This window comes from Charadrius vociferus, unplaced genomic scaffold (genome assembly GCF_000708025.1).
Source record: "Charadrius vociferus isolate BGI_N301 unplaced genomic scaffold, ASM70802v2 scaffold539, whole genome shotgun sequence".
Lineage (NCBI taxonomy): Eukaryota > Metazoa > Chordata > Aves > Charadriiformes > Charadriidae > Charadrius > Charadrius vociferus.
The window spans coordinates 1-130869 of NW_009650192.1; the positions used below are offsets into that span (position 1 = coordinate 1).

Sequence of the window (130869 nt, forward strand, 5' to 3'; positions counted from 1 at the left end):
ATGTCGACACTCCCGTCCAACTTGGTGTTGTCTGTAAGCTTACTGAGGGTGCACTTGATTCCCTAGTCCAGATCATTGATAAAGATATTAAACAGAACTGGCCCCAGTAGTGAGCCCTGGGGAACACCACTTGTGACTGGCTGCCAAGTGGATTTACCTCCATTCACCACAACTTTTTGGGCCTGGCCATCCAGCCATTTTATTACCCAGCAAAGAGTAAACCCATCCCCAGGTAGAGAACATCCACAGCCTTTCCTTTGACCACTAAACGGGTCACCTTGTCATAGAAGGAGATCAGGCTAGTCAGGCAGGACCTGCCTTTCATAAACCTATGCTGACTGGTCCTGATCAACTGGTTGTCATGTATGTGCCACGTGATGGCACTCAAGATGATCTGCTCCCCCGTCACCGAGGTCAGACTGATTGGCCTGTAGTTCCCCAGATCCTCCTTCTGGCCCTTCTTGTAGATGGACATCACATTCGCTACCTTCCAGTCAACTGGGACTTCCCCAGTTAGCCAGGACTGCTGACAAATGATGGAAAGTGGCTTGGTGAGCACATCTGCCAGCTTCCTCAGTACCCTTGAGTGGATCCCATCCAGCCCCATAGACTTGTGTGTGTCTAAGTGGTGTAGCACGTCACTAACCATTTCCCTTGGATTATAGGGCTTCATTCTGCTTCCTGTCCTTGTCTTCCAGCTCAGGGGGCTGGGTACCCAGAGAACAACTGGTCTTACTATTAAAGACTGAAGCAAAGAAGGCATTAAGTACTCTAGCCTTTTCCTCATCCTTTGTCACTATGTCTCACCCCGCATCCAATGAAGGATGGAGATTCTCCTTAGTTCTCATTTTGTTGGTAATGTATTTATAGAAACATTTTTTATTGTCTTTTACATCAGTAGCCAGATTAAGTTTTGTTGGGTTTTGGCCCTTCTAATTTTCTCCCTGCATAACCTCACACAATCTTTGTAGCCTTCCTGAGTTGCCTGCCTCTTTTTCCAAATATCATAAACTCTCCTTTTCTTCCTGAGCTCCAGCCAAAGCTCTCTGTTCGGCCAGGCCGGTCGTCTTCCCTGCCGGCTTGTCTTTCGGCACATGGGGACGGCCTGCTCCTGCGCCTTTAAGGTTTCCTTCTTGAAGAATGTTCAGCCTTCCTGGACTCCTTTGCCCTTCAATACTACCTCCCGAGGGACTCTGTCAACCAGGCTCTTAAACAGGTCAAAGGCTGCCGTCCAGAAGTCCAAGGTGACAGTTCTGCTGACCCCCCTCCTTACTTCTCCAAGAATTGAAAACTCTTATCATCTTGTGATCATTATGCCCAAGATGGCCTCCAACCATCACATCACCCGCCAGTCCTTCTCTGTTCACAAACAACAGGTCCAGCAGGGCGCCTTCCCTTGTGGGCTCACTCGCCAACTAGATCGCTTACATTAGCCTGAGCTTTGTATATACCTCCTGAGATGCTTATCTCTGTCTGTAAATGAGGAACCAAGAGAAAGGAGTTTCTTAGCCTGTTTTCCAGAATTACCCATGTAAAGTCATTTTTCCCACCATAGTTTGGCAGCACGATGGATAAGCTATGAGTCAAATGTTGTGAAACATTACATGCTGTTTCTGCCATGTCTCTTTTTTTATGCAGTGTCACTTGTCTTTTTATCCTCTTGAAATGTCTGTAAATAGCTTTTGAGACTCTGATGTATGCAAAAGCTGCTTTACAGAGAGGGATGTAATTTAAAGTTTTTGGAATCCTTGTGCGTAAATGACTACAGTAATTCATAATTATCAGAAACACTACTTAAAGTTAATCTGAAAACTGTGTAGTACTTTTTTGTTTTGAAATGAGCCTTCTAGGTGTAGTATGGTGAATACTTCAAAATGAGCTGAAATTTACATCTTTGGTCAGGATTTTTATGGTAACTGAGAGGCACCACATAAATCTTGGTGAAAATGTTGGATGACATTGTTTTGCTTACATACAGAAATCTGCACCTGGATTATTACTGAAGACATGAAGACCAAAATACACTTTAACGGTTCATTGTGCTTGTTGCCCTTAACAGTAATCAAATAGAGATTCAGTACTTAAAATACCAATACTAAACTCGAAAGTATTTTACAGCTTTAAGGAAAAAGAAGAATGAATGGTGTCTAAATACATGACTGTCAACACAGACTTGTCAGTCATTTTTGAGCTGTTTATTTTTTGATTTTGTAGCATTTTTGGGTGGGGGAGAGGGGAGGCTTGCTGTGAAGAATCATTCCTGGCAAAAGAAAACAAACAAATCTTTTGATCAGTGAATTCCTAATGACTAGTATTTCACCTATAGTTTCTATATTCTTGTCTTTGCTTAAATTTTTTGTTCCCATAGTTGGTATGCCCAGGAAAAGCGGAGTCAGCTCTAAAATCTCTGTATTTTTGAGAATCTATGGTGAGCGTGCCTTTTATGAGAATAAAATATTATAAACAGTTGTTTCCCCTTTCCTTTAGCGGACTTGAATATGATGCACAAGCAAAACGAAGATGCATATCATAATCCAGAGGCAAGACTATATGAAGATAAAAGGGCTATTGTATCTGTTGACCTAAGTTTGGCCTCCCCAAGACCTGAGAACACAGAAGCATCTACAAATAAAATAGCAGGTTTTTAAGAATACTGTATTACAGCTCTAATTATTTATAGGTCTTAGTAATCAAAATTCTCTAGTTTCTTTACTCCTTTCTTGTAGTCCTGTGATAGTGTTAGTGCTCTCTATCTGTGAAGTCAGTATTATGCTTCTTTCCCAAACTTCTTCATTGCTGTCACTGTGTGCACTGCTAATGTATTTTCTTATTTGTCGTGTCAGTTATGATGGATAATAACTGTTTTAGCACTGAACAGTCAGGATCAGTACATGAGTTTTCCAAGTTCAGTGTCAAATCAAATCTTCATACGCATTTGTTTTACTCTTAAATGATACAGTAAAATACAAGAGTATAGTAGGAGAGATGATAGAATAAAAGCAGGAGGAAGGTCTGCAGATATATGACATTATAGATTGAGATTAAATTGGTACAGTAACTAGGTTAACGAGTTCTAAAAAGTTACAGGTAAACTGGGTACTTATGCAGCCCTGTGCACTGCCTCCACGTTTTAGGGATTTTATTTTATTTTCCTATTTAAAAACTAGCGCATCTTTCTCTCTCTTCTTATGTTTTGTGAGATATCTAAATGAGAGAACTCTGGTACTCCAGACCTGTCCCCAGTTTGGGATGGGCAAGGGTCAGGATTGGTGATAATCAGCAAATCCATGCCCCAAATCACCAATCCTGACCCTTGCCCGTCCCAAACTGGGGACAGGTCTGGAGTGCCACAGTTCTCTCATTTAGATGAGACTCCTCAAGTCAGCTTAGGTGCTGCTTTTCTTTCACCTGTCTGAACTGTTGCACTTCTGTGTAAAAGAATTACATGGTATTTGGGGCATGGATCTACGTCATAAGATTCCAATTCAGTGTCCTGACCACTGGTTGTAGAATAATTTTTTTTCTTCCCTCTGTCCTCCCTCTTGCTCTTTCTCCCTAATATGCTGTATATCTAACCATTTAGCAGGGAGTGAAACAGGCAAGGTCGATAAAGCAATAATGCGGAATAGCAAAGAGCCTGCTCATCAGATCACTTATTTTGGGATCAGAAGGTGGTGCAGATCAGCAATGGGAACTTCATAGTCTTGCACCTTCTGTTTGATTAGTCAGGCAGTAAAGTGGCTTTGTGTAGGTTTTGGTTGCTTGGTTTTGTGTGTGTTGTTTGGGTTTTTTTCCTGTTTGGTTGGTTTTTTACACCATTCCCTTAAAGAGGAACTTGCAGGATAGTAGCTGGTACACAGTAAGTTCATTCCTCAATATGTTCCATAGCCACTTGTCTGTCCTGTGTCCGTGCCTTTTAAATGGTATGTAAACTTTATTCTGACTTTCTGTGTAGAATATATCCTGAGTGAAGTAAATCCATCCTGAAAGAGCCACATATAAATTTAGTTATACTTTGGAAGGATTCAATCAGTGATTCCATGTAAGGAAAAATAACACTAACCTCAAAGTGTAGTCCTTGGTATGCAAGCACATGCTTCTAAGGCGAGGTTGTAGCAGCAAGCGTATGCATTCCTATGAGAATAAGTGTACGTGTTATTTCTGCTTTCATCTGACTTGGGTGGTACATCACTATATAGGGAAGAGTAAAGGGGAAGCATGAAAACAGCTACAGCTGTGTTCAGCTCAGTGGAGCTATGGCTCTTGTGCATCCTTGCACTGTCCTTTGAAGCAGACATGATATGAATGAAGAACATGCTGTGTCAGGTGAAAAATTAATGCAGCATTCTTCCTTCTCTTACTTCCGTTCTCCTCTACTTCCTTTCACGATCCTGTTCTACAAAAGCTGTTCTGTGTAGCATCTGAGCAAATCCTCCTTTCTAGAGCTTTGGGGACTGTATGGTTGTAACTCGGGGCTGAGAATAACTTAGTAACCTCTCCTCAGTGTTGCTCCTTCCAATACAGGGGCGGAGGTTGAGCTGAGAGAAACCTGACACTTCAAAAGTCATAGTGTGGAAGGCACCTTACACCGGCAAAATTCGATGTTCTGAGTGCTTAGAATTTTATTTGCCGTTTTTGGCCTTCGGTTTTTGTGGGATCCATTGCTATTTTACCTAAACATTTGTTCTGTTAGGATGTTTTGGTTTTGACAAGTTTATAAACCTAAGGAACAGAACTGCATGTGCTAAGTCAGAGTAATTGCAAACAGAGAAGTTATGAGATGTAAAATCTTTGCTATTTGAATTAACTTAGAGGTAACATTTTTAGATATTAACCGGCAGATTGGTCAGTGGAATATGTGACTTTTATAGGTGTTGTTTTGTAAAATGACAGCTGGCTTGGACATTGTCAATTAAGCAATTAAAACCTGACAGTATTCTAGGCAGACAATGTAACTTTTAATCATTGCTATTGTTTTCAGCTATACCCTTGAATTATTGCTGCCATAAACTACCTTTTGAAATAAGTGTCTCAGATTCCTGCTTCTTCACTTGGGCTTGCTGCCTTAGTTTGCTTTGACTTTTATCTGTAACTCTTTTTTTTTTTTTTTTTTTTTTTTCCCCCTCCTTCTTCTCCCCTCTCTTTCTCCTTAGGTTTTACATTTGCACAGACCTCTCCTTTTGCTCGAGGTAACGTGTTTGGTGAACCACCATCTCCACAGCATCTTAAGCGACAAGAGTCGTACAAGAACTTTCTTCGTCTACAGGTGAATGCACACACCAGTTATTATCTTGTTAAATGCATATTAAAAAAGAGAGATTACAGTCAGAGAAAATCATCATTGCTGACCAAAGACCTTATCCAGTCATAGCCAATTCTGTACAAAAGATGTGTACTGAGCTATATGCTACTGAGTTTCAGATTTTTGCCTTATATAAGAAATGCCTATAAAAGTGATGCTATTAATAGTTGGCTTCATTAATCTAGATTCTGTCCTTTTTTTGTTCCCGAGTATAACTCTCTAAATACAGTATTCGAACTCTCAAACTGTGTATACAGTACAAGTTTGCATACATAAATATGTAAAGAAACCAAGATGTTTGCCCTTGGTAAGGCTACGTGGTACAAATGCATGTTCATCGCAGTGGAATGGTGATCAGTGAGACAATAATAATGTAGTTATTTCTTGATGGGTATATAAAACATGATTGTTATTCTACCAGTTTGTGTCTTCTGTCCATAATACTTTGCATATAATCTTATGTCACTGGAATTAAATACCAGTTTAATTAAATATCTATATCAAGGAAGTCCTAGGTAATTTAAAAGAGTACAAATGTCATACGGTAGTTTGATGTGGATCTCTTAAAAAGAAAAGATCAAGGCTTTTTCCATGTATAGCGCTGCCAAAAAGAATAAAGAATGGGCAGACCTCTGGCTTCAGTAAGTCTCTGCTGTGTCTGAAAACATTATAATCGTGGAAAGGAAAAGATAATTGCTATGTCTTTTTTGTTTTGGTTTCCCATCTTCCATTATTTAATCAGTGAAGAAAAGGGTTATTCCAGCATATCTGGAATAGAGTAAGCTTTAGGAAATATTCAGGTTTTATGAGTAGCATTTATAATTAGAGTTGTTACTGGAGGGTGGTTCAGTAAAAAGTGGTCAAAAAGAAATAGCAAAATACCAGCTCATTTTAAAGGAATTCTGAGGCTGAAATGTAACTCTAGCCCTAGAATTATTTCAGTTGCTCCATGTAATCTTTGATTGCACAAGTAGGTACTGCAAATGTCCGTAGAAGATCGCAATGGTAAGTGTTGTTCATCAGATTATTGGGGGCTATTGACAATGGGATACTTCTTTGCGTTTTTTCTAGATCGAGGAAAAGAGACGTAGGGAAGAAGCAGAGCGAGAAAAACTTAAAATGGAAGAAGAAAAAGAAGAAAAAAGACTAGCTGAACAAAGGATGAGAATTCAAAAAGCATATGAAGATGAACAAGAAGAGAAAAGAAAGAAAGAAGAGGAGGTGCAGTATTTTGATAACTTGACTTTTTTTATCTTAAACTAACCCTTTGTAATATTTGTCCTCCAGATGAAGAAGGTAAATTGAGAATTGTCCTGTGAATTGGTCTTTGTTTTTAAATGGGTCTACATTTGCCAGAGGAGAGGTAGAAATTTGTCCATACTAACTAGCATGTTCTTCTCACTCTTTATGGTATACTACCAACTTGAAGTACTGTTAATTCTTCTAAGACAAATTATATAGTTTTATAATTGCCCATGGTGCTGTCCTTTCTAAAGGAAATTGTTTGTGAGGCCAAAAAAAAGCTTTGTCAAATTGGTGAATTAAACTTTTTTTTTTTGTTTGTTAGCCTCTTAAATCTAGCTCCATGGAATTATTTGTATTCTGAATGTAGCTGTAAAGGCATATTTCTTAAAGCCTTTTTTTGAATTGGCCAGGATATGTCTTTGAGATGAGAATACTGCTTGTTTTGGAAGAATGCCAAGCAAATCTAATTAATACTTTTCATGGAGGTAGACTTGCAATTCAATTCAAACCCAAAAGCTTGCTTTATCATCAATTGAATGAATTTGCATAATTCTGAATCTCATAAATAATTGTAGGAAAAGGACGCAAGGCCATCAGAGATGGAAAAGTCTTTCAGTACCCTGCGGGACTATGAAAGATCAGTTCAGGATGTAGGACTTTGTTTTCTAATACAGAACACTTGGCTTATATTCTAGATTCTCTTCCCTAGTAAGAGCAAGTTAGTTGGGTGAGTCTTGTCTACTGGATAATAGAGCTGGTCTAGTATAGAGTAGGAAGCTAACTGGTATCATCGCTTTTCACAGACACAAAACTAAAATTGAGACTGGATGATCATTTTCTCTGTGGGCTTGTGATAGGATGGTACATGTTTGCAGTATGTTTTGTTTGAGTCTGAAATTTTGGAAATGACTCCTACAGTTTAGCCTTAACTGGCAGCAGATCTGGGGACACAAACTGATGTTTACTGAAGTTATTACAAATTCTGTTAAATGATGTTAGCAGAGCCAGGACTGCAGATGTTTGATATTTGCATGGCATAGTTTTTAATTTGAATGTTTGAAGTCAGCCTAATGAAATATGCTTTTCATTTCAGACTAATCACTTTGATGTGTAATTTTAACTTCTCAAAGAAAAACAAAGCAAAACTTTAATAATGTTGAGTCTTTTTTATGTACTAATAATGTTTATGTTACAGCGGAGATTGAAAAATAAAGAAATAATTCGATTAGATGAAGAGAGGCAAAAAGAGGCAGAAAAAAGAAGAAAGGAAAAAGAAGAAAAGGATGACCAACTTAGACAATATTTTGAGAAAGAAAAGATGGAAGAGGAAAAGAAGATGGTATGTATCAGTGACTTTCTAAAATAGAAATACTGCTTCCTAACATTAAAAAATAACTGAATTTTAAAGAAAGTGCATGATTTCTTAGACCTCTACCTTCAGTGTTGTTCCCCTCTTAGTTTATCAAGCTATGGTACACTTAATGCACTCACAGAGAACAGCTAATTGAAAAATCAGACATGCTACAGTGGAAACTTATCTTGCTGATGAAATTTGCATTAAAAAATAGTGAAAACAAGATAAATAAGAAAAAGCTGCATTCTATAGTTGATTTTTATATCTACTGTCACGTACTGTGGCCTGCTTTTGATGAGGTCCAAATACAAATAAAAATAAAGTGTTGTAATTTAGAGGACTGGAGGACTTTCATCTTTAACAATGATATTCTTTAATTTAATTATTTTTGTTTGCCCTGAATGATGTAAGAAGTCCTTGACATAGAATTCTGATGGACAAAATATAAGTATATTATAGAACTGTTTTTTTCTCTTCTAGAAATTTCTACATGCCGTAATAAATTACAAAAAAAATACATAATAGAAAAAAAATTAAAATTAACATAGGTATAGGAAAAAATCACGTGAAATAATTTTTGCAATTGAAAGCAAATTAAGTAAAAAAATAATTCAGTTAAGATAAGCAAAAGGATTTTTCTGTCAAATGAAAAATATTAAGAATAGTCTTGATTTCCGAAATAATACTTCATTCAGAATCCATAGGAAGGTAGTTTCAGTCTTGTGTTCCTCCTTGCAGTTTTCAAAACAACCATCATTCCCGCTCTTCAGAACAAATCAATAAGAAAAGAAGAAAGGATTCCCTCTGCTGAGAGCCATATATCTTACTATGCACAAGTATGATTTTTATAGTCAACTTTTACTGATTTAAGACTCTACAGTGTATGAAATCCTACTAGGTTTTGAATGATTGCCAGTTATTACTGGAATACCACAAATAACTGGTGACAGTCTTTATATTAGCAGTGTTGTAGCTCTGAAATTTAATGTTAAATTTTTATTCAAAGTATTGAAGAAATTTTTTGGGGTATGTTGTTTTATTTTTTTTTCTGCATGCGCATTTTCTGTAGAGATGAGTACCCCATATATGACGGTACATACTCTATCCAGACCCCATTTGTCTGTGTTCTCAAGTTTTAGGATTGTCATGGTTTAGGCCAAATCGGCTACTGGGAACCTGGGGGACCCCACATGGGACCGACAGATGCTCCCCTCTACCCCTCTTCAAAGAGAGGGGCAGAGGAGGAAAAAGAGACTTATGAGTTTAGAAGGAACTAAACTACTTTAATGAAATATTAATAATAAAATTAAAAAAAAAAAAAAGAAATATATACAAAACCTTATCAAACTCCCGAGATGACAGTCAAGACACCAACTGGCACTGGGGCAGTCCCAGGCTGGACTCAGTGACAGATGGGAACTGGATTCCGGATCTGCGTTCAGGGTCGGGATCAAAGGCAGATGAACAGAGTCGTCCTCAGATGTCAGCCATTGGAGGAAGAGAGAGATGACCCTTTGATCCCTCAGCCTTTATACTGAGCATGAGGCAGATGGGATGGAATACCCTCGTTGGTCAGTTTTGGGTCACCTGTCCTGTCCGCTCCTCCCTGCAGGTGGGACCCCACTATGCTTTTCCGCTTCCGACCCTCCAACAGGGCCAATAACAAAGTTGGTTGGCCTTGGGTGTTATAGCAATAGGTATAAGCAAGAGCCTCTCTGCACACCATGCCTGGGCATCAGCTATAAACATTGGTCTTATTACCCTGAGGGAGTGAACATTGTCTGCACAATATGCTGTTAATTTCAGTAGTTAGAGAGGCCCAGCTAAGAAGCAAAGTTACTGAATAAAATTGGTTCCGTTTTACCTCAAACCAGGACAAGGTTAATGAAGTTTATGTCTAATCTAGCAGCTCATTGTGGTCACTCAGAGAAGAACTTAGGTCAGGCATGAAGTTTCATGTTGATTCCTAGCTACAGACATTATTATTTTATCTTTGTTTTTGAAGGTACAAAAAGATTATAACTCCCAATACACTTCACTTTCTGCTTTGCATCACAAATGAGTTACAGCAGTGGTCCTGAGACCACTCATTTCTTTCACTTGATTTCATCCTCCCTGGGATAATTTATTTTTTTTAATACATTTCTCCTGTGAAGAGTAGATTAAATAATCATCTATGATATTTGAATCTCAGGCTACACTTCTGACTTTTTATCGGAGTTTTTTTTTACACCAACTGTGTATGAACTGGGCTAAAAATTTTAAAAATTAGTTTGCCGTGAAAATGGTAATCTGGCAAAATACTTTATAATGCAGTTTCAGAAAACATTTTTAAGTAAGACTTTCAACCTTATTTAAAACTGTTGCTTTCCCTAAATGTTAAGAATGCTGTGGAGAAAGGTCAGTTTATTTCTGTCTTTGCAGTACTTGGTATAGTCTGGATCTCTGAATAGTGCATTATAGGTATTATCATAGTAATTTAGATATGCATTTCAAGATCAGATTTGAAAAGAACTTGGGCATTAACAACCTGTAAGGTTACTATTCTGTCTTCCAGTAGTAGTGGTAGTTAATGTAAATTGGATATAAAATAAGGAAATAAAATGTACTTATGTCTGCTATATTTTGTTCCTTTGACATATTAACATTTCATATTCATTATGTTTACTAGGATCCTCCACAACCAAGGGTTCCTTCTCCACCTGTCCCTGCTAGAAGAAATCAGTTGCGCGCACTTGGTAGGTATTGCAAGCTTTCTTTTTTGCAAGCTCACTTTCTATTATAATAAAATTGGTCCCAGTTACAGTTCTCTTGGCTGCAAAGGAATAGTCTTATAAAGTTTGCATTTCTATGTGGGTGTTCTCTCTGTCTCAGTATTATCAGTGTATTAGTTTGGTATGTCTGAAGTATTAATAAAAAATAAAAATGCATTTATTATGTATCTTTGTCAGGAAATATTTTTTGTAAAAACTCTGGTGGTGGAATAGTCTGCACGGGAAGTGCTGGATCTTTCAGCCAGGACAGTGGTGACCACTGTGACCAGAACATTGCACAATGGGAGAGTTTTGGATTGGCTGAGTAATAGATTAGACCAACTATGTGTAGAGCATTACAGTCCTAACTCTTAAATTCTGCTTTTGTTTGTTAATCTGCCTCATCTTCTGCTCATTTCTCTTGGCTTTCACTGGTTGTTTTAAAATTCAGACATGCTGGGAGGATCTTCTTTGCTCTTTATATGTTGGTTATCTTGGCATTAAGTGGGTGGAAAGCAGTAATTTTTCTTCTGATTCTTTTTTACAAGTATAAAAGACGCAACACATGGAATACAGCAGTAAATGATGTCCTACAAATGCTAGCCCCCAGCAGTCAGTACCTGGATCCATTCTGGGGAGTTATGGCTCTTCCGCTAAATGGAAGGCAGTGGTTCTCAATGCAGCTCTCGGAAATCGATTGACTCAGACCATCTATCTTGAGAGAAATACAGGCATATGAATTAAATCTTGTGTTTGACGATTTAAGCTAGTAAAACTTGCTTGCCTGCTAAGTTCTGGACTCAGACTAAAAGTTAGTAAAATATCAAATTATTAAGAATGTTATTTGGAAAATAAGGTATTTATGAAACTGTTTTAACTTGTGGAGGAATGCCCTCCTAACCACAAAAAAAACCCAGCTTAGGCCGAAAGTAGGTCTAAAAAGTCAACATAAGCACATACTAAAAATAAGTTTTGAAGGTAGAACTCTTGAACACTTAATAAGAGAGTCTGCACTGAGCAGACAGATATCCCACTTTTGAGCCAGGAAAAAGAAATGACGTTGTGTGCTTGCTGATACCACCTGAATTCCTGTCGTCTGCCTCTGGGACTCTGAGGACAGTGTAGATTTGCTAATTTCAAAATAAGGCTGTTTACTGGCAGTGTCCACTTGTTGGTATTTCGTAGCTTTTCCTCTTTTAAATGCAGCAAAATGTTTCTGTTGAAATTCATATGCTTTCTACCATTCAGGGGATCTGGTCCTTGTGCTGTCTCAAAATACAAGCTCTGACCTAATTTCTACTGTATGAAATGTTTGGATTCTTGTGTTTATATAATCCTTTCTTTAATTAACAGTTCATCATCTTTTTTTTTTCTTTTCACCTTACATTTATGAGGTAGGCAGAAAAGTGTCTCTGACATTCTTTATTTTTAAATTATTTGTGTTAAATTCCAGAGGAAAGAAAGAATGTGATAAATGAGTTATCAGAGATGAGGAAACAGCTTCGTAGTGAAGAGAGGCGACTGCAGGAACAGTTGCTAAATGTGGCCAGTGATGATGATATACCAATTACACGGTAAGAATTTCATCTTCAATTTTAAGAGTTAGATTTTGCCCGGGAGCTCAAAGATACTGTGTATTAGTAGCTAGTATTAGTTGACTAATATATGTGAGTAAAATGAAAGTATAAGGATAGAATTTGTATATAAAATTTTCTTTCATGCAAAGCATATGGAGTTTTTCCAAGAATCTTGGAAACAGTGTAAGAATGGCTGTACTGGTAAGATTGGAAGTTGCAATACTCTGTCTTGGAGAGTGGTCCAAAGCAGATGTCTAAGGCAGAATTTTATCTCGTTATCTTTTTTCCTTGGGCATAATTTGTGTCTGTAAACTGCAGTAGTACTGCTGATGAATATGCTTATGAATATGCTTATGAATATTACCCACCTGTGGAAGTACTTTCTTATTGAAAATCATACCCTTTTTATTTAAAAAAATTGGTTTACTTCCAAAATGAGTTAGTTAATCATACCAATTAGTTGGAAAAGACTCATTAGATCATCAGTCTTAGTTCCACTCCATAAAGTATGAGGGGTTTTTTTTGCTTTTTAAGTAGGTTATCCCTTTTTATAACACAGTATGCAGTGTCATTACTTTCAAATTTATTTTCCTGTTTTGATCACTTTATTTAAGGATAAAAGGTGCGACCTCTGTCAGTATTATATTTCCATGAACTCATTCGTATTACAGTGGTAAATTATGTTCTTTTATAAACTTTTCAAGCGGGAGGAGAGAGAAGAATCCAAAGGACGTATTTGATATGGCCAGGCTTCGTCTGCAGGCTCCAGTACGGCGACCTTCATCAAAGGATGCACAAGATCCCGTGAATATACAGAATATCTGGGAATTTAATGAACTTAAATACACAGGCAGGTAGATCTTGTTATTGATGAAGATAAGTAGTGAAACATCTGTTGTTTTCTTCCCATCTTCCACGCAACCCAGGATTTAAAGACAAAAAATAAAAATCCGCCTCTTCAAAGCTACCATCCATACACAACATACCCTGTGGACAGCATTTTGTATATGTGTATATCTCTCTCTGTGGCCATTTCTACAAGTGCACACAATTTACAGCATTGTAATGCTGAGTTATCAGTCAGAGCACTCACCTAGCCTCAAGACCTTGCTGCTTAAACTTCTTAAACTCCCTATGCATTTGATATTATGGTTTTATTGAAAGTAGAGTGAATTTGATTATTTTTTTTTTTACCCACCCAGTATGATTTTGTGTAACCTTTTGTTTCTTTACCAGAAAATGTATTTTTTAGTATAGTAAAATTGTAAAATCATTGCTGAAGTGGCTTGTCCTCTTGGCCATTATCACTGTTATTTTCAGTGTGTTTTATGACTTTGTAGCTAGTTGTTTAAAGAAGTTTTTCAGAAACGCTGGTTTAGGGAAAAATTTACATTTCATACCTTTTCCCTAGATTCTGAAACGCGTATGGGCTTGAGGCACATGTATCCTGATCCTCCAAAAGATGACCACACTCTGGAGATTCAACAGCAGGCACTGTTGAGGGAGCAGCAGAAGAAACTTGACAGAATGAGAATGAGGAGAGAAACAGAAGGTAAGGAATGAACGGTCCAAGATAATTTTGGGTTTTGTTTATTTGTTTTGCATTTGATAAGAATTAAAAAACACCAGCTGTAGTTTTACTTCTTTCAAGTTCAATGTCAGCACTGCAGTAGAAAACTGTAAAACACTGGAATGCTGAAATTCTGTCATAATGTAAAGCATAAAAAGAGCAGTAAAACTCTTCAGCTGATAGAAGTAAAACTCTTTTGTGATAAAAGTGTTAGCAGGTAAGTTCCTTCTGGCTTTTCTTCAGTTCTCACGGAGGAAGTAGATGGCTTTGAAACTGAATTGGTTAACGTGCAGTGTGTCTTCACCTTCATCTCCTTGTAATGGATTAAATTTATTTTATTTTGATAGTCTTGGGTCAACTATTTCAAAGTTTCAGAAATCTGTATCTGTAAACAGGCTTTGCTTTAGAAACCACATGTAAGATATGATAACTAGTTTAAGGTTCTAGAATGAAGTATTGCTTGTATCGCTTGATAGAGATCATCCTAATACAGTAAAATATTAAGAACCTAAAATAGTAAAATATTTTGGCTGCATATTGCAGAAGCAGTGAAAAATTAATGTAATGCCCCTTTTTTTGTATTCTGCACTTAACTCCAGATGTAATGTTCATTCGGATATCTTATATGAACAGTCACGAAACAGAGCAGTGTCTCAAGTTATTTTAGATGTTACTTAAAAATGTGAGAGTCGCTTCAGCGTTTCCAAAAGTTACAGTTGCAACTATACAAGTGAACTCAGTTTTGAGCACAAGATACAGACTTCTCAGGAAAGTATTCGTGTAAGTCAGACTGGCCTAACTTAATTTTTGAAGAGAAAGTAATGTTATTTCTGTGGTGGGTTAGCCTTGGCTAGCAGGCAAACTCCCATCCAGATGCTCGCCCGCTGATGTCCCCTCACTCATCCCCAGTGGCAAGACAGGGGAAATGGGAAGAAGAAAGCTTGTTGCCGAGGTACGGACAGGGAGGTTGCTTACCAGTTGCTGTTGCAGGCAAAACAGACTCAGCTCAGGGAAAATGAACCTTATTTATTATCAATTTAAGTAGATATTTCATTGGTGATTTTGAGTAGTGGGAAACAAAAAGGCAGACCTTAGAACCACACCTTTCCTGCCCCCTTCCCCAGGCCCAACTTCACTCCTGATGCCCCTGGTCCTCCTCCTTGGTATCACCCCAGGATCAGCTCAGTCCCTTTGACGCAATGAGTGGCGTAGGAGGGGAATTGCCGTCAGTACCTATGGGTTTCCCTCTGCTGCTCCTGTCTTCTCGAACCTTTCCATCTGCTCCACCATGGGGAATCTCTGCTCTGGCACCTGGAGTACCTCCTCCCCCTCCTTCTCAGACCTGGGTGTCTGCAAGGCTTTTTCTCACGCTTTTGTCCTGACTCCTCACTGCTGTGTTTCGTTTTGCCCTTTCTTATATATGTTTGCACAGAGGCACCACAAGTTTGGCTGATGGGCTCAGCTGTGTCCCACAGCAGGTCTGTTGTGGTACTGGCTGGGCATGGGGCAGCCCCTGGTCTCTTCTCACGGAGGCCACCCCTGCAGCCTCCCCCTCGCCAGACACCCAGTACCTTTTCAGATTGCTCCTTAGACTTTATTTAGCCTTTCACATGAGGTGAAAGTTTATCATAGAGAAACCCAAACACATATTAAAGGAAAAGAATTACACCTTTCCATACTGCTTTAGAAAATCTGAATGCCGCTTCTTACCACTAGTTGTGCTTTGAGGCTTGTTTGTGTCACCTGTTAATAGACCCATATGTGAGTAAGATTAACAAAATTGATACCAAGATGTGAAGGGTGACAGTTCCTTGCAGGGTGTTTTGTTTGGTACCCTGGTGAGTCTTAAGGATGATTCCTGTTCCACCTTGGATGGATGTGCTGGTGTTCAAGCAATGTGTGCAACATTGCTTATGTATAATACAACATCGTGGTTGCAAATAAGCATATCTATACCACCTTCTGTATTAATTACAGGCTTTTGAATATCATTTAATGTCTTAAATGGAATATATAGGGTTGTCTTCAGTCTTCCCTTTCGTGAGATTGACTGAAATGATAGAAATAATTCACTACTTTCAACTGAGATCTGTGTGGGGTTTGGTTTTGTTTTTTCTGCCCTTAGACTATTTTTCAATAGGCCAGTCTGAGAAGGCTTTCATTTAATGTTGTCTGGAGAGGAACTTGTACCAGCTAGAAAGCAAAATTGCCTTTTTTCATTAATTTTAAGGACAAGCAGTCATTTTAGACATATGCTAATGCTAAATAGGTAATTCAGGGTTACATGGTGACAATCTAAAGAGGCATTTCCTCGGACTATTTAGGTTAGTTGGTAGACAAGCAGCTGATTTTTAAAACAATTTTCCACTGATGCTTATAGAGGATCCTGAAGCAGCCTTTCTTCTCCCTTTCTCTCTCCTACTGCTTTACAACATCATTTAACTTTATAGTCTGTCACTGTGTACTGAGCAAGAGAATTAATTAGTTGCCATGTATCTCTCTATTTCCAGTCTATTTTCCTTGGAGACAAGTTTATCATCTTCTTCTCACTGAAAGTAGATGAGTGGTTTTACTGTCTGATTTAAGGCAGAAAGAAAGATGAATTAAAGCAATATGGATTTTTGTACTGTGGGCAAATGTCGTATTATAGGCTGTAGTGGCAAAGGCTTACTTGTTTTCCCACACTATATGTAAGTGTTCTTTACATGCTTTATATACTGTTTTTTCTCTGATATGCTTTTTCTTTCTTTTTTTTTCTCTTCCTGTAAAAGAGAGATATGTGGACTATTAGTGGAACTATTATCCTGAGAAATTAATCATCTTTTTTAAATGTCCCTGTAAATAAGGCAGTTTTTTGCAGACTTCTGGACAATTACTATTTCGGGGGATAGGAAGGAAAGGCACAGGAGCAGGTTTGATGTTGTTGCGCTGCAGTGCTGAGCTCTGCTTGACTGGAGTAGCATATCAGGAATGGGCTGGTTGTCAGTCCAGGAGGAGTGACAGCATGTTGAGGGTACATTCAGTCCTGGGGCTTTCTGCAGTCTCCTGCTCTGATTAGTACACCCTGACAGAAGCCGAGAGAACTGATTTCATCTCTTGGAGTTTATATCAAGCGAACGGCATCGTTCTTGCTAGTTAAATTGGTTGTTGAGATGTCCCACCTAGGGGAGAACATCATTAGTCTTGAGATCTGTTGATATAAATGGCACCAGTATAGGTTAGGGGTGGACCTGCTGGGAAGTAGTTCTGAGGAGAAGGATCTGGGGGTCCGGGTAGATAGTAAATTGTCAATGAGCCAGCAATGTGCCCTTGTCGCCAAAAAGGCCAATGGAATCCTGGGCTGCATAGGGAAGAGTGTGACCAGTAGGTCGAGGGAGGTCATTCTCCCCCTCTACTCGGCACTGGTAAGGCCACAACCGGAATACTGTGTTCAGGTTTGGGCTCCCCAGTTCAAGAGGGACAGGGAACTGCTGGAGAGAGTCCAGCGAAGGGCAACCGAGATGGTTAAGGGATTGGAGCGTCTCCCTTATGAGGAAAGGCTGAGAGAGCTGGGACTCTTTAGCCTGGAGAAGAGAAGGCTGAGGGGAGGCCTTATTATTACTTACAAATATCTAAAGGGTGGGTTGAAGGAGGATGGAGCCAGACTCTTCTCAGTGGTTCCCAGTGACAGGACGAGGGGCAACGGGCACAAGTTGGAACATAGGAAGTTCCGTTCCAACATACGGAAAAACTTCTTTACAGTGAGGGTGACAGAGCACTGGCACAGGCTGCCCAGGGAGGGTGTGGAGTCCCCTTCTCTGGAGATTTTCAAGACCCGCCTGGACGCAGTCCTGAGTAACGTGCTCTGGGCAATCCTGCTTTAGCAGGGGAGTTGGACTAGATGATCTCTAGAGGTCCCTTCCAACTCTGAAGATTCTGTGATTCTGTGAAATACAACTGTTTAGCTACACAAACATGCCTATTACTGGCAAACAGATGTCTGGAACACAGAATAAATTTTTTTTTGAGCACCCATGAGTTTTAACTACAGAACTGTTGCAATGTTAGGCTTCGCTACATATAAATGAGACTCCTGACTCCCTCTGCCTAGCTCTTGATAGACCACTAAAAAAAATGGCAAAACACAAGTGGGATCAGGAAGTACGTGGCTCAGGTGATCCCTAATTATAGAAGAAATAATTCATTTTTGGCTGTCTTAATTTTTGAAATTTGATGCTGTATTTGTTTGTTTTTCTACTTGGTTCATAGCAAGTTTAAACAAAAAATGATAATTAGAGAGATTTCTCTCCATTATTGGGGTTTTTTGTCTCCTAGCTGTGGAGCTGAGATGGAGTTTAAAGTGTCGCAGTTTAACACTAGCAACTACTGGGATGCTGCATACCATTAACTTCCACTCTTTTTTTTTTAAAATTCACAAAAGTTTTTAATATAAGAAAAATATGTGATGTATCAAATTTAATATGTGAAGATGATGGCAAGAAAACCAAAATACTTATTTTAGGGAAGGGAGGATAATCTTTACTCTAGTAAGAAGGCCATCGACTCTGACTTCTTACATACGCTTTGGAAAATAGGTTTCTGTTTAAATGCTGTTTCATCTGAAGTTACTTAACCTGTTGTGTTTTCTGAGTATTGTGTTCCAGTTGCATTAGGATTCAGCAGTGTGCAGAATCCTATGATGAAAAAAAATATTTCTTGCTAGCTGTGTGACTAGATATTAAGATGCAGTAACTCAAATAATAAAGACCTTAAGTTATCAATAAATCAAACAAAAGGGTGAAAGAGAGGAACCAAGTACAGCAGCCTTTTGTGCCCTGATGTGTTGCTTTGATGGCTTAAACCATGCTGCCTTCCCACAAATTGATGTTTTTCACGTTCTTGAGTCGACACTTGGATGTGAGCTTTCTATAACAAGTGTTTACAGTATTGTTGTAAAATAGCACAAAAGTAGTTCTGACTGTTGCAATATAGAAAACTTTTTCAGAATTCAGCACGATTTAGTGCAATTTTAGCATTTAATGAAGTGTGGTTATATCTTCTTAAAAAATTGGTTTTCAGTCGCTACAAAAATAGTTATGCTTCCTTTTGTTGGATAACAAATCAGGTTTTGAACAAGATGGAAACTGTTGATTTTTATTAGTGATGAACAATATAGCTCTAGTAGGAAAAGTATGTTTGCTCTTTGGGAGAGACTGATTAATCCAGCCTTAAAAGGGCTTGCACGTGCTTAATGTTCTTAAAAATAATATACTACTGCACTCTGTTTGATTTCTCTGGTTCCACTTAAATTGACATAATGAAATGGGAATAAATATTGCATTCAAATGTTTTAAAAATATTCATTAAAATGTGTGTAATTTTAAAGAAGTAATGCATAGTTGTCTTCATTTTTGTGATAATATGCTGATAAAACTTTTAATATGTTTTGGTATTAACTGTTTTTATCTCAATACTACCATTTTGTCCCTTGTCTATGTGGCTTTCGTTCATCAAGATGAATCCGCTTCTGGCGGTAACCCACAAACTATGCGACTGGTAAGAATTAAACAGTTGCTTTATTATATTACTTTGCCTTTTTCAAGTGTGACAAATACTGTGTCTTTCACAGATTTGGAGAAAGGAATTACACTTAACTTACAAGACAGCAAGTTTATGTACTTCTCTTGCTTGTCAATACAATGAGTAACAGCTTCTTTAAACTTGACATACAAGTTGTTTATCTTTGTATGTAGAAGTAGTTTGATTCTTCAACTCCCTTCTTTTTATATTCACTGGTGGTACTTTTATGTTCATATGATGTTAGGTTGCTGCTGGGGGCGGGAATTAGTAGAAAAGGCCAAGCCAGAAGCAGTTGCTCTGAATTTAGGTGGCTTAAGTGATGCACGTGGCAGTCAGTAATTAGATCTGTTGTCTCAAAAGGGATGTTTATTTTCTGACGTGATGAAAGGAGCAAAATAAAATTGGAATTCTGCACTAACCCAAACTACAGAATAACAGAGTTCAATTCTGTCTCATGGGAATGTGAAACTGTACAAAACACAAGACTGTGCAAGAGCCTCAAAGATAATACTGTAACTATACACAGAAATGAAACTTTTTTTTTATTAAAAACCCCGCACCTTAATGCATTTTATATTTGTAATTTGTTGCCTGAAATTCTTCTTCAGAGCAATGCTTTGCAGTAAAAAAATTTCTTCTCTTGTTCTGTTTCCTCTGGTAGTTTCTACTGCTTTGATTTCAGAGTGGTTTTCAACATAAATTATTCTATAGTAGAATTTCTATAGCAAGTGGTTGCAACTATGCAGTGAAGGATAAGTGTTACTCTTAGTGCTTGTTATTACTATGAAGAAATTTGTTATTTTAATGCTTTAATATCAAAGATTGTATGTGGTGGGATAAGTGAAACATAAGGAATCATTCTTCATTTGATCAGTACTTTATAGAAACCTTAGGCACAAAGCTCAGTTCTAGTGCTGACTGTTCTGAAACTCAAGCGGAATGAGAATGTATTTCTTGATGGAAATGTTGGTGTTACACAAATCATGACAACAGTTGCCATGTGTAGGCAATTTCAGTAAACAGGATTACTACACAAAAGTAAAAAAAAACCTAATGCTTAAAGAGAACATGAATTATTACTTTTATTACATAAAAATGTATAGGTTTTTATAGCCATATAAGGAATAGTATAGAACACTGTAGAGCTGCTGTTTGCTTTGCAGAAGTTTGGCAATTAATGTAAATTAATTATAGTTTCGCCCCAGAAAGATATTGAGGTATCTGAATTTGCATGTCTTCTGTTTCATTTTTGTAGTTCAGGATTGAATCTAATGAGTTCTTGAAAAATTCACTGTTGGAATCGGATAGTGCTTTTATCGGTGAGTTTATACCTCCCCTTAACCATGTTACGAGTGTACAAACATGTCATTTAGTCTAATGATGTGTCCCTAAAATGATTATTACTGTTTTAAAAGTTGCAGTGGTAGCTGTGGTGATTGTTTTGAAGTATTAGAAAATTATGCCTCCAAATTAAAATGCAGATCCTTATGGAATTGTACTGCAATAAATTTGTGTAGGTCACACCTGAAGTTAATGATGCTGCTCACCTGCCTTGTTACACTTCACATCTTTTCATGAGAAAGCATCTTTCTGTGCTCATTGTGCTCTGACTGGGATGTTAGCCTTGTCAAGGAACTTTTTTTGACATCTTCCAAGTTTCAGTTAAGGAAAAGCTAGTATTAGTTTGGCAAATATGTTACAACAGTAGAATATGTAATGCTCTTCTATTGTTCTGCAGCAAATAAAACAATTTATTAGCAATCACAGCTTACAGTTACGAGCTGTCCATAGTGAAATATAAAAGTGTTGGGCAGCCAGTGATTTGTTTCATTTTCATTCTTTTGTTTTGCAAGCATGCTTGACTTCAAGTATGATTATATGGGTACAAAATAGTGATTCATTCTAAATTCCTCACTTTACTGCTATTCACACATTACTTCATTTCACATAACTTGCAACATCATACTTGTAAACATTGTCACTTCTTAATCATCTGAAGTAGATGACTTAGGTTTTTTAAAGATTTTTATATAGAGCATCGTGTCTCACGTTGTCTTATGTCTCTTTATTCGACCTCTGTATGTATGTATGTAAAAGTGCTGTTTCAGATGTGTTTTGTTTCCAGTCACTAGAAATAATAATAATCTTCTCTTTTTTAAAAAACCCAGCCAGCTCAGGCCTCTACGCGTTATTTTCCATTAGTAGGCATTACAGTACCTTGAAATTCTCTTCAATCATCTATGGGAAATAATCTTACAAGGTTTTATTCTTTGCTGTAGGGGAGTTACAGCAGATTCCTGCAAGTGCTTTTTGATGAAACTAGATATGTTTCTATAGACCAATGATTGTTATCTCTGGCTTTGGTTAAAAGCAGAATTTTTCATTCGAAATGTATTCAAACTTATTCTGTTAACGTGCAAGTCCTGGAGTCCAGGACAGAACCTGGCGCTGGGAAGGGTACGGGATGGGGCTTTTTCAGGCTTGTTCAGTGCATTTGGTGCTCTGTAGCCTGCAATACGGTCGTCTTTGGGTTAGGAAATATTATTTACTATTTACAGACCAAAGGAGGGAAGGATGCCTTAGGAGAGTCCATCAGTCCAGGATGGGGCCAAATACCCTGTCTGTAACAGTAGCCAGAACTGGTGCATGGGGAAGGATATGAGGAGGGGAGCAGGCGTGCAGCAGCACTGCGGACTCCTCTTTCAGCCTCCAGCGACTTGTAGTTCAGAGGCTTCCTGAGTCAAATGCCGTGTGTTTGCATTTAATAGATCTTGCTAAGCTGTCTTCAATACATTGTCTTTCATGAATCAGAATTAGCATTTTTGAATCCCTCTCATTGTTTCCCATCAGCAGTATTGTGTGGATATACTTCACACAAGGCACAGTGTGGAAATTTCTTCTTTCATCTGTTTTGAAGCTGCCACCCGTGTGATGGCGTGCTCCTTGGTTTTATTCACCACTTTCATAAGGTTCATGATGTTATAGTCCTCTCTTCTATTTCTTCCCTCTCCCCCTCCAGCTGATTCTCGCAGCTTAGTGAGGTGAGGGAGGGAACTTATGATAATATTCACCACCCCCCCCCCTTTTTCCTTTTTTTTTCCCAGGTCATTTATGACTCTGTTGACAGGGATGTGCCCCAATACTGAGCTGTAGGCACTAACTAAAACTTTGTTACCTTTTGCATTATTTGGGTTTTATAAATAGCTATTAAAATTCTGAATATGAATCTGGTGACTTCCCATCCCTGAAATGAAAAATAAAAACTCATTAACTTTGGGCTGCTTTTTCTGTGAATTGTGCTGCTCACATTGTCTGAGGGTCTTTTATGAAATACTCGTGGTGTATTTTAACAATATTTTTCATTTCCTAAGAAGAGCATAACACTCCCCTCTGGTTTTTTGTTCATTTTTTTTTCACGTGGGTTTAAAATCCAACTCAATTTTGTAATAGTTGTCAGCATTACAAATGAATTTGTCTTTATCTCCTAGGGTTCAGAAATTTGAGGCAGTCAGGAATAAAGAGGTTTATCATTTTCTTTTTCCCTTTTTTGCCTCACTTGAAGCCCTAGAATTCATTAGTGTTAGTGCAGTGATTTGAAAGCATGTCTACGTAGCAGCATCTGAATGATAAATGCTTAAAGCAACAGGTAGCATCTTACACTGATGAAACACTAAAGGTGCAAATAAATTCTTCTGCAGTTTGTACTTTGTTTCTGTTGTGATAAATTCACATGATTAAAAAAATTTTTGTATTCTGAGTAATAGCGCTATTTTGAATATAATGAAGTTCAACTGATCTTGTAACTAGAATTCTGATAAGTGAATTATTAGCCATATACCATTTCAAAAATATACTTTTATTTTTTTACTCGAAACATTTGTGATAAGAGCATGAGTACCTTTGGTGAAACTGGGGGAGGGAAAAGAGGAGAGGTGAATAAAATTTTTATTTCTAGGGAAAAAACAGCTGGCAATATGATTTTTTTTAAAAATATCTGTCTTGTTTCTCTGAACTTCCCTGATATAGCAATCAAATTTATTTTTCAAAGCTAAGTATTTCAATTTTCAACCAAAGTAATTGTTACTTCTAAAATTTCAGTTGATGATCTTTGAAACGCATGAATATGATATAAGATATTTCATTAAAATTTATTTTCAGATCGCTAGGAAATGAAAAATCCATTCTTTCTACAGCTGTGGTTTATTTTCAGTGTCACTGTATGTCCTTATCTTTCTTTAGAAAAGCAAATAATTTCAGATAAATGCTGCAGACTTGTTCAGTACTCTGTGTGTGTCTATATTTACTCATATATATGTATATATTTATATACACACATATATGTTTATATATATAATTACATATATTAAGTTTTGTTTTAATTTTGTTTTAACTTAATGTGTCATACTAGACTAAGAGCCTTTCCAAAAGGTGACTTCATTGTCACAAAGAGTAATTGTTGGTAATGGATTCTGATTGGTTTTGTTAAGCAGAGTCCTTTCTTTTTCTGGGAGGCTCTGTTCATTGGAGGTACTAGAGGCACTGCAGTAGAGTGCAGAGCCCACTGTCCACACCAAGCCATAAACCAGCCCCCAGGCAGTGGTTGCTGGTCCTGGAGAGAAAAACAGTATCTGTTTGAAACAGTTCGTGTTTGAAGTCCTTCCCAGAATCAGCAAAGGAAGAAAAATAGAAAAAACAAGTGTGAAGCAGTGACATCGCCTTAGGGTTCATTTATGTTACAGAAACAGATTAACCCCTCTGCTCCCCCTCCACTGTGATGTGATAGAATTATGATGACAAATTTATCTAGTTACTTATTTTTGTATGACTAAATTCTAACGCGTTCTTACACGAAAAAGTTAAGATATAACTGAGATGTGATTAAGGCATTGATTACATGACCATATATTCCACGTAACGTTATTGTCTATTTACATACGTAGTTTATTATGTGATTGTATCCTTTTATGCGTCCAATTTGCCTAGTGTTCTCTTTCTCAAGCAGAGATACTATACTCGTTTAAACGAGTACTCATTGTTTTCCTTAAAGGTCTAGGTACAAACAAGATATGGTGAAGTAAGGTAGGCGATGGATTTGCGGGATATGAAATGCCTTATCTAGATAAAAGATATTTCAATATATATCTCAAGATATCCCTTGCCTTTGCTTCAAGTTTACCCATTGCTGCTGTAGCTTGTTCTTTTGTCTGCATCTGGGTATTGCTCGCTAGCTTCATGCAAGATGTCCTCTTTGGATACATTCCTCTAATTCCTGTGATTAAGTCAAGCACAATATACTGGCTTGTTTTAAAACATAAACGGTCTCGAACACTGATATTTTGATATCTTTGAAAATTATTTCATCTCTGTTTTTCCAGGTGCTAATGGGGAAACATTTCCTGCCTTAGGAGAAGTGAATTTATCACCACAGCCTCCACCTTCTGCAAGGGAGAGGAGACGAATAAAGCAGAAAGCGTTGGAGTGTGGTGTATGTATGATAACCAGATTGGCTTAAATGCGAAGGTAGACCACAGATCTAACGCTGTCAGGCAGTTCCTGTGGTCCCTTAGTGGCTGGGTGGTATGGATACAGAGGGTGTACATTTCCCCTTTTAAAAAATGTGCTATTTAACTGAAGGATTTGTGCATATTTTTTTTTTCTTCAGGATTACGTTCCACCAGACCAGACACAGTTGCTGCAGCCTGACGGCTTTTCTTTGCACTCGAACTTCAGCCTCGATGTTGATCAGTTGAAAGGCAAGAATGAAGAACGATTGCGCAGACTGACGGAGCTCCAGCAGAAGTCTGCTTATTTAGGTATGCTCTGTGTAGCAGAGATGATGTAGGGAATGCTAATACTAAGTAATTACAATAATTAAAGGAACAAATATTAATAGACTTCCTGTAGTTGAACAGTGAGCAACTGCCTCAAACATGGGAATTATTTATAGAGTTCTGTAGCTGGTGCAAGAGGTTCCCCAGAAAACTTCAACACAGCTTTTTAGAGTAAGCTTAGAGGAGGGTAGTAGGAAAAGATGCTCTGATTGCCGTCAGATCAGCCACTTGTACTTCTCCTGTCTGCACTACTTCTAACACTGCGATGTGTCTGTGCTGGCAGTAGGATGTGGATATCCAGCTGCATGGCTGAAGTGTTAGTGGAAGGGAATGAAGCTCCTGACTGATGAATGTTGATGGGGTGTCTGTGCGAGTTGATTGGCATTCCTAGGAGTCAGATGTCTGGGGTCCAACCAGAACGAAGATATGCCCAAAAATTGTGTATAAAGAAGTACTTCAGTTTCTAGTTAATTTTGGTTTTATATTGGTTTGTTAAAATGAATTTGTTAACTGAGGTTTGTTAACAACCTCAGTATTTGAGGTTGATCCTGATACCTCTTTCACTATACAAACACTTGAATTTATTATGTATGTCTTGTGACCTTATAATACATCAAACTCTGGGAGTTATCTCGGAGCTGCTCCATGGGCTGACTGCCTGATGTAGATCTACTTTGTGTATGAGGTACTGATTATGGCAACCATTAATGGCCTTTAATTTCTCACATGGATTACGACCCAGCCGATACGCTCTGTGCTAATGACTCTTTCATATGAGTCTCCCTTTTTTAGGAGGCGGTTGCTACGCTGTCTAGGCAATTACAGTATCAGTATCCTTTTTATAAACTTAATGAGAGTACAGATGCTGACAGTTTTTCTGATTCTGTTGCTATGGGTACTCTTACAAGTACTTCATCCCTTTTTTGTTTGGTTTAACCATCTCACTGTGATTTTTAAGTCACTAAAAAAACCTAACCATTCATATTAATTTCCTCTATAATCTAAACAAATGCTTTACTAATTTTACTCCACCCAAACATTTTTGCTATGTGAAATTCTTTGCCTTCTCTGCCCTTGTTCTATCTCACCTCTTTTATAATGTCACCTTGAATCGTGTCGGCTTCTATTTTGTTTGCCTTCTGTTTGTCATGGTCTCCAGAGCTTCAACCTTTAGATATATATAACTTTTGTGTGTGTGTATATATATTTATTTATTTATAAGTCTATATGTAGCTTGTTCTTTGGTACACATGGGGACTATCGTTCATCCTTAGCATATGTGCCTTTTGGAAATGGAACGAGAGATCCTTTTGCTCAGCTGTGGTCGTCAGGGCCGCACTGCTGCCTGCACTCCTGTTCCCTTCTCAGACCCAGTGACATTACAAAAAAAAAAAAAGAGTGAAGCCAAGTGGTTTTATTCCTTTTTGCTAGCGGTTTGATAGAATGCTTATAGCATCCTCCCTTTCCTAAAAGCTAGGACTGTTATTTCTCCTCCACCCTGAGAGACACTGCTGGGAAAAAACAACTGTGTGAAATATATAACTAAGCGACTCTAACTGGTTATCTTCCCTTTAAATGACTGGGAGATGGCAATTTACCGGCTTTGATAAATCTTAAGAGCTGATCGTGTTGGCACAGTGGTTCACTTCCCTTTATGTGACTGATGTGGGAATCCTAAAGCCACCCAGAATTGTTTTCTTAATTGGAAAATTAGTGCATATTGGAGCCAAGCTGCCTCCTCTGTTTTCACCCATCCAAAAAAAAACCCCATTCCCATCAACTTGGTGGATACTTTGGGCGATGAAGTCTGTGCAAGCCAGCAGCTGCTTTCTCCAGTAGGCAAAGTATGCATGTTCCTAACTGCGTAAACAAGAGCAGACTCAGAGACAGAAGAGAGAATTCTCACAGCTTTGAGCACATTAGATATGTGGCTGAGACCCTGCTATATGTAAGAGAAGTTGCCTAAATTGCTTGAGCCTCTTTAGGCATTACTCTGTGCCTTTAAGTAAAGGAATGCTGGAGCCTGGGCTGATCTACAGCGGGCAGCAGCACTGATTGCTGGTAAGCGCAGGCTGACAGAAGGAGTTTGTTCTCATCTAGGGGCAGGACATGCTGCAGTCAGTGCGTAGTTTCTTAAATCAGTATTTCACATGAGTGAAAGAGGACTACTTATCCCCAGCCTCCAGATACAAACTGTGAATAATCAAGTGGCAATTCCAAAGAAAAGTCTGTATATGAGGCCCAATTAAGAATTTTATGGAGTATACCAAGTGTTAAAATGCATAATGGAGCAACTTTTGTACTGTAGCTGATCTGTTGTGCTTTCTAAAAGCAGCACCAAATGAGTCTGATATGGCGATGTGCTTATCTCTGAAAGTTGTTCTTCCCTCTAATGGCTTTGCCTTTGAAGGCAATAATATTTAAAGTTGAGGAAATCTGGCCCTCTTGTCTGAAAATCCATGCCTTGTTTGTCTTTAAACAAATACGTTCCCTTATTTTTATGGTTTCTAAATATCATTTCTTAAAAAAGGAGCAAAAAGAAAATTAATTCTCTAGGTATTGTTTTCCCTGCCGTGTGCTGTTGTTAACCCCTGTTAACCACTGTAACTTTTGTATGTAGAAACTGCGGGTTCCAACCTGCAGGAGAGTTCATCTGACTCAGGATTTAGGAGACCAAGAGGTCTCACTCTGCTGGCTTTAGACCCCGCATCAAGCAAAGGGCATGACTGACCCTAGAGAGAGGGCGGTCTGTTTACACTTCAAATATTATAGAGAAGTTTTATTTTACCCAGCCTGGAGGATGATCAGATCGCCACTGTCTGTGTGACGTGACAGAGCTAGTGATTCACTGCCAAGTTCTTACTAAACAAAAAGTAGCTGGCATTTTGGTTTGGAACATGCATCCTCCTGCCTTAGGCACCGAGAGGACAACTGAGCCTTCAGTAGGTGGGATTGTGCAGTTTCTGTCCGTGCCTTCATGTCTGTACACCTGGCTGCTGCGTCTGCAGGGCTTGGGTTCGCACACCCACGCTTAGACCATCGGCTTTCAAGCGTCAATAAATAGAGGGGGAGAAGAGCACAATGGAGGAATTGCTGTGAAAATAAAGAAAGGAAAATGAGACAGAACTTCGGTGAATCTCCTGCAGCTGTGTGGCAAATAGAGTGTAAGATTCAGGAAAGCAGACTGCGCTTCAACTTACGTTTTTGTACCATACATGTGCAGCTGTAACTTTCACTATGCATTTTTTTATGTATGTCCTTTATTAAGAGCGTTAAATAGAGAATTTTGATGGAAAAATCCTGGATGACATCTGAATAAGAGGGAGAGAAAAGACGATCTCAGAAATTTTATAACTAGGTGTCTTTCTTACTGAGGAAACGTTTTATCTGCATTAAGGTTAAATTCATAAGCTTATATATAATGAATAAACCCTTCTTATTACTGCCAACTCATTTTCTAAGGATAAAAAATACAGTAATTAATTCAAATTGCTTTACTGATTTTTATTACGAATAGAGTGAAAACGAGCCAGGACTCTGTGTCACTGACAAGAAACTTAGGAGTTTTGTTTTTCTTTTTGAATTATTTTAACTACAGGCCACAAACCCTAAAACTAACTGCAAACAACCTAAAGCTGGATAGAAAGTAGATTTTCCTGTTACAGAAGAAACAACATTTCACAGAGCAGCTTTGGTTTAAAATCAAACTTTAAAAAGGCCTTTCTTCCAGAATGAAAAACTGAAGTTTGGAAAAATCATCCAAATACTTAAATTACATGACATGAATTGCTTAAGTCAAATATTTTATCACTAAAGTATATAAAATTCTCATGTTTTACTGGAATGGGCATGTTTCTGCAAAAACTTCTGTGGTTTTGGATGGGTGGAGCACACACATCCAAATTGTTCAAACATTTTTTGGCCCAGCTTTAAAAAACCCCAACAAATCAGAACTTCCTCATTTACATGACTCAGCTCTAAAGAGGAAAACATCGCAGTTTTAAGTCCTGTTGTAGGTGCGAAGTTGAACCTTGCACAAATAACAACAGTGGAGTTCAGAATAATAACCACCGCAAGCTGGATTTTTTTGGCATTTTTTTGGTTGGTTTTTTTTGGTGTGGTGTTTTGTTTTGTAGCAGGATGATGATGATTTATGCAGTCTGCATTTTAGCATGAGATTGCGTTAGAGTTATTAGCAATGTTGGACTGTGCTGTGCAGACTTGCTTGCATTTGTAGAGTTTACCAGTGATAAAGTAATTCACCCCTTCCTGAGTTCTGGCCTGAGTAAGCGACTGTCTATACAGCAGCGTTTAGCCGTAACGCTGTAATTTAGTGGCCTTATTTGTACATCCATTTCTTATGCTTATATGCACTGACAGATTTGACATGTCCCTATAGTCGGAGGCTTTGGGAAAGCTGGAACCTTCTACCCAGCCCATCCCAGGGTGCCTGTCTGGCTGCTGTGTTGATCTGGCAGGGGAGGAGCTGTTGGCATCAGACCTCACAGGCTCAGCGTGGCTGCTCTTGGCTGGTGGGCTCGGTTCCCTCGGTTCTCCAGCACAGCAAACGCGTGTGTTTTGTAGAAACAAATGTAATTTAAAAGCATTGTTTATGCATTTATTACAGACAAATAAGCCTCTTCGGTATAACAAAATGTTGTGGTAAGATGTGATAAGCTTTTGTCCCCTTTACCATATGTATGTTGTGCTCTGTCTCAGGTGATAACATTTCCTTGGGTGAAGCAGATGACCTGTTGAAGCGTGCTCCAGCTGAGGACAGCAGACGGCCCAGTTCCGTTGACACGGTGGCAACAGAGCCCTGGCTGCGACCGGGCACCTCAGAGACACTCCGAAGGCTCATGGCTGACCAGTCCAGCCCAGCAAAGCTTCCACCTGACAACACGCTGCCGCTGAGTTGGGAAGGCCTCTCGACCGCCCATGGCTGAGGGGAGCCCTCGCAGCGGAACCGGGGCTGCTCCACACTGCTGCGCTTTCCAGGGTCTCCTCTGGGCATCGGTCGCTTCTGTGTGGAGCTGCGTGTGTCACTCAAAATAGCAATAATGAAGTAGCAGAAGCTGCAGCGCGATGGAGGCATAGAGCGGGGATGTTTTGTATTACATGACGTAGGAAGCAGAGGGGTAGCTTGGCATTTTTTGCACTTTTCATACAAGTTTCAGCCTCAGAGCTGGACTTAGCACAAAACCAGAGTGTATGTGTGTGTGTGTGAACTTGATATTAAATCAAAGTTAATTTTTAGCTTTGTTTATAGCCAGACTCCAAAACTGTCTGGAAAGAGAGTAACCCAACAGCAGAGGTGCACTTTAAGCTTTTAACAAAAGAGTAAATAACTTGGTGAAGGGCATTTGCATTTCATACATGTCCTGCATGAAAGCTCAGCAAATGGTTTCATGGGAAAATGACTGTTGGCAGTTTGTTATATCCCCTAACCTGTTATGTGCTGGAAATACAGATACCGCTGCATATATTTAATTTATGGTTCCGATTTAAGAGTTAATAAATTATTTTGTTACTAAAAATGTGAAAGCAGACTTCAGTTTTCTTAATTTATCATTTGCTTCAGCTTACGTTTACTCATGAACAAACTTGAATGTTAAGGTTGTCTTCAAGGAAGCAGGAGAAACACATGGAGAAGTTGTTGAATAAAAGACAGAGCTTTAGCAAGAAGGATGTTTAGATGGAAGCAAGATTTTAGGAGTTCAGTGAACTGAGCCATCAAGGTGAAGCAGCTTTCCTCTTGGTTAGGAATTCCTAGCCAGAGGCCAAAGCTTGACCAGCAGGGAAAAACAAATGATGAAACAGAAACAACTTGTAAAAATGTCTTTATTTTTTTACTCAAATGCTGCTTTGAAGCTTCTGTCTACCTGCTTGAAGGCCACAGCACCAGCTGACAGCAGGTAATGCTGAGGTACCTCTCTCAGCAACCATCTCCTCTCTTGAGCTTAGCTTTTTCATGGCTCCAGCCTGTTCCTTCCCAGAGAGGGAGTGCCAAATCAGGATTTTGAGCTTTTGGCTCATCAGCTCAAAGGCTTATCATGTTCATCAGTTTGGGGATGACAGCAGTGGCCAGTAAGAAATGCAGGGGGCTTAGTGCAAGCCGTGACCCAGGCTACAGCACGTAGCACAAGCCTGATGGCTGCTCAATTCTGCACTTCCCAGAGGCAGGAATCCCCAAATAATTTGAAGCAACTAAGGTGAATTTTTTTTTTTTACATCACAGTTATGACCCCACCACAGAGTCTCTCGTGCTACAAGTCGAACATGAGACCCAGAGTAGAGCTAGTGCAGTTCTGGCATTACAGGAACTAGAGAGAGGTACAGACAGAGTAATGATGATACAGGAGTCCAATGGGCCAAGACTAAACAGCTGTTGGGCCTCTTCCACCTCAGCAATAAATAAGGTATGGCATGAGAAGGTCATGCTGTAAAAAAAGTCATTGCTAAATTTGAGTATGCAACAGAATGAAGCAATAAGGTTTCATTCTCCCCTTTCCAACCTTGATAAATGCAACTTGGTTTTGCTCCACCCCAATTAACATTATGAGAAAGCTCTGAGTTACAGGTCATGCCTTTTAATTCCCTTCACTGGCTTTTCCATAGCTATTTCATTGAACTGCTTACCTTATTTTTGGAGCCTGCTGTAAATGGCTGCATTTTGCTCGCCTCCCAGTTCACTGGGGAGAGGCGCGTTCCTTCACCCCAGAGATGAGGCTCCCTCATCCACTTCCTCAGTCTTCATGCTTCTCTCCTTTGCTAGTCCTGAGTTTCAGGGGAACACACTGGAAGGAAAACAATTCCATTCCCACTTTTACTTACAAAACCAGAGACGCTGACAAGGCTGGTGCATTCCCAGTCAGCAGTCAGACGCACTGTAATCCCAGCCTTTCCCTTCCATCCACCCTCATTCCATAGTCTGTTGCATATTAATGTTTTAATTCCCTGAAAGCAAAATGCAGTATTTGAGTTTCTATCTGTGGAGCTATTTGACTACTCCACCTACAAGCAGGTTTTTTCTTCCTTTTTTTCTTTAAGCTTACGATTGTTTTTCACCCTCCTATTTGGCTATCAGTGAGAAGACACATCCTAGTCAATCCAAAGGCACTGAGCAGGCCGGGGTTTGTTCCTTTGAAATGAGAGCATGAGAGGCAAAAGCAACTGCAAAACAAGTAGCTGTGGATTAGACTGGTTTTGATTGCACTGGTGAAAGAGTTCAAAAACTTTATTGACCTATAACCTGATTAGAATATGCCAGATGAGAACCAAATATTGTACAGAAAGTTGTACAGAATTTTTTTACATAGAAAACTTTACATATCTGTACCATATACATTTTGTCCATCTGAAAAAAATTTCTACATCCATTGTAATACAGAATGCTTGACAATCTCATCTTTCAACCATCAGAGCACAATTCACAGTATGAATACATTTCCAATAAATTTAACCATCCCCAAACCATGCCAGATTTGTTACTTGAATATATTCAACATTAAATTCTGTACATAAGAGTGAAATCTACATCAAACAAAAAAAACATGTGACAGCAGACACAACCTAGACTTGTTTGCAGTGATTCAAGTTCCAGTCCTCGAAGGATCATCATTTCAATGGCTCGTTATATTTAAAAGCCCTAAAACAAGTATATTACAGGTAGTTAGGTCAGTCCTGATATTTCTACCTCTGTTCTCGCCAAGTCAGCAACACTAACTTCTGGGCTACAATGAAACGGGAAAAAAAAAAGGAAAGAAAAGAAAAGAAAAAAATCGCAACCCTCAAAAAAATAAACCCAAACTTCTAGTGCATTTGGTAAACAATGAAGTGTTATGGGTTTTCAGCAAATCAAGAATACAGAAATAAAACAATTCAGGAAGAACTGTATAGTGTTAAAGAGTTTATATTACAGACCTGCATCTCTGTACATTTTTCACAGAAGGATGATTACCAATGTCTCAGACAGTCTGAGTGTGCAAAAATCTTAGAATAAGAATATCAGACATAGTTGCTAAATATCTTTTACCATGAACAATAATCTCCATTTTCTTTTCACTATAAACATTTTATCCTTCAAAATACAGCTCTCCTGAGTTGTACTTCTCGCAGAAGCTCAAACCTTTACATATATAGTTCTTTGGGTACAGGTTACTTTCACGCCCGCCATAAACATCTGTTGCTATACTGCTGTCTAGGACAGGAAAGGGTATTGCAGCCCACGCTGACAAGAGGACTGTGCTAAAAACTGGCTCTGTGCTCAGCACGAGCCGGGTAAGAGAAACCGACAGAGATAATCCATCAGGAAATAAAGGGACTGGAGTGTTGCAAGCCTTAATTACAGTTGTAAGCATCTGTACCGTTAACCCTTGGATACACACTGCCATACAAAGAAACCATTTTTATGGATATCCAGACAGAATGGCTCAGCTACCTGGTCCTTTTATTTAGCTGAGGAATAGAAACTTTTAAACGGAGCAATACTCAGTCACTATCTGCTACTGCTTGCTTATTCCAGCCTCTTGTTCTGGCGGTTGGGATATTTGGAACACCACACCGATCCGCAGGAAAAACCTTCGCAGAACAGCTCGAAGTTCAGGAATAAGGTCAAACTGCATAATTTCACACAGCAGAGGATAGTAGAACGAGGCGTGAGCCTTGAACTGAGGAGAAAGCAAATGGAAGAAATTAGCCTATTATGCACCAATACACCTCAGAAAGCATGTTGCAAGTAAGTGAAGAATTTTAAATACTCTCCCAAGTCAAGGTGAGAAACCCACAAAATGACAAGCAGAGACATCTTCATAACCGAAGCTGGCGGTGTTAGAATAAGGCTAAGCCAGCTGTGAGGTACACCGACAGATGCTCACTAGCTACACACAGCTCCTTGCTAATGCTTATTCTTCAAGAGGAAGATTTTTTTTCTTTTTTTCTTTTTTTTTTTTTTTTTGTAGCTGGCCCCTTTCACTTAATATTTCAGCCAGAAATAGAGGGAGATCTAAATATGGATTTATTTACTGCAGAATTGCTTTGGAGAAGGTGAAGGTGATGTACATGTAGCACCGGAAGCAGAAACAGGAGTTATTTCTTTGAATAAAATATCAGCCACTAATCCTCTTCCTCAGCAGGAGAGGGGTAAAAGCAACTTAACACACACTTCTACAGGATTTTAGCACCTTAAATTTTCTCAGACACATTTTATTTTATCACTCACTGCACCCTCAGTCTGTATTACTCTTGTCAGTATCTGTCAAGTGCAGTTTCAATCTACATTCCCTCAACAAAGAGTGTCTACAGAGCAGCAGGAGCTTTTGAAGTCAGGCATACTGGTCTGGAACTAATTCTTACCTGTAAAGGCTGTCTTAAATACTATTCCAAACAGTTACTTACCCTTTCATCACTTATCTTCAGGACTTTAGTCAAAAATAAGAGTAAGAGATTAGTCCAGGCTTCCCGATGACTTTCTGATGTCAGAGTGAGGAAATAACTCAGAGCCTCACTGCAGACACTAGAGAGAAAAGACAAAAAACCCTAGTAACTAACATTTTCTTTTCAGCTCTGCTGCAGAGAGGGAGCTTTGGCTTTGCAACTATACCAGTGTAGAGCCCTGGTGCAGAACAGCATCGTTTTATGGAAGCTACGGTAAGCCTGATTAGTAACAGAAAGCAGTAATTTTTGTTCAACTCAAAACCAAAGTCCTAGGACTTCAGCATTAATCACGCTGCCAGAACATGATCGCGCTGTCTGTGCATATATTTACAATGTATCAAGTGCTCTTTGAGAGGTATTAAAATGCAGGTGACAAAATGATACAGAGACTTTAGAAATGGATCTCATGCTGACGTAACCAGGTAGTTTTCAGCTTTGCTCCTTGGTCTGTAAACCTTAAAATCCTTTCACTGTGTTACTGCCATGGCTTTAAGCCCTCTGTTGCTTGGAACAACTTTGTAAACTAAAAACATTCAGGTGAACCTCAGTATTCACAGTAATGAATAACCAAAAAGTGAAAAACTTCTGTATGCTCATAAGCTCCTCAAGCCCGGGGCTCGTTTCTGCAGATAAGAACAGACAGCATCGGTTCCCGAAAACATCAGAGGTTATTGAAAGAAAAAAGCAGGGTTTAGGTGATAGTTGCTTTACCTTTTAAAGAGGAGTGATAACAATCCCCCACCTACCCACATGCTACAAAAAACCCAAAGGTGACAAAACCTTTGTTCTCTCCCGCAAAACATGTAATGAGAACAAAAAGCAGAAGCAGCATTAGTAGCTGGAGGTACAGCACTCTCCAAACAGCGTAAAAACTCCCACTATTAGCTGTGACCACCACCATACTGTGTTAGCTCTAGGAAGTTTACTGCAAGCAGAGGAGGTCTATCCTTCAAAATAAAAATAAACATTCTTTAACACCAGAAACGACATCAGCAGGTTCAGCTACATGGACCTTACTTGAGTAGTCTTTGCTGGACTTCCTCCCATGCACTGGTACGGCTTTCATCCATGTACATACGGAACAGAATGCGCAACCCACAGGCAAGGCTACTCGTCTCCTGTTTCAGAAGATTGGGCTTTGATTTGCCTTTGAAACCTAGAGAAATGCCAAGCGTACATTTAGATTTCTGTTTCATCTGACATTTTTCCTTACAGACCCCCACTTCTCCTTCTAAGCATCTTCTGCACGTAGACAGTTAGAAGAATGACCTTATGCAATTAATTTCTCACAACATTTAGTACAATGGAGTACTGCTAAAAATTAACCTCTGTATATATATGCATGTCAGAATTGTGTTTGGCATCCATTTTTAGATAAACTTCCAAGTAGACGTGAAACCTGGGTGTGTGATAAAAGGGCATTCTAACCACTTCAACAACGGACCATTTTGCCACAATCCTGCACCTATAGCGTTTACCGGTTTATTGCTTGTTTTTCATAAAAATGTCTACAATACTGTTTCCAAAGTTGTTACTGCATAATTAAACTCAGTTTGCCACTGGAGGTCCACACTAGCAAAAAGCATACCCATAAATGTTAGTACCACCTCACTCAAGGTGAATTGGTTCTGTGTATGCATACATCAACACACAAAACAGACTGCAGCCTCTTCACAGTATGCATTCACCATTAAAAATATTAATACAGGAACAGATTAAACACAATGCTACAAAGAGTGTATTTTCCATCTGTTTCAGAAAATGACATACATTTCACTCATACGCTGGTAGGTAAAACCACTCCCCTAACAAGTGTTGGGGTTTTGTGCCTGCAACTTCCAATCACGGACTCAGACCTACAGCCAGGGACCAGCTCGGCCGCCCTAACACCGTGAAACCTTAAATTTTAGGAACTCGAAAAGATATTTGCACCTGCACAGATGAGGTCTCCTCCCCTTAGGGATTCTAGGGTTATAAAGTTACAGCCCGATACTCAATTTTACACTCACCATCAAAGTACTTCTGACCTATTTTTGGGTCAATTCAAAGCACAGTAATACATTCTCGCAAAATATTTCTCCAAGGTGACTAACTCACCAGCTTTCCAGAGAGCAGTTCTTTGTTCATTGTTTGAATTAAATGCTTTAGCAAATCTGTGAGATTCCAGCAGACAATCGAGAAGTTTGAAAAGCTGCTGTGATGTTAGAAAACGATACATCCCTTGATCTTGTGTATCCACATGGACATCGAAGTCTACTGCATCCCTCTATTAAAAAAAAAAAAAGAAAAAGAAAAAAAAGAGATTTCAAGTAAAGATTCACAATTTTCTTCTTTGAGTTCCTGCAATAACTCAATCCTACCCCGTTTCCATCTGTATTTAAACTTAAAACTGTATTAAAAGTTGTATCCACATCCCAGTTACATAGACCCCTTTGAACAATACATGTTTTAATCTCCACAGCGTGCTGCCCTGGCACAGCAAATGCAATTTAATGCAAGATGTAAAACATCTCAAGAGTGTGCTAGAAGTTCTCAAGCGCTTCTAAAAATTGTAGATTAGAAGATGTTACAGGACTTTATGAAATTTTACCCACTAGAGAAAAAGCTGTTAAGAAGACAGATACCTGGCAGGTCTACTTACTTGTGCTGCTGCTAGATTCTCTGCATCCTCTTTTTTGCTAGTTGCTGGGAAGAACACAATATTGTCGATAGTCTGAATGAGTTCCAGTTGTACAACACATTTGATCAAAAGGGCAGCAAACAACTTCTGTTCTGGAAATTCTTTAAAAGGAAAGAAAAAGAAAATTGCTCGTTAACTAAAGAACTGCACTGTTTTTTTTCTTTTTTGAGCTATTTCGAGGGTAAGCTGAATAACAGCTTAACTTCAAGCACATTCATAAACCAAACCTGGAATCCACTCATCTGAGTTACTCTTCTAAAACCAGGACTGATCGCCATGTTAACAACTGGCAGGTTTAAAAAACTACTTCCTAACTTTAAAGTTACCTGCCATATATTGGACTAATATTCAATGTTACCCAAAAATCATCAAAATTAGTGACCTCGTTGCTAGCATCAGTGCAACGGCAAGAACCCGAGGCTGAGACTGCCCACAGGCAGAGGAAGCTCAGGGGAGCACAGGTATCACTGATGCCTGTTTGTACTTGGGGCGAGTACTAAATACCACCAGACATGAGCATTTGAAGCACCAACACCTAACTCTGCACAAGGATCTTAAGGGTTTGATATACTCTTTTCAAATCAGTCTAAATACACTTTTTTTTTTTTCCCCCCAGCTATTGCTTCTGTTGCATTCTGCACAGAAAGGACTTTGCTCTTAAGAAAAAAATTTACTCATTTACACAGCATTATAAGGAGAGTACTACTATTAATATTTTGCTTTGCGTAAAAAGCCTGCAAGTTAGCAGCTGAACTCCAGATTTTTAAAGCACAGGTGAAAAATGGGGACCCACAAGAGTCCTACAGAATTCTGTCATACTACATGGAGACAAAAATGTAACCAATGCAACTTTCTTCACATCATGGTTCTGAAGTTATAGCTGGGGGTATGACTAAAGATATCGAATATCTGCTAAATACAACACTTAACAGATAGAAAACGCCAAATCACTACAAAACACGCACTTGCTGTTGGCCTGCTTTTACTCATTTCTTCACCTACTGTGGACCCTGTGCTGGGTTGATATGGACGTCCATCTGAAGGTCTAGGCTGAATAGAATCATGAATATCTACTGACTTCTGTGAGATTGTATCCTGAAAAGAAAGCAAAAAAAAAATAATAAAATTAACTTACAGAAAACTTCCGCAAGCTAATCGCCAATAGTGTTGTGCTCTTCATAGCGTAAGACATTTGCTGTCTCAACACTGCACTTTTTCACTCACTTTAGTTACATTTGCTATTAGCATTCAAGAAAGAAGTACTAAAAGGGTGACCTACTAAGAAAGAATTGAAAATTTAACAAGCAACACATACTTAATTACACAGCAAAGTCAACGAGTAGTATTTTGCACATAGGGTTTTTTTATGCCATCCAAGCATTTATCATGGCAGCCAACAGTTAGTCTGACTTTTACCAGATCACATGTATGAGGTTTGCTGCAAGGTTCCGATACCGGGAAAGGCAGTATCTACCTTCATCTACAATAAAACCCTCGAACGGCTTCTGTCAGAATTTGTATTCCTTTTATAATGGGTGGAAATGTGAACACACAGCTCTTAAATGACAAGTTCAAACAATATAAGGTATCATCAAACTTTACTTACCTTTACTCCCTTGAATGTTCTGAATTTTAAGCTCCTACTAACACCTTTGTAGGTGCTACAGGAATTTACCAACGTAAAATGATGGAGGAGGGGACAATATATGCGTATCAAGAAAATGCTCTAATTTAAAATCCTTTTGCCAGAGAGCTGCTTCAGCAGACTTCTGCAATATGCTCTCATTCTCCATGTTGTATCATGTTACCTGGTGAGCTAGAACTCAATGATTTTGGAAGATGAATTGTTGGGGTTTTGTTTTGTTTTATTTTTTAATAAGTATTTTCCTTCTTCACTAGTTGAATGTTAAGTATTAAAATCAATGAAAACCTATTGGTTTCACTTCAGGAAGCATTCACTGAAAGAGGGAAATGTAATTAATAACAAAATATGTTATCATTAACTGCAAAGCAGTTATATGTAGTGATTGCTGTCCCTTTCAATAACCCAGCATTTCTATTGGCATTTGTTCCATAAGTGCCACTGGAAACAACACATTAATTCCCTGCATTGTGCTGTTAGCAAGATTTAAATCTACACAGACAGGTTCTATAAAGAACATATCAACTTCTCATATCAGTAAACAACCAAGGTTATCATCTCTATTAAGTATAAAAATACTTTTAATAGCTATTACGGCTATAGATAGTAGAACGCTTCATTATATTTGAACTACCTGCAGAAAAACTGATGGAAATATCCAAAGCCTGCACAAATTCTATCCTACCAAAAGAGAGGATCCAAAATATATCTCCTTTAACACTATTTATTATGCAAGCTTTGTTAATTTTGAAGTTGTAAAGTGTCTTTTTTTTACACCGAAGACAAAAAAGATTTTTGAAAACATTCACGTTAAACTATTTCAAAAAGATCTTTCAATTGATTCATGACTAAGACATTTAATATATTTGCTGGTTTTGCATGCTATTATATTTGACACAAATGGATCAAAACCATAGCCAACGTTTAGATCAAACGTTTTATACATCAAACCACTACAAATGAGTCAGGATGTAAGCAAGCACATTCAGTCACGCAGATGTAAAATAACTGTATAATGAGAACTGGCCATCACAAACATTTACACTCTGCTGTAAGTAAATTATGTTAACACTCCATAAAGATAAACAGAGGGAGTCGGTCTCTCTTCGTAGAACTCATTTGGGACCATATCCTTGAACAATTTTTATTAAATGCTTCATTAATCTATAAAGAACTTCATGCAGCAATCTTGTGAGAATGTTCAAAAGCTAAACTAAAGTAGCTATAGGGCTGCCACTTGGAAGCAAATCTAAATTTTACATCAGTTTAGTCAATCAGAGCTAAGAAATCTGATGTTTATACAGATTTTTCTATTTTAAAACACCCATGTTTAAGTTCTTATTACCAGAGAAAATCTGAAGGAAAAAAGTCAATCTAATTGGCAATCTTTCCATCTCCAGCATTTTCTCATCATGCCAATATATCCAAGAGAATATTGAGCAAAATGAAACAAAAACCACACCCCAGACCAGAAAAAACCCAACCCCTAAATATAGTATTACAGAGACCTGACACAGGACATGACCTAAAATGTACGCAGATAATGACCTACAGATAACTTCTGGAAGCTAACTTTGCTGCAAACAAATACATACTTCTCTTTCTCAATTAATTCTTTGCCATTTTTAAGCATTAAATAGCACTTTCTCTGGAAAAAAAACTTTTTCAAGTATATCAAAATTGAAAAATGGGTTTAAACTAAGTATACTTTTCACTTATTCTACATCACAACGCATTCGTACCAAACTCTTGCAAGCCTTTAAAGCATTGCTTACCAGTTTTTCTTTTGCATCAGAGGGAGATCCAGAGCCAAACTCCCCACTGACTGGTCGCCAAGTCAGCAGCCTTGAAAACACAAAACCAGTATCAAATTTAGTAAGTTTGAAATACAAATCGGGACCAACAAGCTAAAGACTCCACTTCAGTATGGTGGGGTCTTTGTTTTAATTTAAATTAATGGAAGCCAAACATAGAAAGTCAGCTATAGATACTTCCATAAATTATTAAACCGATTTCAGTTTTAAGTATACATTTTATTACTTCACACATACTGAAAAATTTAAGTATTGTGTATTTTGAACTTTTGCCTTGGACGGACAACCGGATTATGTGGAGGTGGATTAATTTTTCTCAGAAATATTGGATTTGGCTTTAGGCAGTGCTCTAGTGCCATTAATGGGCCTTGTTCTCTCAACCTGCCTTAAGCTTTATCTGGAATAAGGAATGAATCTACCCCAGGACAAATCAGCATCAATGTCTGGAGATGTTTTGCATTCTATGTTTGGGATATGTTCCAGCATTGCGATTCTATTTCCACGTAGGATTCAACACTTCCACTTAGGAATTCACTGCCGTTATGAGGTACCAAGTCACTGACAATACTGATCTCTTCCCTGTGGTTTTCCTGTAGCATGCTGCTGTCTTGAGGATCTTCATCTTAGGCACTGAAAAATTTCTACATTAACTGTAACTTATTCAGGCTGTCTGTGCCTGCGACGAATTGAGGGAAACTGGATTAAATAACTTAAGTGGTCCCATTATCTCTTGTTCTACTACATCTATTGCTACGAAGTAAGATTAAAGTTTTTTGTTATCGTTAAGATCTCAAACTACTTAGCCTCAATCTGTGTGAGGCAATGCTTGATGGACATTTGTGTCTGCATATCCTAGATGAGATCCTTCCTTGTTAAGGATCCTAAATTAACATATTGCTGATCCTAAATTAACATATTGCTGATCTCCATACAGCTGAAGACCATATAACTAAAAAGACAAATCAGAGATAAGATCAAATCTCAAGGCACAAACAAGACAACAAATAAAGCAGAGCAGAGAACCAAATTGATTCTTGAAAGCTACCAGGACACAAATTGCAGATTATTCTGGATTAGAGGTTGTTAAATTCCGTGTAATTTATTTTGGGCTAGAAAGTCTTAAACTTCCATCTGCCAAAGGAGGTACTGGAATAATGAGCCATTAAGAGCCACCACAGGCCAGATCATCACAATTTGTGTAAGGAACCAGTTCTAATTCTTGAAATTCCCGAGGACAAGAGGGCATTCACCCTGGCTTTCTCAGCACCAGCGAGCGAAGACTTGCTCTCAGGAAACTTCAGATAATTTCAATTAGAAAAATTATAAACAGAATAGAAATTAAATAAAAAGAAGAATCAAAGAATCCTGGTCTAGTGGGAGGTCTATGGCAGGGGTGTTGGAACTCGATGACTTCAAGGTCCTTTCCAACCTAAACCATTCTATGATTCTATGAAAGAAACTAGTAGAATGGGCTAACGTAGTATGGGCTGGATTAGGAAACAGTGAGGTGGACTGAAAACTGGCCGAACAGCCAAGCCACGAGGGCAGAGATCAGAGGCATAAAGTCTAGCTGGAGGCCAGTAACTAGTGGTGTACCCCAGGGGTCAATACTAGGTCCAATTCTGTTCAACATCTTCATTAATGATCTGGATGATGGGCCAGAGTGGACTGTCAGCAATTTTGCTGATAACACAAAACTGGAAGGAGTGGCTGACACACCACAGGGTCATTCTGCGACCCGAAATGGGCTGACGGGAACCTCATGCAGTTCAACAAGGGGAAGCACAAAGTTCTTCACCTAGAGAAGAACGACCCCATGAACCAGTACATGCTGGGGACCACCCAGCTGGAAAGCAGCCTGGCAGAAAAGGCCCTGGGGGTCTTGGTGGACACCAGGTTAGACATGTTATGTGCCCTTGCTAAAAAGAAAGCAAATGGTAATCTGGGCTGCATCAGGAGAGTTGCCAGCAGGTGGATGGAGGTGATCCGGCCCCTCTACGCAGCACTGTGTCCAGTCCTGGGCTCCTCATTACGAGAGACATGGAGAGAGTCCAGCAAAAGGCCACAAAGATGGTGTACCCCAGGAGTCAATACTAGGTCCAATTCTGTTCAACATCTTCATTAATGATCTGGATGATGGGCCAGAGTGGACTGTCAGCAATTTTGCTGATAACACAAAACTGGAAGGAGTGGCTGACACACCACAGGGTCATTCTGCGACCCGAAATGGGCTGACGGGAACCTCATGCAGTTCAACAAGGGGAAGCACAAAGTTCTTCACCTAGAGAAGAACGACCCCATGAACCAGTACATGCTGGGGACCACCCAGCTGGAAAGCAGCCTGGCAGAAAAGGCCCTGGGGGTCTTGGTGGACACCAGGTTAGACATGTTATGTGCCCTTGCTAAAAAGAAAGCAAATGGTAATCTGGGCTGCATCAGGAGAGTTGCCAGCAGGTGGATGGAGGTGATCCGGCCCCTCTACGCAGCACTGTGTCCAGTCCTGGGCTCCTCATTACGAGAGACATGGAGAGAGTCCAGCAAAAGGCCACAAAGACAATAAGGGACTCAGCATCTCTCCTTTGAGGAAAGGCTGAGAGAGCCGGGACTGTTCAGCCTGGAGAAGAGAAAGCTCAGGGGGATCTCATCAATGTATATAAACACTTGAAGGGAGGATGCAAAGAGGACAGTCAGGCTCTTTTCAGTGGTGCCCAGTGACAGGACCAGAGGCAACAGGCACAAACTGAAATACAGGAGGTTCCCTCTCAACATCAAGAGACACTTTTTCACTGTGGGGGTGACTGAGCATTGGCACAGGTTGCCAAGGGGGGCTGTGGAGTATCCCTCCTTGGTGATATTCAAAAGCCAGGACATGGTCTTGGGGAAACTGCTCTGGGTGGTCATGCTTCAGCAGCGGGGTTGGACAGACAACCTCCAGAGTCCCTTCCAACCTCAGCCATTCTGTGTGATTCTGCGTTAGCATCTTCCGCTATCAACACCTCAATGATTTTGTGAAAGCTTGGCAGGAGTACAGTTTGGGCTTTTCTAGCAAGTAATCCTTGCTGAAATTGGTATCTCAGTAAATATTCTAGTACTAAGTTCTCCAAACAAAGAAATAATATGATCGCCTCTCTTGGCAAAAAGGTAACTTGCCAAGAACCAGCAGAGGCTAGTACTGCAACTAAGAACTCCTGCAGCCAATGCTGCAACTCTTATTGAAGAAGTACATTACACAATACCTGGAATATGTTTTATACGAATGCTAAAAAAGAACAGATGTAATCTTACCTGATCAGATTAATAAAAACCTCTGCCAGAAGATATTTTACACTCCAGAGATTCACAGCATCTGACTATTTCAAGACAATTAGCAATAAAGCACTTGCCCATAAAACTTTCATATATACCACTATGTGATTTATCTCTGCCTTCATTTCAACGTTGACTACTGTGTTACTTCCAGAGACAGGAAATGAAAAGTAAAAGGAGCATTTGCCTTTCTCTCTAAGTACTGGCACAGCCTTCACAACAAGCTGGGTATTAAAACTGTTTGACTGGATAGTAAAAAAAAAAATAATTAAGGCTGTGAGGGCAGGAAAAGCTCTACTGCAAATGTACAGCTCATAGAGGGACTAAGAAATACAAATATGAAATGCCAGTCAAATCAGGAGTCACAGAAAAAGAATCAGATCCCATAAAAAGCAAGGAAAAAAAGAAGGAGCTGTACAGAAGGACAAAGAAGTATCCTCCTAGGTCTCAGAAACAGAAGGAAAGAAAATGAGTAAAAAGTCTTTAAAAATATGAACGAGTACCTGTATATTGTTATCGTATTTTTTTCTTACCCATCTAAAAAGCTTCAGCTTTAATCAAATATGCTCAAAGCGAAGAGACTGTTTTGAGCAGTTTTATGTCACCCAACAATTTTTTTGGAAAAGAGCAGGCATACTTTCACCATAGGAAAGGCGACTGACTACATATGCTCAAGGGATTACTCATGTATAAAATCCAAGTAAGATTTGCTTTACCCTGCAAACCTCCCATAACTGCAACGAGGAATAATACAATGAAGTTCTCAAAGAAGACACAGAAAAATTAAAAAAGGAGATGGGAAGTAAAGAATGGAAATCTATGGAAGAAGTCCTAGGAAAAATAACCCATTTGAAAAGCAGAAGTGCCGTAAACATCAAAGGGAATAACGCACGTATTTCAAATCAGATATGGCTAAAGGCAACAAGAGTATTTTGAACGTGTCAAAATGCTGCTCTAGAAGGGTCTCTAGTATTCGGCTATAAGAATATCCAGAAACCTAAGTTTTGACCATATGTGGAAACCAAAGCAAATGTTCTGCTAGTAAGTATTCACTTCAAAATCTTTCCAAGTATAGAGCATAGTAAATTACAGCTAATTCAATTGGATTTTTACATCCAGAGAGTTGGTTGCAAATTTTATTTTTGGTAGTTATCAAAATGCAAAAAAATTATCTTGCTAGCTCATAGATATTTCAGCTTTATTCCAGTATTATTTTTGGATGCAATTAATTCACACCAACTCACAGAGAAAAGTGGGTGAGGTAGTGACAGAGGGATTAACTTTTAAGCATGAATGAAGCTCTGTTACAGCGCTATCTGACACATAACTCTAAAAGTAAGGAAAGACTGATGTGCAGAAAGTTCCCTTTTGCTTCATTTTTCTTCAGGTCTGAACTAGGTGGCACCCAGAAGCAAACGCTATGAACTAGTTGACAGACAGGATAATTAGTAATACAACAGTTCAACATTAAGACTGTCAGATTTGAAGACAAGTAGTGTTTCACCTCCGTGTTGGTAGGATAGGGGAAAAAAAATTTGGTATATTTGGTATAATGCTGGATGCGATTCCTTGTTATTCTGCTCTATGATGTATAGGTATAACATACTACTGAGAATAATACAGCCTTGCTCCAAGAAACTTCACGTAGACTTATAACATGATGGAAAAGACAGTTACCAAATATGCAAGGTAATTTTCATAAAAAGATTAGGATTCATAGAAACACATGATGGAAGTTAACCATCAACCACAGAGACTTAAATCTGTATGACAGTTGCAGTATTTCAGTATTTTGCAGAAAAAGCTTCACACGTAATTGCAAATTGTGAAGTCTGCCTATCAATAGCATTCCTCTATTACAAAAAGACAATTACCAAAAAAGCAGATAGAACTTCTCAAAAAATCCAAAATTTAAAAATTGAATCAAGTTGCAGTTTTGGGTTAGCCTTTTTTATGTCCCATACGGTACTTCTAGTTTTTAATAGTTTATCATTTACAACACAGAAGTAGTACATCTAGCACCTAGTTCATCATTACGTTCCAAGAAAGTTTGCTTCTATTTAGTCCACACATAACAGCTTTTTGTTCACCCCACCCATTAGATATCTAACAGTTTGAAATCAGTAAGTCATATAAGCTAAACTATTTTACAAAGTTTAAATATTAAGTCATCTTACGCATGAGGGATTGTAGTTTTGAAAATATCCAGCATACAAGTACAAGTTTTATCCCAGATTTCTAGGGTAAACTTTTCACCATTTAGGATGACAACATTCTCCAAACAGTTTGTACCAGACCGTGCCAGTTGTTCATTGTCTGGAAAAGACAAACAGTGCATTTGTTTATTCACATTCAACATAGAAAAATGTTAACATTGTTTAACATAAAGTAGTACAGTCCTACCTTGCTGCACACACCAGTACAGCTGTGCAAATATATCATCCAAAAGAACATCACTAAGTACTTCTAAATACTGTGTGAATACATCACATATCGCATAAAGTGCATGGTTGCAAGTAGTTGTCATCCATTCAGCTTTCTAGGAGGGGAAAAAAAAAATGTTACAACTTTGTTTAAGGTGAAACTTTTAGGATACACATCCCTGCAGGTAGAGAGAGAGATGTATTTACTCAATTTGAATTGCTTTATAGTGACATGCAATTCCTTTCTGTATCTCAAAACCCCCCAAAACTTGGGAGCTCCAACTTTTGCTTTGTTAACTACCATGTTTAAAAAACTACAGAAACAGACAAACAACAATTCTTGGCTATCAGATTGTAGGACTGACAAGCACTTAACATCACGAGATACTGAGTTTGACATTAAACTTAGCATCTACCCCTAGCTCTGTGTGAAACTATTCAGCTAAGTTTTCTGTGCTGCTTCTAAATAATTTTCCAGGGAATAGAAATTTAGAAAGTGAGACGTCCTTCTACAAATACTCAGACAGAGCCTCCCAAACAGTTCACAATTTTGATCAAACTTCTAATATTAACAATTTACATTAGTAAGCCCATTCGTGTTTCACTTACTTGTCAGGACAGTGCCTGGCCCTGGTCTGGCAGGTGAAAATCTGTTTGGCTGGTCAAAAGCGTGCAGTGAAAGCACAGTGTTAGTTTTTGGTGGGGTTTTTTTTGTTTGTTTGTTTGTGTTTGTTTGTTTGTTCATTCTTTCCCCTAGTCATCAAAAAGTTTTGAACTCATAGAACTTGTTTTTTCTAGCTGTCACTTCACTGCTGATTACAAGCCTCGTTCCATGGAGCACGTTGCCATGAAATGATGTGTGTCTCAGATACCAGACATCACGTGTGAAAGCTGCAGTTCTTACTAACCCTAGATATGTTTTTTACGCTATTATTATTATTTTATGCCATATATGTATTTTATGCTATTATATATATGTATTTTCTTTATTTATGCACATATATATACGTATTTTTACGCTATTCTTCTATTGTTTGTAGTGTAAACTACGAGGCCTTTCACACACATGTTTTTTTTTAAAAAAAGAGGAAAGTGACAGTATTTCCAACAGAATGCTAATAAACCAAAATAAGACTACTAGAACTACAGGTCAACCATATAAGTTTTGAGGTTTGCCTTACGTTACTTGATAAGCTATATTACTTATCAGGTTTTCCGCTGTAACTATAGATCTCATGTAAACTATCTTCCCCCACTTTTTCACCTCTGTCTGCTGTTCCGGCAGTTTCATGTTGTCAAATATCCTGAAAACAATCCGAAACAAATCTTGCCACCAGTGTTTTTCATAAGTATGGCCATATGTCTTCATTATTTCAAACATTACTGTTAAGCCCCTGAAATGAAGAAAGAACATATATTAAAGGTTACAAAAAGACATGCACTAGACCAAATATGTCCAACTGCAACAGCAATAACAAACTCAAATACATCATGCACTGATCTGACGTGGATCAGTCACACTAGTACACCAAAATTAAGTAGAAAATCAGCTTGTTTAAAAAGCACTTAGAAGTCACAGGCAATAGCCAGAAAATACTTTTGAGAACTGTGGGAATTTCAAATTAAAATAGGAAAATAACTTCAGAGGACTGCAAAAATAAAGTAACAAGTATTTCCAGGTAAGAAATACAGAGGTCCAGAAATGAATATCAATCTTCACCAACTATAAAGGGAGTCCAGATGCACAGCTCGCATGTAGATGTGTGAATTTAAAATGATTTGCATACAACCTCTCATATTTAGTATCAGAACCACAACAGAATATATTTCGTAAGGGAAAAACCATATTCAAGAAAAATAAGCAGGTTTTACATGAAATTATAGTACAGCTTTGCTTTTTCAATCGTTTCTGCAATCCTCAACCAGTTAACGAATCATGGTATAAAACCAGTTCAATAATCCTCAAAGTAAGTATGATGGGTATAACACAGGAAGGCAGGCAGGACTGGGGTCATAGTTTTAACTAAAACAAAAAAAAAGATTCCAACAGAATTTTGCTGTTCCTGTCCACTAAATCAAAACCTACTCATTGCAAGGAGCATTTTACATTTGTTTTGAAGAGAGCAAAAAATGGAAATGTGACACGAGGCTTACCTAGATCAACTATGACAAATCACTAAAATGGAATAAGTAACAGGGGCATGGATCATGAAATCAAACATCATACGTTTATATTTGCTAACGAATAGGGAGGATCAGTATCACCACTGGAAAAATACAGATTTGGATATTAATCCAATGTAATACCTTGTTTAAAAAAAGTGAGGGTAATTTAATGCATATTGACCATTTAGAGCTGACCTTCTATGTTAAAATAATGCTTGCTTGTTTTACGTTCGGAAAGTTAGAAGTTGAACTGAGCTGTTTTAAATAGTTTACAGGTTCTATAATAAATGAAAAACAGTCACTATATTTTAATCTACTTAAGCTTTAATTTATTTTCAAATTAACTATTTAAGTAGTTCTCATCTTTGTGATCTCCTAAACAGGCACTATTTGAATATTTAACTTTAAGAAAATGTACTACTTATCTATTTAATATAATACAATCACAACCATATAACTTCATTAGTTGTTATAACGGAAGATAAAAATTTCATACGTAAAGAACACAGACTTAATTTCCACATTCCAGCATCTATTTAAAAGGTGTTTTTAAAGAGTCTGGTGTTCCCACAATGATATCACCTAACTATGTAAGTCATTTTACAATAGGCACGTTTACTAAGAAGAGTTGTTTGCATTTTAAAAGCGTAAAGCAAGCCTTTTAAAATTTGAATTACAAATACTGATTGTTACCTGGTTCTTACATCTAATTTGCATCTATTGATGATACAGGACAACTCAAACAGAATTGGGAACCATCCTCGTACCCACACTCGGTCTTCGGGAGCTACATTCATATCATCACTTGTGTATTCCTTGAATGCCTTTAGAAGAAGACACAGGGTTATACAGAGTCGTAAGAGTTAGATTCTTCAAAATAAAACACTATTTGGACTGTAAATCTCTGCTGTACTACTATTACACCCTGACACCTCAGGTGAGCTGGCAATCAAAATAGTAATACTGAGAAGGTGAAGTGTTTTTCAAAGTAATGCTTAGTATATTATGAAAAATAAACTAAAAAAATAAATAAGATGAAACATTCAAGCACCAGTTTTTGCTTGCAGTTCAGTCTGAGTCTCCTAGTCTCTCTTTATAGAGACAGCACTGACAGTGAGGATCTGCCATAACATTCTGAGGATATCAAGCACTTTTGCTCATGCCGTTATCCATTCCTCACAACATTTCTCAGTAGAGAGCAGATCCTGAGGTACACCGATTTCCAATAGCTCTCAGAAAAGCTAGCCACCAGCCAAACTGGGTGGATGGGGATGGGTCGGGGGGGAATAAAAGAAAAAAAAAAATAGAATTGCTGATACTTTCAAAGCCCGTGGTGTTCTATACTCCTATTGCTTCTGAATAAAGTACGTTTCTCAATCTCAAACTTGAAGGGAAGCCAACAAGGTTATCATGAATATTTTTTTCTTTATAAAAGTCCTGTTGATTAAAGCACTTCTAATTTAGTCAATACAGACTATACCTGAGGTCTATCAGATACATATTTTGCACAGTGGCGGATGAGGCGGATCGCTTCCATACTGGTATCTGGAAATGCTGCATTGCAGGCAAATTCAGACAAGCACTTTACTGCATCCTGGAAAGAATCTATCGTTGCTGGGAAGTGTTTTTCAAACACAATTGCTGGGAGAAAAGTGTGAACAGAAGAAAGAAAGTGTCATGCTTTAAAATCTATTAATTCTAATATGAACTGATTGTAACAGAAGTCACGAGAGACTGGTTCATTGACTGGTGCTGTCAAATGCTTGAGCAGCATTAAAAACTAAAAGATGAATGCTCAACCAAAAAAAAAAAAAAATCACCTAGAGGGCATTCTATTTTGACAGTAAATAACTATCTAAAATAAATCAAGGTAGCATCTAGTCTAAAGAAGGCAAATTTAACAGTTAAGCAAGAACAGAGCAATAGGCTTACTGTTTAACACTAGTCTGTGTGATCAGAGCTTAAGAGGGCTACATAAAGCATGGAATTACATCTACAAAAGGACTTCCCTCGGCAATATGGTCCTGTTGCCTTGTTTTTAAATAGTCACTTTAGAGGAAAAAAAAACGTTCTTTATCAATGCTGAAAAAGTTTTAGGAACTTGCAGAGTTTGAGACAGAATAAGGAGATCCCTTATGGCACTTAAAGCCTGAGATCTAGACTAGAATAGGAAGAAAAGAAAACTAAATAAAAAAATTTAAAAAAAAATCATAGTGCCACCTAGCTCAGCACTTCCTCCTAAACAGGACATGGACAAGCACATTTCAGAAATAAGGAAAAAGATAAACAACATAATAGTAAAACGACCACACAATTATTTCTTTTTTTGGCGGGGGGGGGGGGGGGTGGGTAAGATATAAAATTCTTCACTTAAATGAAAATATACACATTCAGTAAAATTATCTAAGGCTCAACTTGCTTTACTATGGAGTACTACAAAGATTTTTTTTTTTTTTTAAAGGCATAAAGGAAGACAGATTACTATAATCTTACTGAATTATTTTTGTATTTTCCCATAGGATTGGTTGAAAAATGTAAAACACTGGTTCTTTAGAATGAAAACACTGGTTCTTTAGCATGAAGTGGGCTTTACTATGCAGGCTGTAGAGCCAACAGATAAACAAAGCTTCTCAGTCTCTGGAGTCACATACACTTTCACGATGTCTGAATATCGTCAATACTCACTGACAATGTGTCCTGTAGTCTGGAATGCAAGTTCCACTATACTTTCATCCTGATCTGAGGCTGCCAGATGAAATACTGAAAAAATGTTTTTCCAGCCAGAACGAATGTTAGCAGCCTGGGAATTTACCATCTGTGCAATACACCGTACAACCATGTCTCGAATAGTAGGAGACCTAAATTAAGATAATAAACAGTAATTGTTTAAACTAAATTACATAATCAATTAGAATAGTATAATTCTCCTGCAACTGATTTTACAAAAGGGATTTGTAACATTAATTGCAAAAGTTGTTGCTTATGATTCCAGGTGATTCAGTTAATTGTATGTTATTACCTGTTTCTCTTCATGATGTGTTCAAACGGTCTTAGGAAGTCCTTCTGGAATCGGAAATTAGCAAGTTCTCCTTTTTCTAAGAACTTCATTGATAATTGCCTTAAGGAGTCTACTGCAAAAATAGCGACATCTTCATTGGGATTGCAGCCAACCTGGTAACATAGAACAGAAACGCATAGTAAGCTTGCATCAGAATTCTTATGGATTCAGCCCAAGCTGCTTTTACATTTGATAACAGAGAATTAAGCAGTACTGGAAAATTAGCAAAATTAAACAGTAGCCAATTCCATAAACCACATTGTTAATGCAGTTCAATAATCCCTAACGAATTCCAGCCATTTTCTACATTATATATCATAGCATTTAAAACTTTCTAAAAATAAGCAAGCTGTCTAGAAAGACTTCAACAACCTGTATTAAAAATGCATGTCAAAAATACAGCTGATAAATAGTCCATTTAGACTTGAACGGAAAACAATCTCTTACCCCAAGCTTCATAGAACACCTCCAAAAATTAAAACACATAACTAAAGGCAGCCAGTTCTAGACTCAGGTAATGATAAAAACCTTAACGTATACTCCTGGGTTTACATTTATTATATTGTGTACCTGTGCCTTCTCACAGGCTTTTCCAGCTTTACAATTTTTATTGTATTTTAAGCTACTTATACAGACGGACAGAAAAAACATTACCATTCAGATGAGCACATGGTTTTCCAATAAATCTCTAAATAAAATTTGTTTGTATCGATAACGTAAGGAGGATGCAGTTTAATCATTAACAGCAATACCTTATTAAAATGATCTCCAATAACTTCCCAGATTCTAGACCACTGTAGCCTTATCCGGCCCATGTTGTAGTAAGAAATCTCTACTATCTTCTGCAGACTAAACATTCGAGGGTGGGTAGCAGACAGCAGTTCATCCATAGATACAGCACAAAGCCAGCGAACGAAATCCACTATTAAAATGACCAGAGATTTTAATGGAATATTTTTCCAAGGTTTAAGACAAAGCAGGTTTGTAGGATGGGGGGAGAGGGGGGGGGGAGACGGGAGGAACACATGGAGATAAAACCTACCAATAGCATTTCCATCCAACCTTGTAGATCCCGTAAATATTCTGTAAAGTGCATTTTAAGACATTGTTACAATTTCCTAAGAAAGCATCTATTAAACATGTATTCAAGACTTTTTTTAATATATACAGACACTCCCTGACTACTTTTATTTATTAAAAAACAATTATTAATTGTGGAAAAATACTGCGCTTTGAAAATAATATCAGAAATACTTCCATTATTTCTAATATTTAAAACCAACTCCTATAAGCATGCATGGATACTGGGAGGTGAGCATTGTTTCTAATACTATCCACTCATTGACAGTGACTGATGAATAATGCCAGTAGTTTATAAACTATTCAGCCCTGCTCCAAATACAGAAGTCAAACTTCTCCAGAGTGCACAATTTCTACTTGCCATGATAAATAGATACTTGAAACACTTCCCATTATGAAGTGGGGAGAAATACTGCAAACCTAAAGAGCTATTATGTGTTTGACATTAAGCCTCAAGTTGGCTTGATGTGATTTTCTGCAAGCCAACTTTCATTGAGCTGCATCGATCTTGCTGCCTATACTCAGTCATAGAAATGCTTGTACGCCTTCAAAATACCTCTGTGATTGGCAATTTTGTTTTCTGATTTCTTATATGCTGAGAAAGCAAGATCCATTTAGCACTCCAGTCTGATCAGTACTTTACAATATAAACAACGCATGTTTATGATATGTATTATGCCTCATCAAATCCAGTTATGATAAATGTGATTCATAGAAAGGAAGACTGGAATAATAATTTGGGTAAATTCAGACAACATCTACATAACCTAGAGGAAAGCAGGGAGCCAGTAATCACATTTAGAAGAAAAAGGGTCTGTCAATAATGCTCCCTGTATTAAGGCAAAATGAGATTTGCTATATGATACTATATATAGCAAATCAAGATTCTCCGGACAGTACAGCAGTCTTCATTCTGCAACTCTCCTGTAATTATTTTACATCAATAAAAAGGCTTCGTGCCTAATCTTTGTTCCATTCTGTTTTGCCAAAATACTTCTGCTCCATAAAAAAAGGAAAACACCCACAAAATCCAAAAGTACTTTCAAATATTTACATAGTTGGTTTTGTTTGTTTGTTTGTTTTAATAGAGGTAAACTAATTATATCCTATTATTATCACAGGGTATTCCAATATTGCTTAAAAAGTTTGAGGTGGCAACAGCAAATGTAATACAATACCTGTCTACAGCAACAACAACACTTTGGGAGCTAGTTTCACCAATGGATTCCTGAATACTTGCTATCTGCTTCCAATCCACGTTTCCACCAACTACAGTGAACAAAATTTGAAAAACAGGTAAAAGAGAACACAGAAATCAGTGGGAAGAAAAAGGAAGAGAAGTTGTGCCACTACCAGTATAATTAAATCTCTTTTTTGTGAATTAAAAAAATAAGTACATTATTCATTTCTGTTACATGAGCTGGGCATGTCTGTGGACAGTTTCAAGTTGGTTTAAGTCCTAATTCTCTAGATTCTCTATCCATGTATAAACTAAGGTCTAAATGCGGACAGTTTTCCGGGACAACTGTATGAATAGGTACAAGTGAAAAAAGTTCAAAAGCACAAGAACCACCTTTTTCTCTCCCTCTTTCAATGAATCTTTGGTAATTCTGCTACTGGAAATACACAACACATGATACAGAATACAACACAGAGAACTTTGCACAATTTATTAGCAGCAAGTGAGTAAATCCATTCTGATAGGTTTCCTTTTTGATCATTCACAGAGAAGGGCTCCCACCAAAAGTCCATCTTAAAGCTACATCTTAAGTACAGCAAAATTATCACCTAATAATACTGAGAAAAAAATCTGTAAATGAAAATAGCAGTAGTTACTTTGGAGGCCAGAAACTGTAACCCACACCTGGGAAAGCTCATGTTAAGAAAATGCTAACTTCACAGTGAGCAAATTTCCAAAATTTCTCACAGTCTCTAAGCTCCCCTCCACCCCCCCATCAAAAAAAGAGCAGGAATCTTGCAACCATTCTGGGTAATTTCACCTATCTTGTATTTAGAGGGTTGTTTTTTTTTTTTTTCTTAGGCAGCCTATGACAAAGATAGAGGAGCACAGAAGACCTAAAGAAGGCCAGCAGTTCCGTTCTCAGAGATGTGCAGAAACAAAAAGTTCTTGTGTTTCAGACTGCCTCCCAAAACTCTGCCTCAGAGTCTTGCTGTGTTCCGTACTTGGCTGGAGATGACTGGCTGTCAAATCTAGATAAACTGACCCATCTGAAATATTTTTCTAGGGTGCTTATGTACACACATGCATACATACATAACCTTACAGAGTATTTCAGCAACTTATAATGCTGTTGGGTTTGAGGAAGGTTTCTCTTTTAAGCACACAAGCTGCCAGTATCGTTTACCTTGAATCTTGGTAATATGTCAGCTAACAAACATATCAAACAAGCAGCTGTGTGAAGTGAACTCGAAGAGCTATAGCCAAGAAGTCATGTAATCCTAACCCACTCTGCCAGTTTACATGAGAATTCCTTTTTATCATAGGATTTATATGCTGGAAAACCTAAATGGACAGCAGATTTATATTTCACCAGTTATGAGATCTTTTACACTGAAACAGAGTCACCTATATAATTCTGCTTTATGAAAAACTGATTCTTCAGATCCCCATTGTCTAAAGAGGATTTCTGTTTACCTAAGTAGTACACTTTGGCTGCGACTCACTCACAGCAGCAGGTTTTGTCTTCCAACTTTGTTAATACAAACTAGAGTAGAAGAAATACAAACTAGAGTAGAAGAAAGCTGAACTTCACAGTCAGAAGTCCAAGTAAGACAACATTTCTACCAAAGAAGCAAAGGAATAGATGCTGATTTGTTTACTTTTACAAGGCACATGCTTGTGATGCCTTGAATTTTCAAGTAAAACAAAAAAGGGCCACAGCAGGAAGACAGAGCAAGAGTGATGAAGACATTCAAATGCAGATGCCTGAAGAGTGCACACCTGAATCTTTGTTCAGGCAATGAATGAGCAAAGGGGTTTGCTGTGTTTTTTGGTGGGTTTTTTTTGGGGGGGGTGAGGTGGGGGTGGTTTGGTTTGTTTGTTTGTTTTTAAAAAACCCACACACTTCTAATTTCAGCAATAGTGAATGCTGATGCTTATGCACATCTGATTTAGCAAGCAAGTTTCAAAGATGAAGCTTCTATGTCACCAGGCTACAACTTCACTTACTCTAATTAAACAACAACAACAACTATTTTCCTGCAAAATACATGTCTGTATATACGGACATAAGCACTATGGATTCTTCAGAATAATTTAGGTTTTCAGGAAGGTTGCTTGAAAGCCATAGTTCCAAAGGATACTTCAGAGTGATCAGAGAATTAAAGGATCTGCAACACAGGATTTGTGGAGAAGAGTGAAAAAACTAAAACAATTGAGAAAATGACTATGTTCCAACAGCCTCTAGGTGCATGAAAACCAAATTCCTTTGAGTTAGGCATTTTCCTACCAGACTGAAGTAATATTATCAAAACAATAAAAAACAAAGAAAATGGTTACGTTTCCATATGTACTCAATAAATAGGCATTCCAGAAATTCAAATCAGAAAGAAACATTTTATGTATTTGGGCATGGACTATTTTCCTTAGAAATGTAGTTGAACGAGGGGAAAAAAAGTCTTTATGAGCTGGATTTACACCATCGACTAGCAATACGATTTAGAGACACCTGACTATAGTTTACATTCTTGAGCTATTAGGACTTACAACTTTAAAAGGCCAGCTGCTTCAGCGTAAAGAAACTGCCAGCATTTGGAAATAGCGAAGTTGGATAGGTCATCAGGGAACACTAAACTGAAGGATGCACATCAGAAGGGCAGGAGGAAGCTCAGTATATGAGATGCTGGCAGACACATTAATTTCCAGGCATAAGGTTTCCCTTCAGCAACTCTTGGCAAGGTGAGGGAAGTATACAGAGGCAGGCCAAAGGAGACCACAATGGAAAGAAAAGTACTGACTGCAGAGTAAGAAAAACTGTCTGAGGAGAATGCAAAGGCAGGCTATTAGGACGAGCTGAGGACTAAGATCAGGGAAACTAGTAAAATAATCACAACAATCACGCTACTCTCTCAGGCCAACCTGAAAAAGGCACCTAGTCAATACCAAAGTAACCAAAAGAGGAGGAAACAGAATTTCAGAATTTAAGGTAAACTCATCTCCCACTTGGTTTGAATACTGTATATTTCTTGCAAAGTTTCACAACAGAAAGCTTAGCCTACACAAACTAACTTGCCTGTTTGGTAAAATACTTGGTGGAGTAATGTTGCGGTATTATTAAATCTGGTCATACCATCAGCAATCCCTTCTTACTTGGGCAGCTGTATTTTAACAGAAATGAATAATGTATAATTTTCTTACATTTCCCACTCTCCCATCCTAGCAATAATACTTAACAGAGCCAAACAAATATTCCAGCAATAGGAGTAGGTCTACTCAAAGCCTGAGAGAGTTTTACAAGGACTACTTCACAGTCTCGTCTCCGAACCTCACAGTCAACAATAAAGAAAACAAAGGACAAACTTTAACATCTGTCTGAACAAAGCCAGTTAAATGAAATACTTCATGTCTGTATTACTTACCTAGTCCCAGCCCCACAAATTCATCGGGTGCCTGATCTTTTGTTCCAGTAAAAGAACCTTCCCTGCCACGCACTGTCCCTGAGATGTAGCGAGGTTTTACTCCAGTTCCTATTAACTGTGCCAGTTCAAGTTGACTGATGCACTTCAGAATCTATTCCAGAGAATAAAGAAGTTGTTTATCAACAAAAAGCAGTTTGAAGTAGTAAAAAATAAATAAATAAAAATCTTTAGGCAAATCTTTAGAAGAAAAAAATTCTAAACACTCCATGTCAGACAAGAATTTCTTTTCTTTGGTCTAAAAGGAATACTAATTTAAGTACTATTGGACTAGTCTCTCACAATTTTATTTCTCACTTGGATATGTTTTGCTACTTTAACTGGCTGCATAATATGCAATTCTACAAAATTCATGTACAAAAGTATATACTTGGCACTTATCTAAAACCCACTGTATTTATGCACAAACAAGTACACTACTGTGTTCAAAATCAGTACACGTGCTTTCTTACAGTTTAAGTACAAATGACTCTTGTACCTCATGCCAGGAATTTCCTAAATAGTTTCCATCCGTATGAGCCACCGTGATGAGAGTTTTAATTGTGTCAATATTCTTCTGCTTCATTTCAGTAATACCAGAACTCACTGTAAGTAATGTAAATCTTGCTAACGCTTGGACATAGGCATCTCTTTCAAGCTACAAATGGGAGGGGAAAAAAAAAAGAAAAAAAAATTGTCCTGTAAGTATTTTCTCAGTTTCTTGTTCTTAGAACAACCTGCATGATTTCGGCAACTATATTGTTTACCTCTCTCTTCCTAGAACTGAATTTCCAAAGCATTCTACATAGTGAAAAGATCTCATGTTTTTCGGTAGTAAGCTGTGGGATAAAATCAGGTGCCCTGTATTCAGAAACTTGAAGTGTAATGTCTGACAGCATAGAACACGTAAATTGTTCTTAGGTTTCTGGGTTTGGTCTTTTTGGATTTTTGGGGGGCTTTTTTGGGAAACAGGATGCAGTTCCAGAAGAAATGTAGCTTCTTAGGTAAGCTTTTAATACTATTGTACTATACCTGGACCTACTCTGAAAATGCTGCCTTAGCAGACTCTCACAAGCTGTAGGATTTTTTTGGCAACAGAATCTAAATAATGTATCTAAAAATGTATGTTTTGCCATTCCAGTAAACTGCTCAGAACTTTATTTGATTTAATCTACACCGTTTGGAACACTTCAGAAGCTTGTAAGGCGAGTCTGCCACGGGTGGGTGAAGAGCAAGCGACCTATAATCTAGGCAGATTAAAATCAATCTCACAAAAGAATGTTCCTGATTTTTATATATAGGATATCTAGAAATACCAAAGGAAACTCCTCAGATCTCATATGAACCAATTACAGTAGTAAAAAGGTAATTACAGGTGAGCTCATAAGTGCATTTTACTCTCCTGTTATGTATGATCTGAAGGCCATAAAGTGAAATGGTTGTACATCGGAGAAACAAATGACAACTATGAAAGATATTTAACTGTGTCGATGTTTAAGACTATTTTGAAATTAAAAAAAATAAAATCATTGAGCACATAATAAAACCAAATATAAAATATTTCAAAAACAATCCCAGGAAGAATGTCTGTTTCATGGAGAAAACATGAATGCCACAACAGAGGGCAACGACAGAAGGGACGGACTCTCACAGAGCAACAGAGCTGCCATGTTCAAACCCAACTACAACTACAGGGTACGCTGGCAAAGGCACAGCAAACGATGTATAAGCACAGAAAAATGGAAATTTCATGGAAAGAGTACTAAGCAAAGAAGCTTTAGAGTTTACAAACTGTGTATCTTCTGTAAAAGGAGAATGTTTTCACGCCTACCTCCCCTATCTGCTCCACACAGATATTCCCCCTCTGCCCCTTTTTTTAAGCCAAAGTAGAACAACAACTAAACAATGTGTCCATCAACCAGAAAGTAAAATCAAATGATATAGGCAAATTAAGTACATCCTTTTGATGCGTATCTTGTCCCAGATGCTTAAAGGCAAAAGCCAGACTATGTGACAGTCTAAGATTAAAAGCATAATTAAAAATAGAATCTTTAATTGAGGTTTTAGAGGTGAACATGTAGAGCTTCAACTATATTGCATACTTTGCAAATTTTCTTAAAACTAAAAGCCTCCAGCTCCCTCTGTTATCTCTCAATGTGTGTAAATGAAAGTTAACTGTTCTTAGACACCAACCTTAACTTCTGTATGTTTATTCAATGAAACAGAAAAGTTGCCAGCACCAGTTAAGCACAAGAGGAAAAACCTGCTTCCCACAGAGAAGATCCCTAAGGCAGCTCAAGCACAGATTTGCCAGTCTCCTTCAGACCACCAGAGCTATTTGGCCTCTGAAGTCAGACAACACTGCCATCTAATCAGGACCTCGTGCAATGGAATCATCCTGGAACGTACTGAAATCATCAACAAACCAGTACTGTTTTTAATGATATCAACAAAACAGAATTCCCATAGGAAACCAAGAAGGAATATCACTTATACTGAAAACACAAAACCAAGTTCTTAAATTTCAGCAAATAAGAAGTGTTTTTGAAACACCTCCTGTTCAATCAAGTTTGTCCCAAGGCAACAGAAGGGTACAACCGATTCTGGTACATTCTTGGAGCACGGGGATCTTAGAGCAAACATGTCCTTGCCCTGCCCACCCGATGCAGACCATTGCAGAGCTGGGAACTCTGCAGCTGCTGAAACTGATATTGGTACCAGTTCCCCTTTTGCAGCTTAGAAACAAAAATAACAGGAATGTGAATTTCATTGAACAGCTGCAGGCTCCAGGGAAAGCTTTGTTAATCAAATCTGTAAATCTGTTCAGTTCAGGGGAGGGGATGTGGGAGAAAAAGAAGTGGAAAGACAGAGGAAGGAAACCTTACATGATCTCAAACGAGCTTTTTTAAGCAGCTCTATCAGAGATCCCAATGTGCCTTTCCACATTACTGAAAAAAGAATCTAATTTGCTAAATACAAGTGCAAGGGGAGAGGGAAGCAAAGCATTCACTATCATATCATAGTTCAACAGTTTTTACTTAAAGTTAGTCTTAGAAGACTGTTGGGGGTTTTGAGTGTTTGTTTTTGTTCTGGTTTTGGGTTTGGTTTTGTTTTTTTTTAATGTTTTCAATGTACTCATGAAATAATGTAATGTCAAACATGAATTTTGCTTGCCCCTCCGTTCAGCTATCCCTAACCATGGGCTTATCACAGACCAGTACACCAGTACTCCAACTAATAAGTCTACCAAAACATAATAATATGTTCACTACTGATGATTTTAAAATGGAGGGGAGGAGGGAGGGCAGGGGCAAAAAGGCAAAAAAGCACCCAAGTTTAATCAGAATTACCCTCTGGAGCCAGAGAGTCTGGAATTCTTGGCATTGTGCTTAATGCAAGATACATTCATGCATTACATCAGGAATGACATTTCCAGTGCCATAACTGTTAAAATGGTAGCCAATTATAGAAGTCTCAGATTAGTACGGTCTCTCTGAAGTTGAGAACAGTATTTCAAACACAGTTCACAGAGATAGTATTTTACTTATAAAACAGGACAGAAAGACTCATTTTATGAAACATCACAACAAAGCTAGAAAAAAAAGTATTTTGACATAAAAGTAGTCAACTTGTGGGGAAAATAAATTCAGTACATAGGCATGGCAGCACTTACCACAAAACATCAGGAAAAATAAAGGTCACTTTATTTAAAACACTTCCAGTCAAATGTCAGATGATGTAGTAATTGCAGAAGCAGGCAGCCCCTCGGTATTGCAGTGCATAGCTTCAGCAACGAGAACTCTTTGAACCCCACTAACATTTTGCTTGTAAACAAATCAAAGTATCAACTTAATCTTAATTATTTTACCTGAATGTTGAAAATGCAAGCAATCCTGATTGCACATCGTATACCTTCCAAACAAAGAGAGGCAACTTCTGTGTCATCACAGTCCTGTAGACCCACACTAAATGCAGCTAGAAAAGGTGTCCATGCCAACTAGAACGTATGCAAAACAGAAGTTAGGTTAGCAACCATTAATACTTGAAGGGAATGTTACAGTTTCAACACCTTGCTAAAGTGTAAATTCTGTCCTTAACTCACATCACTAACCATGAAGTTGCCTTTTGCCAAAAAGAAAATGGAATAGAATAGACATGAGACACAGAATAGAAGTAATGCAAATGGATGCTCCCCTCAGAAGCATTCTCCCTCCCCCTCAGCAACCGACACACACAACCATCTTCAGATAGTTTTGGGGTTTGTTTTTTTCCAGCTATGTCAGTTAGATGGCTAACGGAGTTTTGGTATTCCTGGGACAACCTTCATCTCAGCACAGTGAGAAATAAGGATAGAGTCAACAGTTATTGCAAGAACCAACACAGTGTATAACAGATTCTTTTATGATGAAAAGTATGCACTTAATAAGACTGGTTTGTCCTGATAACACCAGAAGGGAAAAAAAAAGGCAGGGTAAAACAGGGCAGCAAACTTTATTAATTCCACTAAAATTACAGTAAAACAGTAATAAGAGACAGAATACAACTTTTCCTTCATCTCTCTGCTCTTAATTTTGTAGCCCTCAGCCATCCACCTTTTTGTATCTAAGCCACTGTTGATGTTTCCCATTCCTCTTGTCTTAGGTGGGACTGAGAGTGTAATACACTCAACTGAAAGTTACTGCAGGAGAGTCCACGTGGTCCTGTCCTCGTGGTCAAGGCTCCCTCTCCCATAGGCAGAAAAAAAAAAAATAATCAGAAGATGCCATAACTGCACATGCTTACAGAGAGGAAACACCAGGGTACCCAGAACAATTTTAGAAATGATTTTACCTGAAGTCACCCCAGATGAAACACAGAGTCAACGGGCACAGCAGGGAGCAATAGATTTCACACTTAATTTCATAATAAAAGGATGCACCACAGAGCTTTGGTTTCATTTAAGCCAGCAACTCCAAAAGCACTACGTCAGAAAAGCATTTAACACTTGTACACACCAAACTATAACTCTGGGACAGTATTAAAGGCATCAGATGAATTCCTAGATCCAGGACTTACCCTACTGCATGACCTTTAAAGGTCCCTTTCAACTCAAACTATGATATTATTCTATGTTCCAGAAGTGTATGCTTCTTTCCCCTCTCCCTAATTTTTCATTCCTATTGAAATCAAAACTAATCTTAAAAATTGCAAAACTGAAACACTTTAAGAACCATCTAGAGATCTGTATAGTATGCTTTATAACCAGATTGACGCTGTTATTTATAATAGACTGTTTTGTCATTAAAGGTTAAGATTAAGCCTTTAAAATAGATAATAAATTTTGGGCTGCTGAGGTGGTTGCATACAGTGAATTTTTGTTCTGTTTTAATCATTTAGCAAATGTATCTGTAAATATAGTTATAATGATAAATTTTATGCTGGCATCAACTGGTGAAAGAGATACCCAGAAATTTATAAAGTTTTGTTGAATAAAAAATTTAAAAGTCTAAAAAATGTGAAATTAAATATTTAACTTCCACAGTTCTCACTTTTTTTTTGAGAAGACAGCTCTCTGTTCAACATATTGCATTGTCCTCAGTACTTTAATTAGTTTATGAACATCCTCAAGTAAAAAGACTTCTAATTGTTAGCACCTTCACAAAAGACGTCTAGGGTGTTAATTTACCCTGATGCTTCATGTTTTCCTCCTTTGAAAATGGATTTTGCAAATGTACTTTTCGGACAGCAATGGCTAGGAACGTTATCAAGTAACAGGGCTGGTATCTTAAGGAAAACATAGTCTATGAATTTTACAGATGCCTGCATGCAAGTTATTTCATTTCAGCCTTAAATAAGTCAACAGAGAGAAACTATGTACAGTACACTTCTGCTAAGTGACACCCTAAAGCCCTGAAAATTGACCTGAAACAAGGTTTTCATTTAGCATTATTCTGTACAGAGTACTATCCTACTTTTATTAATACAGTGATGAAGAACTCAGAAGTCTGCCTCACAGACAGCAATCTTATAGCTAGATCCTCAGTGTGCCCAGGTGGCCAATAGCATCCTGGCTTGTATTAGAAATAGTGGGGCCAGCAAGACTAGGGATGTGATCGTCCCCTCAAACTTGGCACTGGTGAGGCCCCACCTCAAATACTGTGTTCAGTTTTGGGCCCCTCACTACAAGACAGACACTGAGGTGCTGGAGAGCATCCAGAGAAGAGCAATGAAGCTGGTGAGGGGTCTAGAGAACAAGTCTTATTGAGGAACAGCTGAGGGAACTGGGGTTGTTTAGTCTGGAGAAAAGGAGGCTGAGGGGAGACCTTACGGCTCTCTAAAACTACCTGAAAGGAGGTTGCAGTGATGGGGGTTGGTCTCTTCTCCCAAGTAACAAGTGACAGGATGAGAGGAAATGGCCTCAACCTGCACCAGCAGAGGTTTAGATTGGATACTAGGAAAAACTTCTTCACCGAAAGGGTTGTCAAGCATTGGAACAGGCTGCCCAGGGAAGTGGGCACCTCTGGATGGTACTTAAAAGACATGTAGATGTGGCGATTAAGGACATGGTTTAGTGATGGACTTGGCAGTTTTAAGTCATCAGTTGAACTTGATGATCTCAAAGGTCTTCTCCAACCTAAATGGTTCTATGATTCTTGAGCCTGGTCCTGGAGCTCAATCTGACCTCACAGCACATCGCTCCAGGGAACCATCTGTTTATACAGTGATCTGAGACTTTATCTCCCTGGAGCAGTTCACAAAGGGGTCATATGAGGACCACTACTTGCACAAGAGCAGAAAATGAGAGCACATGGTAAGGGCACAACAATTTATTTCAGTGGCAGTTAACCGTAATGAGTTAGTTATGCCAAAGACCATACCCAATAGCATACTGAGGCATAACACACTACTGAACATATTCTGTATCTACGAATCTGAATCATTGGTATGGAAAAGGCATTTGGGCTGCAGATCGCTATTGCGTAGGTGCAAAGCCAAGACAGGCATTTAGAATAATGATTTAATACAGGTCCAGCTACCTCCCCCAAAACTACATGACAGTCCTAGCCTTTCTGAAATATTAATTAGCATCAGATAACATTAGACTTAAGTTTGTTCTGATAATTGCTCCCCCAAAATGCAATGACGTAATCTCCCTTAGAAGCAGTAGGAAGGACTCAAATAATGAACTGGGATTAGTCATTTTGCACTTTATAAATCTGTTGTTTTGACTACACCTCTATACCTGAAATAAAAATCCTATCATTTCAAGTTTTTTATGAGTCTTTATATTTTCGTCCCCTCAACATGCTTCTTGTAACTCCTCCATTATATCAAAAGGCTGCTTCTATCAGCATAGAAACTTCTTACATCCCAGGCTAAGTGAAACTGGAGTAGAAGGCTCAAAATCCCTTCTTTCCTGTAGCAAGTTAAATAACTTACAAAATGATCAAAACATAGCAGACACAAATCTTCAGTATTTTCAACAAATCCTGTCAGTCAGTATTTTGTATTAAGAAACTTTGTGATATTCTAGGTAAATATGTAAACGTGCATCTCACCTTAAACATGGGTCTCACATGCTCCAGGTGTGTTGCACTAGTAAAAGGTGCCTGAACATGGCTCACTGCCTCCATAAGAGCTTTAGCTGTTTTAGCCATCTGTTCCATTTCCAAATTATATAGGAGTCTTCTCTGCTTTTCACTAGCAACACCTGTAAACACATTTTTTCCTCTCATTTGTGCATCTTTAGCAGAGGTGTCTTTAGAAACGTAACTATGTTATATTTTTTATTAAGTGCCATACTCAGATGCATTTTTTGTATTAGCTTTACTCTTTGAAATTACCACACCAGCAACATATTCCTTTCACAATACAGATAAAATTTAACTTAAGGCAAACATGTATGAAACGTAACCTGATTTTAAACCTTTAGAGAATTTTAAGATTTGTACAACAAACATTTTTTTCTCCATCACCTCAACTGACAGCATAAATATCACATCCACTGAGCTAAATTCATAGTGAATAGAAGTTCAATAGCAATCCATCAGCACAGAAAATAACAATAAAGTGAAGTGGACATCCTTTTTCTAAGGAAGAACTACCTTAATACCCTTTTCATTTCCGTAATGGAACCTTCATCTCATCAAGAAAGTGAAACCGAAGTAGAACGTAATAATCAGCTTCTTTAAAATTACAATAAAAACATTATGTTAATTGAACAAATATTGAAAATAAGAGAGATTCTTTTTTCCTGATGCAAATTTACTGTAAGCAATCTGTTCATAAGGCTAACCTAGGACTTAGAAGTATACAAATTTGACTACGTGGAGAAAAAGTCAAGTGTCTCTTAATGTTCTCTGTAGAAAAGCTAGAATGAGTAACATCTGAGTCTTCACATTGTGCAAAACACAAAGTTTTTCTGGTACTTGAGAGAGGAAGAGGTAATTAATTTATAGAGTGCATAAATTAGGGCCCTACAAACAAAATAATGCAAAATTTTTTGAAGATGACAGAGTGGTTATTGCGGGAAAACACAAGGGTTACCTTAGAAATAGAAGGCACAACTGCTGTGTTTGTTCTGCACTACGCCTATCAGCAACACTGTTACTTTCGTAAAGCCCTCAAATACATTTTCCCTATGTTGCTGTTCAACAGCAAAACCTGTCTTCTCCGTGCTCAATACACTGAATACCAGGAATTCAGATGCAAAGAGAAGTGAAAATAAGAAGTTGCATTTAACACAGATTTGAAGACAACGTCATGCATTTATGTTAAAAGGAAAAGGATATGAAATTAGAAGGACTCATTTTGAGCTAAGTAAGCGGCGCTTGCTTCATTCATCTCTCATTTAAAAAAAGGAAGTAACTACCTGAGACTGAAGAGTCAACATTTGAAGAAAGCTGATATTGAAACTACTTACTTTGTTTAGTGGATTTTGTGGGTATTGTTAATTCTTTTGTTTCTTTCATTGAAATCTTCTTGCCAGCTATTTCATTATAGATAGCAGACAAATATTCTTCAGGGAGATCTTTACTGTCATTGATACCTCTATTCATTTTAATATATTGTTCTTTTGTCATTTTATTCTTAACCTGAAACCCAAAAAGAAGTTATTAGGATCAACAAATGAGGCAAGTTCACAGCAGTTACAATGCTGCCTATAAAGCAGCCAGATGAAAAGTGGCTGTCAAGGACAAACCTGCTGATTCAGAAGACATTAAGTATCCAACATATGCAAGACTACACTGTCAAATCTACAAAATAACACAAGGCCACATGGACATTACAACACTCAAACATTCAGTAGGATCCGCAGATCAATTAGACATATGTTACCAAAAAAAAAGTGGTTTATCTTGTCATACAGACCACGCTATCTATTTTAAACATAATCCCATAATCTCATAAGAGTTCAAAACTCTTTCCAGATTTTGCTTAAATAAATGACAATGGCTAATCACCACAACTTTGAATATTATGCACTGCAGAAGTGAGCAGTATATATCAAAATAAAGCTGCATTATTTTTCCAAACAGACTGAAATCAGGAGCAGATCTGTGTTAAAATCAATGGGCAAGTAATTACAGAAGTTCTGGCTTTGATTGTAGGTTAAGACCACTATTGTGAGTGCCTTACTACGAAGGAAAATCCACACAACTCGTATTCAACACAGAGTAGGAAAATGATACCTTGCAGAAAGGTTGAACCAAATCAGCTTAAAAATCTCAACACCCACGAAACACAATACTGTTACTTAAACGATGCACAAACTTAAGCTACCATATTTCTTACACCCATATTTGTATTAAACTGAACATCAAGCTTTTACAAATACGTCGTCACAAAGCCTGAAAGTTAGATTACACAAATATTTCTCTAGCAACGTACCTGTGGACTGTGAAGATCTGTTGTCAACATGATAATTGAGTAAGCTAAAACATATGCAGTATCTGCACTAGCAAAAAGAGTTTGCCTGAAGGGGAAAGGGAGAAAAAGAACAGCAAATTTAACACATTAAGATTCTTTACTTATTATTCAGCTTTCCAAAGTCCTGAAGACAAAGTATGGCTTACCCTTGGTTACATTCTAAATATCTAGCAGCAAATTTCTCCATTAGGCGATCGATCTTTTGAGCCTCTCCTGGAAGACGAAATCCCTCTAGAAACATGCGCAGAGCTGAAACAAAATCCTTTCCTGAAAAGTCGTGTTGGTCTACATATGCATACATGACTTCTTTGTTAAATTTATCATTGTCTCCCAGGAACTCCCCAACCTGAGTCTAAAATAAGAATAGAAAAGACAAACTGGTGCATTTATACTGGAAAAAAAATAGTAAATAAGAACAGAACCATACTGCCCATATGTCTGACAAAAAGACAGGCCCGTATGAGGTTAACTAAGACGTATTCCTGCTTCTCCTCTACTCTCTGAAGCCATGTATTTTGGCCATATATTCCATCATAATACTCTTACATGCTTATATCTGCGTACTTTCCTCCTTCTCAGGTTTTTCTCATATACCATTTTTTCTATTAGATTAATTCCACACGTGCACAAGACAAAGTTAGTATTACCAATGACTGATTGCTCTGTGCTGGAATGATTTTTGTAGTTAGGAAACTTAATACAGGAATGAAAAGCCTACTAAACTCAAGTTTATTCCCACTAGAGTACAGATCTCAAACAGATGCAAGTGATGCTCAAATATAAATAGCTGGTGCTCAAATACATCCAAGTTGATCACTGTCAATGCAAGACAGTACAGTGAAAAATACTTTGCATTCAGAAGTATATGTAAACGGAAGTTAAAATTTCATTTTGATGGCCGATTTCAAGTTCTAATACTAAAATTTGTGACTTCAGTCACAGCTGCAAGCACGGGCATATGCAAGCCTTTCCTTAGAAAACAACAGGGGTGGCTACTAAGCACAATGGTGCAGAATGCCATTTCAGAAAGCTAAGTTTTTGATGACAATACCAACATGAGATACTCTCACCCTCCTCAGGCAGACATTGCAGGACCCTGCCAAGTCCAGCAACAGCTGCTAGCTGTAAATAAAATCAAAGAACTAATCTAGAATAAGTAACTTTCCTTTGAGAGGCAGCGAAAAAATTGTTGCATCATGTTATTTTTCAGCCGTCTCTGAAGGACAGTTACTTCTGGCAGTCCCTTACTGGACTAAAGTACATACAGTTTAGTAAGTTACTTCTAGCTATACTAGCAACTAAGTACAAGTTTGGAGTCAGCTCAAGTAAGTCTGTCTTTTCCTCTACACTTCGCTGAACTACAGGATGTATATAGTATAGGGTATAGCTCAATGCATACTCCAATTCAAATTCCTTGAGCTTACAAATTTTAAAAGAGAGAAGTTTCCTTTTCTTCATTGTACAATAATGTTATACACTTTAAAACATTATAATATGATTTGCAATTAATACAAAAACAGCAGCATGAGCAAAACAACCATCAGCAAAAAAGTTTTCTTACTGAATCTAATCTTTCCTCTTGATGCAAGAACTGAGCAATATCTTCAGGGGTAGTGCCAAGCATTCCTTGTTCTTGCAGGTACTGAATCCCCCTCTTTGGTTTCTTATTGAATCTGTACAATCAAGATCAGGATGGAAGGAGAGTTAACCATTTTACCCATGCACAAAGCCTTACCAGCTTAAATAAAAAGATTCAATAATTTTGGATGAGGTATCGAAAAAAATCTATGTACTAAACATTTTTCCTTTATCAAACTGTGCATTAGATAGGAATGAGCTATACCCTTCTACGATTATTCCCTTCATCATTAGATTATTTTGTTTTTTCTCCTCTGTAAACAGCCGCCTCTTCCTCTTTGCTACGTAACTGCCAGCATGGCATCCAGGCAGCTCCCAGTAAAGAGCGCTAAACACTATCATTTACTCTGGCACTCATGAAGAAAAAAATATTCCACAGAAATCGCAAAGTCTTGGCTTGGAAAGGAACAATTATGCTCTATTGCTTGGTTTTTTTAATCTGTATGAAACAATCAAGAAATCCATGAGTTGCCTGTAAGAACGGCAATGTACAAGAGAAGGAACAGGGTAACTGAAAGAAAGTGAAACCCTAAAGGACTAAGTTCTCAGGGACTGAGAACAATACTACAGAAAACGTTTATTTTTGCATGAAGTGACCTCACTGATGAGGTATGGTGACAAGGCTGAAATCACACAGAAGATTCATGTCAGACTGCACTGAGAAATTATACTATCTTCCAGTTCTAATTATGACAAGTTAATTAATCAAAAGGAAGCATCAGCTTAAGCATACAGGCACTTTCATCAGTAATGTGTACACTAAAACGGGTCGTATGCAACTGATCACGAGTTCAATGTTCTTTTTATCCAAATACAAAAATCTTATTTTTAAACAAGCAGGTCTGGAGAAAAAAGAACAAACATTCAGAGTACTCATCTTCTAGCTGTGAGGAATTAGGTTAACACAAAACACTGTTGACAGGCTCCAAAGGGGACACCATTCAGCACTCTTTCACCAGAGGAAGTGCTGTTACATCCAGAGTTTTTTTCCTAACACAAGATGAGTATCTATGAGGAGAAGGAAGAAACACCCAGGAATCTTCATAGCTCCAAAAGAATCCACCCTCCCATGGGTGATAAAAGGGCACTCACAAGTCAATTCCTTGTTCTATTATTTCCTTTTGTTGCTTTAGGACCTCAAACTGCTCTGGGTTGTCAGTGCCAGACATCTGTGTGCTGTAACTGCCAATTCCTGATGAAGCGGTAGAATCCAAGGAATTTAAGCTTCCATATCTGTTAATTGTCTCAGGGTGTTTGGTTTCATTACTGTCCTGTTCTGTGGGTTTTTCTTGGCCTACAAATTGGAAAGGGTTACATACATACAAAACACATGCAGTGAAAAGAAATTAAAAACATAGGTTAGTCTTCATATCCTCTCTGAAGGCTTCTAAAACTTACTAGGGTTATCTTCAAGGATCTATTGATTTTTACAAAAATATTCTGCTTTTGTTTTGGTTGGGGAAACAGCACCAAAAAAACACTACAACATATCAAGGAGGATTCTTTCAGTCCATCACATACCTGAAATTTAAGACTGAAATTACAACTATAATTTGTAGGCACTTGGGAAAAAATATACGACACCTTGGAAACATAATTACAGATATTTCATTTTATTTTCAAGTCCGATGTTACTTTTGACCTGAAGCCAATCGCACCATTTTGAAGCAAATCACACTATTCTGAGTTTTTGAATCAGTGTCTAAAAGTGTTTTATGAGCAGACATGCCAAGGAGCTGGTGCTCTCAGTTCACAAAGACAGCCGTGCTAACCACCTCTAAAAAGGTTATTACTTCACCTACCAACTTTAAGCACTTAATCTGAAAATTCTGGCATAACCTTAGTACTTTTCATCTCAGGTCAGATGGAAACAAGATTAAAAAAATTAATGGTTTAGTTACTTCACTGCTTACAACACTGAAAGTACTACAGCTTAATATAGTTTAATAAATAAAAGCACGCTCTCCGTCCAGCTTGCTTCAGTAGTAATTTAATCAATATGAAGTTAGATGAAGTTAAGGGAGCTTCACAGTAAGTCTTGTGGTCCTTTTAAAATCAGAAATACAGAAAATAACCAGATTTAGTCATTTTCAGTGTGGTAGTTTTCTATGAATTCATACAATTAAGAAAAAACAACTTAGACAACTTGTCCAAACAACACCAATCCAAACTTGCCAATATTTCTACCAAAGGAAAAAAAAAAAGTTTATTCTCTCTTTTTTTAATGCAAGAGGTTTTATCAATCTGGACACTAACAGTATCAAAATACCGGAAACGCACTAAACTCCTGCAGCACCTCTTTACTATACCCAAAAGAAACATATCGCATGACTTACCAAGTGTTGTCTGAGAATTGGGATTTACATATTGATCCTTACTCCACTCCACCATGCACTTCAAGATCGATACTAAGCATTCCAACCCTTTTTTTCTCAAACTTAATTCCTAGAAAAGATTTCAAAAGCAATACATTAGTGGAATGGAGAGCTTAGTCTTAACCTATTATTCCAAGAAACATGAAACTTCATAAAGTTTGGTGGAACTTTTACCTGAACGTTGGACATGCCAAGTTCTTGGCTACCCCTTCCTTGAGCAATCTTTGATAGGTCATTAACCAGCCTTTCAAATATATTTGCTGCATTTAAATCACAATCATAGTTCACGTAGATGTCTACCACACTCTGGGCATCTATAAACAAAGTGACATTGTCAAACTTGGAAGAAAAACTAGGTCATTCAATGAAAGGCAAGTAGTTTTGTTTTTTAGCATAAAAACGTAAAAACTAGAACTAAATGGTCCTTAATACCTGCACATATCCTTGTCAGCGTTTGTATAACCATCCATTTATGATCAAATGAGCTAGTAGAAGTTTCCAAGATATACAGGAAAATTTCTTTGAAGAAAACCTAACAAATATTCCAGGAAGAGGGAGAAAAAAATAACATCTATTACAAACACAGTCACTAACTTTGATGGCCAATATTCTGACATAATTCTGCTTTCAGAACTTTAGAGGTACAGGAGATAAGAAAAAAAAAAAAAGAAGAAAGAATGAAGTGTAACTTATGCTTGATACATTCAAATTAGGAATTTGAATTATTACTTATGTACTCCTGAAGTTTTGTCCAGCTGAAGTATTTGGTTTATATTCTGATCACTCAAAAACAGAAGAACCGGGAATATGTGAAGTCCTGAAGGATAATTTAGCCTAACAAGAAGTTTAAGCTGCTGTTAAGAGTTCCTTTGGGATTTTGAAAGGAGACAAATCACCACAACAGATTTTCTCTACAAGACAATGATATTATGGCACAAACATAATAAACAGCTACTTATGCCAATTTAAAGTATCAGACCTTCATTAGAAGGGAAACATCTTGACGCAAAAGAATCACTCTGCGGTATTAGATTATTGGAAGAAGGGTACTGGTCAGGAACAGCATAAAAAAAAAATGCAGTAGGTCCATTAATAGGAAAGTTACTCTTCCCTAAAAGAGAGATTAGTTTCCCCTGAAATCACTTTAGTACAGATGCCTTTGTTTGGAACAGAGACTATTTTCTCCCCTCTTTATTAGTTCCCTACCAGATCCATTAGTATTATAGGCTATTTCAGCTGAGCATGCTTAGCAGCTAGGGCATTTGTCCCTTAGCAGCAGCAACTGCTGTAACAGCATATGACCTCAAAATGTGAACTGCTACGTTGCATCACATCACCATCCTACACAGCATTACATCACTGTCCTGCACTTCTGAGAGCTCACCTCTTCATAGCCAGTTGTGGCTATCAAAATCCACCAATATATGTTTTTTCTAGAACGTTGCCGAGAGTCTCAAGCCATCAAGCTCCTCTTCTCTGATAGCAGGACACAAATATCCGAATATGTAACTACCCTTGTTTTTAATATTAGATATTCTCTTATACCACAGAATTTCTACAGAGATTTTTATGCTATTAGCCAGGTAGAGATAAGCATAAGACTAATTTCACTTAAGTCACACGTTTGGGGAAGAACAGCAACACTGACTTTTAAGCAACTTTTATGGTAAGCTATTTCCTCAAACAAAATGCACTAACATTTTATTGGCCTCTTTAGAGAAAAAGAGGCACACAGCATAATTCCAGTTACTTGTCTCAATAAGGAAAGCATCCCTATGAAACATAAGGAGTTCAACACATAACAGATCAAAGACTTTCAAATGCTTAAATATACTCAAGAGTACTAGACTGATTTTAGCCACAACTTTATGTAATCCAAAAAGAGAAAGACATACAATTTTAATAAAGGTCATGCTATGAGCAATCCTTAGTTACATATTTGCTGTTTTCTGATTTTTTTTTTTTACTGGAAAAAAGGTAATATTATATACTCTCCGGAATTGGGAAAATAGTTTTCTTTTCTGGCTGAGAATTTAAAAAAGAAGTCACTGATGGAGCAGAGAAAAAATTTCAAAATTAACTCCAAATCTCAGCTAGAAAAGAAATTAGCTGGAAGGTCTGCATACTACGAAGACACTTTAGATCTCTATGTTTCTGAGACAGAGCTGACCTCTTGCTTCTGGTGCCAACTTTGGATACAACAAGAGTATCTTGGAATGAACAGCTTCTCAAAACTGTACCGATTATTTGCATTTCACATTTTAAAAATGCGATCTATCGCTATGTTACTTATTACAATTCAGGTCAGTCACAGAGCTGAGACTTTATTCCTAGCATATCAGAAAAGTAAACCAGAAACAAGTTAATTATTTAGTTTGGTCAACTGAAAATAAAGAGTTTTAAAATAGCTTATTCACAGTTATGAAAGGGTGGTAATGGTAAGTATAGCTAAATGACACTCCAAATCCCCTGATATCTGGGCTTGACTTGCTGCAAGCATATTCATTGACACATTTAGAAATAGAGTTGCAACACAATTAAGGTACAACTCAAACTATTTTACCTGTCAGGGGGCAGTGTTAGCTGAATGTTTAAGTCAAAGGACCAAGTGAGAGTCACCTTCAACAGAATCTCAAACTATTATTTTAAAATATGCCAAAAATTTCTTACACAGATGAAGAATTCAGCCCCAATCCCAAAATATATAGATTTTGCATATTATAAATCATAGCATATGGCTCTCCTTACAGCTCCAAGACACAAACCGAATGTGGAGTTATCTACTTGTCTACCCACATCTTCTGAATAACCTTTAGGATCAGCAGCTGAAAGAAGCAGCTCATAACCAGCAAAAAGAGTAAGTTTCTAGAAATTGCTGTCCGTTGTACTTTGTAATAGACGGATACTCTGGCAGCATCAAGCTTTTGGCTTTCATGTTTGTGAGGAGGAAATGCAGCCCCTGCTATGTGGTGATGGTCCTAATTTAGCTTATTCTAGAACCTGCTACAATAGCGTAAGATATTCTATATCCAGTTTTCCTCAGATATGTCTTCATTTTCTGTTTGGAATCTGCGGAAAGGATGGCAGCGATGGAAGCTCATCAAATTTCTGTCAGGGAAGCCGGATTGCTATGCATTTACCACCTACACACTGACTTGTAAGCTCTGCGAACACATAGCGAGTCCAACACTTTCTGGGAAGCAGGCTGTGTGACTGAAGAGCAGCTCGGGCCAGTCTGTCTGATGTTCTGAACACTCCACATGCACTAAAGTCTTGTTGAGCACACACAGTTTGTCTTGAAAGTCTTCAAAACGCATCATATTTTCAAGGCACATTCCATCAATCACCAAACCTGTATTTCTACCCAAGCTATGCTCACGGAAATACTGGAAATCCTATTGTTTCTTCTGCCAAAAGGCATCACAAGTAACCTGGTAAGTGATCAGAGCACAGTGCCTTTCTGACATGGTACTGGCAAAATGAAGCTCTTCCTCCAAAGCTGCCACAACATATCAACTTACACAATGACATCCATAGATAAAGAAATCCCTGAATTCAATGTCCTTATAACAGCAATGTTATCAACACTCCTCAGCATCTTTTCAAGTACTTAACCTCCACACTTATGGGGTAATCTGTAGGCTTCAGTATTCACATCAACTCCCAAAACATAAAATCACCAAAATGAACAGTAGGGACACACTGCGCACACTACTACTTTATTCACCATGGATTAAGATCTTTAACACATGGGACACACACAAGAGGGCATCCATGTGGTTCAAATGGACAGAATTGTTCCAAGAAGCTGCTCATACCCTATGGCACAAGAATTAGAAGTCAAGAAGAAAGCCCCTACATACATCTTGCTTTCTCCTATGACTTAGAATATATCCATCCTGCGACAAAATTCACAGTATTTGTCAGGACTCGGATAACTCTTTTTGCTAGGAATATGGACTTATCTCTAATTACGGCCTAAGGAGTTAAATTGTGCATACACCTTTTGAGACCTGAGGAAACGAGTTTATCTTATTCAGGACATATATTGATGTAGGCCCAAAGTGAAGCGGCTATAATAATCAAATAGCTGGGACTTTCCTAAATAATGAAATCTGTTCAAGTGATCTCAAAGAGAATCCACAATGCACTTCAAGTCATTAATTTTTTGTTCTTAAATTCCTTTGCAAAACCATACATTACATAGTCTTTTTGTAAGTGTACTCATTTTCTTAATTTGTACTATGTAGTGCAGAGGTAAAACTTCATAATCGCATTATTGAACATTGGTTGATTGAGCTTATCCCCAAATCTACTCTCTTCTGAGTTTCAGAATCATTCTGCAATAATACCATGACGCAGCCAACACAAAACTCTGCTTTTAAATAAAGGAAACTAACCCATACAGTAATAGTAGTGTGTATGGGCATAATAAGTTATGACTGTAAAAATTCACCTCAATCACAGAGTAAATCAAAGCATGTTTTGCATTACTTCTTAGCTTATGTTAATGTATATTATTAAGTGATGAAATGGCCTATTTCTTTATTAGATACTTCATTTCATGTTTTACTTAAAATATGATGGAAATCTTTTAAACAGCCCTAAAAAAGTTTTCCCATCACTTTCTACTTCACCAAACAACTTCACACTACAAGTGTCACATTACTTCTGATGTTACAGTGCGAATCTTATTTAATCTGTAACTATTCCAAAGGAAATGCTGCTATTTTATTTGAAGGGAGTTTCAAGGGCATTGTTGCAAGCAAGTCCATTGCCACTAGGTGAAAAAGAGTTTCTGCGCATCGGAAGATCTGGCAAGCCTTATGCAAAAGCTGAGATTCAGAAAGGAAAACAAATTGATCTAAGCAAGACCTGGCTACATACAAATATAAACAAATGTTCATTTAACACCCACCCCAACCCCCATTAAATTAGAAATCCATGTAACGTACCTCGATCTGCATCTTTAGATGAGTCTTAAAGTTTGAGAGGAGGGTAAGAAATATGGAAAGTGAAAGTTCAAAAACTTCTGGAACTGATGAGACTCCATTTTTCGACAGTGCAACACAAAGGTACTGCTTAATAGCATTAATAAACATCTCATTTGTCCTGAAGACAGGTCCTGCATTTTGCAGAATGGACAGAAGCAACTGCAATGAAAGAATCTTTGATCGCAGTTCATGAGATCTGGAATAAGACAACACAGCGTATTAGCTCAGTGTAAGTCATAAAAAATAAAACATTCTCTTGAAAAGTCAATACACACCACAATGATTTTGTATGTGGAATGTTCATGAAAAACTCCAATTTGGCATAACCTGGTGTAGAAAAAGTCATAAAAAGATGTCGACCTTTTTTGTTGAAATGATCACTCTTCAGCAAAGAAGGTGGGCAAGAATAACCTTTCCCAGTTACTGTTTCTCTCCCCTACTATTGAGCCAAGTTCTCTTCTGCAGCACAGCACCACAGAACAGCAGGAACAGCAGGCAATGCTGCCCATCTTAGCATAAGGATGAAGGGAGCATTCTTTCCTTTCAATGGAGTTTTGGAAGATCCCATCTAAAATATCCAGCCGATCTACAGAACCCTGACTACCAACAGGTGGAAATTCCTCCTCCTCCTCTACTTCCACCAGCATGGAAAGAGAGCTGAAGGACCATAAAGACTACAGTTGTACTGCCTCACCTACTTCCTCCCAACACTGAAATCTCTCTTCTCAAATACAGTATTTTATATTGTTTATCAGTCACTGGCCCCATCCCACTCCAAGAGCAGCTAAGATACGTAACATGCCTATTTTAAGCATGGCAATAGCAAAGTCGGGCAACTGCAGTGCTGTCAAGTGCTCCACAGTAACATCGCGCTTCTTCCAGACTGAAGCAAGCTAGAACTCATGTCAGAACAGTGGTACTATTTATGCTTCAAGAAAAAACAAAACATCAAAAAAAAAACCAGCCAAAAAAACCCCAAACCACACACACAAAAAGCATAAAAGGAAATCTGCATCTATGAAAATATAATGCAATTTAAACAGCATTCTGGGTGAAAACATTCTCCCCTCAGACTCCTGATACTCCTTCCCACTTGTGATCTCAAAGACTATAGCTCTTCTGAAAAGCAGGTATAAACACGAATAGCTTTCCCAAGATGACAGTCCACAGCTTTCACTGAACTACCACTCACTGACAGGACAGTTATGAAACATAAGGAACAATGAGAGGAAATTTTTCATGTAATACAGCCCAGACACAGTAAGGAGCGCTTTAAGTCAGCACCTGACACACACAGTAGTTGGATATTTGCTGTATACTGCAAAAATATGAGCTTAACAGAAGAAAAGTAATTTCAGTCTAGCCAAAACCAAAAATGCAAATTAATAACAAGTACGTCGCAAATAAACTCAATGATTTTTGCACGCTGGCAAAGTGGAATGGGGGGGGAATCAATCTGCAAACATTTCAAACTCATAGAATATAATCCCAAGCTTAGACTTTTTTGCCTGAAGACACTTCTGAGAAGCAAAACATAGCCAGTCAAACTGAGTGAGGAACTTGTTCCTCCCATTCCTCCTAATGGGCTGCAGGTCAAAGTAGCTCAGAACAGCTCTCCGTAGGAGTTCTTCAAGAAATTGCCTGACTCTGGACACTGCGCAGCTGTATGGAACCTAACATAACAACCTGCTTTGATGCAAAAGGCGTGATTTTTGCATCATGTTCTATCAAGTGTGCAGACAGTACATGCCCAGACCATACTTTGCTTTGAAAGTAAGAATTTAAATATTAAGAGAATTTCAATAATAAATAAAATATTAAATATTGCCTACTTCCAGCAAGCATCAGCTCATAACTGAAGTCCTAACTTGCTGGCCCTGCCAATTCTGGATGATGTGTAAAGCCTACTTAATTCAAAACAAGTTTAAGGACTAAAATCTAGTAAGTGAACCTTCAAGACGTTTCTCCCCCATCTTATTATATTCTAGGGAAAAAGGAGATAAAGACATTAAGCAGGTTCCCAGGAAGCATAACCTTGATTTCAGGTTAAAGCTCCATGTCCAGTTACCTAAAATTTAAAAATATTTTCATTAAAGACTTCATAGCTAATTTCACTGGTAAGATGATTTTTAAAGAAGCAAATAAGACATTTTTAAAATGCTGTAGATACCCTACGCCTCCTCTTCCAATTACAACATGTTTGTAATATTTCAAAAAGCCATCAATGCCTCAGAACCACTGATAAATTCTAGGCACCTCTCCAAACACAGGATGCCTTCAAATGCCTTTGCAGCTAACTCTGGTTGCCCTAAATGCCTTTTCCTCCAATTTGTTCTATATGAAGAGCTTAATCAGTTCCAATATGAACATCAAGGACTCCATGGATGAGATGCTCCAAGTGCCTCAACAGCTATTGATTGCTGCTCTTCCAGAGGGACTTAATCCATGAAAGCCTTCAATAAATGGACAGTCTTAGTCTCAGAGAACTGACTAAACCCAAAGGGTTTTCATGGCATTCCCTGGAAGACAAATTCTCAAAAAACAGTGAGGAAAAACCTCTAGCCTCTGTCTTCGTTCATTAACGTCCTGACTTTCCGTAGTGCATCACCAGATAACAATTTGAAAATGGTTCTAGACCAACACTTCAAAGTCTTTTCTACTGCATCATTTTTTTTTTTCAGCTTCTCAAAACCACGACACATACAAGTGATTTAATTAAACTGTCTTAAAATTATCTGCTTTAAAAGTTAGACCTTGGCACAGTGAAGCTGATTTTATTTTGAAGAATACTGGGCCTCTGCCTGTGATCAGAAGTCATACTACAGTTTTAATATCTTAGCAACAAAAGCATTCCTCTTAGAAAATTATTACTGATTGTTCCTAATGTGCAAAACAAGATGCATATAAATTCTATCCAAGATCAGAAAAGCAAAGCTCTTTGCCAACACTCACAACTAACTTATACTGGCACCCATCTAGAGGAGAATTTTTTTTTGTTTGCAACGAGCAGTTCTCTAAGTCAAATTGAAAACACAGTATCTTCAGTCACAGGACAAGATTTCCAAAACAACCAAAAACCCCCTTTGTTTTCAAAACATCTGTGTTCTAATTAAGGAGGCTGTCCAACCTGAGCAAAAGAATGAAACACTGTACCATGAACTTATCATAACCAGTATCAGCTCAAAGTGAAGAGCTTACATTAAGATGAAGTAGATTTTTTGCGTATGCGTACTGGATATCCAATATGCAAGAGATGTAAGAAATTGTCAGGCAAAGAGCAACGGTTACGAACCTAGGTATCACTGAAAAGCAGAGCACCATTAGGCGAGACCAAAAATACCTTAAGACCTTTACAAACCCTCCTAAAAAGCGTTATGAAGAACAATTAGGAAGAACATGATGTACTTACAGGAAGCATAGGCATTGTTAAGAAACTTCTAAACAGGTAGCTGGGTAGCAGCAGTTGCTTTCATTTAACATACAAAAGATGCATTTAAACATAGAAGTACCTCTTCAAAATTTCTAGGTTCTTTTTACCATACCATTAGTTTCTCAATAACTGAGGACTCTAAAAATATTTAAATAGTTTATTTTTATTTTCAAATACAAAAATTTCATTATGACACCTCTCAATTCTACTTACTTTGGATCTGGTGGTCCATCTGACAGGGGCTTCATGGAGAGTTTACACAGTGACCTGAATACAAGGAAGGCATCCTTTTGTAAAATGTGGGAAAACTTAGCACCAGGGGTAGGTCCTGAAGAATTTCCAGATTCCTAAAGAAGTTAACATATTTCAGTATTCCATTTTGCATTAGCAGGGTGTGTAGGGGAATCCCCACCTCCTAGCAACAAGAAGTTAACATATTATACAAATATAACCAATTCACTATAGCTTTACCGTCTCAAGACTAAACTAAAACAAAACAAAATGTTCTGCAGTCAAGTAAAAATGAACAAACTCCCTAAAAGAAACTGCCATCTCAGTAAAAAGTCAGAATTAATTGAAGACTGTCATGAAATTAGGTAGGTCAAGTTTAAGCAAGGTAACTTGCAGTGAATTGCCTTCAGACATTTTCAGTAGATAACTAGTTTAAAAAACCCAAAAAACCAACCACCAAACTTGACATTTTAATAGACTGTGAGTAGCTACATATCTGTGGCAAGATACATTTGGTAAAATTTCTATGGTACAATCATCACCCCTATTACTAAGTTGTTGCGATTCTGTATTGTTGTTCCTTATAAGCAACATGTTTAATGTTAATCTTCTATTTGTACAGCATATGTGACTGTAGCTTTTTAAGCTTAAAAATCTGTTATTCCCAAACGTAATTACTTAGTACACTTTGACAGCAGATTCCCAGTCAGTTGATAGTGCACACATGCTGATATCCGATACAACAGAGGGAGTATATTTTCACATCTTTTGTTAATGAAAATCAAATCCTCTCAGACATGAAACTTTTTATCTGAAATCACTGCAGTAATGTCATGCTATAGGCTTGAAATTTCTACTTATCCTTTGAAAAGAGTACACTGAAATCATACAGGTATGTCTATGATTGGTTATATTCTTCACTATGTATATTGAATGCTAGTTTTATAGTTTCTCGGGAGCACTTCAAAACCAGGGAACTGAGTTCTCTAATACTCTATGGGGCAGCTAAAAATATGCCAAGATAAAAAAGGCACACATGTAAAATCTACTTACAAAAAATTAATTTAAACAGTGCATTAAAATACAATAATGCTTAGAACATGACTTAATACTTGAAATTCATCCGAGCAACTTATTTTATGGAATTATATTAAACACTCTCTGCACAAGTGTTCAGGAACACTTAAAACATTACTTTTTTCAGTAATTCCCAATTTATAACTGCCTGTACCTGAGTATCGTTGGAAGAGACAGATAATCTGTCATCAGGTAAAGATGGTGTATAAGCAACAGAAATTGGAGTCCCTGGAATTCCATTTGCCTGAATGTTTTCACTGTCACTGCCATCCTCTAATGTTACAATTGTGCCATCACCACCTGTACTCTCAGCAGTCCCTTCCACATCTATCAGAAAAGATGTAAAAATTATTATAAATAAATGTTACATAAGAATACAAATTAAAAAGAGCTTTTAAATCTAACATTTAAATATTAAAACAATCATAAGCAAAGTATCATAAGGAGGAGCTTAATGCAGAATTTATATGGCATTATGGAACTAAAAAAAAAATCCAAATATTCTTAATTCCCACTAATGAAAATTACAATAAAAAAATTACTCATAACTTTAAATTGCCAGGTTCACCATTCTACCAAGTTTCCAATCAGTATTGAGGGGGAAGTCACTGATTTGATACACGCTTTACAACAAACTGAAAAATGTAGCGCTACACTGCTACTACAGAGAAGGGCCCATTTGTGAAGAGTTTATGTGGAAACCAAAAAAAAAAAAAAAGGAACAAGAGTTCATATTTTAAAAAGAACATTGGTCTCCAGTGTACAGAGTGTAAATTAATGCATGAAATCTTGTCCATTTTACTGTTAAATAATGCATAGCTAAGGTCAGACAACTGAAAGTGTTTTCTTTAAATAATGACATATTTTAGTTAAATATTCAAAAGAGTTAAAATAATTCTTAGTGGCAAGATTCAGACTGCAGTCACTATTGGCTAGACAGATATTAATACCTCCAACTACTATGTTCACCATTTCCTGCACAATACTTTCAACAATTTCTTGCGCCTTCTCTTCACATTCATTGCTTTCACCATCATATGTTCCTCCATCAGCTTTAGAAAGATCTTTAAAAAGAAAAACAAACACAAATATTAAAGAGAAACTCAGAAACTAAGGAGCCATTTTACTTGCATTTACTATTTAAAAATTCAATTACAATTATTAAAAAGAATTAAAATATTAAAAAATACAATTACGATTATTTAAAAATTCAATCTATCAATAGGAGAGTACACATTAAAGAAAAACACGTTTGGATGCTTTGAAAATAGTTTTTGCAGAACATAAGCATTCGTGTTTAACCTGTAAATGGTAATTAAGCCTATGCCAACATAATCAAATACATAAACTTTTTATTTTCACCTACATTAAACACCGAAAACTTACCAGTTTTGAGATGGTATTCTCAAAAACTTTCACAATATTACATAGGAGCAAAGAGGAATCTTTGCTACAGTGACTACAACCGAGTGCAAGACAGTAGGATACTCGTGATAAAGTTTAACAGTGGTAACAAGGACAACAGGCATTTTGCATTGTCAGCTATTTGAAAATCTATGCCTGACTCCAGATTTGGGAGAGGGGAAAAAAAAGACAGTCCTCAAGCCTTTCTTTTTACAGACCTCCTCCCTCCCTCCATGAAACAGAAATACACACTGATTACTTTCTGCTGCTGTGGCTTGGTCGGCTTCTGTCTGTTCATTTTCAGCACTAGAAATATCAGATCCATTTTCTGCCTCTATATCTTCTTGAAGGTTCTTGTCCACATCATTTGTGCTGTGGTCGAGCTCTCTCTCATGTTCTTTAGACAGCTGATCCGTCTGTGTTGGAATATATCTCAATTGAGGTGACTCAGGCTCATGATGGCTTACTGGAGACTGCTGTAGATGATGCTGCTGTCTGTGTCTTTCCTTTTCCATCTGTTTGGCTTCCTGAAGCTACAAAAACATTCCAATCACACAAGAATTTTACTATCAAAACAAAACAATGAGTTGTATACATATTGTATACATTATTTTGTAAACACGAAATCTCTATTGTCTCTGCTTACACAGTGCCTTCATAAAGCTGTAACAGAACAGTTTAAGAAAACGCATTCTTTGTATTATTATAAATATTTTTATTATCATGGGATAAACCTTTGCAAGAGGGCTGTTTCCCAACTATACACATGACACTTAACCATACCTTCACTGTGGAAGAGGGGGATGACTGAACTACACATAGTATAGACCAAGAATTGTCTGCCTGCCCTGTAAGGAAGTTCAGCCAGAAGATGCGGCAATATACAAGGACTGCATGGAGAAACATCAAGGCAGATTTTTTTCTTTTTTGAAAGCTCTCACAAAGAGAAATACACTGGAGAACTTACGAGTCTTCTGTTAGCCTACAAACATGTTGTAGTAAGGGAAAAGGAAAAAAGAAAAAAAAGGAAAATAGGAAATTGACCGGACATTCAAGGGAAAAAAAAAAACCCAAAAACTAAACCAGAAGAAGTTAAAACTGAATAGAGCAGCACTTCCAAAAGAAAACACTACAGAAGACAGATCCTCAAGAAGAAATTATCATACTTAAAACTGTAAGACAAAGACTATTTTAGTTTTGTCGTTCCTTGATCTGGAATCTCCAGAAAGGGAAGAATTTCTGTAACCTGTCTAATGAATTAAGACAGACATTAAAGTCAAAGCAAAGCAGGGTGTCCACTGAGGCAATGCTCTAAGGACTGGCTTTCGATCCCTGAAGAGCCTAGTGTTTATCAAAAGTTTTGTAACTTTTTATTGTTTTATTTTGGCTATTAAAATCTCAGTCCTTTACTGTTCCACTTAAAGCTTTCTATGCTGCATCTTTCGGGGTGCTAAAGATCCCCGAGTAGATACTACCTTTCAAATTACAGCTCAAATAATTAATTCTAGCATTTGTTAGCATCATCTTAAAATAACTGCCCTAAGTGTGCAAACCAAGCAGAGCTGCTTATCAACTTGCATAAAGACTAGACTTATAGTGTGGCAAAAAATGAAGACTTCCATAGTAGAATAATAGTAATAATTTTCTCTATTAAGTTGCTTAGAAGGACAGTAACTGCACAGATTTCTCAAAGCACTCAGGTACTGCATGGCTTTTTCCTATGACTTATCATAAATATGATGTCTCATAAATCTGCAACTGTGATGGTATCACGCACCGATATGCAGCTGCTTCTGAGAGGAAAGTAAGGAAGAAAGTACTACATATTCCTAGAAAAAAAGTTTGCAATAATACAGCAGAATTACTTCTAGGAGTAGCTAGGAATTCAACCAGTTCTCAAATCTGGGCATCTGCTTTTTTGGTTTTTTTTGGGTTTGGGTGTTGTGGGTTTTTTTTTAAAAGGAATTAGGACAACTACTTTGCCTCATTGATTGTTACTATCAGCAGTAGAAGGCACAGGACATACGCTGGGGTCCCTGCTGACAACTCACAATAGCAATTTCACTGACATATAAGTATCTGTGAGTGACTACTACACATTAAAATGTTAAAAAATGTAAATGATTACATGACTGCAATCCAGTTCTTTTGTTTGTTTTTTTTGGTTCGGGTTTTTTTTTTTTTTGTTGTGTTTTAGTCATGGATTGCTTCTTCAGTGTTTATCATCACAACATTGGAGCCTTTCCGTAACACTACTGTACTCCACATGCACTCTTAATGCAGGTAGTGTGGCATCTCCCGACAGCCAGAAACTGAAGTTGAATACATTCATTAAATAAAGAAGACCTCTACAAGAAGTTTAAATCCGATATACCACCCCCACTCCCCAAAATACATTTCACACCTATTTCAAAGTGCAAAACACAAAAAGAACAATGTAAGATACCAGATTTCTTTTTATTTCATAAGTAAGTTAGGAAAGCCAAAAAACTTTAATAACAATGACAAAACAAATCTCTCAAGCTGGTTTGCTTTTCAGAGCTAGTTTCTAGATAAAGATACTGAGATACTCACGGCTTGATTTTCCATACGTGCAAAAATGACATTCAGCATTTGTGTTAGAGTGGCCTTGGCTGTGGTTTGATTTATGAGATTTTTGCTTGCTAGATAGATATTGTAACATGTTCTTACAGCCTGTAGCACTGTTCCTTCGTGGATTTCTATGTGTTGAGAAGTTACCGCAGTGAGCAAAGCCTAAATAAACACACATATATTTATTGTCCAGTCAAAACTCGTGTCAATCAAACAGTTTGCAAGTGAATAAATATCAAAATTGGATTACATTTAAAATATAACTAAGTACATATCTTAAACTGCAGTTTAATCAAGTTTTCCCATACACTCTTGTAGCCATATCAGAACATCATATATACATACCAGTTATATTAAATTGAGAGTGGTTTTAATCAACATACCTAGGAAATACATGTTTCATAGTATATAACAGCAAGAAATAACGAAAGGAGTTATCAGACTGGTAGTTAATAAAAGCCATCCTAGAATTTTCTAGACACAAAGCGTCCAAAAGTTGTTTTACAAATAAATTTAAGTGTGAAGAACAAAGATCGAGTATGAGATTAGGCAGCTATAAGCAGGACAACTACCCCGTCTAAACACTCTTTGGGCAGGTGCTACATACTGTGTTGCCCTCTCTGTAGAAATTCACTTCTTTCTTTCCATTTGAGCTAGTATCTGCTTCTCTTTTTTTACCAATAAAAAAAAAAGGCAAATAAGCCTCTAAAAGATCAGGTAACACAGAAGTAAGGTATACATCTTTATGTGAGACAGAGGCAGACTGGATTAAAGAGCAGAAACAGAAGCAGATGAAAACTGAGGAGAGGGTGTGAAGACACTGTCAGAGGTGCCTATGTTGGAGAGTGGAAGGAAAGGGGAAGAGCTTGGTCCACAATAGAAAAAAGCATGTTTACACTGATCATTGTATGCCAGTAGAAGAAATCAGGGAATTATACGCATTAAAGATTTTGACAGAGTTAATGATTTAATCAGACATTTATGGTAAGCAAGAAAGAACAAGAAGCACTGGAAAGCTCATAGTTTTGTAAGCTTATCACAGTTAGAACAAAAAGTTATTCCAAGTGTTGTGTAATTTACCCATCAAACCATGCTTCGTTTCTCTTACAACATTGTCAGCACCTCTGTCCACACGTGGCACCAACAAGTGGACAAAGAGTATCCAACGCTCACTCAAACCCTTTAAAAAAATCACTGTACAGCTTAACAGGAAAAAGAAAATCAAAGACCCACTTCACTGAGCTGCTGCTGAAGAGACCTGAATTCTACTCCTAGATAAGCAGTATGCTTAAAGTCCCTTCTTATTGTACCCATGATGCCCCAGTTCTCTCATCAGCGGACATAGGGAAGTACATATATGTAAGACTGTACTTAGATTTCTTACTTGAAAGCATACATTGTTATCTGCATAACCACTAAACAGCATCTTACACCACAATCCACGAAGTAGTACTGCCTAAATACCCACTAGAAGTCTTTTTTGTTAAAAATCAAAATAAAAAAAATATCAAAACACACTCAACCAACTGAAGACAAGAAATCACAGAGGTAGGCAAACTGTAGACAATGGCTCTGTTAAAGGAACTTCAGTCTCCAAGCACTGGTACTGTTCTTTTTTTTCCTTCCAAAATTCAGTATACATGTCACCGGCCTTCTAAAAACCAAGAAGTGCTAAGCTGAAATTCATACCACCATCCTTAATTCTCACCCTCTCTGTGCAACAATTCAATACCTCCACAGAACTTATCAATACCCTGTTTCTGCTAATGGAAATACCATTCAGGGAAGAGGACATACACAAACCATAACAAAATCCAGCACCTTATCTGGATGGAGATCAGCGACAAGTGGTGTCCCTCAGGGTTCCATATTGGGACCAGTACCGCTTATTATCTTCATCAATGACATAGTGGGATCAAGTGCACCCTCAGCAAGTTTGCAGGTGACACCAAGCTGAGTGATGCTGTTGACACACCTGAGGGACGGGATGCCACGCGGAAGGGACCTGGGCAAACTTGAGAAGTGGGCACCCCCGGTATCGATACAGCCTGGGTGACGAAGGGATTGAAAGCAGCTCGGCAGAGAAGGATTTTGGGGTACTGGTGGATGAAAAGCTGGACATGAGCCGACAACGTGGCTCATAGCCCAGAAGGCCAACCGCATCCTGGGCTGCATCAAAAAAAGCACACCCAGCAGGTCGAGGGAGGTGATTCTGTCCCTCTACTCCGCTCTCGTGAGACCCCACCTGAAGTACTGCGTCCAGCTCTGGAGATCTCAGCACAGGAAAGGCACGAACCTGTTGGAATGAGTCAGAGGAGGGCCACAAAAATTATCAGAGGGCTGGAACACCCCTCCTGTGAGGACAGGCTGAGAGAGTTGGGGTTGTTCGGCCTGGAGAAGAGAAGGCTCCTGGAAGACCTTATTGCAGCCTTTCAGTACTTAACGGGGCTTGTAAGAAAGATGGGGGCAGACTTTTTAGTAGGGCCTGTTGTGATAGGACAAGGGGTAATGGCTTTAAACTAAAAGAGGGTAGATTCAGACTAGATAGAAGAAGAAATTTTTTACAATTAGGGTGGTGAAACACTGGCACAGGTTGCCCAGAGAGGCGGTAGATGCCCCATCTCTGGAAACATTCAAGGTCTGGTTGAAGGGGGCTCTGAGCAACCTGATCTAGTTGAAGATGTCCCTGCTTACTGCAGGAGGATTGAACTAGATGACCTTTAAAAGGTCCCTTTCAACCCAAACCATTCTATAATCTCTATTATCAATGAGTGTGCCACCACTGTTTATACATTTAAACCATTCACCACCTGTCCCTTCCCCTCTCCCCTTAATATAAACATCTTCTACACTGGCCTACACACATGATTCTGTGTGACATATTTTCACTTATCTTTCATTAAGTGCTGTAACTGTTCCACCTCTACCTTACTGCTAGGATTACATGCTGAATCCCATTAATTAGAGTTACACACCTCTTCTGATCGGGTAACATATCTACATCCCCTACACCACAGTACTGTCATACTCCAAAATTTATCCCCAAAGCCCCTCATACCAGTCACAGCTCTGCTGACTTCTCCAACTCTTTCCTACAGGTAACTCCCAGCAATTAGATTCTGCACTCTCCAATCTGGCTGGAAAGGCTGCACACCTGTACGTATTTTAGTATTCTACTTTTTCAAGTTTTGTGTGTCATAAACTCCTGAAAGGCCAAAACAGAAAGCTTCCTTTGTCTGTGCTAGTTTAAAAAACCAAAATCTGTAACTCTTGAAAACAAGCCGAACAAGTGGAGCCCAGGCATAAACAGACAGCTGTTTTTTTCCAAAGCACTGCTGTTTGGGCCCAATACGGTAAGTATTTAGATTTAGTTAAGATTTCTTTCACCCAATTCCAAAAGATAAGGCTGAGACACACACACTTAAAATATGTCAGTTTAAAAACCATCTACAATTTCTCACTTGGAAGATCAGGTCTCTTGCTGCCTAGCATTTAGGACACTAACAAAAAGGTGCAGGGTGACGAAGTCTCCATCTCTTTGTTCTAGCTATGTCATTCGTAAAGTTACTCCTTTTTGTCACTTTCTGTCTCCTTAAGAGTTTGGTATTTGAAAGTCCGATTTTAACTTCCGTCTCAGTTCAGTAAAGTCTTACGGTTTGTTTTTTTTTTCTCTCCAACTTTTAATAATAGCAGACAATGCCTGCTAGTAGAAAAAGGTGACAAGGCTACGGATGGATTATGTGCCCTTTTGTTTTAATTGTCTTAACAGCCTGAATTTCCTAAGTTTCGTTAGTATGCTTGTTATGACTACTAGAGCTTGGTTCTTTTCACACCACCTGATAAGGGGGTGTGGAGACAAAGAAATGTTTACACACACACAGAGACATACCTCCTTAACATATTAATCCAAATTAACTGAATAATTACACCTTCTATGCAGACTGCAAAAACGGTCTTTCCAGCAGGGCATCTCCTTGCAGATATCTAACTTTAAAGAGTTCAACTTGGCTGCAGAGGTCCTTGACAGCCTTTCCTTCTCGGGCACTAGAGACAATGAACTCTACTGACTACCCTACACGTTTGTAAACTGATAAGCATTTTTAACTTTGATCTTTTGCTAATATCTTTCCTATTCCTTCCAATTTAGAGCCATCCTCAGGCCCTTAGTCATGCTTACCTCATATCTCAATGTTATTTCTCTTCCTCTACTATCACAAGCTAGCAGAAATATGAGAATGAACATGACACAGGAAGCAATTTGCAATTACTTTCTGACAACACCCTTCCCTCTTGGCAGCTTCCATTTAGGGCTCAATTTGACAGCATGCCCTAAACAACATCACCTCCTTCTGTATTATAAAAGAGTACATCAGTACTACAACTGGAGCGACAGCTAACCCCAAGAAGCCACAGGTTATGATCAGGAGCAGCTGTCTTGCTCCTCCGAAACCCCTGTCAACTCAGATGTCAGAAAACTAATCCTTCCCTTTCTCAATTTATCAGTTTTTGTCAGATTACTCCCCAACCTTACTCTGTGGCCAAACGGCTACTAGGTCCAATGCAAAGAGGATGAGAGGGAAGACAGAGATCAGTAGAAGACAACCACCTCAGCAACAATCTCCAGTTAAGCAGGATTACACAAAATTTCAAACTGCTACACAGAAATACATGTCCTTGAGAAGTGGAACAAAAAAGCTCTGCCTGCCTCCCAGCTGCATAATCTTACTGCTTACTTTGCAACAGCTCTGGGGCATGAAGTCACCTGTGCTATTTTAGTGGCAACACATTAATACAATTAAAATAAAACAGGACAAAAAAAACCCCAAACCAACCCCACAAGTGCTTTTCTGGCGTTTGGGTTTTTGTTTGTTTTGTTTTAAAAGTTATTTTAATTGATTCAGAGTATTAAATGCATGCCAGGACAAGGGATTGGGTAGGACAACGTTTGGGAGCAAAGACTGGACAGGAAGATGCATCTCTGCAGAGGTCAGAACAGCAAGGTACTGCAGTGGCTCTACCGGCTGTGGAGTCACAGCATGAAGCTGCTCTTTTCTATCGTGGTAAAGATTTGCTGCTCAAGGCTTTCTGCAGTTGAGTTCCCCCTCCCTCTGGTCACACTTAGCTCATCTGTTTTCATCCAGTATTTTCAGCAAAGGAAAGATGATGAAACAAAAAAAGCCCACTTTACTGTTCTCCTTCCCTTTGCTGTTCTTTAGGCATGGAAGGAAACCTTTGTGAAAACATTGTTAGCACTACCTCATTACACTTCAGGTCCTTCCACTGAAGTTTTCTTTGTCACAAAGCCTGCAAAAACACCAACAGCCATCAAGCTTTCCTCCTCCTGAAACTACAATCATCCTGACTGCAAGACTGTTTCCTTAGGCTTTCCTTCCAGTCGTTCACACCTATTGTTCTCCGTTTAAGAAAGACCCTATTGTTCTATGCCTCTACCTAGTTACTATAAATAAAGCTTATTCATTTCTATAAACAACCACCAGATGGGTTTGGAAAGAAGAAAAATTTTCGGGATCATTTCTTGTGTTACAGATTATCATATCTTTGTATGACATCCATAGTATTTTTTCTTATAACCTGTAGCATGCTTGTTTATTTAACGCATTTCCTATGATGTAAAATTAGCGTATTAGAACAGTACAGGAAGCATCGTGATTTGTGAGGCACAACTAATGTAATTTAAAAAGTAAACTAAATTAACATTAATTCTCTACTAAAAACATCCAACATCTATCTGCACCTGTAAACTTTTCACTCCTCTCACACTGAATATTCCCCAACAACACAACAGTTACAGTGAAAGAAAGTAACTAAAACCAGAAGAACAATTTAAGACTGCACAAGAGGCCGATGCACCTACATAAGGACTTGCTAGGAAGGCTAGTTTTCAACTCAGGGTAATTTTTTCTTCCTGTCAGCCAACTCTGATCATCTTATCTTTGGAAGATTTATGACAGTACAGCTGTCATGTGTTCAGCACAGGCTTACTTTGGGTAAAATACTCATAATTCAGCTGCCTGGGAACTCCTGAGTACTTGACACAGTGGCCCTAACCCCTCTCTCTAGCGTATTAGCTACTGGAGCCACATAATTCCATTTTCTTTGAGAAGAGCTATAGGGTTATTTTTAATAATATTTTTTTTTTAAAGTCAACTTGAAGTCCCAACATTAACTTATCACAAAATAATGCGTTACTATGGACCAACTTTTGGAAAAACGCAGGAGACTTAAGTCCTTAAACCACAAAACAAAAAATACATCAAATAACTTTCACCGATAAATCATTTTTCAAGACGAGTGACACCAAAAAAATCATACAGAATGCAGTAATATAGTTCTCCAAGCAACATTTTCTTTGTGAGCAAGCGATAAGATTATCTCCTGCTTTTTACCATTTCCAAATTATTCAGTCATTTCTGTTATACGTTTACCATAGCTTTAAAAAAAGACCTACATTTACCTAACTTAGTTTACTACCTTTGAATACCTATGGAAATACACTATAAGGATATGAAAAATAGAAAAATACAGTGTTTGCTTGCAGCATGATTTCACAGTCAAGACTGATTTAAATCAAGTGTCATATCCTAGATTCTACACCAGATTTCAGTAATAATTAATCATTAATTAACACTTAGTATTTGATCAAAGCTAGGATTTTTTTCTACTTAAGTCAATTTTAAGAAAAAATAATCCCTATTCGCAAGCATGTGGTCTGGAAGCAGCCTTGAAACACACTGAAGGATTATGACTGTGGAGATTGCAGAAAGAACAAAACTATGATTTAGTTTCTCCTATGGAAGAGAATATAAAGGATATAAATTATATAAGAACATAAAGTTGTATTTAGTTTTATCACTAGAAAGTTAGATGTTCAAAAATGAACTTGAACCTAATATGGAATTAAAAGGATACATATTTTGCAAGACAGAAGTACTTCATGTCCAACTCTGAAAACATAATCCTTCTCTAAAAAAATAAAATTACAAACTGATAGGACAACATTTTCAGGTTAAGTAACCATTCCTAGCCAGTAACTTAAGATGAAAGCCTGAAAATACAAAGATTCAGAAATAAAACCTCCTGCATCATTATTTCAATTCTCAAATAATAACATAATCCACAGCTACTTTTAATCTCAGCAGTAGGAATTCAGCTAAGATCTTTTTATTGGAAAAAATAACTACACTGCTACATGATATTGTAGATAATTAAGTTAGTAAGATAGCATTCCACATTACTAAAACACAACAGGATATGGAACTGAAGAAGTTCTTTCTAAGGGTTTTCTCAATCTGGAATCTGTTTTCACACAACTTTTGTTAAAATTCTTTCAAACCTATCATCATTCTCCTTATTCCTCAGAATTAGTTAACTTTTACAGTCTTCCCATTCTGTAATCCAACAATGAGCTAGCCTCAATTTTTAGTTAGTTTCAAAAGGCAACTTGTACAAGCAATGTTTGATTTAACTTTCCTTCCTCCATGGCCACCGGTCACAATGACGGGGTGACTAGTTGTAATAAGACACATACAGAAGTTGACCTTATGAACAGTCTATTGCACAGGGAAGACTCAGAAAGCAGTCACATTCAACTTTTCAAACTACAGCTATCAAGCACACACAAAAATATTTCTTTGCCAAACATGAGCAAGTTAAGCTGTAAAATAGTAACAAATGCTTACTATACAGCAGACCAAAGAAAGAAAACACGGACGAGGATAAGGAGTTGACCTCATGGTCCCATCCTTCTTCCCCATCCCTATTCCTTTTTTATAAATTTAAAAAAAACATGTAATTTTTGTCATAATTGTAGTTCTTCAGGAACAAAAATGCCAAAAAAATGCAAACGGAACTTCAACTAAACCTCTACAGGTGTCAACAGGAAGTTTGCACACACAGACCACAAATGCCATAGCAGCCCTCGCAGAGCAAGTCGGAAGGCAAAAAGGTTCAACTGAGAGCGGCTGTTTCAAACTTGATTTGAATAAACAATTCTCAATGGCAGCAGTAGCCTAATTACTTGCTTGCTTGCTGCCCCAGAAATCCCCACCATAACAACTGAACAAGAATTTGCACGGCTTCCCACCAAAATTACACCAAATCAAACTAAACGACAGAGGAAGGAAGGAAAGAAAGAAAAAGGCAATTTCCCAGACTGGTTCATCACGGAGTCTGCAGATGAAGAACAAGGGGATTACAGAGATGAGAACACACAAGCAGAAATAGGGGCAGAAAAGTTAAACTGGTCACCGTCAGAACTACTGCCAGACATACCTCTAAGCTTAGATACCTAAAAGAGACAAATTATACTCCTCAAGTCTCAGCAAGATTATTTCCTTGGTAGTCAGCAGAAAGGCATTTTCAGAATGCCTAAGTGGCTCTGGTTGTTGGGAACCTGCTTAAGATGACTCCACCACTGGAAAGCCATCTAGTAACTAGCAAACAGCACTGCATGCGAACTCTTACCCAACACCAGCTCCCAGATCTTAGACTGGGAGCAGCACACTATGTACGGGCAGTCCGTTCAGCATGCAGAACCAAGATACATTCCTCTGTGAAGGGTTATCTGAGTGATCAAGGTTCTCAGATTTTACTGTGGTGTTAGTGACACAGCTGCCCTGCGGGAGGACTGCTCGTGTTCTGAATAATAGCCTGGGAGCACCAGCACAGGAAGCAGGAGACCCAGGTCCCCTGATTTCTATCTCCCTGATGGAATTAAAATTCTTCAGAGAACGTACTAATCGCCAGGACCACAGAAGAGTCTGGAAAGACACATGATCCATCCTTCAAATCAAACTGGAGAAGCGGGGTCCACACTCAGCCTAGAACTGAAGAGTTACAAAGCTTAAGAGACTTGGCAGTTTCATTATTACCCCAAAGGAAGTCAAAAGTTCTGATCTGTGCTAAGCTTATTTCTGATTTTGATGCTTTTTGTAGCGTCCAGTGTACTGGACAAACACAGACTGAAAGTCAAAACAGTACTCTCTACATTCCCAGGCATTCTAATATGGCAATTAGTTCAGTCTAAGCAGTCAAAAAGGGAAGGCACTAAATGAATTTGCACATTTAATGCATTTTACAATTGTTGAAGAATTTACTTTCTCAACTATTTTTTTGGACAGAAGGAATTTCAGCTCACAGATACCCCCTTTCAGGTGGGATGTTAACTTTTTAACATCTTGAGCAAGGACTGAGAGGACCGGAACAAGAAAATATTTGGAGAGAATGTATTACAGAGAGAGGTTTCAGCCACTGAAAGTTTAAATCAACAAAAACTTCCCTTTGCAAGATAAAAAAAGGTCTTAAATGCTTGGGCAAAACAACGTAACAAATCTAGACAACAGCAGCACAAACCAACATTTGTAACAAATATCTTCTGGAGAAATGGAGTGTCAAGAAAAAGGAAGATTTAAGCTATGAGAAGTAGCACAAAAAGCTACCTTCTTTGCAGTAAAACAAGTAAACGCAATCTGCAAAAAACTGTCAACACCTCATGACACACGTATAGAAGAACATGAGGTAACAAACACTCCATTCCTTGTAACTAACTTTAATTATATTCTTCCCTACTGCTCATCATCACAACCATTCAAAGACTAGTATTAACAGTAGTACAGTATGGTATTTTCACTAGGTGGCTATCTTCTATTAGTTGGCATAATTTCCCTGTAATAAATACCCATAATTAATGGATGCAATCAGAAAACTGCTAAGGTTATCCAGAAAGACTTATTTGTACAAACTCCTCATGACTTGTTCATATAAGCTATGGAAAGAAACCCTAGACCTCCTTCAAGCAAAAGTCTATGACAGCAGCACAAAACTACCATGGTAACGCCCGACTGTCAGGTCTAATTGCATTTCATAAAATAATTCCAAAATGGTTTTAAAAATATGCTGCTTAATTACCACCTTCCCCTCTGGGAGTGCAGGAATATTTGATAGTAATTCCTCACAATTAGAGAGCTCCACAGGTCTGCTGTGAATGAAGTTTCACACAGTGGTCTGTGCACAGGACTTCAGGTCACAACCATGAATTCACCCAAAATGCAATGGGGGAGAGTAGCGAAAGGAGTGTAAGACAGGGAGCTTCCATCTCAAACAAACAGGATCAAGAAAATATTTTAAAATTACCAGTACATCTACAAATTAAGCACTTTTGCTTTTGAACTCTGAGGCCATGAATGCCTGCTGTCACCACTATAAATACTGGAAAGATTAATTCATATTACCTTTATTATTTGTAGCTGAACCCCTTCGTCTGTTTGAGGGCCTTGAAAACAGCCACATATTGTCTCAATAATTCTATCAATTAATTTTTTGCCTGGAGCTGTACTGTCTGGAGCATTCCCTGTCAAGTGCCCGTATGCTATAAGTTTCTGGGGAGGAGAAAAAAAAACACCACACATAAATAATAGCTTAAAAATAAATCAGCTTTCTGTTATAATAAATTCACTTGATATCTCTAACATGCACAGAATAATTAAAACAGTACATTTTACTCCGTTTCATAAAACATCAAGGATTTTTTTACATGTCCTCCAGATTAATTCAATTTTCACTCAGCAACTGCAATACAAAGTTTGTCAGCAAGCTTAACATTAAAGCTTTTGTTCATCAGTTAACAATATTTAAAAAAACCCCCGAGGATTCTAAAAACTAACATCACAGAAGTCTTCATGTGTAGTCAGCACACAAATGCTTTTAATACCAGATAGACCAGTTGCAAATGCTTTCTATTCAAGCTACTAGCCAGTCTTCTGGTTTTAAGTGTTCTACTATCCCTCTCTCTCTCTAGGTCTTTGATACTTTGAAATGGAATTTATTACAAAATTAACAAAATCCTCTTCCAAACACTTCACGCATGACAGCATTTGTAAATCTCCATGGCACGGATACTTAAAAAATACTATGTATTTTTTACAAGTAGCAAGTATTTTTACAGGTAGCAATGAATCATAGTGCGACGGCATGCCAGGCATGCATGTGCCTGTGAATGTAAATATATTAATGGAGTTCACTGTTGGGCTACTCAGGAAAAGCAAATGGCTAAATTCCATGCTGTAGAATTTGTTTTGAAAACATTACAGGAGCCTATGAGTTTTGAGAGACTGGACATCTCAGATTGAAAATATTTTACTGCAATTATAAACAGCGTAAAATGAATTTGACAATGCTGTACCTGCTGTGTTAGTTCAACACATAGATATACACAGGAAAATAGGCAGTTGTACACCAACATAATAAAACTGATCCAAATGTGTACCTGTGGCAATATATATATACAGAAATAAACACATACGTGACCTACATAATAAGACATACATTCACCTTTGGGAGAAATATATTTGGTTGTGTATGCAATAAAGTAAAATAATAGAAAAACAATGACATTATTTGTTACATACAACTGTACTTCCCCTCGAAACCAACAGAATTTTATAGTTGACAGTTAAAGCTCATCTTCATACAGACCTGCAAACAATCTAGAGATGTACTGACAATCCTGGGGCACTTCGACTGGCATGCTAATTCAAACGGTAGGAAGTATTTGTCCGCTTCAATGAAGCTTGTCTTTGATTTCACAGGAGGAAGAGTGCTTGAACCAGGCTTTGCTTCTCCATGAGGGGGACTAAACAAAATGATTGTATTAGAGTGCTGTAAGCGATCAAACAAATAGTTCTCACCACCCCAACGTTTATGAATGAAATAAAATATCAAGAAAATTAACATTAGGAAAGAGTCACTTCTACAAAGTTAACACAACGGTAATATGGTTGTATAAATATTCTTAACAGCTTTTATACTTCATCTGCCTCCTTTATCGATCAGGTAAATTGACCCATTTGCACACCAAGTAGATATTCAGTGGTCCCTGCTGGTTTGAAGGCATAAAGACTTTTCCTCTGAAAATAGGAAAAGACAAAAAAATATGACTTGTCAAAAATTTTGATGACACAAAGTTAAGAACTGCTCAACTGCTGTATTATGATACAAGTCTGTTTCAGTACTTTAGAGAAAATACATCAATTTTGGAGCTTAAATCATATCTAGAAAACAAACAAACACACACCAATGGAAAAAAAAAAAACACCACAAAACTTTGCTCTATCTGTGCTTCAGATGACACCACAGAATTTAAGAAAGTTCAGTGGTTACCAATGTATGCCAACTGGGCAACGTATCTGAAATGACTAACTACAAAATTTGAGAAAGTTATTAGTTGGTGAAGTCTTATTGCTTACAGCATCTTTAGAAGGGACATGCTCATTAACACTTAGCTAAAAAGGACAACTAACAATGGGTAATTTTTCACTAATTTGTGTGCATCACTGCAGTTTGCCTTTGACTCAAAGCATGATGTTCAGATTTTTAATTTAACAGAATACCTCATCACCTTTATATAAAGCATTCCTGACCTTTTCTGTGCACACATACATACCTGTACATAAAAGGTAAACTACACTGTCTTACACAGACTTGATAAGTGGTATAAAAAAAAAAAGCATAACTTAGTATTCTGTAGTGAAAGATTACAAACTTCTTGCAGTAATTCAAATAGATATTTACAGAACAACTTATTTCAAATCCAGGCCCCATGCATCTGTTGCAAATTAAATCAGATGCTTCAAGGAATGTAGATGGTAGAAAATACAGGTTTTTCATGTTGTTTAAGAAGAAGAATTAACTGCTAAGATTTTATTATAAATCCAAAGAATGAATGCAGTCCAAGCATCATGGAAAGAGCCTTAAACTAACCAATACGACAAATTATCAATTTCAGCTTTTCAAGGAACAAGCTGGATTGTCTTTGAGAAGATGTTTGGTAACACGTTCAAACAGCCTTCCTTTTTTAGGCTGCTTTAAAAGGGCATCTAAATTCTAAGTCTTAGTAGTGAGTAATTAGTGTTAAGATTCTACTTTCTACTAAACAACTTTTGAAGGCTTAAGGATTTATCCCCCCCCTTTTTTTTTCCCCCTGAAGAAGAGCAGAGGTTTGTTTTTCTGTTGGATGTATAATTTTATTTATTGCCCAATATCTTTTTGTTGGAAACGGAGCTCTTTTGGACAAAACCCAAATCAGATAAGTTGCAGAGGAAGTACATGATTCTTCTACGTTCTTAAAGGTCTCTGAAATTCCTATAAAAGCTTTTCTCTGAGGAAAGGAAGGGTGGTATCTCTTGCTCATGTCTTACGACAAGACTGTTCTTCATCTAGTGATTATGTCTATTGAAGCCATTAAAATTAGGTTAAAAAAGCACGCTGGAAATAAAACCAGATTTTTTCAGAAACAAGCAGCAGATTCCAAAGATGAAGAATCCGTGCCACAGCAAGCAACTGCAGAAGCCTGAAGCTTCTCTTAATTGAAAGCTATTGAAAAATGCCCAAAATAATAAATATGGAAGATGATGCTCCATTTGTCTCTGGAAAGATAACTCAATAAGCTCATCACCTTGCTGATCATGGAAGGGAAAGGGATAGCAAGGAGATGGGAGAAGAGAAATGGAAAAGGTCTTTTCTTCTTAATGTCAGCAAAAAAATTACTTCAGCCGTTTTGGGTTTTTTTCTAGCAGACTGTGAAATCAGAAACTGTCCCTACCAAAACTTTCTTCTACCAAGGGATCTACTAAGCAGGAGAATTACGAAACATGCTGATACTTATGCCTCAGCCACAGAAACAGTCTAAGGTATGTATCAAACAATGTATTCTTAAAATTATTTTGGCAGCATTTGCTGTGTAACGGTTACATAAATCAGCCTGTCCTTTTCTATTCCATTCCCTTCTGCCCTACTACCAAACACCAGTTCTGTTTAAAAAAAACAAAAGAAGCAGTTTTCCATGAAAAAATTCTGGGAGGAGATGATCTATTTTTCAATGCATTCCAGGTTAACTGTGAGATCAGTTTCCTTGCACAGGGAGTAGAAAAAATTAAAGAATTATCATTAGAAGTCCCTTGTTAGGATATTTAAATCTCAATTACAGAAATAAGAAGCTGAAAATAATTTGATAAACAGGTTTCTCTATTTTAAGGCCTATAAAAAACAGTATTTTCTACTGCATCTAAAAAATTTGACTCTACAGTAAGAGTAGGACAAATCCATTCACAGTTTCCAAGTCCTGCAATGCCTTCATAGCAGCAAAAGGCTACTGTCAAAATAAAGACAGCAGTGAAGAAATCAACGTGTCTTTAGAAAACGTACATAGGCACGTAAGACATACACATTGTACCCAAAAAATTTACAATTTCAGATATTAATAGGACAGAATTTAAGCGCTCAAAGTTCAGAAATGGCTGAACCATGCTTGTATAAATCATTATACTTCATCACTCCCATTTGTTTTAGCATGGTATTTAACTATAGGATCAGATATTACTTTTCCTTATTCGGTGCCCAGAACAAATATCCCTCACTGAATATTTAACATTAAGCATTTTTTCTTATGATGTTTCACAATATGGACTTCTGCTTTATTTACACTGCTGTAAGTAAAAGCTGTTATAAAACAACCTTATTACTTTCTGTCTGAGACTGTCTTGTGGTGCTTGGTGCAACATTTTCTGAACACTACACAACTATGAAATTTATTCTTCCAACCTGACTATAAGCTGACGATACTGACTTTATTTTGCTGATGGAAACTGAAGCACAGCGCCTCAGTCAGATGCATCCACTAATTTTTACGTGCCCAATTTGATAAGCTGCGAGACTAAATTTTGCAGCATATTTGATATTAAATTGTCCTTTACATCTTCTGAAACAAAGTTCCCACTGGCTTCCTTTCCAGCAAGTGCTTACATTTTCCAAACCAAAACTTGTAGATTTCAGCTCAAATACCCAGGAGATGAAGCAGAAATAATTAGCAGCCAATTTTGACAGCTGTGGTTTCAATGATTTGCCTAAACCAGAAACTCAGTTACAGAGCAGAACGCAGATCCCCCAGCAGCCCTCATCTGTTTAAGCCATAAAAACACTTTCATCATCAGTTTCACCCACTGATCCCATTCTTTCAGCAAGTGGTATAAACAGTCTTTACCACACAGCCCTGACTCATGGTTAGCAACATACACTGAATCAGGAAGATGATCCCGTGGAACATGTAATTAAATACTAATAGTGGATTCCACAGTTTACCAATACTTAAAAAGCTGCTTGTTGATATCAGCAGAGTGCTGAACGTCAATTTTGACTTCTACCTTCACTTGTAGAGGAATTGCCTGCAGAAATCTACACCCATTCCCTAACAAGGTCCTTTCCAGACACTATCTTTTCAAATTACACTAGTTTTCTCTACCCATTCCCACTTTCTCACGCCAACCTCCTCCCCTTACTCACTCACACTTCAGGTCTTTCATTTGCATTCCAGGCTCTTCCCCCTCCTCTGAACCCAATTTAAGAGCCTTTTAAGTTCAGGCCCCTCCACCAATACTTTTTTTCTGTGCCACCCACAAAGACCTTTTCCAATCTTGATCCCCGTTCCTACACTCCCTGGCCAGACAGTATCAGCCTTCTCCCTCTAAGCTGTCTTCTGCCTCTACTCCCATGGCCCATGCTTTGCACCGTAACAGTCAGTCACAGAAGCAGCACTTTTAGCATCTTTCCAGATACCACCAACCTTACAAAATGCATTGAAAATGCTTTCCAGAGAGAGCCCGTACTCCCAATGCAGAACAAGTATGGTACACATTTTAAGAAGTTAAAAGCAGTATTGCTCAATATGATGAACATACCTTTGCTTTTCTGTTTCAGCCTTTATTTCCTCTGTAAAATGAAACAAAGGCATAGTTATGGAATGGTATTGTAACCACAAATATAAAATTAAATAGCTGAAAATGATTGGAAAGCAAAACTATTTCAGCAAGCATTTGAAACCAGGATTAGTTTAAAACAGAAAATAAATGTTTTTAAGCAGTTTCATAAGAACTTACACTCTTCACCTGCATTGGTTGAAAACTGTATCAAAATTACTTTACAAATCTATACTCAAAACTTAATACTTAAATTTGCATCCAGTCATGCCAGCTAAACACCGCATCCTTAGTATTTTCTGACAAGACATTGGCAAGTTCTTTTCACAGCTCATGTACAGACAAATAATGAGGAAAACACAAGTATTATTAAAACTATTAATCTATCAATAAATGATATACCGCTCGTTAAATGTGGATTATACAGAAAAACAATATGGAAACCACCATTGCTGATTCTTACATGAAACTTTAATGACTAATAATTATCTTTGGTTTTAAACAGTGTTAGACACCACAGTAATGACTTAGAGGAGAGGAAAAGAAAGTCTGTAGCACTCCTATTTCATACTATTTTAAAATACATTGAAACAGAAGGACTAATAGTTTAATGCTGTTGAAAAGATAGTCTAAGTAATTTTTACAATGCATTTTAAAAGTAATTTTGAATTACTGAAACTAATTTTAGGAAACTTCTTCAATTCCTAGAGTACTTTTGTCTGTATTCTCTAGTTATTTAGCACACTTAAATCCCAGGAAATTCCATAAAGACCAGGATTTCCAGTGTTTTAGGAATACATTCTTGAAATAAAATGTACAGGATCAAGTATGAAAAAAAAATATAATACATATATATGTTTTAAGAAATCATCTCAGGAAGTCCATTCTAAAGCCAGTTCTTGTTCAAACATGCAAAACCTTGATAAACTAAAACCAACACTTTATTTTGATTTTTGTGTATACGTTTTTAAAAAACTAGTAGCATGGATTGATTTTGAAAAAAAAAATAAAATTAATATTTCTAACCAAGCTCCCATGCAGCAAAAGCACACTTACTTCGTCTGTGTTCTATCCCTCATTTCCCATTTCACAGTCATACTGATTCACTTACGTAACACAGGTTTCGAAGTTTGATATTTTATCACAAATCACTAGTATCAAGTATGTTTACTAATAGACTTGCTCAACATCAAGAAAGGTCAACATAAGGAGTATATGTCAACCTAAAATTTAAGTGTTATTTCCGGTCTGACTGATACACCTGTTTACCCCCAGTAAAACCCAGAGGTTAGCAGATCAGTGGTTCATTCGAGAAACAGCTAGTCCAGAAGTGGTTCAAATCTGTGTTACTAGACAAAACATGAAAATTATTCCATATTCCAGATATTCAATATTCCTCAATGAGCAACAATAACAACAACAATAAGTTTTAGAGTCAGCAATGTTTCAGGAAAGTATGCTTTCCTACAAGGTTATGACGCTTGATCCATTTACTCCCTTGAAGACAAATTCCTGACTGAGAAGAAGGAGAAGAAAAAAATCTCTTCTTCCCTCCCAGCATCTTCGTACCTTTTATTATTTAACCTCCCACCTTAACATTCACACCCAGGAACTCTCCTCCCTGAAGTCTGTCCAACAAACAACATTACCAACCCCCAGATACAACTGCAGAATGGTGTCCAAGTTCAAAGTTTCCAACTAAAGTGACAAACTGAGCAGATTCTTGCCCAATACCCAACTATTTTGAACACAATGAATCACAGTAGACTAAAGAAACTAAGGGAATCCTAATGCTCTGCTCAGATAGTAATGCCATTAATAATGGCAATGAAATATTAACAAATTTTGCCTTTAAAATGATACAAGTTGTTAGAGCAGTGTCATTAAAAAGGCGGGGGGGGGGCAGACACCTGACACGAAAGTAGAAATCATGTCTTACTGAACTTGAATTAGTTTGAGTGACTAAAACTCCTTTAAATCCTTTTTTATATGTTAAGTTCTTGTTTAAAATGATTAACACAAATTTAGAAACCACTTAGTTATAAAATTTGAACTTAAGTCATGCTAACAAACACTTCTGATGTTTTATATTTAAATTGTAATTCAAGATTATAACCTCTTTTATGGTATTTAATATGAAGAAGGATATTTCAATTCAAGATAAAACAATCCATGTCAACTTGTTATAACACAGATTTCAATTTACAGTTTTATCAGATTTTATTACTTGAAAAAAACACAATAGTTTATTTAACAGTTTTATTTATGATCACTTAAGTACGGGAGTCAACTATTCTACTGACAACACAAAGATCGGTGCATTTACAAGTTATTTTATACTTCTGCTAGGGGAAAAAAAAAACAACCAAGAAATCTAGAAAAAGAATTATTTCAGACTATTGCTATAAATAAAACAACAGAATGCGAAGCTCTACTTCATGTCTAATTCTGGTTGCCCTTCTCAGCCTGCACCATGCCACTGGAACGCTATCCCCCTGAGGCTAACTATTCCCCTCATCGGAAGGTGCAAATTATAGTGGAACTTGTTCATTGTTTGGAGTAGAAACAGTTGTGAGCATTGAACAAGTGTGAAAATTGCTTAAGGAAGTACAAGTAAGCCAGTTCTCAGCTCTCCACCCTCTCCCTTTCTCCATAAACAACAGTATTTTTCCAGTAAAATACAGCACATATCCTAAGTGCAAATATTCTTCTGACACTCCTTAAAGCAGATGTGACAGGTGAGTGTTCAGACACCCCAGTCAACTTTACAGGTTCCAAAACAGTGGTTAAACTGCATGCTTAAGCAAATTTCTTGAGCTGAAAGCACTGCATGAACAAAGACAGTCCCTGGCAAACAGACAAATGTTAAATAAAATTCCGGAAAAGAAAGAGCAGAACAGCGGTTCCGCTTGGCACTAACTCGTTTTATTCCTGAACTAAAATAATGTATTAAATCCAGCTAGCTGTCATCTTGATGCTACATCAGATTATCTCAGAATTTATTCTCTGCTTTGTAAACTGTAACAGTACTTGCAAGGACTACCAAAATAATAAAAAAATCCAGAGCTGCTTAGAGTCCTCATTGCACTGCTGATATTCTAACAATTCTTTCTTAAAATACTACAAGAGATTGTCTTCAGAATAGGTCACAATAATTCACATCAGAAAATGGAAATCTTTGTAATTGAAGGAAGTATAATACAACTACAAGGAAAGAGTTTATGCAAGTGTCAATCTAATTAAATGTTACTACCATTTCAAGAAGCACTGCATCAGTCTATTAATGTGAAACTACGGATTTTATAACCTTCGTTAAATAAAAAGAAAGGTTCTTACAGTGGCTGACATCAACTATTTTAGAAGACTAAAATATTTTAAATGGCAGGTAAGCACATGATATGATACCATTACTATGAATGAGGTAGACAGCACACTTAAGCTTTACTTATACCCTTGAGAACAGAGAAAACCTGATTTCCTTCCCTGCCTGATTGCTCCCTCTGCTCTCCACGCCAAAACACTGCTTAATCACAGTACAATTTCACGGTCATGTAACGATCACATCCAGTAGGAAGCATACAAAAATTCAAGGAGCATTATCAGCAGAAAAACAGATTATAATAAAGGCAGCTAACAATTCTCATGCTAGATAAATAATCTGTTAAAGACAGATGAACCAAAACACTGACTGATACATTCTTTTAAATGGGAAAAAGTAATCCATGCAAAACTAAAGATTAGCTAGAAAAGGGAGATGAAGCCAAGCTTGGAAACAGGCTGCTTCCTTGTTTTGCTCTCCCCCTCTTCAAAACACACACCCAAACCCACAAAGCTGGAAAAGCTTATCATCTCAGCATCCCTGTTCAAGGAAGAGTAAGAGAAGATGCAAGATGCTGGAACAGGGCAAGAAGACCAGAGAAAACGACTACAGTTTCCAGAGTCTTTCTCTGCGTTATCTGGGATGTAAACACAGAATTACTGCAGAAAATAGCTCAGATAATTCTATGGTACTGAAAGGATGATGTGTTCTAAACTGGAATTAACTGGGCTATACTTAGTACTCTGAAATAAAGTGCAGCAGAAATAACAAAATAAATCCCTCCTGGACTCTCACTTTCATACACAGGTCCATAAGAAGATCTCTTTATAGAGCTCTGTCACAGAATTAATAGAAATATATGTGGCTTTTGCACACAGAAGATAGAGCTGATCGAAGAGATACATTATTTTGCAATTTTACAATGGCATGCATCAACTGCTTCACAAAGCAGGTAAAACGAGTCATGTATGTTAGTTTCAACATAATTTTCCACTTCATTTACAGTGGTACAGAAGATCGTTGTTCCAAAGAAATCTCTGAAAAGGTCTAAGGCCTTTATTACACAGGTATACTGGTTTCGGCTGGGAGAGAGGTGATTTTCTTCATAGTAGCTTATACGGCGGCTGTGTTTTAGATTTGTGATGAAAACAGTGTTGATAACACAGAGGTGTTTTAGTTACTGCTGAGCAGCGCTTACACAGAGTCAAGTCCTCTTCTGCTCCTCATACCACCTCACGAGGCTGGGGGTGCACAAGAAGCTGGGAGGGGACACAGCAGGGACAGCTGAGCCCAACTGACCAAAGGGATATTCCATCCCATATGGCATCATGCTCAGCAATAAAAACCTGGAGGGGGGATGGAGGGGATTTACCTGTTGTTGCTTGGGAACTGACTGGGCATCAGTTGCCTCCTGGTGAGCTACTGCTTTTTTTGCCTCACTTGTGTTCCCTGGATTTTTTTTTCTTTGTTCTTGCCCCCCCTCCTTTTTTTTTTTTTTTTCCTTATTAGACCACTTTTATTTCAACCCAAAGTTTTTGCACTTTTACCCTTCCAGTTCTTTCCCCAATACCAACCACTGAGTAGCTGCGTGGGGCTTAGCTGCTGGCTGAAAGTAAACCACCACAACAGGTATCCAGAATTCCATTCTCACCTCTCCAACTTCAATTCACTATTTCAGCATGTAATTTGAACACTTCCTTACCCTCTTCAAACTAGTCATAGTTCTATGATGAAAAAACACAAACCAGTTTCTAGTTTTCTTCTTCTCCCTTTAATACCTTATAACCAGCCAGTCTCATTCACAACGATAAAATTAACAAATCTCTCTGTAATGACAGTGGGTAACACCTAATCAGCAAGGTCAAAATGGGCCAAGCAGGTGCTGTAGACAATACTGTCTTAACTGCTCTATAATGCTGATCAAACTCCAACTAATTCACTGTTTGCTGCACTAATCCAATTCAAAGGATGATTTAAACCTTAACTACACTGATGCGTGTCTCTAATTACCATTTGAAATTTGTTTATGACTGGATTATTCCCTTGGTTCCTCTGCCAACATGCCCCTACAACTGAAACAGACCCTCTCCCTCTAGGTTATCTTTAGGTAATATTTCCTTCTGCTTACCTAAATATGCTGTGATATCATGTAAAGTATAAATATTCTATGATTATACTTTGGCAGAAGTCAAGGATAACATTCCCGTCAAGTCAGAGATAACCACATGGTTACCTTCAGGAATGGTACACAGAGCTAAGATCTACAGTATCAGCTCAACATCAAGTTGTACATTAGACTACAGGGAGAAGAATTCTTATGGAACTTGCGATCAGGAAAAGGGCTAACTACTTACCATTACATGGAAAAATACTTCACAGCTTCATTACAAAATATGATGCTAGGAAAAACCTACACACTTAAAAGCATTTAATACATATCTCACGTGACATTTTTCCATTCTTGCATCAGTATTGTATTAAAAACAAGAGCATATGACATTCCCACAATACTGTATTCCAAATACCTGATGTTGGCTGCCAGAGAAGCACACGCATAAGTTTCAATTCTACAAGGATCTGCACATCTCAAGACTAGTAGTCTGTGTAAACATCAAAGTTTATTCACTGAACTGAAAGTAAATCTATTGGAACAGAAAATATCCTGCATTTTCACTGTAAAAAAACGTAAAACAAAACAACAAAACCAGTCATAAACATTACATCCAAAATGTACACACCTGTTCCTCTCCTCACTGGGCAAGAGGCAGAAGCAGCTACTCTTCCACTTAGTATGTAAAAAAAAAAATTGGATTTTCCAACTCTTCTTAAAGCCAAAACTGTATGCAGATGACTATAAATCATAATCATATTACAACCTACCCACCCACCCCCTAAAAAGTGGTATTAAATATGTAATGAATTCAAGATAGTAAGCAGTGGTATTTTAAAGAATTGTAAGCATCCGGTGTAATCAGAGGGTGGAACCAGCCAAAGCAGCACAGGCTGCAACATTCCAAGGAAACAAGTCAATGTTTGGAGCTCACATTACTTACACCTTAGAAGTCTACTGTGAGAAGGAATCAATTTGACTACAACTCTTTCAAGTCAAAAGGTGGATGAGATCCAAGGAACATGCAGTGAAGAGGAATTTAAATTACATCAATAGCTATATTAAAAAAAAAAAAAAAGAAAAAAAAAGGTGAAATCCTCTTAGAACGTTAAAGGTTTTGCTTGAATGGACTTGGCTTGCTTCCTTCCATCAAAGTATTCTAGTGATTGTCTCTAATATCATACAAAACATTGTGGCAACCAAGGGATTAAAAAATCCCAAATTTTTCATCATTAACAATACTGAAACTGTCCTCCGTGTCAAGGTATACAGAAACCCTCTAAGATCTAGCAGTCTTGTCAATTTACGATGTTTTGTACAATTTACAAGACCTATAATTGTTAATTTAAAACTGTAAGATAAAGTTAGCTGGACTGGAAGTAATATAAAAATAGAAATTCAACATTTATTTGAAGAGAACTTTAACTATATTCCCAACTATGCAATAAGATTATTACATATATGGTGATAGTTTAATAAAAAAAAAAAATTACCAAGTTTGAACTCACAGTATTAAAGCCATATAAATGTGACAGGAATAAAAAATGTCCCCAAAACAATCTCTTCCCTCAAGGAGATAAAATTACAGGCAGATCATGCCATGTAAGTTTTCCCCCAAAAGGTGTTATTAGAATATATTTCTAAATAAATATTCAAAACTTGCTTCTTTTCTTGATATTTGCTATCTGCTAGCTTCAAGCAGTGTTAAAAATAAAAAGTCTCTTGCCTGTTCAGCTAAAGTATGGGAAGTATTAACACCCAGAAGTCAGTAACAGACTTCAGAAAAAAAAAACACTAAAATAATTAGGTCTAAGGAGTCCAAACAACAGAACTTTTTCAACTCAAAGTCCACTGTATTCAGACAACGATGATCTGGAGATGATCTCAGTGGGCAACTTCTGCGAAGTCAGTATGTCAACAAAAACCCAGCAAGTTTATGTAACAAATACATGCTGCAAATTTGGCACTTGCTCTTACCTAAGCATTGTTCATAACATCTAAACCCCTTACAGGTCTTCCACAAAGCTGAGGATTTGCTGAGAGACAGTGTCAGGCACACACACTACATGGAAATTTTCTCCAGAGAAAATTTTCAGAAAATCTCTGTCAGAGAAATTTTCTCTGACAGAGCCTCTGCCTCACTCACTACTTCTAAACTCTGAACTACTCCAGTTTCAGTATGTTTTCTTGTGCTGGAGATGTATGGAGAAGAGTAACTAGCAAACTTAAGATTATGGTATTTTCCTCTCCCATTTCTTTTTTAACTGTAGCAGTGTCATTAAGTTTGAGTAACTTTTAATACATCTGTCATCAATGTGAATCTGTATCAGTGTATGCAAATAGCAAACACACGAAAAATGAAAGCTTTATAAAAAGCCTCGCTGGGATCTCAAATTACCGTAGAATTACTAAACAGTTTAGTACAATTCTCTTATTCCCCCAGATTATCAAATCAGGTTAACTTGCCTAAAACTGGTAATAGTGTACGCAAATACATTACAGGAAGATAGTACTGAAACGATCAGTATTTTAGGTAGCCTGCAGAAGAAACCGCTCACTATGAAAGCCGAAATTGTTCCTTAGATGAAATTCCCAAGATGCGTATCATAGCACTGTGTCTTCCTGTAAATCCTATAAACAGCTTTCTCCATCATACCTTCTAGGCTGCACAGACGTCTCTCCTCCCTTCCCTCTACTCAAATCCTCCTGAACACAGTGACTATAAGAAGGACAAAAAATCCTATTTGCGGGACTCCAAGAAGAGGCTGATAGCAGCACTGGGCTTTTAGGGGTGCAGTTTCTGTTCTTTGTTTTAATCCTGCAAGCTAACCTAAAGAGAAAAAGTACTGGAAGAAATACAAGCCCAAGTGCAAGCACATATAGCATCAAAGTGTGAATTTCACCTGTGTAGATTTTGCCCATTGTAGCATACCATGAGCATTTCTTTCCCCTTAAAATTCCCGAGCCCAGACTTTAGCGTAGACCCTCAGTTATAGTTTTCTTGTGCATCTGTTATGATTGCTGTTATTTGCTGGGGTCAATTAACCTTTCGTTCTACTTAGTTTCCTCCTTCTGCAAGATTACAGCTCACACAGCTATGCCACACGGACAGAAAAGAGCAAAGCTCTGTGCAAATTTAAGACACTGCTATGGTCTTCACAAAGCATTTACATAATAGCAAATAATTCTCGTATAGACAAACAAAACAACTTCAGAAGTATACTGAACGCTTCCACTAGCTTTACATTCCAATGCATTATACTGACGCACCCTCTTTACAGGTACTGAAGGAATAAGTAAGGAAGCACAGACTAATCACATTATTTAAGAAGAAGCATTCCAAACAGCCGTTGTTTTGAGTCTGACAACTCTTGATGAAACTCTGCATAGGTCCTCCTTGTTGTGCTCTACAAAACCCTAAAACCCTCTAATCAACTGAAGTACTAAGTCATACCTCATTAGCTTAGAAAAACATGGAGTAGCAACCTTTGAACCACATAAAGAATATTTATGTGTACATACACATAAAGTAAAAACCCAAAAGCAATGAATAAAAACTCTGTACAGATGAGGTGCTTCAACTTTAAAGACACTAATCCTCCAAAGAGAGTGTCAGTATAACAAAGGAACACTGTATGTTGTTACTTCCCATGCCATGTTTTCTGATATGTTAAAGGTTTGCAGCAAATCCTGTTGAAGTATTTCTCTATCTGCAATTCAAAAGTCAATAACTATATGTCTGATGATCCTTATTGGGCTTTTTATCTGTGAAGCAGTGTTCCCACTTATTCTTAACTTCCTTTTTAGACAGTCATTCATACAGAGCTGCAGGTTCTCCCCTCCCCTGCTCACAATACAGTATCATTCCGGAATAATGCAACTCTGGTGTAAATTTAGAAACTTGAATGCACCAGCTGTTTCCAGCTCAGACAACCCTACTACCCGCTCCTTCAGCTCATTAGGTATGACATTTTCAAACAGAATGACTGGCAAATCTACACAAAAGAAGAAATTATTCTAGTGGCCTCACTCTGCTTAAAATTAATTCAGAATTATTCAATCCAACAGGGGTTTATAACTAGATTTTCTGTAATAATCTTTCTACTTGCTAAACCAAGTCAAGACTACTATCAAGTTGCTTCACTGACTTGGGAAGAAGAGGAGGGGTGACACATATGGGTCACACATTGCCAAGGATAACTGACTTGCAATCATTATTAGTAGCATTTATATACTAACTTGTGGCTGAAAAGCTCATTTTCTGCAGCAGTAAATCCCTCTGCTTCCCCTTAGTTTTATACGGGTCTCCATCCTTTATTAAATCTATAGCAAAGTCCCAGCAGTACCCAAACTTGTGTCTTCACCCCTTAAAGAAATTTCTTATACTTAGATCAAAATCAAAAAATGGAAATAGACTTTTTATTTGCATCTTTAAACACAGTTACAAGAAGAGGATAGCCATGTACACTTATTTTAATCAGGCAGTGTATGCCTTTCAAATACCTTGTTCCAGCTGTTTTTGATACCTCCTCCCACTACCCCCATATATTGGTTTCACACTCAGAACTCGTGGAACAAGTTGCTGAAAAGGTGCATTAGTATACAAGCAATTTGCTTGCTTACCAAATACATAGTGACCTAACCAGATTATAGAAAGGATCTTGCTTAGAGGTACAGTTTTCCAATACGCTTTAATCCAATCCAGCCGAGGGTGACCATTGAAAAAGGTGGTTCCTCCTATTCCACATGTCTCTTCATGCTTACTTGCGCACTCCTTACACAATCACTGTCAAGGCACAAAGTTTCAATAGCTTGGTAATTTAGTTCTCATCATGTCAGCGAGCCATTTCAACTCACTGTAGGGCTGCACGATCATGAGTTGCCACACCTCGTGTATCACGTGTTTTGGGAAGGAAGAGCTGGAACAGAACTGCCCATTGCAGTGGATGCCCACAGCTGCACTGGCATAAATATACTGCAAAACCATGTGAAGTTTACCCACTATGTTTCATCAGCATTAGTACTTTTTGTAATGAATTTTGCAAGGACAATAGTGTTTCTTTATCAGGTAAGGGGGGGAAGCCTGCAGCTGTACATTCCTCTTCGATATTCACAATGTGTACAGTGTTTTCTGACCCTGCTTTCTCAAGTCCTGTGTTAAAATTTTTGTGAGTTCTGTAAACCCTGATTCTAGAGGCCTCAACCCCAGCATATAAACACAGCAACAGCTATCCAAATAAAGAGGCAGGTAGCGCAACATTTTGAGGACAGCTTAAACTAACTTCACTCACTTATTTTTATTGCTTTTTTGTATTTTGCTGCTTAACGAAAGTAAGCAGCATATATATATCCGACGCAGTCAGAGAAGTCAGCTACTACTCAGAACAAAGAAAGACACCCCAGCAAGAAAAACTTAGAATGCTGTTCAATGTGTTAAACAGCACAAATATTTTTGCTACTTAACATCCCTTTCTTCCTGACTGCATTATCTACATGATGCCAGTTCAACTGTCCACACCATGCCTGCTATAAAACTGCAGAGGGCCCTTACCAGTTGAGAAGTAACACTGGATGAAGAAAGTAAAAGTTGAAGCTTCTAACTTGAAGTTTAGAACACTTTTTCAAAATACATGGATCAGTTCCTTCATCTGGTTTTACCATGTGGCTAAGGGTGGGATGGGGAAGAGAACAAAAGCCTTAGCCAGGATTACTGCTACTGCTGGGGAAATATGGGGTGTTAATTATAACAGAATGGAATCACAGAAAGAACAGAAAATTAAATTTAACATGGAAATATGAAAACATGTGTCGAGGGAGGTTATTTATTTCTTTACTAAAGAATATGGGAGGACAAGACACTGTGCAAAGAAATGACCACATTAAGACAGACCGCCTAGAAGAGTCTGATCAAAGGACATACTACAATTATTCAGATCAGAATAACTGTAATTTACAGAAAAAGCAATTTTACCAACCAAGTACAATGGTATACAGTATACAGATCAGTATACAAAAAGGTTGTTACCAACTTTCTCATGAAAATACCTATTTCTCAGCTTATCAATCAAAGAGAAAAGAGAGTGAAAAATCAGGACACACAGAAATTCTCAATAGGATGTACTGAGGAGATACTCAATATGGCCAGCCCTCCTCTCTATCAATTTTCTCAAATATTCACTAGGTCTTTCGAGTGAGTATTTGCTTCAGTCAGCAGAACTGTAGCTTGTACTGCATGTAAGAGCAGGATTGCAGACACTCTCTGACCATGGTGGGTTTATGGTTCCTCAAAATCACAAGGAAACCAGTAGCTCTGTTGTTTAAGATTGTGAAACATGCCTGCCTAGTTCTAGAGAGGATGAATCATCAATAATCTCAACTTGCCACAGCAGCTTGATATGTTGCCCTCTGAAATTTAGAGCGTTCAAATGCAGCCTCAGTTCTTCTGCTGCAAGCTTTAAGAAATTAACTTGGATCTAGGTCTTTGTATTTTTCCCTTTGAGCACTGAATATAATATAGTTATTTCAGATTCATAGGAGAAAATAGAAATATAATTTATTTCTCCCAAATTTTTTTAAATTTATATATAAATATGCGTATGTACACACACCCCATCTCCATATGTAATGTGATTTTTACTCCCTAGATCTAATCTATAACTTGAAGAGGAAGTTTTAACTCAGCAGAACATAGGAAACACCACAAGCATTTAACTAATGGTTTGAATCAGAAGACGGGTCATGACTGAAACTGCAATCAGAATACTAATAAATTTCCAGCCTCTACCACTGTTCCAGACATCCCAATAAACTCTTTATGAAAAGTACTCCTATCTACTCAAGCACAACATAGATTGCTCTTTTTTATTTTTAGTTAAAATTGAAACTCATGAATACAGCCAAATAAAATAATTTATTATGTATGATATTTCTGGTGAAACTGCCAGATATGAAAGAAGTGTAGCATCATTTCTTACAAAGAAAGGAAGTTTGTGTTAATGCACATTGTGCCTCTTCAGGTCAAGCCAGGTGTCCTCCCCACCCCTCTCAACAGAATAGGTTAGTTTCCTTCATTTTTAAGATCAGAAACGCAAGCGCATCCTTCATATTCTGCTTGGAAAAATGTAAGTTTCTGCCAAAAATACAAAGATGACAGAAGCAGAAACAAATTTTGCAGACGCAAAATCACATTCGAAATAGGGAAAGCATTTTCAATCGAATCACTTCCATCTGCCTGAAAAGCATATCTGAAATTAAATACAACCAGAACAAAATCCTGTGATTTGTAACTCATCTGAAAGGACACAATGAGCTTCTCTCTGACGATCATCTTTAAGTCTGACCTTTAAGTTCAAAGCAGGCAAACATGAGCAGCCTGGCTCAAAAAAAACAAAGACTCGATAGTAAGAAATTATCTCACTCCTTGGCAATGTCACTGCTGGATTCTTCCACCATATCCATCTCTGCAAGAGAGAAATTTCTGCACAGTCTGATGTGCCACTGCCTATTTATTACCTTTGGTAATATCCTGTCGTGGTTTGGCCTCAGCCAGCAACAAAGAACCACGCAGCCGCTTGCTCCACTCCCACAGCCGTGGGAAAAATCGGCAGAAAAAGGCAAAACTCCTGGGTTGAGATAGAGCAGTTTAACTGAACAGAAAAAGGGAAGAGAAAGAAAAACAGTAACACCGATAAAGAGATATAAAGACACAATTACAGCACCACTGCAGCCCACACCCGAGTGGCGACTGTTCTCCCCTCCCTGGCTACCGCCTCTTATAGCCCAGGCACAGGTCACGTGGGATGGAATACCCGCCCCCTGCGGGTCCTTGGGGAAATTAACCCCATCCCTGCGGGAACCAGGACATATCTAAACAACTAACAGGCCACCCAGAGAAGCGGTAGAGTCTGCCTCACTGGAAGTACTCACACTATTGCTTGACAGGGCGTTCAACCTAACCTAAGGCCCTGATTTCAGCAGAGGATCTCCACAGGTCCCGTTCAACGATGTGATAAATTAAAGGCTTAACAGGAACAAGCCTCTCTGAGTAACTCTTAGAATTTAATTAACAGTTTTGATCATTTGCACTGACAACTGAAAAAGCATCCTAAACATTCAACAGAACCTACACCTAGAAGCACAAAACGCCGTATTCAAGGTAGGATTCGGTTTGATAGACGGGATGTTTCAACCTGCGTGTTTTCACACGTGCGATCTGCCTGACCTCTCCGAAGTGCAAGTTTTGAGTGCAATCAGCAGCTGAGGCGGCTCTGCAGCAGACCAGCCCAGAGGTGTGCTTCTGGGCTCACCCAGGGGTTCTCCAAAGCCAGCAGAGAGCTCATCAATACAATCGGCGGAATACAAGAGCTCTGATCCATATGAAGGCCCCTAACCTTAGGCATCTTACTCTTTAACCGAGTCCCATTTCAAGAGTTCAGGCTCCCATGACAGAATGAACAACCTACTAACAGATGGACAAGAAACACGAATTTAAGTCACAAAGCCAGTTTCTCAATTTTTCCTCAGCACCAATACTCTCATATTTTAACATTATTACAGCTGTAAACACAAGGAGCTGTATTTACAGAAATTATGACAGAAACACAAACAAAGAAAAAAAAGACTGTTTTTTCACTCATGTACTTGCGTTATTTATGAATAACTTTTTTTTTAAGGCCTAACCGAATATAAATTGGAAAATCAAGCTGCAGCATATTTTGCAGCAGTTGAGCTCTCCTTGTGTTATACAAGCATTCTGTTCTTCCTATTTCAGATACAACACAGCTTTTTACACCTACATGCAAAGTTTAATTCCAGAGTTACTGTATCTTCAGTTTACGCCACCATTCCCAGGAAAACAGTATTTTCATCATCATTCCATGTCGTAAGACATTTTGCATGCAGTAGCTCTAGTCCATTTAGTTAAGAAAACAAATTCATTTTTCCTTGGTGGTTAAACATGCATTTTAATATATAAAACAATAATAATTAAAAGAGATAATTTAGTATAAACATTTTTGAACCTTTGCACCACCCAGGTCAAAAGCTAGTTCATCACAGACTGCAGACATAATGCAATTAAATTAAAATAAATTTCAAACAAGAGGAATGAAGGCAACTAATCATGCTGGACAGACAACGAATGCCTCATGACATCCAGTGTCCAAAGATGCAAACAAAAATGGAGCATCCCTATCTCAGGTTTTTAAATAAAGTTCATGTAAACTTTGCGAACTGGGGAAGAAACCTAGAAATCAAACCTAAAAAAAACAGAATGTATTGGACAAAAAGATACGAGAAGGGCAAATTTTTCTTAAATCCTTGATATATAGCCTGCGTTTTGCTTCCAGGAGTGGCTAACAGCATATGCTTAAGTAAATACAGATCATAAAAGCAGGGCAAGAATGCTGCAATAGTCCCCTCCTACCAGCACCTAGCCATCTGTGGCTTATACTCTTCCTGCACAAAGACTGTTCCTGCAGGTTTGACAAGTCTTGCTAAATTTTCATTTAATCACTTTTTAAACCATTTAAACTTTTGAGATCAATGTAATTACAAGCTGCAGGAAAGAGTATTTTTATTGCATGACTTTAAACAAGCCGAGTCCTTTACAGGACCTACAGTCTGCATGACAAGAAATTACAATCAATTATTCTCTCTCATGTCTGTGTCACTTAGAATCTTATAAACTTCCTTTACATCCATCTTCTCATTTTTTCCCCTCCAGGGAACAAGAGGTATAGTCTGCTTTATCTCTTCTGGAAGACATTCTATACTTTCAATCATCATTGTTGACTTCTAATGCATCATTTCAAAGTCCACTGTCTCTTTGGGAGGCACCAGAGAGCAGAACTAAGTATGGAATGAACGGTATTTTTATAAAGTGGTGTAACAGCTTCGGGGTTTTTTCTCCGTTGTTTTTGTATTTGTCTTTTTGACAAAGGAATCAATATTTTGATGGAATCACTCACAGTAATTCTAATTTCCCCCCCCCCAATGATAAAAGTCTTACTGAGAGCCCATGCTTGTGCACGCACAATTTAGACTGGTTTCCTCCTCCACTTCCCCTCTTCTGCTCATGTGGATTAGTTTGCACTTATCAACACTCAGCTTCTGTCATATTATCAAGAAGTGGGTCAGTCTAACACAACTCTAAAATATTTTCTTTTGTCAACCTTTGCCACCTCACAATTCACCCCAAAACAAACACCTCTACAGAACTGAAACACCTCTCCGTACCTCCCATTCGTTTATTAGCAATTGATGAAATTTTAAAATTACATGCTCTATTAAACAGTTCAGCAATTTCAGATTAGAGAAATTTTAAAAACTCTTAACTATAATGAGTTAATATGAACTTTGCTTTAAACTTCAAATTGGGAATTTTTTTCCTAACTCGTTCTTTGTACTTCCACTATAGGAAACTTCCTCAGCTTCCATATACAACAATAAGGCAAATAATGTATTTTGATCTCCTTCAGTATCTTTATGTTCCCCAAATGCTTGTATGATACCATTATCATCTACAAGCCATACAGATATGGGTGTGTTTTCTTCTTTGCTATTTGTTCATACCGACTTTATCACAGGCTTTTCATAAGCTTTTATCAATAGCTGGTATACACCTACTCCAACTGTTAACAAAACATGTGACAAAGAATCACCATGTTAGCTCCAATTTTGCTCCCTTCCAAGCGTCCTCCATCCTGTATTACTCTTTTTGAAATAAAAAATACTACGTGCTTTAGTAAGTCTTTTTCATGACTACTATGAAGTTGAATTTGAGCATATTTTACCATATGTTTGAGCATGTAATGATGAGAATGCTCACTATTACATACCAGCTCTTCAGCTGTTACACCTAAAACCAATTCCTGGGTAGTGCTCAAGAAGAACTCAAGTGCTGCTCGATGCATCTTAATTGAACGTCACCTGTCAGCACAGTTCATTTATTCACCTAACATGACTAAGCTTCAGAGAAAATGCAGCAAATTAAACATTCATACCTACATAATTAATGCTATGGAATTAAGACTTTTCCACAGATTATCCCTCCCTCCTCATTCCTGGCCTATTAAGACAGCATCCTCATTTTAAAACCACAGATATTTCAGCTGACCATTTTTAAAGACTGCCAGCATTCGTCTATAAGCAAGCATACATTTAGTTTTGACATAGATACCTACTGATGAAGCTATTAAGTCCTGAGACTTCTCTGTTGTTTTCTACTATGTTCTACTTGCTCATTTGCTTGGTTGGGGACAACTGAAGACTGAAACAAATGTTTTACTAATGCTTTGTATTCTTTTATGGCAAAGACAGACTGCTGCTGCAGAACAAGACCATAATTATGTTTCTCAGTCTTGTTTCTGGATCATTTGGCAGTATGAACAAAAGCTACACGTCCACTTTTGACAGAGACCACCTCTTCAGTAATAACTTGTCATGTAACGTGATCCTTGTAATATTCTATTTTTTCTTAAAAGTTGGGGTTTTTTTCCAGGAGTAAGCACATATGCATAGCAATAACGATGCATCCTTACTCCCTACTTTTTAGAGTATAACCAGCTACTACAAACTACTATTACACACATTGAAGTCACTCAAGTTTCAGTTTCCTCAAGGTAAGAAAAGCAATTCCACCTCTGCTGTCCCCTCCATGAACACAAGCATACACTATATTAAATAGGTGTGACACAGATACAGAACAGGCTCATGGAATAAAAGAATAATCGTCATTATATGGCAGGATTTATAAGCCAGGTGCGTGAGCATATATATCTCAAAGTAGATGTTTATTTTCACTGCTATTAATATTCTTTTTAATAAAATCCAGAGTTAAAACTGGTGTAACTATGTATGTACTAACCCTTCCCACATCCTGCAAAAAGGGAACCTTCACGTTTTCTGATCATCATCCTGATGACAGGGGCAATCATTTGCTACAAAATTTTCAATATGTACGAGAAGGTTTCACATACCTTTTTGTTAAGCAATCAGTACTGTGAATTGTCAAACACCAGATACAACTGAGGACAATAAGCTCTTGTGCTGTGTGAAGTTCTAAGAACAGCCAGAATCAAATTAAACGATCACTTTGTAATATGGCAAAATCTACATTTTATTTTTAACCTCCATCTTTGCTGTAGATATGACTGCAATCATTTTTTGTCCTTTTGGAAATGAGTAGTTTTCAAGGTAATGTAGAAGTTGGGAATTACTAAGCTTTATTTCAGAGGTCCTTATAAGTTCATGATACCTTGAGAAATGGCCAAAAAAAACCCACATATTCCCATTAAGTAGCCTGATTACTACAGTAACTTCAAAAGCAATTTGCAAGCAGAGATGAAAAAACAAGAAGCAAAGCACATGACATTGCAAGTCTCTTACCCATTTCAAGCACTAAAACTTTAAAGGTCACATGTAAGCCTATACATGAATTATACTACTGGTAACCTTCTAATTAAAAAAAGCATTATGCCACTTCCTTCTTGCCATAGCTCTGAATCATAAGAAAAATCATCATCTTTTCCAGATATAAGAAGATAGCCAGGAGACTACAATGTAACAATTGTCTATAAAATTCATCAAGCTTCATACGACAGGAAAAAAAATTGGAAAACAAAAATGTATGGACTTGAGTTTATTTTTATGTCTCTAATTATGCCCCCCCCAAAGGTTACAACCAAATCAACTTTGTAATTTTCATTCAAACAAAAATTTGTATTTGTAATAGACAGCTCAAACTTTAAATTAGAAGTCCTGATGTGAGATCTTTCAAACACTAATGTTATTAAAGTCCTGATTTCATCATTGCCTTCTGACCTAGGAAGCTGCTCAGACTAAGATGTTTGAATGAACACAGGAAGAATATGAGTATTACAGTACTCTGAAAGCTCCAGTGTGGCTGTCTTCATTACAGCACATATGCATTAGATTATTAATACAACAAAACCTTTATTTTCCATCTCCTATCTTTTATTTATATCCAAAAGAAATATTTTTGAAAGTTCAGACTGCTTAAATTAAGACAACTATTCATATTTCAGCTACTCTTTCTTTTTTCAGATGCTGATCAGACAACAAGTGGACTACTTTAAAAGGTCACCACTACCCAATATTGTTAACTCCACCCATGTTGCACACTGTTACAAAGAAGTGCTTCTTTTACAACTGCTTACCAAAGCTGCAGAGAGCAAGACAATTAAGGTATTCAGTTCGGTATTCACTGGATCCATGAGTTCATAATAAGCTATTATGAAAAAGCGTACTTGCACTGACTACACAAATGGGTTTTTTACATATATACAATTCTTATTTAATGGTACTTACTTACACTTCCTACTGCACTGAGATTGTGCCCCTCCTAATTGTTCCTTAAGAGCATTTTAGGACACGTGATTAAATAAATAAATGAACTTTTAAAATCACCTTCTCTGTTATAAAAGGATACTTGGTCTTTCCAACTATTTGGTGCTATCAAAATAATGGAAGTTTCTTCATATTTCAGAAGCCAGCATCTAACTCTGTGGCTATTTCTAGCCAATCTATTTATGATCAAATGCAAACATCTTCCACTACCAGCTAGTGCTCATCAGGCATCTGTTAGACTACACCTAATCTGTGCTATTCAAGGCTTTTTAAAGTATTATTAATTTATTTAAGTCATTGGTATATAAAACTATTTTGGCCATTTCTACCTCTATGGAGGTAGAAATCTTTTACCTAAGTTAGAGGTATAAATCATTAGCGCATGTATTGCCACATGTACAAGCTGTGTATGAAAATACACTTCTAGAGTTACACACATCCTGTAAGTTTTATAGATAATGGCAATAAATAGTAGAATCTCTAAGTTCGTTTTAAAAGGTCCTCAAAATTACACTTTATTGTTCTTTAAAAAAGAAATTTACAACCCCTCCTTTCCTTGTTAGGGTACTTCACTCTGAGCCAGCCCTCCTTCTGGTCCAGCTTCAGACAGCAGCTTCGGGCTGGGGGCTAAGGGCAATTTTTGGTTTGGAGGGGTAAGCGGGGGATGTTTTTAAAGAGAACTCCTACACAGAAGCATAAAAGAAACAAATACCCAAAGGGTAGAGGTAAGAAACATCTTAGAGCCATGCCACCTGCCCCAAGTTCAACATTGAAATGCCTGGACAGCAACCGAGCAGACAGACAGCAGCTTCTGCTTTCATGTGAAAAGGACACAATCAAGAAAAGAATGGCCCAAGTGCTGCTTTTCCTTACCTGTAAAAGCCAGTGTTAATAATTTGAATGCAGAATTTTGTTTCTCAAAATACAACATAAGGGATGGAGGTGAAACTTAGCTCCTCTCTGTTCCTTTCTGCATCTAAGACACAAACCTAAGGCTCCTTCAAACATTGCTAATCTTCACAGTCTATTTTCCCCACAGTGTTAGAGACAATTTTAAAGAAAACTTACTTCTTTTTACAGCAAAATATCTAAGCATTCATATCTATTTATATGCGTAATTATGCACACATAATCACACAGAATAAAGTGTCATGTCTTAAATCACAAGTAGAAAACATCCAAGTCTCTCATTTCACTGCAACTGAAGAAAATTTTAATCATGCTTCTCAAGCACTTAGGCAGTCGTTACCCAGCTTTCAAACTTTCATGCAACTGCAGCTGTCCTATTCTAGCAATTTTACTTACAGCAGTTATAAAGGCCTGTTTCCATTCCAGAATAATGGAAACAGAGGTTAATTTATTCCTATCCGCTTTCCCATACACCGCACAAGATCAGTACAGCATTCTCGCAAACGTCACAGTCCATTAGCCAAATGAAGCCAGCCGAGTTAAGGCTCCGCATTTTCCAGGTTTCTGAGTTGCAGAAAAAACCTGTGATTTTATGCCAGCTACTGCACTCTCGGTCCCTGCAACAGCACCACTCAGACCTTTATACACACTGTTATAATGTACCAAGTTGCTTGCCAGGCACGCACAGGTGTGCTAAGTTTTGCACACAGCAGAACCACACCTTTGCAAAAAACATCTTTTGAAAGGGCATTCCCAGTAGTTTATGCTTATTACCTGCATTAAAAGTATACTGGTTGCTGCAAATATATCTGCATTAATTTGTAGCAGTTTTAAAATTAAAATGCAATGGGAAGCTACCAAAGAAATCAAACCAGTGCTGCATTATTTATATTTAATTTACAAACCTGAAACTTCGTAAGTGTGCCTCATACCATTCAACTGGACAACTGAGCCCTGTAGTATAAAATGCTATTTAACATCTTCAGTAAACGCTAACATTTTTATCTCAATTTAAAAGTCTAAAAATATCTTCTCCCCAGTTTCTCTCAAACTGCAAAGCTGCACATTGCAATGCTGAAGTACTTTGGTCATTCAAACATACCTGACAATTAACTGTAGTGCAAATTGACACTCAAGAGTCCCACATCTGCGACAAGTAAAAAACACAAAGCAGCAAAACACCCCTGTATCCAGCGTTGACTAAAATCTCAACATGAAATATTTAGAAACCTAATTACACTTTTATTTCTAAATGAAGGAATAACATTACAAAGCCTGTTAAGATTATTATAACAGCAAGCAGAGTGAGTGCAGAATGTGTATTATTAATGGATCACCTTTTTTAAACCTATCTGCCTCTGTATTTAACAGCAGACACAAAAGAGGGCTTGAACAAACCCATTTATCTCAAGGGTGATTATTTTCCATTACCTTAAAAACATCTTATTTTTTTCCTGATACGAGAAATATATTAAATGAAAAAAAGATTAAAGAGCATCGGACAGCAGACATTACCTATTTGAACAAAAGCAAGTATTAAATAGCATAACATCAATAACCATGTAATCTCATACCACATTAGCACACATGATACATAGAGTACCAGAAACATTGGGGGGGGGGAGAGGGAGGAACAGAAGTAAAACATTCTGAACTGAAATCAACAATTAAAAACAAAAAAAAGCCCACAGCAATCATGCCCTAGATGTCTTAATAAAAGAATCTCTTGGTTGTGATAAAATTTACTTAGGCTGTTAGAATTTGTATACAACTCTAAAATAAAAAGCCAGGATAAAAGACAAAAAAAAACCCCAACCACCCAAGCATCACAAAACAGCTAGCTAGATAATACAATTAGAATGAAACCTGTTTAGCAGAAAAATTAAATAATAGTAGAATAGAACAAAAACAGCATACTTGGAAAAAACAGAATCTGAGCCAGTGGAACAGGAAACCATGTGCGTTTATCAAATTAGACAGAGGCTACTGTCCACTACCTAGGTCAAGTGTGAAACTGCTTTTCAAGGCTGGCTTTGCCTTTTTATTTTTAAACCTAGCTGAGATGCTACTTAAAAACTGTTCTTTGTTCAAGCTCAAAAATCACAGAAGGAAAAAAAAAAAAGATTAAAACAACTGAGCAGAGAGATATTTTGGGAATCTAACCAAACATTGCAACCAAATACATTACCACGTTGGGATCTTTCACTAGAACAAGTACATTTGATCACAGCTTAGCGAAAAGCTACAAGTAGCCCCTTCAGAGAATAAACACAATCAGAATGCAGCAACAATCACTCAGTTCAGGAAGTTGTGGCAATTTATGATTCCTGAAGAGGCAAAATAAAATAAAATAAAAATCAGTGGGCAGGTGACAAAGCTGGAGGAAGTGAAATTCCTTCTCAAAATGAAAGCTCTACTTGTCATTTCACACTGTTCACAAACAGCACTTCCACAACACACTAAGGACACAAGCTTCTTGATACAATGTTTAAAAGTACAAATATAGTTTCACTTAAATTTCCATAAAATCAAGTGCGACCTTTTTTATTAAACGGAGAGGAATTTCCAAAACAGTATTGCAGTTTAAGAGGAAGCATCCAGTGTGACCGCCTTTTACAAACTCCTGAAAAGCACAACCACATGTAACACATCTCTGAAACAATTTTTGCTTGAATTAAAACACATTTTTGGAGAAGAATATGTGATACAAAGATTTGCTACACCAGAGAATAAAACCAGCCCAGTGTTTTCCTACCTGTTTCTAAACAAAATCAACAGACTTAACCTTGATTCTTGTGCTACTTTTTTTCACTTTCTAATTCGTATGGCTCTTCACGCATGTCTCACTGATAATAAAACCCACACACTGCTGAAACCACGGGAAACATTACTTTAAAAGTTGTATCAGGTGCAGAGTTAGTATAATCTCCACATTTCCTACCTGAGCTTCAAAGCTGCTCTTGACTACAGCATCATACTAAGAGCTTATTTTCCTCAAGACTTCAAGCTCTTTAAGAGCTCCTGCTTCCCAACTAAAACGTCATCATCTACTAATATATCCACACTGAAACTAAAATGTAAAACTTCAAATTCAAGAAAAACAAGAAACAAAATGAAATACAGAAACCCCCAAAGAACCCCAAGCAAAATCCCCAACACCGAGAATAATACCTAAAAGCTAAAACCATGGATACAATGGAAAGAAACAATGTGGAAAAAAAAGAGGAAAAGAAACTAACAACAAACTAACAAAATTTGTCAATATTTATCAGTTCAAATGAAATTTTATCAAGCCTTTTACTATGAATTTGGCAGTTTTTACTTCTAATTGTACAAAATGAAAAGAACTGAAGAACACAGGAGTTACAGAAGCCTAAAATGTGGGGAAAATGCTTTATAATCTATCCCAAAAACTTAAACTGGTAGAGGGCTTGCTTTTTTTTTTTTTTTTTTTTTTAACCTTTCTCAAATCCTTGCTGACTGCCATTTTTGTTCTCACTCACGTCATATATCAGCTACTCCACTACCGTGCCTGGGATCAACATTAAGGCAATACACTAGTAATTACCTAGGTCATCCTATTCATCCTTGTAACAATGTTGGCACAGTAGCAGATGTCTTCAGTCCTTTGGAATTTTCTCAGTGTTCTAAGATTGATTAGAAATCAATAAGGGAGTTCTGCCAGGTATTTCAAACTCTTGGGACTTGGCAGGCCTATTTTTAGCCGCTCTTTTACATTCATACTCAAAATGAGATGTATCATATAACAAGTATCATCTACCTTATTCCTCAAACCAGGTATTTCTATTTAACGCTCCACTGCGTTCCATTAAGACAGCTATAAAATATATATGCTGGGGGTTTTGGGGTCTTTGGGGTGGTTTTGTTTAAATTTTAAGTTCTGACACTAAGTGTTTTTCATAGAAACAAAACACACCAGTAACAATTTGTTCAACTGTCCTTGCACAATATTCTCTTTCTATAAAATCCCAAAGAAGTATTTTATGTTTTCCCTCGGGTTTTTTGAGACTTTTTGTATGTATGTGACTTTTTTCTCAAATGTTTGGTTTGCCTAACAGTAACCTCTACTTTCTTTTATTATTTACTCATGGAAAGGACATGGTAATAACTGCCAACTATGCACAGGATAGTTCTTGGTCTGCATCCATCTGACTACCACAGCTAGATCACATTTTTGGCTTTACTACACACACAATAGAGTTCTGCCTCCTCTAACAGATAAAAACTATAAAAACTATCAAGCGTATACTCAATTCTGCCTATTTCCTTTATACCTCCCTCCTTCCTGGAGATCTGCAAAGCTGTGTTTCCCAAGCCACTTCAGCCTCTGATGCTCCACTGACAGTACCTCTTTTTCCCAAACAAAAATATTTTCTCCCAGCAAACCACCAATTTACACATCACAGAAACTCTCTGGCTTAATGCAGAAAACATGAAACTGCCTTCCCTCTGCGTATTCAAGTCAGAGTCACTGATCTACCACTGACTGTTGCAAAACCAAATCAGTCACGTACAAGTTTGCTGGTCTTGTTTCCCAGGTTCCTGGCAGCATTTGTTTACTTTAAAGTACTAACTAATCAGCAACCTGATAGCAGTGAAAAACCCAAAACTGAGAGGCAGGTGCCCCAAAAGAAGACAAGGCTTCCTCCTCCAGCTCTTTGTGAGTCCAGGATTTCAGCCAGGAGTTTTGCCAAAAACAAGGAAGGGACTGACTAGAATACCACTGCCTGATGCTTCCCTCCCTATAAACACCCACGTGATGATCCTCCCTGACAACCCAAGTAAGTTAGCATATTTAACAACATATTATCAAAATACTAGCTCAATACCAATTACTCTCTGAAAGACTCCAGAAAAGGTCTGGAATGTACATCTGACATCAATGGCCAAGAGAATGTTTTTTCAATTGTATATAAAGATGTACAAGAACGGATACTGATGTCATCCTGAAAAAAAATGAAACAGTGGTTAACTGGAGACAAGAACCAAGAGAAGAGAAAAAAAGATGACAATTAAAGGAGTAACATACTGGAAGAGGGTACAGAAAAAGATCAAGTAGAACAAAACCCCACAAAACAGTAAAGATATTTCATTGTAAGAAATAGATGCACTCTGGTCATAAGGCAACAACTTTCCATTTTAAACTTCAAAGTTCCAATTAGTGCTCTAAATACGCAGCAGAACAAAGATATTTAAAAGCCACCCTGTATCACAAAGATGTGTTGAAGTCATTCAAGACTAGATTTTAAAAGATGCTGAAAATCAATGTTAAAACTTCCAAAATATCAAAGGGTTTAACTGAGGACATATTTCAGGATATAGTCAAAGTTCCACCTTAAAAAAAACACACCACCGTTTTCTTCCTTCCAACACAAAAAGCAAATATTTGATACTCATTCTCCATTAACATTTTTCCAACCCAAATACAATCTACCTTTTTTCTACAGAAGTGTTTTTATATGCACCCCGCCAACCATCCCCTTTCTCAAGGGAGATTAAAGCTCTTCAGTGTTGCCATTCTACACAGTCAAGAACTGATTACATGTAAAACAATAAGTCGCCCCCCTATACACAACTTCTCTTAAATTAGCCCCATAAATTCAACATAAATGGCACATTATTGTGGCCATTATTGTGTATGGCACACAATTCTCAAATGCAGAATGCGACCTGGAAAGCAGTTTATGGGACCTACCAAAACTTACTGTTACCAAGCCAGGTTTTAAATCTTTATAAAAGTAGATGAGATCTAAACCACACTGAAACCCTGCTAGTTAAAACCCAAGCTTAGCAAAGCGGACAAGAGGAGGGAACGGAAGCTACAACTTTTAGTGATTTTTCTTTCTTTTCTTTTTTTAAATATACATCTTGGTTTGTACTAGAAAAAAATCTCTATTTATCCTGCTTGCTTACTTCAAAGTAAGCACTTCAGAAGAACAACTACAACCAGAAAATAAATTCTGGATGGACAAGGGTGACTTGTATGTTGTGAAAATAAATGCCTATAGCACATGCAGACAACAGACAATGGTACAATACCGATCTCTGTATTCAGCATAGAAAAGACTAAAAAAAATTCTAGGCTTTGGCTTCTAAAAAATGGACAACTAATTTTGATGAAAAACGGAAGGTAGTCTACTGAGAATAGCATTATCCAAAATACAAACAGAAATTCAGCTCGTCAAACAATTCTCCAGTAAAATTATTCTAGTGGAGTAACACGATAATGGTCTTCAAAATGCATTTTTAACTGTTCGTGCTAGTTTAGGAAGATTTATTTTTTTCAATGCACCCAGCACTTGCAACACCTACATGCATTTCTGTATTGACTGTTAACCTACCTTACCCTGATAATAGAACATGATTATCTATATATGCAGAGAACACCAGAAAATGAAACTAGGAAGAGTAAGAAGAGAGACAGAAAAAATTATACAGGAGAGACTTTCCCAGGCCATTTTCATATCTGCATAGGTAAAGATACCGATGAATCTTCCCACCTGTGGGTTGTGTTCTACTCCAAACATCACCTGTTTTCAGAAAAACTAAGATTCAGTGCTTAATTATATCCTGCTGCTTCATCAACATACACCTGCATGTAATGGCAGCACAAACTGAATGGAGCTGTTCCACATTGCATGAGACCCCCACATCATGCAGCAGGATCTTTGCATGACAGACTAAACAATCCAGGGAGCACTGAAGAACCTCCTAAAACTAAGCTTCGGCCCTCTTCAGTTGGTACTTCCAGAATTCCAAGCAGCACGTGCACGCTTTTCTTTCAAGTACATACCAGGTACATAACCGTATCATTTTACATTATTTGCAGTTTGGAATTTTACAGAAGAGTTGCTAGACTCCTGATCTGCAGTTGAACTAGCAGCCTTTTATACAAGCAGGGAATTCTGGTTTGCTCAGCTTGGTCCTTCTATAAACCACCTTTCTACGCAGATAAATCCACACCCCAGATTCTGACACAAAGCACTAACAGTTTTTATCCAGTCTATTAAAAACTTTATATTCAGCTGAGAATTTTTTTCCCCAAGACCTTTTATGGACTATGCATAATGCAGTATGTTTACTGTAAAGTTTCCTAGTCTGTAATATGGCTGAAATCCGATACAGAAAAAGCAGCGCAGGGAACTGACTGGGAAAGAACCTCTAAATCTAATTCTGCTGTCAGCTTGCTGCCTGATGCGCTCTGCAAGTGGACAATTTTAAAGATTAAGAGTAGCTGCTATGCAAGTAAACAACACAAAGTTCTAAATTAGCTGTATTTTATTAGGTGACTAGAGAAAGAAACGTTACGTTTGTCACATACAGAGAATGTCTTTCAGAGAGGACAATGTTACATGAAAAAATACATTAAACTTGGAGTCAACTATTCTGTATCAATCCAGACAAAACCTGGTGAATCATTAGATACGGGATGTATCAGGCTTAATTTCATCCCTGTTAAAAACCAAAGAACATCCATAATTCACGTTGCAATATTTAATTCATATTTTACTTTCTTATCTTCTAATAGCCCAGAAAAATCATCACACTAGAAGGACCTCATCTTAACACCTGTTCAGAGGTCAGACTTCCACAGTTAACATATACCAGGAATGTAGTGGGGTTTTTCTCCCTCAGAATTCACAAATTAAAAATAGATGAAGTATAACCTTAATGGAATGCAATTGCACAGGTTTATAAGAAAATATATAGAGATTAAAAATGACAAAGGGATATTCTTAAAGATTCTTAGAATACCGATTGTCAACCTCAATCTAAAAAGCCGAGATTTCACTTGTTTGTTTATGGTAGAGGAATACCATATTTCTGGTCATTGCTTGCTTGTTTCTGCAATACTTCAATAGCAGCTCATCTTATACAACGTAAACCAACGTAAATACTGGATTTAGAAAAAAATAAAAAATGAAAACGTCTCAAAAAATGAAACAAAAAAAGAGTCTGGATTAGTAACAACTACTAGTTTGAATATTTGATATACTAATAGTAAGCAACACCTTAATACAGTCATTCAGTTTGAAAAAAACTCTTTATGGCAGAATTTTGTATCACATCAGATAATTTCAGTGAAGAGTAATAAATTAAATATTCAGACTGAAAAAACATGATGACGATTTGAGGATGTGTAACTACTGCCTTAATTTTTAAAAGCTACTTTTTAACAGCCATTTTAAAAAAGCCAATAAAACTTCAAAGTTAGACTCTGCCAGAATTAACTCCAAATTGAACTTAAATCTAAATTACTATTTTTCTAATGTTGTATCATCAATGTTTTTACTCTCTAAAATAGAGCAATTTCTCAGAAATAAGAAGCGTGTATTCCTTGCTTAAGGTGGCAAACAAGCATCCGGTTGGAGTATTCATCAACAGATGAAGAGCTAGGTGGAGAGAGTACATGTGCATCCTATTTCCAATTCTGCTATGAAAATCACAGCTCAGCTTTAATACCCAGTTACCCCACATGTGAAACAAGAAGAATATTTAACTATAAAAAGCTTTTTCAAAAAAAAAGTAGACATGGGCACTATTCTACTCAAAAATTACGTATTTCCTCTTTTGAATTAGGAGTCTATCACACACAAAACCAGACAACGGACCATACTACATTTACAGTCACCAGCTACATTTTATTGTGCCACAATCTAAAAAAAAAATCTTTCAGTAAGACTCTATGGTAATTAAGATCACATCTGATATTTTTCAAGTCATGAAGCCCTTCTACAGACATTAGCTAATACACACAAACTTGTATTTCTTTTTTCCTGCTTCACTGGCTTTTATATCCACACCGTATTGTTTTCCTATTTAAGCCCCAATCACACAATCAGTTCCACAGGAGGTGGTTTCAATGAATCTGTAGCCTAGAAATCACTGGGATGTGTGCTTGGGGGGCTCCTCGCACAAATGAGTTTACAAGATAAAAGATGCAGACTGTACAGTCTAGAGAGCTTGCTTTATAATCTGTGTAACACAATGGAGCCATGCTTGGAGGGATCTGGATGATACTTAAGACACATCAAGGTACTGAAATAAAGTACATCAGAAACACAAGATTAATCCAGTGTCTAATTCTATGGATGACATATAGGCTGGATATAAATTCAGTTTAATAATAAGAAAACACTTCTCTGTTTTATTTATAACTTGGCTATGCAGTCTAAAGTCAACAGAAAGGCCAAAGGGTTATCAGTTTAATCGCATCTGCCCAAATCATAAGATTATAATTAATAATTCTGGTGATAAATGAGAAACTCAAGACAAAACGTCTTTCCAATCTATTTGAATTACTAAGATATAGTTGAACTATGGCCATTTCTCCCCCTTCATTTGTCAGGGTCTTTCACAGACAAAGAAAACAAGGAAAGGATTGTTGGTTTGGTTTTTTTTTTAAATAAGAGGTATTATAAAAGATGAATAGAATGACAAAAGAATAGAGAGCTTGAAATTAACTTATATTCATTTTTAAAACAAGCAAGGTTCAGTTTAATGTTATCCCTTCAAACAAATCCATTTAAACAGACATTATTACTGCACAAAATCAAGATAATTATCTCCAAACCCAGAAACAATTACACAAGCATGGGAGGGACATAATCCATTTATGTATTATTTAAATAAAGCAGGCCTTTCCCCAGGAGTCTTTCAGTAAATACGTCAATATTTTGCCCCATAAGTCAAAACCCTGCCTGTACTCATCACGCCAGAATTTTATAGCCCAAGTTCTCCTTTTATGCTGCCTGTTATTGAACGTGTACGTATGCTTTGTACTACCCAGCCCCGGTACTTCCCTCACGCTCCTAGACGGCGGTGGTGTTGACACAGCTGCACTACAACCCCAACACCCTGCTCAGCCCCAAGCAGGCAAACATTCCCACATCCTCCGTGGCTGCACTGGCTCTGCCATGCACGAAGGAAGGGCCCCTTCCTCATCAGCTGATTTTCTCCGTCAGCAACGACACGGCTCAGGCTCTCCCTCGCCCATCTCCTGGACCATCCTCTCCCTCTCTAGCCTTCCTCCCTAGAGGACAGCGTCCCGACTCCGAAAGGCCACCAACTCCAGACGTAGCCTGCTGTCATTGTCTCTCGCTCTTCGCCACCGCCACCCCCCCCCCCGATACACCCTTTGCCATTTTGAACTTTGCTGTAACAAATTATACCATTTTTCCACCCTGTTTTTTGGGAAAAGTGGGAGAGAACGAGACAATTCCAAACCACTCTGTTTTGATTCGGGGGCGGGATGACACAACGACTTTTATTTTTATTTCCAGGGGTGGTGGGGC

At 37.6% G+C, this 130869-nt stretch overlaps 2 protein-coding genes across 2 annotated transcripts; one reads left to right on the top strand and one right to left on the bottom strand.

The window, feature by feature from the left end:
• Nucleotides 1–2487: 2487 nt before the first annotated feature.
• LOC104293448 (centrosome and spindle pole associated protein 1-like) lies at nt 2488–30137 on the top strand (the record flags this gene model as incomplete). Its single annotated transcript, XM_009892953.1, is given in 15 exon segments — nt 2488–2640; nt 5154–5266; nt 6374–6523; nt 7743–7886; nt 8640–8652; nt 8655–8737; nt 10573–10639; nt 12108–12228; nt 12936–13081; nt 13643–13783; nt 19296–19336; nt 20616–20679; nt 24736–24845; nt 25023–25173; nt 29911–30137. Coding segments are annotated over 15 exon segments (1724 nt in total), but the record flags the coding sequence as incomplete, so codon positions are not given.
• A 2922-nt stretch (nt 30138–33059) lies between these two features.
• ARFGEF1 (ADP-ribosylation factor guanine nucleotide-exchange factor 1 (brefeldin A-inhibited)) lies at nt 33060–100852 on the bottom strand (the record flags this gene model as incomplete). Its single annotated transcript, XM_009892951.1, has 38 exons — nt 33060–33860; nt 34588–34705; nt 35644–35782; nt 36724–36892; nt 37268–37407; nt 38272–38401; nt 40724–40793; nt 46246–46384; nt 46472–46607; nt 47756–47885; nt 49351–49481; nt 50138–50298; nt 51343–51515; nt 51677–51828; nt 52468–52637; nt 52758–52798; nt 53974–54064; nt 57395–57545; nt 57930–58088; nt 61299–61427; nt 64969–65120; nt 66333–66504; nt 67301–67385; nt 67486–67691; nt 68901–69012; nt 70070–70271; nt 71314–71422; nt 71527–71666; nt 71785–71884; nt 76308–76542; nt 79990–80123; nt 81239–81411; nt 82035–82148; nt 82748–83021; nt 85063–85242; nt 95331–95477; nt 96574–96730; nt 100830–100852. Coding segments are annotated over 38 exons (5409 nt in total), but the record flags the coding sequence as incomplete, so codon positions are not given.
• Between the last annotated feature and the right edge of the window lie 30017 nt (nt 100853–130869).